This window comes from Lepisosteus oculatus, chromosome 6 (genome assembly GCF_040954835.1).
Source record: "Lepisosteus oculatus isolate fLepOcu1 chromosome 6, fLepOcu1.hap2, whole genome shotgun sequence".
In the NCBI taxonomy this organism is placed as follows: Eukaryota; Metazoa; Chordata; class Actinopteri; order Semionotiformes; family Lepisosteidae; genus Lepisosteus; species Lepisosteus oculatus.
This window is the reverse complement of record NC_090701.1, coordinates 54,385,805-54,510,952: the sequence shown is the minus strand read 5'-3', so window position 1 is coordinate 54,510,952 and position 125,148 is coordinate 54,385,805. Positions and strand designations below refer to the sequence as shown.

At 42.7% G+C, this 125,148-nt stretch overlaps 4 protein-coding genes across 8 annotated transcripts; 3 read left to right on the top strand and 1 right to left on the bottom strand.

The window, feature by feature from the left end:
- The first annotated feature begins 3,972 nt into the window (after window positions 1–3,972).
- LOC102685609 (zinc finger protein 135-like) lies at window positions 3,973–24,055 on the top strand. Of its 2 annotated transcripts, XM_069191578.1 has the most exons (6): window positions 3,996–4,174; window positions 5,309–5,744; window positions 7,316–7,482; window positions 7,764–7,875; window positions 8,854–10,163; window positions 23,049–24,055. In XM_069191578.1, the coding sequence occupies exons 2-6, from the start codon at window positions 5,465–5,467 to the stop codon at window positions 23,724–23,726; spliced, it is 2,547 nt and encodes an 848-aa protein (XP_069047679.1). In that variant the 5' UTR covers window positions 3,996–4,174; window positions 5,309–5,464; the 3' UTR covers window positions 23,727–24,055. The 2 variants fall into 2 exon arrangements, with proteins under 2 accessions (XP_069047678.1, XP_069047679.1); XM_069191577.1 differs by lacking the exon at window positions 23,049–24,055 and having other exon boundaries at window positions 3,973–4,036; window positions 8,854–10,935.
- A 3,222-nt stretch (window positions 24,056–27,277) lies between these two features.
- On the top strand, window positions 27,278–45,856 carry LOC107078128 (uncharacterized). Of its 2 annotated transcripts, none has more exons than XM_069191579.1 (5): window positions 27,278–27,790; window positions 29,004–29,442; window positions 32,647–32,822; window positions 33,690–33,795; window positions 45,188–45,856. In XM_069191579.1, exons 2-5 carry the CDS (start codon window positions 29,175–29,177, stop codon window positions 45,736–45,738), a joined length of 1,101 nt encoding a protein of 366 aa, XP_069047680.1. In that variant the 5' UTR covers window positions 27,278–27,790; window positions 29,004–29,174; the 3' UTR covers window positions 45,739–45,856. The 2 variants fall into 2 exon arrangements, with proteins under 2 accessions (XP_069047680.1, XP_015208958.1); XM_015353472.2 differs by lacking the exon at window positions 27,278–27,790 and adding an exon at window positions 28,218–28,540.
- Window positions 45,857–51,207: 5,351 nt separating this feature from the next.
- On the bottom strand, window positions 51,208–63,230 carry fbxo15 (F-box protein 15). Of its 2 annotated transcripts, XR_001479115.2 has the most exons (12): window positions 63,185–63,230; window positions 62,666–62,843; window positions 61,981–62,079; window positions 61,006–61,110; window positions 59,877–60,107; window positions 59,157–59,348; window positions 57,872–57,983; window positions 56,593–56,675; window positions 55,303–55,448; window positions 54,311–54,435; window positions 53,548–53,944; window positions 51,208–53,066 (listed from the first exon to the last, which is right to left on the bottom strand). XR_001479115.2 is itself a non-coding variant. In XM_015353464.2 (11 exons), the coding sequence occupies exons 1-11, from the start codon at window positions 63,189–63,191 to the stop codon at window positions 53,675–53,677; spliced, it is 1,548 nt and encodes a 515-aa protein (XP_015208950.2). In that variant the 5' UTR covers window positions 63,192–63,230; the 3' UTR covers window positions 51,208–53,674. The 2 variants fall into 2 exon arrangements, 1 of the variants encoding a protein (XP_015208950.2); XM_015353464.2 differs by having other exon boundaries at window positions 51,208–53,944.
- A 19,102-nt stretch (window positions 63,231–82,332) lies between these two features.
- cbln2b (cerebellin 2b precursor) lies at window positions 82,333–87,426 on the top strand. Of its 2 annotated transcripts, none has more exons than XM_006633882.3 (4): window positions 82,333–82,641; window positions 83,582–84,073; window positions 85,872–85,991; window positions 86,351–87,426. In XM_006633882.3, exons 2-4 carry the CDS (start codon window positions 83,786–83,788, stop codon window positions 86,546–86,548), a joined length of 606 nt encoding a protein of 201 aa, XP_006633945.1. In that variant the 5' UTR covers window positions 82,333–82,641; window positions 83,582–83,785; the 3' UTR covers window positions 86,549–87,426. The 2 variants fall into 2 exon arrangements, with proteins under 2 accessions (XP_006633945.1, XP_015208865.1); XM_015353379.2 differs by having other exon boundaries at window positions 83,579–84,073.
- Window positions 87,427–125,148: the final 37,722 nt, after the last annotated feature.

Below are 125,148 nucleotides of genomic sequence, written 5' to 3'. Positions count from 1 at the left end.
CCCCCATTTGAAACGTGAACAAGGCTGTATCCCTGCAATCGCAAGCTAAAATAGCTAAAAAAGTCCAAAACCTGCTCCGTAAACTATCCCCAGGATACCGTGAACAGAAGGCTAATTAGATTTTGTAACTTACAAGTACTTTTATCAGTGGTATTGGATTCATACAAGATTAGCAGTCGAAGACAGCTAGGTTTTATTTTTTTTTAATGGTCATGGGCCCAAAAATGCCTGTCGCACTGCTGGGCCACATTGCCCCCTGCGTCAGTGTTTTCTTTGAGGAAGTCCATCTTGACCATCTTTCGCGTTCCCCTGCACGTTGTTTTCAAGTTATTGAGCTCTAATCATGTCCAACCGAACCTGGTACTAAGTAGAAAGGCATGACTACTGTGTCATGTTGAAGTCATTAGATATGCTTCCAAGGATGTAAGAGCTCTTTTAAAATCTCGAGATGCAACATAGCGTTTGAAAATACTTGCGCTGTGTACAGTGTATCTTTAATTGGGGATGTTTCTTATATTTTCCATGCATGAGTGCAAGCTGTTAGGATGGTGTCCCATATTTTATAGTGCTGCGGATACATAGCTAAGTACTGTGATGGAAAGATTTCTCTGCAAATTAAATTACTGCTATGGCAAGTCACATGCTGTGAATGGCTGTTAAAGTTCAAGGTCAAGCAAAGATGTAATTTGTAGTGGCAAAAGCTGTTATGTACAATGTTGACGTTGGAACATAATTTTAGACATCTGACTCTTGGTTTGGCTCCTGATTGCAACCGTGTTTAATTTGTACACCCCTCTAGTATGTCAATTGCTGTCTTGAGACTCTGATATTCTTTCAGTTCAGAGGGTATTAAAATAAGAGGCTGGGAAAACTGCTTTTTCAGCTGCTCCAAGGCTGTGAAGTTGCAAAGCCCCCTTTGAAAGCACTGGGTGGCAGGGTTTAAATGTCATCTTAAAACTCCCTTTTGTACTTGCTTTTAAATCTGTTTAAATGAATTAGTGCACTTGCTTGGTTATTGTATTGTAGACTGCCTTCCGATGTACTACAATACCCTTATAAAATAAAGGCTACTGTCATTACTCTGTGCAACACTGAGTACTGCACCACCAAAAGGTAAAATGATTCTTAGATTTGGTTTGCTTTTCTTGTTTTGAGTAACTTACATTCAAACTGTCACCTCTGAAAAACAAAAGATGAAATGTATATTTCACATGAAGTACAACTCAATTCAAACTGCAAGTCAGTTTTAAGGCATAATAAAACACTGTATAATATAAAAACCTCAGGTACTGTAAATACACTGTAGTATATGCATCTCAAATAAGATTATGTACTCTTTAAATTCCAAACAATGAAAAAAATTGTTTTGGTGGTTCAACAATCACCTTTTTGTTTTAGCAATATCATTCTTTAAATGATAGACAATATAAACTAAAGCCTGAAACTGTTCTCTTTTTAATTTAATACATAAGCACTTTAAATAGCCATAGTGTTTATCAGTTCCCCTGGGACATGGTTATATTTAAGCCTTCTTTTATTTCAACTCTTTAACAATGAGGAGCACTGTTCACATCCAGGCTGCACAGGCTTATTGAGATGACCTCCTCTGCCCAGCCTGTCTTACACCTTTGTTTGATTGAATATCTCCTTGTTCACAAACTGGATCAGTGCCGATATAGTGTCTGGTTTTGAATTGATGTGAATGCAGACAAAATTACTGTCTGAAAAGTATACTAAAGTATATTAATTATACTGATTAAAATTGAGAATCCTGTGCTGGTCAGGCTACAGTTTGATACTGGTAACAACTTTAGAAATCCAGTATTAACGACCAATATTTTTTCCACAACATAAAACATATCCCTTACTAGTTGTGGTTATTGACTTTATGCTTTAACTTAATTTTTTTTAAAAACTTAATCTTGTGTAGAATGGTAGGATTTTGAAAAGGTTTGAGAAGGTGGGTGAAATAATATTGGTATATAATTTATATTCTGAAACATTAATGTAGTGAGTATACTGTAAATACCAGATGCATGGTGCCTCTATACAGAAGTTAGGGTGCTGGCCTTGTAACTGGAAGGATGTGTGTTCTGGTCTCAGGTGGAGTGTTGCTCTTGTACCTTCGAGTAAAGTTGTGGTAAAGAACCCAGTTGAGTAAGTGGGTTCACATGTATGTCCCTTTCGATAAGTGTCAGACACATCCATCCATTTTCTAACTGCTTCTTCCAATTGAGGGTCACAGGGGAGCTGGAGTCTATCAATAGACAAAAGGCAGGACAGGATGCCAGTCCGTCACAGGATGTGCACAGACATACACTCACACCTGGACCGATTTTACCAGAAGCCAATTAACCTACCAGCATGTCATTGGACTGAGAGGGAACTGGGGCTCAAAGGGGAAACCCATGCAAACACGAGGTGCACATGCAAACTCCACACAGACAGTACCACAGGTCTGCTTTGAACCCAGGGCCCAAGTGTTTTTTCCCCAGAGGGAGAAGGAAGAGACTGAACATGGAGCTGTTTTGAGGCTGGTAAGCAGCTGAGCTGCCTTCCGGTGTTGATAAGGGAGGGATTTGGGGAAGAAGTCTTGTTAGGAATTCAAGTTGCTTAGGCTTTTTTTGTCTTGTTTGTGCCCTGTGCGTGTGATTTTTGATGAACTTCCCTGCACTAGAAATAAGTATCTGTTTCACCAAGACTCGCCTGTTAAAGGACCTCCTACTAGGGCACCTCAACCTCCCAGTGTCTCTCAGCCTGTCGTGAGCTCTAACAATGTACTCAAGAAGTTCAAGCAGGTGACACCTGAAGGGGCTCCACAGCTGAAACGTTGTTTCTTTTTTTTTTTCAGCAATGGAATAAACCTTTACTTTATCCTAATGTATTTAAGGTTTGCGGTCACCGGCGTCACTGCAGCTTCACACGGTGGGACTGTATGATGGGATGAGCAGCTCCCATCTTCGAGGGCCGGAGGGTCCTCTTGCTTCCATTCCAGCTCTTTTCATTCGGGGTTGTGCGGGAGCGGACTCCTAACCGGGCGAGCAATGTGCACGAGGCAGGCAGAGACGAACACAGGCATGCCCACACTCTCCGGACCAGGCACGTTGACTCATTGTAATTCACAACAAGCACTCTGAAATCTATTTGCAAATTGGCAAAAAAAATTGGTTGAACAAGTTTACACACCCTTGATTGAATCAGTTTTATTTCAGGCTGTTAGACTACACAATGAGTTCCTACAAACCATAGAATAATATAGTATATGAAGTTAGACAGCAAGAAAACCAGTACAATATACAGTACATCCATGATCACAAACACACAGACGGATCATTGTAAATAGTTTCAGAGCACTACAAAGACACTTTACATTTAAAAGAACAAGACGGTATACAGTACATAATGTATGTGTGTAAGTGTCTTAGATAAAATATGGAAACATATATATATAAATATAAGAAATATAAAACAGCACCACCTGCTGGAAAAACAAATCCTGTAAGGGGAGAGGACACATGGGACTCTAATGATGGAACTTCATTAATAATTCCTTACACTTCTATAAGGCTTTTCTGGACACTCCACTCAAAGCGTTTTACAGGTAATGGGGATCCTCTCCACCATCACCAATGTGTAGTCCCACCTCGATGATGCAACAGCAGCCATAGCGCACCAGTATGCTCCCAGTGCACCAGCTAATGAGTGGGGAGGATAACAGAGTGATGAATACAATAGACACACTGACTGCACACTACAGTACATTACATTGAGGGAGGGGGTTAGAAAAACTTGCATGTAAAGCGCTGTAGAGGTACCATGTTTTCTGTGAATATATGCTGAAACGTGTTCCGTCTTTATATTTAATTGTTGTGCTTATTTATTATCACTTTTTATATTTTAAAACAGTGAAGTCATTCTTAGAATTAGTCATTATTTTGTTCTGAAAATGTAGCCTCGGAACTCAGCGGTGGTGGCTCAGGTAGCAGAGGGGAAGTTATACGAGGTGGCACCGTGCGCTGTTTTGTTTTTGGTCGAGGTCCGAGGCAACTTGTTTTTGCTGAGCTTTTAGACTTATAAACCGCCGCGTTGTTTGGGGATGTTTTAATATTTTTTGTCCGTATCCTTAAACTGCGTTGACGACAGGGTTAAATAAACGGTTGCATAACGCTGTTAGGTACGGTCGTATTTATGTTTTCAGTCCATTATTATTGCTGCCTGCCATCTCTTACTCTTTTAACTATATTTATACAGGCCTGATGGTTTTGCCTAAGAATCCCTGATATTGGGATTAGTTTTGCTTTAATTCTGAATGTCCAGCATTTTACCCACGGTCGGTTGTGCGGTAAATAAGGTATTTAACGGCGACGGTAGAGGACGCGGGTTGCAGTTTCCTCTCGGCGTGTAGCTGTAACGGTTTGGCCTGATGTGTTAAATCTCTGCATGTTAGGCCATCGCAGATCTGGCCCTCGGTAAATGGACACTTTCGTGTTTTCGCACAAATTACAAAAGTAAGGTTATCAAGGCAAAACATAAAATGGCTATTTTGACGTGGGAATTAATAAACAAGACGTATAGAGAAAATAACATACAGTAAATCGCGATTTATAACCTTCGTTTTTTATTTGAAAATAACAGCAGTAAAAGTCCTCCGAGAATTCTAATATGCTTAACTTTTCTCTGTAGTAAACGCGTCTGTGCAGGCAAAGGTACAGTAATATGACGTTTTCCGAGGTGTAACTTGATGTATTTTGTAACGTCACAATTTTGGGGAAAAAAAAACAGCTTCTGCGAAAATATTTTAATCTCGTGTTTGGTGCAAAGGCCACAACATGGTTGGGCTGCTTGTTGCACTCTCCCACCACCTTTAGTGTAAAGAAGAGCTTCCTGTTCTTGGTTTTAAATGTACTTTCAACTTGTGTCCTCTGGCTTGTTTCATCGTTTCTTTGTGTCAAGTATAAAATTCAAATTATAGAAAAATAAAATATGCCACCTTACCAATTTTAAAATCATATTGTTTTAATTGTTTACATTAAGTAACTACTTTGCCCACTCAATGCAATACCTCCCACATGTATAATAAGTCCAGTGATTAAAAGCACAGTAGTCTCACAATCACATACAGCTGCAGAAATAAATACTGGCTGGTGCGGACACCCTATATCTACAGCACCGTGGTTGTGATTTTGTATCATTTAAGTTTAGTGACCATCCATTCATCTTTGTGAGTGGTTATCGCTAGCTGATTGAAAATAAACAAAGCTGGGTTAGTGTTTGTCTGCTGAAAAGGTCCTTTGTTTCCTTCTTTTAGTCTGGGAGTTGAACGTGCCGAATTCCCTGCCTGCTGACAAGCTCGGTGGAATGGAAGTGTGTCCTGGAGGACCCTGACCGCAGTCAAGTTCACCCCTGAGCTGGGATCACCGAACGGGTGGGAAGGAAATCCCGAAGGGACCCTCGGGGAGGCAGGATGCTGGAGTCCGTGGTGACGTTCCAGTCCCAGCTCACCTCCGTGATGGAGCTGCTCGTCAAAGCGGCGGTGTGCGAGATCACCAAGCTGTTCGAGGGCAGCTTTGCCGACTTCCAGCTGGAGATCGCCCAGAGCAAGAAGGAGAACGACACCCTGAAGCTGAGGCTCAGGCTGATTGAGAACCAGCTGCGGGCGGGGCAGGACGCGGGTGGCCTGCGCTGCGGCGGGCTCCGGGCGGCCGAGGGCGGCGCGCGGCGCAGGCGCAGGAGAGCAGGCGCAGGTGAGCTGGGCCAGGCGCTGCCAGGCCACACTGAAATCAGGCCCCCGATGAGCGCAGGCCATCTAGCCTGGGTGGTAGTTAGCAGCTAACTGATCAGAGGATCTTATCCAGCCGTTTCAGAAGTGCCTCTTGTCCTTACTGGAGGATCTCAGTAGGATCTTGAAAGAAACCAGGATATTGCATTCAACAACATGACTCTGCAGCTTTTTTTTTGCAGACCACCACAAACCCTCAACTTTTAGCAAGCAGTATAATGACAGAAATGTGCCAGCTGGGAATTGAACTTGTGAATCTTGCATGATACTCCTACACCACTGGCGCATGTTCAAATGGCACTTCTAATGTCTTCTAATTTTTAATCTAATCATCCAGTAGCCATATCACCCTGCAACTCACAAGTGGCAGATCACTGGAGCTCAGCAGGTGTGAGCCTGGTCAGTACCTGGATGGGAGGCTCCTGGGAAAGCTGAGGCTGCTGTTGGAAGAGGTGTTAGTGGTGCCAGTAGAGGGCGCTCACCCTGCAGTCTGTGTGGGTCCTTATGCCCCACACAGTGATATAGTGACGGGGACACTGTACTGTTAAATGACAGCCCTCCTTCGGATGATTTATGGTCATTAAAAATCTCAGGGCATTTCTCAAAAAGAGTAGGGACATCAAATTTTCCATTGGGCTTTACCTATTCACAGTCTCCTAGTAATCCCCTTTTATGAATTGGCATCATTACGCCGTTCTGCTAACATATAGCTGGGGTGTGGGGAGTGTTCTGGCGCACTATGGCTGCCGTCACTTATCCAGGTGGGGCTGCACACTAGTGGTGGTGGAGGGGAGTCCCCATTACCTGTAAAGAGCTTTGAGTGGAGTGTCCAGAAAAGCACTATATAAATGTAAGGAATTATTATTATTAATGAAGTTCCACCATAGAGTCCCATGTGTTTCAAGTGTAATTCTCTGCTATCAGCATACACCTGACAGCTCTATCAAAGGCATCTTATTTTTGCTCCCATTTACAGCAAAATACAGCTGTGTATTTTACTAGAAATAAATCTGAGTGAAGTACCTTGCTCAGGTGGACATGTTGAGACCCACCTGGGTTCTGAAGCTGCAACCTTCCAGACCAGAACTCTAAGCATTGCTCCCCACTCATGCACCTCAGAGATTATCCTTGCGGAACGATCTCTGTGAATCTGGAAATCCAGGTAAGGAAAGCACCTAGACGTCTTAGCGACAGTGGGTGTCCTTGCCTGTTCAGGACAGCACCCACAGACAGGAGGGTCTACAGGAGGCACTGTCACATGCTTGCGGTGTTGAAAGACTGAACCAGCCGGGGGTGCACAACATCTGTGTAAGCAGGTTTTGTATTGCACATTTTATATTGTTTTCTTGGGGAGAGGAGAGGAGCTGAAGGCAGATTCTAGAGTCTTAGTCTTAGATGTATGCTCAGACCAAACTCCCTACATGCAGAAGATGTTTTTGATGAGGCTTTAAAACCCTAATCTCAGTGTGACCCACACCCAGCTACTGTAACTGTGTTATGGGAGTTCTTGTGTCGCGTCCATCGTTTTCCCTGCAGGAGCCGAGGGCAAAGGCTCTGTGCGCGCAGAGAGCAGCTCCGAGGCGGAGCTGGACAGCTGCCTGTGGAGAGACGTGGAGCCGGCCTCCGTGGGCGCAGCCGGTGAACCTGCCGGGCTGTACCCTGGCGAAGGCGCGGAGCTGGAATCCATCATCATCAAAGAGGAGGTAAGAGACCGGACACCTGCCTGGATCCCACTGAAAGCCCCCTCCGTGTCCCATCGGTCTGCCCGCTGGGGCAAGGTGAAGAGCAGCCTATGTCTGCAAGGCCCCCCCCTCTGTACAAAATAGACCACCTGTCTGCACTCCCGGTGGCATGATGGCATACAGAATTGGCAAATATATGCAGATCGGCCTGCACCTCACTTCAGATGGTATGTGATGGCATTGGCAAGAATGTTAAGCAGTTGATTCATTTTGAATGCCCACCTTTACTCTCTCTCATCCAGCCCACAGACCTGGACGAGGAGACCTCTGAATCCATCCTTGACCTGGAGGACGGACCAGAAGCGGACCCAGGCGATAGGGACCTGCGTGGAGGATTAATGATCGGTGTGGACGGTAGGATTGCTAGCAGCACAGCCTCTCTCCGTTAATAATTCCCTTATCGTAATGGTTATAAAATCTGCTGGTATGCTGGAAACAGGTTTTTTTCACCCCTAGTTACACCTGTATGGTAAGGTAGTCTGATTTTTGTTTGAGTTAACACAATAGTTATGTGATTTGCCATCAGTCATTTTTTCTGCAGGGTTGTAAACATTACAGTAAATGCAGTGTCCTCCCAATGTCACTCTCACTTTTCTTTTGTCTGTTGTTGTGCCTCTCCAGCACGAGAAACTTCACCATCTGTGACTTCACAAAGCACTGAAGGAATGTTTTTGTATATCTTTTGTATAGCACCACTATAACCTCAAAATCATTGTAATCATAACATCTGTAGTCTTCCGCCTGCACTTCCCATGTAAGCCAGTAGTTAACTGGGAGCACTGATGACCTTGCATCTGTAAAGAGTTGTTTAAAATGCTTCTTTTGTTAACAATATGTTCTTGTAATTCTGACATCATGCGTAGACTGCAGGCAGTTACAAATTATGAAAGAAAATAACTCCAGCTAAGTTTTTATCGAGGCGAGAATGGAAAGTCATCCAGTTGCAGGGTGAGGGAGGCTGAAAGAAAAATACATTTTCTTCCTCTTACGCAATTGTTCCTTAACTTGATCTGAAATAAAGTCCTGATTGTTTCACCTCTGTAGCCTGGACTCCGATTCTTTTCCTGGTCTACTGGAGAGGGATACCGTCACCCATTCGCCTTCAGCAGCCACTCGATCTGCACCCATAAAAACAAGAATACGAAATTGATAGGAGGGGAAAAAGTCAGTGTTGGCAGTTTTGTACATGGGTTCCTCGAAAACAGCCGAGCCAGATTAAGACGTTTGCCTCAACATGTCATCAGTGGCTGCCTCTACCGTCTCTGTGGTGATGCCGTGCTGGAGACCTGTTCTCTGTGATGCCACTAATCGTCTGACTTTTCTCTCGACTAGGAACCATCGAGGCCTGCGCCCTCCCGGACGCGGAGGAGAGGAGTGGGGTGGACGAACAGCTCGGCGAGAGATGCTGGAGCCCCGACCTGACTCTAGGCGTAGAGCCCGCATCTACAGACGACCACAGAAGCAGGCAGAGTGGAGAGAAGATGAGCGGGCTGGAGGCTGTCCACCTGGCAGAACCCGGTCTTCAGCAGGTTACACAGCGGTTCAGCCCGCTGGGATCGGACCATATTACAGAAGGGCTTAGTATGGGCCTTGATTATGCGGTAGAAAGTCTTATGGATCTGGGGGCTGTTACACAATCGTATAGTAAAAGAGACCTGAATGGACTGGAGGGCATTGCAATGCCAGAGCAGGACACCGAGCTGAAGTCCAGCGAGCAGAATGCCCCTGACGACTTTCACCTGCACGGCTTAGAGTCGTCATACATGAGTCCAGAGGCAGATGACTTAAATCCTGCCCGGGTGAAGGAGGAGATGAAGCTGCAGGCTGCTTACAAGGAAGAGAGCAGGGCGGAGCAAGAGCACACCCAGCAGGGGGAGCTCGGAGAGGGCTTGGAAAGTGGTGGACGACCCCAAGGACCCAAGAGCAGGAACCCTGCCTCACAGCTGCACAGGCAGAAGCAACAGGGCCCCCCTGGCACCGTCACCCCTCCGCCTCCTGCCGGCGAGAGCAAAGCAGAGTCCAGCGGGGACGCCCAGAGCTCCAGCCACTGTGAACAGTGTGGGGCCAGTTTCAGCACTGACTGGCCTCTCCAGACACACCAGTGCCCGCAGGCCGGGCAGGGCGTGCACAGCTGCTCCCAGTGCGGGAAGGCCTTCAGCCAGCCCGGGTACCTGAAGGCCCACCAGCGACTGCACACGGGGGAGACGCCATACTGCTGCGCCCACTGCGGCATGGGCTTCAGCCTCTCCAGCAACCTCAAGGCGCACCAGCGCATCCACACGGGCGAGCGGCCGTACAGCTGCACCCTGTGCGGGAAGAGCTTCAGCCACCTGGGCACCCTGGAGCGGCATCAGCTGATCCACACCGGGGAGAGGCCCTACCGCTGCCACCAGTGCGGGAAGAACTTCAGCCGGCAGGGGAACCTGGAGAGGCACCAGCGCATCCACACGGGAGAGAGGCCGTACTGCTGCCCCTACTGCGGGAAGCGTTTCAGCCGGGTCGAGTACCTGAAGATACACCAGCGCATCCACACGGGCGAGCGGCCTCACCGCTGCACGCAGTGCGGGAAGACCTTCAGTCAGTCGGGCCACCTTAAGAAACACCAGTGCTACCATAGTGCAGAGACTGGAGAGCCGCCCTCTGTCTGATCGGCCCTCCTTTTTTATAGTTCCCTTTCACCTCTTCGCGTGACTTTGGTTTGGTGTGGTTATTGACTCCACAGCCTTTTAATCCGAATAATTTCTCTTAATGTTCTCTTTGTGCTGTCAAGAGCCAGGCAGAAAATGAAAGGCAAGAGACTGAGGGCAAACTGTTCTGAAAGTAGAGCCTACTTTCAAAAAGACTGCTTTATGTTTTCCTCTTTTCGAATGATTCTCTGTTGGTATCGGTCTCGTGTTTTGCTTTCTGTAATGAAACTTCTGGTTCCTTTTCATTTCTTTCGTCAGCCCGCTGGAAGAAAAAAAACCCAGCTGTCATAAATGTCTCTTCTACAGAGAGGAGATCAGAGAGAAAAGGGAGACACAGCTGTATTTTTTTTTATATGCGTCATGGATCAACTGATTAAACTTTGGAGTGATCAGGCGTTAATTAGCCCAGCTCCACGTTACAGCCAACACAGGTGTTAGGCTAAGACAACACAAGAACTCCATCGAGCTCGTTCGCTAGCTTTATCCGAGGATATCCTCCAGCTGTTTCTTGAAAGAACCCAGGTAGTCGGCTTTGTCAACATGGCTCAGTGGCTTTCCCAAGCTCCCACAGCCCTTTGTGTAAAGAAGTGCCTCCTGTCCTGAATGGAGGATCTCATCCAGCTGTTTCTTGAAAGAAACCAAGGTATTGGCTTCAACAGCACGGCTGGGCAGCTACCCAGCAGTTTGAAAAGCAACACGGGCAAACAAATAAAAGGGTCAACATTAAGTATGTTGCAAGTAATTTGTTATTTTTGAAATGAATTTGTAGATGAACAAATTTGAAGTGGAAACAAAAGGACTCATTTTAATATCTTATACAAGGTAGACGGTTCGTGCTCATTACAAACTAGTCTTTTCTTAGTGTCCCTTTTAACACTTCTTGAAAGAAGGTCAACATGGTGCAATAAAAAAAACTTTTAAACCGAAAAAGAGCTGTGTACATCTTTGCGGTCTTGTCTTCTGCCCTTTGCAAAACACTAAACCCCGAATGCAGCCGATGTGTCTGGAAATGACAGGAGATCATACGTCAGTGATGAATTGTTGCTTTCTACAACTCCCGTCTCCTTTAAACATTGCTTTGACCTCCTAAGTCGCACCTGTGTGATAATTACAAGAGATGCAGGTACATTCACTACAAACATGAATTTGATTCCCTGTTGTTTTTTCCCCATGTGTCAGATTTTCTTTTAATTTAGAAACTAGTAGGAAGTAGTTCCGTGTCTTGTGTTGAATTATTTTAGTGTACTTAAATCGTATCTGCTGTACAGCAGAAGGAAGACTTGCCACGTAACATTAGTTTCCGATGTTGGAGAAGTTGTTTGGAATTTCCATGTATTTCAGATGAGAAAGCAAGAAAGAAACACGGCAGACACGGCACAGCACTGATTAGATCGAGGAGTGTCGCGCTTGCTCATCTTGCACGCTGGCATGCGGGGCTGTATTCATTTGACTTATTCGTTTGTACAGTCGTTTCTGATGGAGTTTTGATTTAAAGAAAAAAAGCTTTCAGCGGTGTTCATTTGTTTGTTTTTCACTCGTTTGTTTTAATACTCCTGCCTCCGGACGTAAAAAATAAGGAGGACGCGTTTTGGGGGGCTGAATAGTTACTCGTAGGATCTGAAGTCATTTGTTACGAGAAAACTAAAGACTAAGTCAGCCTTTCTCCAATTTATTTGCATGAGCTGTACTCGCAACATACAGCTGGGGTTAATGCCATGCACACATAACACACTTACTCGGGAATTTACATTCACTTCGAGAGGCCAATTGTTGCTGTAGTTGGAAAATACTGGTCAAATTTGTAGCAGTCCTTACGTTAAAACCATACGAAATTTTATCAATATAATATACAACCAAATTATCATTTTGCCCACCCCTGTAGTTCACATGAGATCAGCTCACGCATTTCCTAGTACAGACAGTCGTAGTACACCTAGTCCCAGTTTGACTCTTGAGGGACAGAAAGCGGATTATTTAAAACCAGAGTTTGACGAGTCATGTGAACTGCGATCTATTTCTGTTCCAGCAATAGATCAGGACATCGTGAACTATTAAACACCGAAGCATCACGCGGTACAAAAAGTGACGCCACTCCCCTTCAAAATCCCATCTGTCTCTGAAATTGATTTTTTCCCCAAGTTTTATTAGACATCGAATATTACAAAGGAGGAATGGTATAAAAAAAGTGAGCGAAATAAAAACAAAAAACAGAGCACTGCCAGAGGAAAACAGTAAGTTATAATTTGTACATTTTTTGTCTCGTTATTTATGAAGTTCTTGATGAAGTTTTAGTAACATTGTATTTCCACTTATAAGCATTAAAGGAAAAGTAGGTAGCGTTCGTCTTTTTTGTTTTGTGAATGTATTATCTACCCGGTATTACAGATTAATTAGAAATAAATGTTCTTTATATTACATCTTCTAACATCAGATTTCTTAGATCTAACATTCATTTAATCATTTTAAATGATTAAAAATAACGTTTTGAAAGTCTATCTAAAACAATTTTGTATTATATAAAGTTAACAAAGGAGTCAGTTTCTTTTATAGCCTTACAGAGCACACGTACATCATCTAGTTCGTGTCTCAGTCTAAAAAGAGTGGGTTTAACAGGATGAAACCCAAGAACAACTTTAAATGTTATTTTTTTAACCTTGCTTTGTCTGTATTGCATTTTTGTCTTTTATTTGCACACCATCCAAGAATTGTAACTGTAGATTCAGCAAGGTCAGTACTGACGGATTTAAGATTACTTTGAACAAACTCACTACTTTCTCAGGCATGTCATCATAACTATAGCGTATTCCCGAGTGGAAACGGCAATCTGCCCAAACATTCAGCGTACGTCAACAATCTACCATCTTTATCCTGCCATCTTAATCTAACAATTATACCATGTCTGCAAGAATATGCTTTTATTTTTGTACTTAATAATTTTGTAATTTTAGTACTGTACTGTACAGTAGGTGTGTGATGAGAAATTATATTTATGTATATATATATTCAATTCCAGGATCGTAATATCTTCCTGTGAAGTCTGGATAACTTAAAGAGGAACTGCAGTCCCAAGTTCTCCGACCAGTTATTACATCTCAGTAACAAACTAAATTAATTGATGGTATCACAACATTTTACAAAGTCCTAATTAGGCACAAAATCGTGAACTTTGTGAAAGTGCTGAGCAGCCCCATTTTGTCACAAACCCCTGGTTCTCGCCAGGGAGGCAAGAGTGAGAGTTAGCGTGACCTGCGACTAGTGCGTCCCTTCCTGCTCACTAGTCACGGTAATGACTAATGTAAAGGATGTGATGCAGAGTTAACAAGTAAGTCGTATTTGTCGGCCACCCATCTCGAAGTTGAGAGCGATATTTCTCTTAGATTAAAAGAGATGCATCCACAAGCCTGCATGTTTCCAGTGTCGTATGGCCGCAACACTGTCACTGAAGTTTTGTTGCCTCATTCTGAATCGCAGAACATGGCGCCGCGCATACCTGGAAATTTAGTCAATTTGATGATGTATATCGGAGGTTTTACATGTTACTGGGTACATTTTACTTTCACTGTGGTTTGAAATGCACTCAGTGATGTAGATTCTTTCTACAAAAAAAACCAGCATTGCAGTTCCCTGTTAATGGGTATTTTCCTTATATCAAAATTACACATTTCACAGAATGTCAAGATCACCTATAATTTGAAAGACCTAACTGGCAGATTCCATAGATAACCTTTGTTTTTAACATGAAGATTTTGAAGTGCCCTTAAAAAATGCTGCCCTGGCAGAATGATTAGGCTGTTGAGCCTCGTCACTTGTCCCTTTACAGCCAGCATACGCTGACTCAGCTCCTTACTCCATGTTCCTCTGTATAAAGCCTCATCCACAGGACAGCTCCTCCTACAGCTCAGCGTCCCCAGTTCACCATACTGGACTGCTGGGTTTATGGACCTCCTGGCTCAGGGGGAAGAGCCCCACCTACTGGTCCACCAACACCGTGTGCAGCAACATGGTTTTCCCAAGAAGGTAAAAGGTGGGTGTTTCACCTCTCCTTCTACTCGTGGACTGCTTTACATAAATTAAGAAATGATTATCAGCTGCAGTCGTAGCAATTCCTGCTCTTTCATACTTGCTGCTGTCCTGTGTGTATTCTCATTCGTGTTCTTGGTTATTGTGACCACAGGGAGCTGGAGCAGTAGTAAGTACAGGTTAATTGGCGTTGTGCTGGGTGATTTGTCAAACCTTCAGTCCAGACAATCGCCTGTGCTGTTGCTCCGTGAAGGAGGCGGCACGGTTTGGGACTCGGGAGTTTCCGTACACAGGCCTGCCGTCACTGTTTTCTTTTGTTTTGGTTCCGTGGGTGAGGGCTACGGCTGCTTTCTTTGTCGCTAGTCCCTGCGAGGTAAGTTTTCTTTTTCGTTACCGAATTATAACTGTTTGTTTTACAGCGCAGCGTTGTAAGCGGTTTCGTCGAGAGGATCTGCGATGTTCAGGTGATGTCAGGCTAGGCTTCAGTGACTGTGTCCCTGCATAATAACATCAATACTGCTTCTGTTTTAACCCGTATACTGTACTGTATATTACTTTATATAACACACGAGTAATTAATTACAATAAAATAATAATAATAATAACACTACACACATTTGCGTGGTGCAGTGACATGAGCACGCTAATTAAAGAAATAGTGGGCTGAATTTGTAGCTGATGCTGTTATAACGTAAATTGTACGTGTTTCACCTACTTATTCTTTCCTTTGCCTTCGTAAAAACGGTTTAGATACGTGCAACGTTTATTGATCTTTTAGGTAAAATTACCGTGCCACGAAATCTGTAGCTGCCATTATAGTCAGATTCATTACTGCGTTTGTGTCATCTCGCAATTAACTGTAACAACAGAAACACACAGTATGCTTAGTACAGTGCCATGAGTATTGGATAGTAAGGCTTGTAAAATGAAAAGCTTGGGTCAGTTCCATCTTCGCAGTTTCTGAAAACAACCGCTATTCATAACGCTAATGAAACTGTAGATAACGTGGCCTTCAGTCCCCGGAATCGCCCGAGGTGTTGGAGCGAATATGACTGATATTTTAATAACGAGCGGTATTAAGATGTAACCAGCGCTCCCGGTTCTGTGTCAGTGACTGGCTGGAGACGACTTCACACAGGCTCACTGACACTTTCATTGCCCCTTTTTATTACTGTGGGGCGTGATAATCGCAGAGCCAGAGCAGGGAGTTAGCCGGGAAGGCAGAGAGGAAAGAGGTGGGATTCCTCTCTGCGTTTAAAAGGGGGCAAAGGCAGGAATGGGGAGAGGTCATGGGGGCATTCAAACACAGCGGGATGTGCTGTGCTTCCCCCCTTGGCGCCCTGACCTCCGAGGGAGACCTCGAAATCCCAGGGCTGGATTGGCTCTTCCGAGTTCCCAGGAGCAGAAGGGATCTAGCCTTTGGAGAGACGGAGCACACAGTGGGCTGCTGGGCGTAGAAGATGAGGGAGGCCCTGTCTACACCAGCTGGAGCTCAGACCATCGAGCTCTGGGTGCTCCTCTTCCATAGAGTATGTCGGAGTGTGTGTAGACACAGGGGGGCTCAGTGACTCACAATGCCTCACGCTGCTCTGTCACATTTTTGGGGTCCATTTCTGGTTTTAATGAACATCCGGCTGTTGTACAGATTCCAGTCTGTGACACCAGACTGTTATAGCTTTGATTTGCATAACAAGCTACTCAAGCTGCAGTTAAAGAACTGGAAATATCCTCTGCTCTGCTTTGTTTCTCCCAAAAGAACCTGCGTCTGGTAAATCCTGTAGTGGATTTAACTGCTGTACACCTAAAGTTTCCTAAAGTTGTCACCTAAAGTGAAGCCTAAAGTTTCCTGCCTGCTTGATGTCCACTACTCTTATTAAACAAAATGTATAGTATTACAATAAAGGCAATAGTATAGTATAATATAACTGCACACAACCATCCCTGCCTTTCATTCTCTTTTTCAGATTCCAGACTAAGATCATCATGGTGCCACAGACCTTTGAAGCTCAGAAACACTGAAGCCAGTGTTGTGTGGAAGCCTATACCCCAGTACAGAAAGGCTCTATTGTAATTAAACCTAACGCTCCGTCTCGCTTCAAAATGGTGGATTCTGCTGCCGTCTTCCGGACCCAGCTGGCCTCTGTCATGGAGGTCCTCACGAAAGCTGCGGTGTGCGAGATCAGCCGGCTGGTCCAGGGCAGCTTTGCCGATCTCCGGGCGGAGGTATCCCGGAGGGACCGGGAAATCGGCACCCTGAGGTCGAGGCTGCAGTGGTGGGAGAGCAGGTCGAGAGCAGAGACTGGAGAGGCAGGGAGGGACGCGGGGAAGACAGCACAGAGTGTCGGAGTCCAGGTGGATAAGGAGGACATGGACAAGGAACGGCCTGCACAGGTCCCTGGTAAGTTAGAGGATCCACCCAGCTGGAGGGCAGACATCTCTTATCTACCTGTTGGTTGCCGCTCAGGCAGGCAGCAGGCCTCCTGCTTCTGTTTTCTTTAAAGGTTGGAGGCAAACAGGACTAAGAGGGAGAGGTATTCTCACTGTGGTGCAGGATGTCCAGCTCGTTCCCTGGAAGGCTCCAGCATGTTCTGTTTTATTTCAGCTGCAAACAAGCTCTACTTGTGGGCACAACTGCAGGTGTTTTTGTTTTTGTCTTCTTCAAAATGAACGAACCAGAAGGCACGAGTGGGGGCTGTGTGGAAGTCTGCTTAAAACGGAGAGAAAGTCTTTACACAGGGGAGTGTAGAATACGTGCCGCTCCACCCTGTTGTTAAAGCAGCTGCGTTGGCTTCTGCCAAAAACTGGCTGGATGAGAGCCTTGGATCAGTCGTTAAATACCAGATCTCCACACCAGATGCCCGCTGTCATTCGTTACCTTTCCTCTGTTCTGATGACCCCAGCTTCCACTTTGTGATGGGGTGGCATGTTTGTTTGGAAATGTGCGTCAAGCGTTAGGTCATGTAATTGTGTCTTGACACCTCTCGCCTTGCAAACCATAAGATTATCTCATGAGTCAGTATCACGTTTTCCGATTGTATAGGCAACGCCAAGTGGAGTTGAGCCCTCCTGGCTTTCTGTTGCCTAAACTGGAATGTTCCTATGTTGAACAAACACATTTATCCTTATACTTTACTCATACACTGTATTTAAAATAAAAATGAACAAGAAATGACATTTGGCTTGGAGACATGAATATGCCCCATCTTCTTGTTTGTCATAGGTGTTGGGGAAACTAAAAGTCACATTTCACCTCCTGCCTCCCAGTTCATGGTAGAATCCCACTTTCTAATATTACATTAAGGGATCTTGTGGAAGATAAAAGAAATGTTGTGATCTTAAAATCAGCTCATATAGGCTGGTAAACTCTAGATCCCTACTGCAGGAGGGTTAGATTAATGGAACTTATCATGACTATAAGACCAATAACAGCGGTGGGCCTCATTAGCAACAACGATGAGTCACCATACAGAGAGGAGGTGGAGCAACTAGTGGACTGGTGCACTAACAACAACCTCTCTCTTCATGTAAATAAAACAAGAGAGATAATCATTGACTTCAGGAGGGCCCACACTGATCACTCCCCACTGTACATCAACGGCTCCCCAGTGAAAACAGTTAGGAGCACCAAGTTTCTTGGTGTAGACATTACAGATGCCCTCACTCGGTCCCTCAATACCATCTCCTTAGCCAAGCAAGCACAGCAGGGTCTCCATTTCCTGCGGCGACTGAGGAGGGCAAACCTCCACCCCCCATCCCATTCTTACCACTCTCTACAGAAGCACCATTGAGAGACCCTTGACCAGCTGTGTCACTGTCTGGTTTGGGAATCGCAGCTCTTCAGACCACAAGACCCTGCAACGAATTGTGGAAACAGCTGAAAGCCTCCCTCCCTTCCATTTCTGTCACCCCTCACAAACCCTGCTTACACAGTGCCTCCAGTATAGTACATGAGCCCTCCCATAAACTCTTTGCCCTCCTACCATCTGGAAAGATATCGCAGTGTACAAGCCAGCTCCACTGGACTCTGGAACAGCTTCTTCCACAGGCTGCCAGGCTCCTCAACAGCCTGGAATCTACTTGCACCCACTCCAATTCCAGAAACAGGGTTTAAATCCCCCCCAGTGTGTTGTTTATATTGTACTATGTAATGCCTTGTAATTTGCACAGTCTGCACTTTGCACTATGTGTATCCTGTCTACTATGTCTATGTCAGCGTCCTGTTTGTCCTGTCTCTATTTGCACTGTGGACCAGGAGGAATGATATTTCGTTCCACTGTATACTTGTATATGGCTGGAATGACAAATAAACGTGAACTTGAACTTGAAGAGTAACAATCGGGATCCTAGTTTTAGGCTCTTCCTCCCATAGGGAAATAGTGAGATTAGAGGCGACTTGTGCATCATTGACTACGGTGACTATTGACTACTTCTCACCTGAAGGACAGAGGACAAGGAGGTTTTGTAATTTATTCTGGATGACACTCAACAAGTCCATGGCATCTGGAGTCTGGAACATCCTAATAAAAATGGATCTGTTCCTACGTATTAATTCTCCTTAACTCTTTTCCTGAAGAGCCACAGCCTCTTTTGTTAGTTGGTTCACCTGAGCTCTATAGTAACAGGCAGACCAAAATTATTTACATTATTGTGTGAACCTGACTGTTTTCAGGTCTAAAGTAAGTGAACCATTAAAAAGCCTTGGGAAACCTGCAGAACTCTGGCCGTTGAATACTGGAACTGAGGAAGATAAAATAGCACAGAGATCATTCTGTTGATCATTGATATAATTTTATCAAATTAAATGTAATCATTCTTTTTGATGGAGCAGCCAGTACTGCAAAAAATGTTGTGTGTATGAGCTAGTGAAAGGTAGACCTTAGTATCAAGAGTCATTCCCAGTGTCCACATCCATGAGTGTCGAAATCCACATGGATCCACATCCATTGGTGGAGAAATCCCGAACTGCACTCATTTCGGCTCCACTGTGTTTCCAGTTGCTGTTGCTGAGAAGGTCCTTAATGGAGAATGGAAACATAATACAGCTGAGAGGCCGATATCTAAGAAAGTCGAAGAGGAAGATACAGAAACATATCCTGTCCACACTACACCCAGGGATGCTGGACTGCAGTGTGTCATTAAAGAGGTTGGTGATGTTAATGGACACGGGGCTCTCTGGACCGCAGTGTGTCGTTAGAGAGGTTGGAAATGTGATATGAGTGGACACCAGGAGACTCTGGACTGCAGTGTGTCGTTAAAGTGGCTGGAGATGTGATGTGAGTGGACACCAGGAGACTCTGGACTGCAGTGTGTCGTTAAAGAGGCTGGAGATGTGAGTGGACACCAGCAGACTGTGGACTGCAGTGTGTCGTTAAGGAGGCTGGAGATGTGAGTGGACACCAGCAGACTGTGGACTGCAATGTGTTGTTAAAGAGGCTGGAGATGTGAGTGGACACCAGGAGACTCTGGACTGCAGTGTGTTGTTAAAGAGGCTGGAGATGTGAGTGGACACCAGGAGACTCTGGACTGCAGTGTGTTGTTAAAGAGGCTGGAGATGTGAGTGGACACCAGGAGACTCTGGACTGCAGTGTGTTGTTAAAGAGGCTGGAGATGTGAGTGGACACCAGGAGACTCTGGACTGCAGTGTGTTGTTAAAGAGGCTGGAGATGTGAGTGGACACCAGGAGACTCTGGACTGCAGTGTGTTGTTAAAGAGGCTGGAGATGTGAGTGGACACCAGGAGACTCTGGACTGCAGTGTGTCATGAAAGTGGCTGGAGATGTGATGTGAGTGAACACCAGGAGACTCTAGAGCTTGATGGCAACTGTCCAAATGAAAGTGAGTACTGATCCTGACTTGATTCTGCCTTGCATTATGATGTTTTTTAGACAGGTTGGATATATGGTTGCATAGTTATTGTACCATACAGTATATCAAGTGTCCACTCAGACTCTCTTAGCTCACAATCCTGTGTTACAGACAACTAACCTGGAAGAGAACAGGCCTGAAACACTTCTCATCAAAGAGGAGAGATCTGGAGAGGACAAGGCTGTCGGTACTCTGCAGAAAGGACTGGTGATTGATCTGAAGAGTAAGTGTTGAGCACCAGAGAAATCTCCTGTGTCTCTACTTGTTCATCATTAATTGCTTGGCTAACTCCAAAGAATAATTCCATAATAAAAACGTAACATTGCAATTAAAAAGGTTTGGAGGGTGCATTGTAATATTGTTATTAAGACTATATTAATTGGCACTTAAGAATATTGGCACAATATTACCATATGGGCATATGATGTATTGGTAACTAAGAAAAAGTACCAATTTAACCAAGGTTTCACATTAAAATCTTAATTTGTTTTTGGGTGAGGGTAGGCTCCAGCTAGCATTAAAGGGGAACTGCAGTTTAAATTTCTCAGACCGGTTATTAAATCTCTGTGGGAAAATAAATTAATTGACAGTATCAATTTTTTTTTTACTAATTCCAACTTGAGCACAAAATGATGAACTTTGTGAACTTTGTATGGTCGCCATGTTGTCGCAAACTGCTGGTCTTGCCATAGGCGAGAGGGAGAGGGAGAATTGTGGCATAAATTGGCCTTTTCTGTACTGTTATGACTAAAGTAGTGTGCTGGACAAGTGAAGTAAGTACAGGTTGGGAAGCAGACATTTCACCTCAGAAATGTTCCACTGTGATCGGCATGCAGTTAACTGCAGTTAACTTGAGTTAACAAGTAGTATTTGTCGGCAAAACTGTCTTGAAGTAGATAAAAAGAGATGTGTTCGCAATGTCACAGGACCGCTTCACATCACTTGGAAGTTTTGTTTCCTCGGTCTGAATCTTGGACAATGACGGCAATATGGCGCTGTGCTTACCTGGAAATGTAGTCGTTTTGTGAGGTAAATTAGAGGTTTTACATGTAACTGCATACTTTGTACTTTCATTGTGGTTTGGACTTCGTCTTGGACAGCAGATTTCTTGTGGGTATTAATAAGTGTTGATATGGAACGTTTCGTTGCGTTACAGAACGTTAGGGTCATAAAAGAGAAGAGAAACATTTACTTTTCCTCCTTTACATTTAGCTATATTGCTGTCAGAGTAATTAATACGAACATCATCCAGTCATTTCTTGAAGGATCTCAGCTAGTTGGTGTGAGTCACATGATTAAGTAGCAGGTTCCTGGAGATTCCTACTGCTTGTTGCGGAAAAGGCACAGCTCCAGACTGTATTTTGGGAGTTGGCTGGCTGATTCCCATGCCTGCCAAGTACTGGTGGCTCCTGGGAAAATGCTGGGGCGAACTCACAGTGAATCCATCGAGAGATGCCCAGTCTTTCTACAGGAAGTCTGTGAAACAGTGGTGGAGCCCCGGGTGGAAGGAGTCATTGGCAATCTTTCCGGCCCTCTAAAAAGAGCAGAAAGAAAACACAATGTTTTGGCTGTAGAGCCTGTGGAGCCTGTGGTGACACCCGAAGAAGGCTCCACAGCCGAAACGTTGTGTTTTCTTTCTTCTCTTTTCAGCGTGGAATAAACCTTTACTTGTTCCTGATGCAGCTACCCACATGAACTTCTTTTTCTTGACCTCTTCTTTGCCCTGTAATTTCACAAATCACCAGTGGAGGGCAGGTGACACCACTGACCCTTTCTGCAGAGCGAATAACACAATCTGCCTTTGGAGTAGGCAGACTTATTGCAAACCAGACAATTTAACAGTTTAAAATGTTCCTCTTATTTTGAGTCGTTTTTAGTTGTATTGTGGTAAGTGTTTTGTGCTGTTTTCTGTATTTTGACAGATGTAAAATAAGAAACTTAAAATAATTTTTGGCTGTAGTGTACAGATCAGTGTACTGAGGGTTTTGGGCACTATCATTACACATTTAAAATTTATAAGGGCTGTGATTTAACCCTCATTTTTATTTTCACTGCTTCTTTTCCAAGTTCTGATAAGCTCATCCGATCCAGGAAGGAGAATTCTCAGAAAGACGTTGACTCGCGTGTCTGGTCTTTTTCCCCAGAAGCGTCTGGCTCTCTCCTCCACACTAAAGAAAGGGGTCCCGTTGTGCAGCTGGACTATGAAGAGGAGTGGGGCTGCAGCTGGTGGCAGGACAGCGATTTAAAACATGCGGAAGGAAACGAAGATCCCGCCGAGCAGCACGGGTCTGGGCAGCGTGTGAGGGTGCCGGGATCCGGGCATATCACACACGGGGACAGTCCAGCGGTGTCTGGCTACAGCACAGAGAGGCTCGATAGAGTAAGCCCTGAGAATATCGCCGAAAGTGCCAATGGAACCAGTACTGGCTTAGCGGTATACGTTAAAGAAGAACAGAATATAATTGACAATGTGGAACGAGACGCTGAGCCCCCGTCATTTCATACGAAAGGCAACGATAAGTTACTCGAACCCCTGTTGGGGGCCCCCTACATAAACCTGGAGGTGGAAGGCTGGCGGTCTGCCTGCGTTAAACAGGAGGCTGAGCAGGGGCTTGCACGCAGCGAAGGCAAGAAGGTAGAGCTAGATCCCACCCAACCGGGGCAATACAGTCGGGGCCCGCCAAACGGATCACGGGAGCACAGATGGAACGTGGACGAACCTCTGGATCCCGTTGGGGTCAAGGAGGAAAATGAGCTCCGGTCAGTTCACACTGAGGAGCAGACCACTGCTGCATTGGGACCTCTCTACATAAGTGCCGGGGGCAAGGGGCAGGGTTCTGTCCACCTTGGAGATGAGACGGGGCGACGTCCCGCAGGCGGCGAAGAGAGCAGAACGGAGTTGAACCATGCCCTCGGCGGGGTGAGCGAGAGGGCAGAAAATCAGGACTACTTCCAGTGCGAGCAGTGCGGCAAGAGTTTCTGTACCACCTGGAACTTCAAGGTCCACCAGCTCACCCACAGCGGGCAGAGGCCTCACTGCTGCACCTACTGTGGGAAGCGATTCAGTCGCTCCGATAACCTGAAGACACACATGCGAATCCACACGGGCGAGAGGCCTCACTGCTGCTCCCTGTGTGGGCAGAGCTTCACCTACCTGGGCAGCCTCAAAACCCACCAGCGGCTCCACACCGGGGAGACGCCACACTGCTGCACCCAGTGCGGGAAGAGTTTCAGCAACTCGGGGAACCTGGAGAGACACCAGCGGGTTCACAGGGGAGAGAGGCCCTACAACTGCTCCCAGTGCGGGAAGAACTTCTGCCACGCGGCCGATCTGAAATCCCACCAGCGCATTCACACAGGAGAGCGATCCCACCGCTGCCTCCAATGCGGGAAAAGTTTCAATCGCTCCGATAATCTCAAGACGCACCTGCGGATCCACACAGGAGAGAGGCCCTACGACTGCGCTCTGTGTGGAAGGAATTTCAGTCATTCTGGGGACCTGAAAAGACACGAGCGGATCCACACGGGAGAGAGGCCGTATGTCTGTGCCCAGTGTGGGAAGAGTTTCCGGGTCTCTGGCAGCCTGAGGACACACCAGCGGATTCACAGGCTGCGCTCACATGTGAACAGCTGATCAATGCGACTGTCGTAGCTGGAGAACGCTTCTGCAAATTACAGCAGTGTACTGTATATATCAATAGAAAATGATGAGTAAAAAATACAGTAGGATGTCAACACTTAAGAGGATTAGATGCAGAGAAATGTTGCCAATAACCAAGTCCACTCCTCTACCATAGCCAAATGCACTACAGTATATAGTATGTATGGTTAAAAGGCATAAGTAACTAAGGCTATATTAATATTAATAAGATTATTAAATTAATATAAATATTAATTTATATAACATTGATTAACTAAAAGAAACACAACTTTATAATAGTTCAAATAAACATCATGAATTCCTCCTCTGTGACCAGCCTACACTTTCTGTCTCTATATCTGTGATTAGCACACCCCGCTGTAATGAAACAGGACAAGAAAGCTGTCAGTTAAGTTTGTAAAGTAGTCTCTAGCTTCTCATTCCCTACACTGTTGATATAGGACCTGGAGTGCTTGTTGCAGTATAAAAACAAGACTACGTGAGCTCTTGCTGCTGGGCGGTGGGTACTTGGGCAGGAGGCCGGGAGAGGCTGACTCACTCACTAGATTCGTTTTGCGATCCTCCTCTTCTGTGCTGCTAATTTTAAAGCTGTGGTTAACAACCTTCAGCTTGGTTTCATCCCACTCTGCCCTTCTCTCATCCAGATTGAATCATGAATAAGTACATTGGACGTCCAGATCTGCTGTATAATAATAATAATTGTTTGCACTTACATAGCGCTTTTCTGGACACTCCACTCAAAGCGCTTTACAGGTAATGAGGATCCCCTCCAAAACTCAGACTACTGGTAAATGTGCTACTTCTACTATAAAGGAGTGAAGAACTGCTGGCAGTGTCTTAATCTTTTTACAGATCTAAGTCCCAAGTGTTCAGAGATTTTACATAAAAGGTATCCAAATAGTTAAAGTTTAAAAGAAAAGTATATAAAAATTAATCTAAAAAATAAATAATTATTAAACATTTAATAAATAGAACCTGCAGCCCTACACAATCAAAAAATCCAAACTTTGTTTACCAAAACATTTACAAGCATTCCTGTAAAATTATTTTTGTCAGCACCCCAGTAATAACAATACTAAATTTTAAGGATATTGTAGCTGGGATTGTTTAATTGATAGTAGTGGCTTGTAATTATACATTCGCATAGCATTTTTGTCCAAAGAAGTGCTTCTCCAAGCAACAAATAATTTTTAAAAGAACTTATTCCCCACTTTCTTTGTTCTAGAGCTTTTTGAGTCTTCCCTCTCTCCCCATCACTGTGAAATAACAGTTTCCAATATACATTTGATTCTTACACCTTTGAGAATAATTCTGTTTTATTTATGTTCAGGAAAGTGTGCAGAAATGAGATGTTTTGCTGACACCAAACTGTTATTTTCATTCAGAATGTCTCTCTGTTGGTGGCTCTATTTCCTCACAAGTTCTTTACCTAAAGAGCAAAGTAGCAAACCTGTTAATAACACTTTTTTCTCCCTGTTCACGGTTGTACAAAGGTATTTATTTCAATGACATTTGGGCAAGAGGAAAAAGTTGAGTCCAGGAAGAACAGAGCATGGGGAATGAATCATTCTGACTGTACTGTGTCTTATACTCTCCATCATAAATGATTCTGTCTAAAACATATTTGTGAATTTGGTATCAGAAAACAAATTGTTTTTTAATTCTTTCTTTGATTCTAATAATCAAATAGAAGGGAAGAGTCACTTTTCCACTTTTCTTATTTAAAAAACGTTTGAATATTTTTTTTATTCTTCCTAATTCACTGAACCATGTTAATTGCTTTTCCTTTCATCCTCTGTAGCATATATTCTCCACCCTGCAATTCTGAATTAATGAGAATTCCCTTATTAGTGATGTAGAATCTGTCAACAGACGTTCAGTCTTAGAATTAATATCTGATACAGTACCTTGGAAAGTGTAAAACGTACTGTTTAGTTTAACAATGATCCGGCACATCTAGAAAATGTCGTTATTTAAAAGCTTGGCACTACAAAATGTATCTTGTGTTAAAGGAGTTATATATCCCTATAAATAATTCTATATGGTCATTGTATCAATACAGTATGTTCTCCAACTCCTGAATTAATAAAATCATTACTCCCATAACGGTTTGTGCAAAGAAATGCCTCCTGTTCCTGGTTTTGGAACCTTATAGTCAGTCCTAAACTGAACAGGTAACTAGCACAGGTACAGTTAGCTGGGGCAGACTCAATATGGTTTCATCTGCTTTTAGTTAAAACTCCATTAGACATATTTTATATGTTGCAACTTTATTAGGGTTGCGAGCAAGATGTTACAATAAGCAGTTCTGGATGTGATAAAGGTTGTCAGACTTTCTCTGCAGCAGAAAAGGGGTCTTTGCTGGGCAGTATTTCAGAGGTGGTGCATCTTTGTGTAAACGTTGTCCTTAAGGCCTGGACACAAGGTACATAGATGAATAACCTTAGTTAAGGGATCACAATGACCGAGTTCCATCCCTGTGAATTGGGATTTAGAGATGTTTCTGCATGCTGCTGCAATTGATTTTGCAAGTACAACCAGATGTGGCTTTCTTTAAATCACCAATTAATATGCTGAGGTGACATTGTTAATTCCTTTGAGATAATGCTTTGAACAGGTGCCGTTCGTGTTTGTGCCATAACCAATGTTAAAATAAATATTTTGCCCAGTTTTGATGATGTGATGTATCACAAAAAATATTTTTATGATATGTGATTTAGGACATGAATGGTGTCACCCTTCATGTAGTCCTTCTGAGTCAACTGGAATAGCAAACGGACAACAAGTGACTGTAAGTGGTAGGACTACTGCAATCGGAAAAGGCAAAAAATTCTCCTATGGGTGAAAAGGAAGCATTATAGGGACCTCTGCTGGCCACAAAAGGAATGGCATATGCTTATGTGAAGCAACAGACGCTCGCTACAGGAGTTGTCCTCGGTGTTGTTTACAAGCAGGAGGTAAAAAGCTGTCCTCCTAACTAAAAGGAAATGCAAAAGAAAGTTGCTCTGAAGTCTGTAAATGGAAGAAGGTAAGAAAGATTAATCATAACGCTTTTGTCATTTGAAAAGCAATAATCCTTATGTTTATATAGCACTTTTCTGGACACTCCACTCCAAGCGCTTTACAGGTAATGGGGATCCCCTCCACCACCCCCAGTGTGCAGCCCCACCTGGATGATGTGACAGCAGCCATAGTGCGCCAGAACACTCCCCACACACCAGCTATCAGTGGGGAGGAGAACAGAGTGATGAGGCCTGTTCAGAGATGAGGATTATTAGGGGGCCTATTAAACTGGCCAGAAATTTGGCCAGGACAGTTAAGACCCCTATACTTTGAGAAATGTCCTGGAATTTTTAATGACCACAGAGAGTCAGGACCTTGGTTTAACATCTCATCTGAAGGACGGCACCTGTTTACAGTATAGTGTCCCCGTCACTATACTGGGGCATTAGGACCCACATGGACCGCAGGGTGAGCACCCCCTGCTGGCCTCACTAAAAACCTCTTCCAGCAGCAGCCTTAGTTTTTCCCAGGAGTCTCCCATCCAGGTACTGACCAGGCTCACACCTGCTGAGCTGCAGGGTGAGAGAGCTGCTGGTTAAAGGGTAGGGATGATTTTAACAGTCGGTTAAGAAGATAGGAAATCCAATTTAACGTGTCTTGAGTTCGAGAGCTGCGAGGAAACAAAAACATCCAGTGAAACTCTACTGAAACACAGGAAATGGATGATCACAGACACTAATGCAAAATGCTAAAATATAAAAATACCCTCCTTTTCATGTCTTAAAGTATTTAGAATTAAATTGGGTATTGGAGTCGATTACACGATCAGAACAGTGAATGACATGTCTGCTCGCTGTTGCAGAATCATGACAGGACCTTGTTGAAGCCCAGTGAAAGATAGGAAAGCGTGAACACTCCGTATTAAACGTTAGCAACTAAAACTGGTTAAAATGGATGTGAAATAAGGGTATAAGAAAATCAAATACAGTCTAAGCGGAGATCGGCGTATTTCCAAGTCTGGTTGGACTCGACAGGTAAGCACATGCCAGCAGTTTTTAATTTTCTTTTTACAGACGAACTAAACATTCCGGACACGTTTAAATTGTAAACGGAGTTTTAGTAGAATTTTGCATCGATCCAGACCTCCTACGCTCCCCGGCCGAGCAGAGACTCTTCCCAGGCAGACAGTATTGAAATAATTTGCAATTTTCTCGTATTTAGAATTTCGAAATGAAATGTTTTCCATCCCCTCCGTTATATCACCATACCTTGCGCCTGCTGACGTCTAGGTTATAAGCTGTCTCACCACGGCTTTGTATTGCGCTAAGCGGTTATTGAAACTGAAACTGTATGTTAGACTCAACGACGTAACCTGGCGAATACCTTATGCCCGTGTTACTGGCCAGCCAGAGCACCTGACATTTAAGAGGGCCGAGCATAGAAAAGAAGAGGAAACTGCCAAGTGCAGTGTCAGTCTGCACATTCAAATTGGCCTACGACGGGACAGGGATAACTTGTCCCTAGATGTTTCCGACCGAGATAAAAATGTGAATGATAGCGGGTGGTTGTAGCTGTTAGATGGCTGTGGAACTCGGTGTGCAGCACGGGTTTCCGGCGGGACGCTGAGTTAGTTTCACCAGCGGAACCAGCTGGTCGGGGTGTGCGCTGCGAAATATGTCCGTCTCTTTGTTTTGATTGTAATCAATGCTTGATACACCTTGGTAAAGGATCCTGCTGCTGAATAACAGAACCTGATTCGGTTTCAACCGCACGGCCTAAATAAGGTATTCTCATAGCGATTTTTTAAACTTATTGAATTCGTATTTCGTACAAGGCAGTTAACCTTATTGGTTAGTGTTTACGTGTCGGGTAGGTTTGAAATAGCGTTATTCTTATTACTGATGAACTCGTGTGTCATTTTAAAACGAAGTGTACCCCTGGGGTATCACATAAGTGAGTGTGGCTTCCGTGGGAGACAGACATATGTAAGGGGATACTATTTTGGGCAGATAACGTCTGTGGTGAATTTTTCTGCCCGCAAAGAAAAAAACAAAGCAGACTGTCTTTTCTTGTTTATTTTGGTTCCTCTCCATGCGTTAGTGTAAGTCATAGGAATTCGTAAAAAAAAAAATTCATAGGAAGAAGTAATTGCTGATTAACACCTAATTCCTCAAAATTGTTATTCTAAAAGTAAACCTTATTTTCAGGGCAACTGAATAGAACTACATGCTTTTTCGTTTTGTCCAGATGGTCAATTAAAGATGATTAGAACAGCGAAGAAGATTGGATCTACGTGATACATATGCACCGCTGAGTTCTAATAAGGCTCATTCCTGCTCTGGGGAGAACCGGACAGATTCTAAAAGAAAAAGCCAGTTCCCTGCGACACGCTGAAAATCCGTGAAGCCAGGCAGCAGTATGTCAGAGTCCACGGTGGGCTTTCAGTCCCAGCTCGCCTCCGTCATGGACATCCTGTTCAAGGCAGCGGTGTATGAAATAACCAAGCTCGTGGAGGGCAGCTTCGCCAACCTGCAGGTGGCGATCGCCCAAACCATGAAGGAAAACGACGCCCTCAAGCTAAGGCTGCAGTTATCGGAGTCCAGGTTGTCAGGAGCGAACAGCCGCTGTGTGGGAGTTCAGGCCTGTGTGGAGACCGCAGGGAGAGAACTGAGAGGAGGTGTAGGCGGTAAGTTGGTTCTGCCTATCTAACAGGTTGCAGATCAAAGTGTTGGCACCCCGTCTCTGAAACAGTTATTCACAAATGAATTCTGTTTAATCGCGTCTCAACCAGTTGAGGCACTGCTTAAGAACAGGTTGTGCTCTATGACCCTGAAATCCTATAGTCAGGATTGGAGTCTCTTCTTTACACAGAGGGTTGTGGGAGTATGGAACAAGCTGCCCAAGAAATGGCCTCTGGTGGGAAGAGCATTGTATCAGACATGCCCATGTGTGGCAGTGCAGCACATACAGCCTGTTTGGTAGTTTATGAGCAATGGATCTGAGAATTTCATGTCTTTGTCTCTTGAAATAGCCAAATTATTTCTGGGTAACCTGTTCTATGATCCCACAACCCACAGGTAATCTCTTACAAAATTGAATGGGTTTTGTAAGTGATATCAGTCCTTCGCTGAGTAGTGTTAGGGCTGCCCTCACACAGTTGTTTGCTGAAATGTAACCAACTGGACTTGAGCAGAAAGAAAAGCACTGACCCCCTGATATTTTGTTGTACCCTCCCGTGGGAATTTCTGAGATTGTCCTCGAGGGCCGGTGTGTCTGCAGCAGGGCTGTCCAGTCCTGGTCTGGAAGGGACGGTCTGTCTGTAGCACTGCTGTCCAGTCCTGGTCTGATAGGGACGGTGTGTCTGTAGCCAGTCTGTCCAGTCCTGGTCTGATAGGGACGGTGTGTCTGTAGCCAGTCTGTCCAGTTCTGGTCTGATAGGGACGGTGTGTCTGTAGCCCTGCTGTCTGGTCCTGGTCTGATAGGGATGGTGTGTCTGTAGCCCTGCTGTCCAGTCCTGGTCTGATAGGGATGGTGTGTCTGTAGCCCTGCTGTCCAGTCCTGGTCTGATAGGGACGGTGTGTCTGTAGCACTGCTGTCTAGTCCTGGTCTGATAGGGACGGTGTGTCTGTAGCCAGTCTGTCCAGTCCTGGTCTGATAGGGACGGTGTGTCTGTAGCCAGTCTGTCCAGTTCTGGTCTGATAGGGACGGTGTGTCTGTAGCCCTGCTGTCTGGTCCTGGTCTGATAGGGATGGTGTGTCTGTAGCCCTGCTGTCCAGTCCTGGTCTGATAGGGACGGTGTGTCTGTAGCACTGCTGTCTAGTCCTGGTCTGATAGGGACGGTGTGTCTGTAGCCAGTCTGTCCAGTCCTGGTCTGATAGGGACGGTGTGTCTGTAGCCAGTCTGTCCAGTCCTGGTCTGATAGGGACGGTGTGTCTGTAGCCAGTCTGTCCAGTTCTGGTCTGATAGGGACGGTGTGTCTGTAGCCCTGCTGTCTGGTCCTGGTCTGATAGGGATGGTGTGTCTGTAGCCCTGCTGTCCAGTCCTGGTCTGATAGGGACGGTGTGTCTGTAGCACTGCTGTCTAGTCCTGGTCTGATAGGGACGGTGTGTCTGTAGCCAGTCTGTCCAGTCCTGGTCTGACAGGGATGGTCTGTCTGTAGCCAGTCTGTCCAGTCCCGGTCTGATAAGGACTGTGTGTCTGTAGCACTGCTGTCCAGTCCCGGTCTGATAAGGACTGTGTGTCTGTAGCACTGCTGTCCAGTCCTGGTCTGATAGGGACGGTGTGTCTGTAGCACTGCTGTCCAGTCCTGGTCTGATAGGGACGGTGTGTCTGTAGCCCTGCTGTCTGGTCCTGGTCTGATAGGGACGGTGTGTCTGTAGCACTGCTGTCTAGTCCTGGTCTGATAGGGACGGTGTGTCTGTAGCCAGTCTGTCCAGTCCTGGTCTGATAGGGACGGTGTGTCTGTAGCCAGTCTGTCCAGTTCTGGTCTGATAGGGACGGTGTGTCTGTAGCCCTGCTGTCTGGTCCTGGTCTGATAGGGATGGTGTGTCTGTAGCCCTGCTGTCCAGTCCTGGTCTGATAGGGACGGTGTGTCTGTAGCACTGCTGTCTAGTCCTGGTCTGATAGGGACGGTGTGTCTGTAGCACTGCTGTCTAGTCCTGGTCTGATAGGGACGGTGTGTCTGTAGCCAGTCTGTCCGGTCCTGGTCTGATAGGGACGGTGTGTCTGTAGCCAGTCTGTCCAGTTCTGGTCTGATAGGGACGGTGTGTCTGTAGCCCTGCTGTCCAGTCCTGGTCTGATAGGGACGGTGTGTCTGTAGCCAGTCTGTCCAGTTCTGGTCTGATAGGGACGGTGTGTCTGTAGCCCTGCTGTCTGGTCCTGGTCTGATAGGGATGGTGTGTCTGTAGCCCTGCTGTCCAGTCCTGGTCTGATAGGGACGGTGTGTCTGTAGCACTGCTGTCTAGTCCTGGTCTGATAGGGACGGTGTGTCTGTAGCACTGCTGTCTAGTCCTGGTCTGATAGGGACGGTGTGTCTGTAGCCAGTCTGTCCAGTCCTGGTCTGATAGGGACGGTGTGTCTGTAGCCAGTCTGTCCAGTTCTGGTCTGATAGGGACGGTGTGTCTGTAGCCCTGCTGTCTGGTCCTGGTCTGATAGGGATGGTGTGTCTGTAGCCCTGCTGTCCAGTCCTGGTCTGATAGGGACGGTGTGTCTGTAGCACTGCTGTCTAGTCCTGGTCTGATAGGGACGGTGTGTCTGTAGCCAGTCTGTCCAGTCCTGGTCTGATAGGGATGGTCTGTCTGTAGCCAGTCTGTCCAGTCCCGGTCTGATAAGGACTGTGTGTCTGTAGCACTGCTGTCCAGTCCCGGTCTGATAAGGACTGTGTGTCTGTAGCACTGCTGTCCAGTCCTGGTCTGATAGGGACGGTGTGTCTGTAGCCAGTCTGTCCAGTTCTGCTCAGATAGGGAAGGTCTGTCTGTAGCAAGGTTGTCCAGTCCTGCTCTGATAGGGACGCTGTGTCTGTAGCAAGGTTGTCCAGTCCTGCTCTGATAGGGACGCTGTGTCTTTAGCAGGAACATGAAGTCCAAGTCCAGGAGTGCCAGTGTGTATGCATCAAGGCTGTCCAATTCTAGTCCTAGAAAGCTGGTGTGTCCACAAGTTTTCAGCCCTGTTTGGCATGCAAAAACCAGAATCCATAATCAGTTCATTAGTGGCTTAATTGTACCAATTTAACAGTTTTTCCCTGTTCTTCTCCCTGCTTCTGTTTTAAAGACACATTGTCCCTCCAGGACAAGGCCAGGGGACATGTAACAGAATGACATAGTCACCCTGTACCATGAGGGTACTGTGCATTAATACTTCATTCTATTCTGTGTCATTGTTTTCCTCACAGGAGTGAAGAAAAAAAGGGCCTCCTCTGTGAGGGAAGGCTTTGGCAGAGAATGGTGTGACAGCCTGTGGGAAGTCAAGGAGCCCAGCGCCGTGGAGAGTGAGGAAGTCGCTGGTGTGCGTCCAGTCTGCCCTACAGAGGAGGCAGCTGAGCTGCAGGCTGTCATCGTTAAAGAGGAAGTTAGTGGCCCACGTCAACCCCATTGTTGTTGTTCTCTTAAATTATTTGAAATATTTTTTATTTTGCCAAGACCCTTGAAGAGCAGAGAGAGAAATCTGCTTACATTCTCTCAGTCTGCTCTGAGACGGCAGTATTTCTGAGGGCATTTTAGACACTGGCTTTAGCAACTAGTGCTATCATAAATGTTGTGTTAAGGAGGAGGATGCACAGAATATATATTTAAAAACAGAATATGCATGGACATGGTTTGAGCACAGAATGCAAATTCCATTATTCAGCCTGCTCAGACATGTCACACCTTTCTTTCTCATCCTCGAAAGACAGATTCCACACGAGAGGTGTCTGTACCCTCTCTTTAACATGACATGTGCTCACTAAGTGTAGGTCAAGGCCCTCCACAGACCACAAGCACGCAGTCTGCCAAAGCAGACTGTAGGTTTGTGCAGCAGCTGGGAGATGCCCTGGATGCCGGCCCTGTCATGCTGGGTGGACGCTGGCGTCTTGAGTAAGAAACCTTTCCTGGACTGGCGTCCCATCCAGACTCTGGGTCCACCTGCACCCTGTGCTCCAGGATGGGCTCCATGTTGCCACGGCTCGGACAGGGAATACACAGCTTCCTCAGCAGTGATGGATGACAATCCAGTTAAAGACAATCCCAGTCTTTTGCTTCTCCAAGTACAAGTCCTCAGTGAGCTCCGAGTGAGTAAGTGACACATCACCATGTGGAGGTGCAGATGGGATCACGCTACACTATATGTAACAGTCCTTGAGCCTCTAAAGAAATTCTGATGTGTGATTGTGAACTGCATTAATGTTGAAAAGACAGAGCTGCGTTTAAAGTAAAATCTGTGCTCTTATCTTCCCAGGATGTAGACCTTGGGGATCACAGTCCTGAACCGCTTGTTATCAAAGAGGAGACATCCGAAGAGGTCTCGGTTGGCAGGCACTGGCAGGATCGACTACTTTTCACAAGTACGTGCATTAAGTCTGCAGTTGTTTTGCAGTTAGGAAACATTTTATGTTTTGAAAAATGTCTACAGAAGTACCTGCCTGAAAAGGTTAGGTTATTTTCAGATTCTGGATTCCAGTTTGACGCAGATTAACTACTAACATACAAAGGGTGAAGGTCTGTTTCTTACTGAGAAAGTACCACACTGTGTCCACTGTGAATGCCAATGTGGTACACTGCACAGACAGTAACACACTGTGTCCAGAATGTGAATGAAATTGTGGTACACCGAACAGACAGTAACACAGTTGTTTTTGTTGTTCAAAGTTCAGCTCGCATCTAGGAGAGATTTATTTCTATATCGTTACTGCGACTATCTATACATCTATATATATCTATATATCTATAAGATGTTACTGCGATTATTTTCCAAGTTTTTGGGGTTATGGAACTTCAGCACAACAGACTACAGGAAAATTTACCCAGGATCAAGCAGTATTTTGTTTGGACTTTATTTATTGGAGCAATAAGCTTAAATAAAGTTATACATTATATTTTTTCTCATTTGTGCATTTGATTCTGGTTTATATATTGTTAATTGTTAATGTTTCCTGATTCAGCTGTCCAGTGAGGAGCAAGATACAGTGACAAAGTAGCAGGCTTTGACACGCATAGCAATAACACAGCAACAGATAACTGTAGGCAATTTGTTATCCATGACTTTAGCATATACTTACTGTTTAATAAGCTTTTTGGACTTTTACTGTTCAGGTTCAGAGCTCAGAATGGCAAAGCAAAGACTGATTTTCATGTTCACATAACAACCTTGCTTGCTTGCTTCTTGAAAGAAACCAGTGTATTGACTTCAATAAATAGTCGATTGTACCATACTCTAAAACCCTTTGTGTAAAAAAGTGACTCCTGTCCTGACAGGATATCGGCTTCAGCAGCACATCTGAGTAACTTCTTAAGTATGTAACTTGTAACATACTCCCACACCTCTTTATGTAAAAGTCTTGTGGAATGTTTTCAGTTAGAAACCTGCAAATTATCCTGTTTAGGTTTAATGACGCATGTACAAAGAGGCACATGTATGTAATTTTTATTGCATGAGACAGAGGAACTGTTGATTTAAAAAAAACAACTCTGCATTGTTGAGAAGTTGCTTTCGGAAATGTACGTGCTCTCAAACCATAGAGCACAATTTCACTGATAGCCCCTGGGATGTTGTACTGGGACAAAACCCAACACATCTTGTAAGCTCTTTCATTCATGTGAGCCAGGTTCTTGTTGTAGTCTCAGGACCATTCTCAGAGCTTTCCCATACTTGTAGCCTTTGAATCAACTCCGATCCTTGATGTCTGCATAAGAAGTTACAGTAGTATGTTTCTATCATTTGCCAGATTGTTGTTATTTAAGGTTTGTTTGTTTTCTTGTAAAGAGATGTAGATCCCTTTATTGTGTGAAGAACTGACCATTGTAAAGCCTTGCTTGATGTTTTTCTTATTAATGTTTTTAACAGCTAATCTGAAGGACTTGGTCTTTTGCTAGTTTTCACAAAACACAACAGTGTTTTGCCAGATTAGTAAGTGTTTATGTATTATTATTTTCAAACATTTCTGCATCTAAGAGATCACAAAATAGTAAGAATTTTAATCCAGTTTTTAAGAGCCTTAAGATAGCTGATTAAAGTTAAGGAAACCAGGACCAGAGAGATAATTGGGCAGCGCCGTGGCACAGCTGTCAAGGTTCTGGACGTTAAGTGGAAGGTTGTGGGTTCAAATCCCAGGTGTGACACTGCTGTTTCACACTTGAGCAAGCTACCTCACTGCAGCTACTCCAGTAAAAGATCCTGCTGTGTACAGTATATGGGTGCAAATGTAAGGTGATTTGGATAACTGCATCAACCAAATAAAAAAAAAATAGAAGCTGGGACAAGTTTGTTTCATACAGAAAACGAGAGGTACAATACACACAGAATACGCACAAACAAGTTATGGGAGCTGAATGACAACTCACTGGGCAGATTAACTGCTTGCTTGAACTGAAAAGCATTTGAAGGGCAGTGTTTTTAGTAAGCACACATGGAAAGAAATAAGTACTGATTTGGTGAGAACAGGATTTTTTTGTATGAATGCACCTCCAAGCTTTCAAGCTCTTTTCTTGAAGTGTCAAGTTGTCATTTTATTTGAAAATGATTTCTCCAAATTGCATAATGCAATCAATGACACAGCATGTACAATGGCAAATAAGTGCATGTGCTTCCTGGCAGTGGTCACTTTTCAGTTCTTCTAGCTGATTGTTAGTCAACACAGCCCCTGGTACCACATGGGATGGGTGAGAGCATCACCCAGCCTGCCTGCTTGTCAGAGCTGCTCTGCCTTTGACAAATCGCAAGATCCACAATGCACAGGAGACTTCCCCCTGTAGGAGTGATGCCTCTTTCGCCGACAGCACAGTAAGCTTTCAGGACTCCAGGGGATCACTGATGCTTGACAGGCCGAGGACACACTTGGTGACCCTGAATTGCCCAAACCTGGCACTACTAGGAGAACTAATTAATTAAATTTAATTTCTTACACTTACAGTGCCTTGCGAAAGTATTCGGCCCCCTTGAACTTTTCAACCTTTTGCCACATTTCAGGCTTCAAACATAAAGATATAAATTTTTTATTTTATGTGAAGAATCACACACAAGTGGGACACAATTGTGAAGTGGAACGAAATCTATTGGATTTTTGAAACTTTTTTAACTAATAAAAAAATGAAAAGTGGGGCGTGCAAAATTATTCGGCCCCTTTACTTTCAGTGCAGCAAACTCACTCCAGAAGTTCAGCGAGGATCTCTGAATGATCCAATGTTGTCCTAAATGACTGATGGTGATAAATAGAATCCACCTGTGTGTAATCAAGTCTCTGTATAAATGCACCTGCTCTGTGATAGTCTCAAGGTTCTGTTGAAAGCGCAGAGAGCATCATGAAGACCAAGGAACACACCAGGCAGGTCCGTAATACTGTTGTGGAGAAGTTTAAAGCCGGATTTGGATACAAAAAGATTTCCCAAGCTTCAAACATCCCAAGAAGCACTGTGCAAGCGATCATCTTGAAATGGAAGGAGTATCAGACCACTGCAAATCTACCAAGACCTGGCCGTCCCTCTAAACTTTCAGCTCAGACAAGGAGAAGACTGATCAGAGATGCAGCCAAGAGGCCCATGATCACTCTGGATGAACTGCAGAGAACTACAGCTGAGGTGGGAGAGTCTGTCCATAGGACAACAATCAGTCTTACACTGCACAAATCTGGCCTTTATGGAAGAGTGGCAAGAAGAAAGCCATTTCTCAAAGATATCCATAAAAAGTCTCGTCTAAAGTTTGCCACAAGCCACCTGGGAGACACCCCAAACATGTGGAAGAAGGTGCTCTGGTCAGATGAAACCAAAATCGAACTTTTTGGCCACAATGCAAAACGATATGTTTGGCGTAAAAGCAACACAGCTCATCACCCTCAACACACCATCCCCACTGTCAAACATGGTGGTGGCAGCATCATGGTTTGGGCCTGCTTTTCTTCAGCAGGGACAGGGAAGATGGTTAAAATTGAGGGGAAGATGGATGCAGCCAAATACAGGACCATTCTGGATGAAAACCTGTTGGAGTCTGCAAAAGACCTGAAACTGGGACGGAGATTTATCTTCCAACAAGACAATGATCCCAAACATACAACAAAATCTACAAAGGAATGGTTCACAAATAAACGTATCCAGGTGTTTGAATGGCCAAGTCAAAGTCCAGACCTGAATCCAATCGAGAATCTGTGGAAAGAGCTGAAAACTGCTGTTCACAAACGCTCTCCATCCAACCTCACTGAGCTCGAGCTGTTTTGCAAGGAAGAATGGGCAAGAATTTCAGTCTCTCGATGTGCAAAACTGATAGAGACATACCCCAAGCGACTTGCAGCTGTAATCGTAGCAAAAGGTGGCTCTACAAAGTATTAACGCAAGGGGGCCGAATAATTTTGCACGCCCCACTTTTCATTTTTTTATTAGTTAAAAAAGTTTCAAAAATCCAATAGATTTCGTTCCACTTCACAATTGTGTCCCACTTGTTGGTGATTCTTCACATAAAATAAAAAATGTATATCTTTATGTTTGAAGCCTGAAATGTGGCAAAAGGTTGAAAAGTTCAAGGGGGCCGAATACTTTCGCAAGGCACTGTATATAGTGCTTTTCTGGCCACTCCACTCAAAGTGCTTTACAGGTAATGGGGATCCCTTCCACCACCCCCAGTGTGCAGCCCCACCTGGATGATGCGACGGCAGCCATAGTGCGCCAGAACACTCACCCCACTTCAGCTTCAGAGAGCAGAGTGATGAAGCCAATTCATAGATGGGGGTTAGTAGGAGGCCATGATTGGTAAGGGCCAATGGGAAATTTGGCCAGGACACTGGGGTTACACGCCTACTCTTTTCGAGAGACACCCTGGGATTTTTAATGACCACAGAGAGTCAGGATCTTGGTTTTACTTATCCGAAGGACAGCGCCTGTTTACAGTATAGTGTCCCTGTCACTATACTGGGGCATTAGGACCCACACAGACTGCAGGTGAGCTACTGGCCCCTCTAACACCAGCAACCTTAGTTTTTCCCGAGAGGTCTCCCTTCCAGGCACTGACCAGGCTCACACCTGCTGAGCTCCAGTGGGTTGCCAGTTGTGAGTTACAGAGTGATATGGCTGCTCAGCCCTTTCACAGAGAACTGGCTTGTTCTAGTGATGCCTCTACAGGGCTGTGATGGTTGAAACCTGGGTTTTGGCCAAGGGCTCCTCTGGAGTGAAAACTGGACACACCTGTCTTGATTGCCTGATGCGTTTCCTGTGTCACTGGATTACCACTGGAAGGAAAAATAACCAATTTGATTGGTCCAGTTAATAATCCAACCTTCCACAGAATTTACTGTCAGGTTATATTAGTAGTCAGGTGGGCGTAGGCGGGGGGCTGCATCTAATCACCTGCAGGTCAGGGAGAGGGTTGAGTTAGGAGGAGAATGAACTGTAAGGAGCTGAGATAGCACAGGACGTTGATAAGAGATATAGAAGAAACTTGCAAGCATCATTGTTTTGGAGTGGAGTCACTTTAACAAGCAACTGATAGGTCCAGAGTGAATTTAGTATTTTGTATCCAAATTTTCCTGGATTTAATTTGAATCCTCCATAGTCTCTGTCAGGTTGGAGAGTGGTGCTGATTATAGCTGGAAACTGGGCACCAGTGTGGTGTGGGACATATATTTTCCTATTAAAGGAGAAGCCTGACCTTTTATTGAGCGGCTGATCCTGGTTTAGTGTGTCAGGGTATGTTAGGAATAGTTTATTTTTAAGGAAGAGAAAGGAGTTTTGTCAGGAATTCAGCTGTTCCGGATCGTCCAGTCGATTAAGAAGACTGGAAGAGTCGGTCCCCAGGCGATGAAGAAGAAGGGGAATTATTTGTAATTATTCCTATGTGAAGGACAGGTTTTGGGGACTGAGCAGGCTTGTCCACCAGGAGCTCCTGTACATCACAGGAGCCCAGAGGGGCCAATAACGGTGATGGACCACCAAAATGCACACACCTGATAGGGTGATGTTTGGCTTGGGGGACAGCATTCACTCTAAGGGTTCATCTGCTTTCTTCGCAACCGTTTTAAGAACAAGAGGAGACCACTCGGCCCGCCTAGACCGTATGATGGTAGATAATTAATTCAAGGATCTCATCTTGTAAGTAGAATCTGTTCTTGTAAGAAGTTGGAGTTTGAGCTTCGACAACATGGCTGGGTAACTTTTCCCACAGCTCTTTTTGTGAAAAACTGCCTCCTGTTCTGGGTTTTAATGTATTTCCATGTAGGAAGAAGTGCCTTTACCTGTTGATTTTTCCCAGGAGGGAAATCGTGCAGCATTTGCGTGGGTCTCCTGCATCACCAGCTTGTGACAGATGCTCAGCCTGGCCTCTGAGTGCGAGGTACTTCGTTCATTACAGGAGCCCGAGGCAGTGCCTGTCTAGCTTGTGATCCTGCCTGGCTTGTTCTCTGATTTCACCGGTCAGATTACCTGGTCATCAATTTTAGAAGGCCTCTGAAAATGACTTACAGTATATCTGAGCTTCTCTGGGCATAGGATTTTGACATGTTCCCCAAACCAAACAGAATGAGTGGGAAACAATCAGGACCACGGATAGAAGGACTTGCATTTGAAAGAGATTCAATAACGCTTGGTTACAACTTTTAATCTCACCGACTCGGTTTTGGGATACAATTACCACGTGGTGCGCCACACCATCCATGCCCCAGGGAGTTTCCGAAAAAAAAAATTCAGATAGGAGGTGAAAACCACTCGTCCTAAACCTGACTTGGGCCTCTAAATCCAGCCCTGAGCTTAATGATTAATGTCTACGTAGTGTGTGAATGCTGATCCTTACCCTACCTTGGGTGTCAACTGAGTATTTCCGCTATCTACAGTAAATATTAACATCCTGAATGTAGTACTGCAAAGCTTTTTTTACAAATAAAAATAACGTTATAGCAAAGCTTTAGGCCAAGAATCAGATGGTAAATCTGTCATTTAGCAATGTACAGTATAATTGAAATAATACATATTGTATAAAGCCACTGCATATATTGCATTTTATTACAACATTTACCCTAAGCTGATTCAGTTTCAGATGTCTCTCACCTTTGAAAAATTTATCTTATGTATCGGATTTATAATTGGCAACCTTTGCAACAAAAGGTGAGCAAATATTTTCCCTGTGGCATTGGTGAGTATTTGGAAGCCCCTAGGACATACGTGGTCCACTTTACAACTCACACTTTATAACTCAAAAACACCTTTATTTCCAATAAAAGACATTTTGATGAAAAAGTCATGCAATTTGTCATCTGTCGTTCCTACATGAAATTTCTGTAAGGAAAGTACTTTATTTGCTGGGTTATGTAACTTCTGAATGCAGTACAGAAAACCCTGGGTTTAGCAGACTAATAGGAAAGGGAGTCTGTTACTAAATGTCTGCTGAATCACTAATGACAGTTGTTCAGCCTAAAAACTCTTTTATAAAGGAAATATATATCCGTTCTGGAACTTTTTTCTTATTTAGCAACTGCAGTCAACACAGTCAATGAAAACTGTCCCTATGCCTTTTCACTGACTAAAGCAAACGAAAAACAACATCCACCTCAAACAACTGACCTATCCCTAGTGGGCACCATTGATGTTATTGAATTTATTGGAACAAGCCTGAGAATTTATTGTTATTGGAACAAGCCTGAGAGTGGAGCTGTCACCTCTCGTCAGCTGTATATTGCAGAATGAAAGGCTTCCTTGGCATCTGGAAGGCAGGTGGTGCATTATGAGTGGGTAGTCTTTATGAGATGAAACACTACTTTTATGCTTTTGATGAAAATGCTGTCAGAACATTAAAAAATCACAAATTAGAGGAAGCCATTTTGAAGCCAGTAGTTAATCCGTGGAGTTCATTAGCCCTTTCTCGAACGACGCCTGGGTATCGACTTCAATAACATGGCTGGGTAGCTTGTTCCAGTCTCCCACCACCCGTTGTGTAAAGGTTTTAAAGAAACTTCCATGCAGTTTCCACTAGTGCCCTCTGGTTTGTGTTTCCAGAGTTGAACTGTCTAGTAGCTGAATTAGATTGCATATTTTTTGTTTGTTTTTTGACTTGCAGGTGATTTTTTGAGCTGCTGACCACTTCAGTTTTGTGAGTTTCGTTCAAATAATTTTTCAGAATGAAGTGAAACTGTTTTTGGCTCATAGCGATCCAGATGATTTGTTGATTATGGCAGCAGCTATAATATTGAGTAACTGCAATTCTGCAAACGCGGTAGTAATCTGTGATGCTTTAAGACAGTGCTCTATTCATAAAACTTTAACTATTATGCTAAACTGACATCTGCTTTTTTTCTAATAAGGGAGTCAAAAACTTTGTAAAGTGAGATCTAAAAGGACAGTGATTTGAGTTGCTGAAAAATGTTTTTGGCTAAAATTGTGAGTTTGTGTTTTTTATTTGACAATACCAGTGGTCAAACATACCTGACATAAACATTTGATTAATACAGCCCTTAATAAACACAATGTCTCATGTGGCTTCACCAGTTGTTTAAATTTGTCACCGATAGGAAACCTGATACTGACCCCAACTTTTCAATTAGTAAGATTATAGGAATGTTAATACTGTAGTATAAGCAGCATAATTATTTTAGGAATGCACATAGCTGACTGAATGAAAATTGTGTTGGGAGTCAGTGGATTTAATGTTCTTGGAGCTTTGGATAGAAACAGGTAAATGCCAGAGGCAAGTGTGCAACTTAATTATTAATACTAATTAATAAAAAATACTGTTAATAAAACACTATCTAAATGATATAGGTTACATATGTCGTGCAGTCTGACTAGTGACAATAAGCATTCATAAGCTTGCTGCATTTTTTACCAGCCACTTGTTGAACAGCGTGAGTGTTCAGGGAGCTCAGAAGAGATATCATTGTCCAATATGTGTAATTTATTTATTGCACTTCAAAGAATGTTGGAAAAAAGGTGTTAGTTTTATGTGGGACTGTAGCAGACTACAGTTTTGTCTAATCATAGAGGAGGGTTTTTTAAGGACTGCTGTGAGTTCAGCAAGGAAAGTGATAGGAGGAAGTTCTCATTTTAAGATCTGCAGTCGGCTGAAACAAGACGGTGAACTGTTTTGTTGCTGCAGTTTCTTTGTTGCGTTGTAAAGAAATCAGTCGGCACCATTAACATGACTGTATGGTATGTATGTTTACGCCCTGCTCTTCCAAAACCAGGGTCTTTCAGGCTAACGTGCAGGAAAACGTTTTAAATTCTTAACGCTTAAATTTTAAACCCTTTACTTCTTGCAAAAATCCCGACTTCCTAAGGGGCCGTATCCACCGAAGGTAATGAAAGTTCCGGGTGGCCCGCAGCTCCTTAAAGGCTCCCGGGGTGAGCCCATCAATAAAAAGGAGAGGCTGACGCCAAAAATGAACCCGGAACGGCCCGGCGGACGTGTCCCCCTGAAGAGCCTGGAGCACAGGGTGCGTGAGGCCGGGCGGCGGCGGACACCCGCAGCGGGCCGGCGCTGCTCGCTCGCGGGGAAGAGGTCCGTCAGCTCCGGGGAGGGCCCCCACCTTGGACCCGCAACGCCAGGATCGACTGGGGACCCTTTTGTAAAACGTTTATTAAATGTATAAAGAATTTACAAATACAACTAGAGGAGCAGAAACTGCCAGAGATAATGAAATTCATTTTTACATATATCGAATGTTATCTTGCTTTTTGCACTTTTCAATTTTTTTTTAAATAGAATTAAAATAAACGGTTCAACTCCATCTTAAAAGTACTACAAAAGGAAGTATTACTGGACCATTTTAATTTATGAATGTGAAATTTACCCAGAATTACTAATTTACTATAAATGCTTCTTTTCCAAATTTTCTCTTGGTACAACAAAATATCAAAAACCGTTAAATGCCTACAAACAAAACTCTGCAAGCCCATCCAATACAACTTCACAGATATACACCTTACAAATAAATGTACCAAAAAAAAAAAACCCTTTCACCCCGACAAAAAACACATCGACTGGGGACCCGGGTCAGGGAAGATTGTGCCGTCGTGCCGCAGAAAATATTCGTCGAGACGCTCCTTCGAACATTCAGAAAGTGCTGAGGCGCGCAAAAAGAACATCGTTCAAGCGCACTGATGATGTCCTACTGCACGCAAGCATGTGTCCAGGTTAGGCGTTTGAACCATACTGAGGAATTTAAATGAAGTCACATATGGATGTTTTATGAAAAACTGTTCAATAAAGGTTCTGGGCGTCAGCAGTTTTATCATTCAGTTTTAAAACAATTTTTTTAAATTTATTTGGAAGATTGTCATCTGAGTTCGTGTAAAGGTTCGTGAACATTTGGTAAACGTTTCCTTCGAATCCGTAACTGAATTTCATGATCATGTGAGCTACATGACCTGGTTGCTCTCTTTTTTTTAAACTTGGTGGACAAGTAAAGAAGTTATCATGAATTGTCATGCTTCGTGAACTACTTAAGAAATTTGTTCTTGATTAATGATTGTGTTACTTTTGCAACAGCGTGAATTGGTCTATGACGACTTTGACTACTACTGTACATTATATCCTCATGTGCACTGAATGTACCTCTTATTTGCTTTGGTACAGTAGCTCACTTATTTGTCTGATGGTTTTATCCAAAGCGACTTAAGTTTGTTCCTGTGTATTTTACTTGAATCTTTCAGGTGAAGTACTATGGTCAAGCGTACGTAGTAAAATCCTAGATTTTCATACAGTTTCGTTGTGTGTGCACATGCTGTGTTGGACCTGTGACCCGTGCAGAGTGTAGTCCCACATCATGATATGAACATAAGAAAGTTAACAAATCAGAGGAGGCTATTCGGCACATCTGGACTGTTCAGTAGTTCCTGTAGTAGCATATTGATCAGATGATCTCGTCCAGCTGTTTTTTTGAAAGAATCCAGGGGTATTGGCTTCGTCAGCATGGCAGTTAAATTTAAGAAACTGAAAATAAAATAAACCTCCAGGCTAAATTGTGAGTAATGTCCAATATTGAATTGTGTTAGAAAATGAGTGAATGATGAGGTAGAATTTCCCAGGATTTAGTGGGTGAAGGGAATCTGAGATCAGGGCTCTAGGATCCGATCTGGAAGGTTGTGGGTTCGACTTTCAGGTCAGACGCCACTGATGTATCCTTGAACAAGGACCTTCACCTGAATTGGTCTACTTCAGGGGTTCCCGACCTTTTTTGTCAGCTGAACCCCTTCAACCTAAATTATTTGCCTCAAGTATCCCCTTGAGATTGTAACTAAATCAAACTTTTCAATAAATCTAGATAAATGCTACAGCAGCCCTCTGAACATGCTTCTTTTCACTTGGTAAAATATTAATATCAATACTGTTGTTTTTCTTATTCTTATTATGACATTGTTATTTATTAATAGGACTATTTAATTTGACATTGATGTTTCCATCACAATCCTGCGAACCCTCTGCTCACCATCACGAACCCCTAGGGGTTCCCGAACCCTGGTTGGGAGCCCCTGATCTAGTTAAATACCCAGCTGTATGGAAATGTAAGTTTCTTTGTATAACAGCATCAATTACACAATTAAACTGAATACCAACGTGAATGTGTTTTTCATTCGCCAAACACAACCTATAAAGTTACAAGCAACCCATAATTTATTGTCGATATATGTTGTGTTCATCCATTGATATTCAGTAGAGAGGTTGTAGCAGCGACAGGTAAGGTCAAAAAGTATTTTCGTTCAGAACCGGTCATTAATAACCCCTTTCTTCTTGGTGTGTCTTTGCTCACTTTCCTTGGTTTCACCCTCTAGTTGTAGAAGCCGGCACTCTCCTGGATACCAATTCCACAGAGGGGCAGCAGGGCCCCGGTCTGAGGTTGGACACCGTGCCCACACTTATGGAAATCAAGGATCCACCTCCCATGCAGTGCAGGACCAGACAGGATGGAGCGGCGCACCTTAGATTGCATCGGCATATTCACACGGGGAAGAGACCGCACTGCTGCACCCAGTGTGGGAAGAGCTTCAACTACTCGGGTGACCTCAAAGCACACTACCGCATTCACACGGGAGAGAGACCATATATCTGTGGCCAGTGTGGGAAGAGCTTCGGTCGTCTGGGAGTCCTGAAGGACCACCAGAAAATTCACACAGGGGAGAGACCCCACTCCTGCACTCAGTGTGGGAAGAGCTTCAGCCGCCTGGGAGTCCTGAAGGACCACCAGAAAATTCACACAGGGGAGAGGCCCCACTCCTGCACTCAGTGTGGGAAGAGCTTCAGTCATTTAAGCAACCTGCGAAGACACCAGCGCATTCATGTAGGAAGGCAAAATGCAGCTTCAGGTCATCACAGTGACTCCTAGTTCTTGGACAGGCTCAGTCTTTTCCTGCTCCCTGGCATGAGCACAAGAAATTCTGTCTGTGCCTTTCACTGATTGCAAAATCAAAAACCTAGAATTCAAATTAAACTACTCAACTGAGCTATTTGTTATTTATTTTGTGATCCCTGGAGGCTGTATAGATGAGATAAGATCACTTTATTGGTTATATACAATTGGAATCCATCTTTTTGCATACCCCAGCTTGCTCTTCATGTGGGACACAGACAGGGAGAGAAGCTTGGGGTCAGAGCATAGGGTTAGCCATTGTACAGCACCCCTGGAGTAGTTGGGGTTAAGGGCCTTGCTCAGGGGCCCAAGAGAGTTGGATTCCTTTGCCAGCTGCAGGATTTGAACCGGCAACCTTCCAGCCACAGGTGGAGATTCTTAGCCACAGAGCCACCACTCTGCCTGTATTGAAAGTCTATCATTCGTTGTGTGTCTCATATGATCAGTGCTATGATATTCTTAGTCAAGAGTCTGCCTGGGAGCACTAATTGGCACAGCTGTAACAGTCAATCCTTTTAAATCCCTTTGAAAGTTGGTGTCCTTTCCCATGCCAGCTTGAACTTGTTTGCAAAGAGCTTTAAAACATTTTGTCACTAGTGTTTTGGTTGTGGTGACATCACACCGGATTTTCTGAATACTTTGTAGAAGACATCTTAAAATCCAGCACTTGAATTATTTTGGTTTGCCGTGACAAAGATTGTATTAGTGGGTAAGAGTTTGTTTGGTGCATTGTTTAAAAGTTTCCATGCATGTTCTGTTGTGCTTGTCCCTTCTGCTCTGTGGGGTGCGCTAGCCTCTGCTCCACCCACCTGTCATTCAGTGCCTGTTGCCATGGACATCAATGTGACAGGAGACCTGGATCACCTGGAGACAATGTACTAACTTGCCTACTTCAGGTGGTTCAGGGATATTTAAGGGCTGCTCTGGCTCTGCTTAGGGCTCTGTCTGGACTGTGAGCCTCTCAAGTCTCTAGCCTTGTTCCCCTCCTGTTCTGAAAAGTTCTCTGGCTTGACTTGCTGCTTATTTCCCTCAACCTTGTTCCTGGATTTCCCTCTTGCTTAGTTTACATCTTCCTTGTAAGACCTGGATCGCCCGGACTTGTTGCAGAGCTATGACCTCTTCTCCAGTTTGACTACCTTTTGGATCGTCTCTGCTTCCAGGGGACTTCCAGGGCCACAGCACTGTGAGACAGCAATGCTAACCAGAGTGTCACTGTATTGCCCCATTACTGTTATAATGATGATGATATTTTGGGGTTGTTTTGCATTTAGAGGTCCCGTTGCCCTTGTTAAGACAGGAAGAGACATGATGTCCAACACATACCAGGACATTCTGGCCAGTCACCAGGTTCCTTCTGCCTAAAAATTCAAGTTTGATCATGTGCACTCCAGCATGACAATGTTCTAAATTGACACACGAATTGACGAAGGAACAGCACAAAGAAGACATGATCTCAGCTGTCCATCTCAGTCTCCAGACCTTAATCCAGTTGAATTCAGAAACACTGTCCACTATGGAAATCAAGGGGTATGAAGGACCAAGAGCTGTTCTGGATGGAGGGATTGGTTTATTGTCCTCAGAAAAGCCAGAGGCCAGAGCCTCACAGCACTACAGGAGTGTGTCAGCATATGACCTGCCAGAGGAGGATTTACAAAACATTGCACAGTGTTGTGGCCTTGGGTTCCTGGGGTGCTATCTGTGTGGATTTTGTATGTTCTCTCTGTGTTCATGAGGGTTTCATTTAAGTTCTCTGGTTTCCTCCCATAGTCAAAACAGTTATGTTTTCTGGAATTGAATTCTAATCACATATGAATATATTCGTTTGCTATGTGCAATGATATTAAAATTGCAATATAACATTTTCAGATTCTATAAGCAAGATACCTTATCCGATCTGAAAGTTCTCTGTGATGTGGCATTGTTTGTCCCTTTTTCATATTTCACTCAATTTGCAGGGCACAGTTTCTATTAAAATGAATCATTAGTGACAATAAATTTATATTAAAGAACATGAGTTTAAGTTGACGTGCTTCCAATGTTTGTAATGCAATTGTCCAATAAGCTTATTCTCTTCATTTTAGCTTAGCAAAAACACCAACCGCATGATTGAAGACAGTCAATTTAAATATGTGTTCATACCAAAGGTCTTCAGCTTTGTGAAAAGCAACATATAGTCTATAGGGTTTGGAGGACGTGTGCATTGTGTCTTAGCTGTGCTGATATGAGGATGAATAGCAGTGCTTCTAATGGATTTTAACTGATGACCTTGACTTGTGTCTTTTCAGAAGGAATATCCTTGTTCAAAGAATCTGAGACAGTTTCTTTAAAGTTACTTAAAGTTAGTCATATAGTAACTTCGTCTACAAACTGTTCACATAAACCGCGTCAAGATAATTATCGCATTCTGTCTTAATTGCCAATGTCTTTAATGGTTGAGGCTCCATATCCCTGAGGCAGTTCATCGAGGAATGTGAAAGATTTTCCCTTTTTACTTACCATTTTTTTAACATTTTATAATGTGAGTTTTAAGCCCAGAGAGTATTCTGTAAGCTAACTCTGAATCAGAATTGTTAGCAAGAGGTGCTTCTTGTGGGGTTGTGGGAGTGTGGAACATGCTGCCCAGCCATATTGTTGAAGCCAGTTCCCTGGGTTCTTTCAGGAAAAGGCTGAATGGAATCCTTAGATCTTGGCTATTAGTAATAACATACACTAAATAGACCGAAAGGCCTTTTATGGTTTATAATTTCCTTGTGTAACATACCTGTGGTCAATGGGTCTATAGTGATCACAGAGCTTGTGATCGCGACAGGTCTGTCTTATACAGCCTGAATGAACATGGAAGAGCTGTGTGTGTCTGCAACAGCTTCCTCAGTGTCCTTTACCTTGAAAAAGCCAGTCCTCTGAGATTAACAATCGTTTTCATTTATCATACAGTCCTGTGGGTTTGTATCTGAAGAGTTCCCTTGTTTATTTTTACGAGATACACCTAAGTTTAAACACGCTTTCTTCATTTGATGCATTCCATGGCTGAAGTTTGGTAGCTTTATGTTTTTATGTCTCGACAGTTATCCGATGTTAAATACTGACTGAATACTGTAGTATACCCCCCTGCTATCTTTTTTTGTTGTTGCTGGCAATGCTCGCCATGTGCTTCACTTTCAGATTCATGATGCAGTCAATACACGAGTGCGAGGAGTACGTTCATCTGTCTTTTATTCTGCATGCAGTCAGCAGAGAAGCGACCTTGAGACCATGTGTGTGCGAGTGTGGAGCCATCTGCCTTTCCTCTGTTAGTCAGCTCAGTCAGGCCCCAGGATGTCCAGGGAGTGGGTCACCAATTTCAGAACGGCAGTTAATGAACATCTGCTCTAGGACAGGGTGGCAATTTGGAGGTTAGTGCTGTTTCACGCTCACAGCTCTTGAGTCCTGGGTTTGATTTTAGAACGGCACTCCTTCGGTGATGAGTTTGCGCGTCCTCTGCGTTTTGGCATTGTTTGTTTTTCTTCTGGGGTGCACAGAGGTGTGTCTGACCAGGACAGTTCAATTCAATACTTTATTGCCTTGTTGGCAAAGGTGACGGGAATTTGCCCTAGTGCAGCCTAGATAGAAACAACAAAAACAACAGAACACATAATTAGGCTTACACAGTTAGATTCAGGCTCCCCAGCACTAAGGATAAACTGGTGAATGAATACTGATAGATGCTTCTGTGAAGTCTAGCGTTCACTGGGACAGTGTGGAGAACTGGGTAAGCCTCTGGACTCATGACCCCCTGCAGACACTGCTGGTGTATCCTGGGTGAGGTGCTTGACCCCAGTAGCTCCAGTCCACCCAGTGGTATAAGTGAGGACCAGTGTTTACTGAGTGGTCATCCCTGAAATGGAGTGATGTCCTGTCCAGTGGGGGGCATTGTGTGCTCTCTGATCGCTTCACTCCACTGACACCAGGATGAACTCTGGCACAACAGACTCTTGTGCCAGTGTGTTCTGTTTGCCTTTGCCCTGTCCACAGTGCTCTGTCTGAAGTTCTCTCTTGTCCCTTCTGCTCTGTGGGGTGCGCTAGCCTCTGCTCCACCCACCTGTCATTCAGTGCCTGTTGCCATGGACATCAATGTGACAGGAGACCTGGATCACCTGGAGACAATGTACTAACTTGCAATTACTAACTTTGAGCAAAGGATTTTGACATGTTCCCCAAACCAAAAAGTTTTTTTTCCCAAATCTCCGGCGGGCCTGGATGTCGTGGTGCACCGCCCAGTGGTTGTATTCCAGTACTGACTCAGTCGGATCACAAGAGTACCCAACCATGCCTTCCTGGGTGCAGATTGAGTTCTGAGACCTGTTCAGAGGGCTCAGAATTCATCCACTGTCCCGTGAGTAAACTGCAGCCAAAAGTGTCTGCAGATCTGGGCTTCTGAGCTTCTGTTCACCCGTTATCAGAAGGTCTCTTGTCCTCTTGGAGGCTCCAGAAAAACAGAGCACTCCAATTTTGTCTCCAAGGTCTGCTCTCCCTCTGGATGGAACATCTGGCTGTTGCCAGGCCAAGGAGAAAGGGACACCGTGGCACCCTTTCAAAAAGCCATTCAGACCATTTATTTAGGAGGAGGTGGAAGGGAGTTGGAGGATCAGGTGAAAAGTCACGCAAACTCCACACAGACAACTCCACAAAGCCTGAATCAGCATAAGACCCTGGAGCCAAAATGACAGCCACATCACCTCCACATCCGCTTTCATTTAACTGAGCTTGATGTGAAGACATGTTTTCTCCAGGCTGGGCTCTGTTGAATGTGCATGATTGGAAAAGGTTGAGTCAAGCACTCAAAATTCTCCAGCTACTGACTAAATCAGCCTGGGGCTCCACATATGACTAACCACCTAATAATAATAATTCCTTACACTTATATAGCACGTTTCTGGACACTCCACTCAAAGTGCTTTACAGGTAATGGGGATCCCCTCCACCACCACCAGTGTGCAGCCCCACCTGGATGATGTGACAGCAGCCACAGTGCGCCAGAACACTCCCCACACACCAGCTCTCAGTGGGGAGAACCGAGTGACGAAGCCAGTTCATTCAATTCTTTTCAATGTTTTTACATTCTTTCTGTCATATTCATATCTGCCATCAGTCTGGAGGGCCCTGTAATTATGTAGGAAAATCTGTGTTGAAATAAACAGCCACAAATATACACATAATTTTGTATTTTTATGAACTGCATTTAATAGCATACTGAGGAATGCTAATAACGAAACATAACACAGGTGCAATGAAGATGGCTAGATTAAGGTTCCATCCTCCCTGGGGGTATATAAATCTTACTGTGGCCTGACACATTCTTGTGAGGTTATTCTTTTCATAAAAACAAATCAGAAACATGACAAAGTCAGTCAGTGAGCACGCAAAGGTTACATGAGTACATGGACAAAGGTAAAGAAGATCATGCTGTTTTACTTTTATGAAGAAATCTTTTAATATCCTTTTAAAATAGCTTTTTTTTCCCTTTATTTTCATACATAGAATGTAATTTTTTAATATTCACAGTCTGGAGAAGAAAAAAATTATGCAGTAATATTCTTGTACTTTTTGATGATTTCATTGCTGCCTCTGAAATCTGCTTGTTGGGCCGGTGAATGTGGTTTCCTAGCAACCTTTTTGAATTTGTAAATATTCCAAGTTGCATCTTGTGCTCCTGCTGTTGTTATCGATGCATGATGTGAAATGAACTGCTGAACAGACTTCCCTTACCTTATTTAGCAGCCCTTTCCTCAGATTGCGTAGAAAACACAGCCTAGGACACTAAAGGGAAAACCTTTTACAATTTTTACCCTAAAAACACCATGGGTGTTAAAATATTAACTGCTGAAAGAGATACCCGAAGTGACATTTCCAAGGGCTAATAAGCTCTACTTATTTGCCTAATTGGTTAGGGATACCTGTGTAATTGATTATTTGACAAGCAGAAGAAGTTGAAAATGTGTGTTCCTTGTACCCAAACAGTACAATTGTAAGTACATATGGACATTTCTTAACCTTCTAAAGACAGTGAAATTCAGATTGGTTTTGCTGTCTTTTTATAGAAAACATTTGGCCTCAAAATAACTTCTTGCCTTAGACATAAGTAGCTTGGAGTTTTTCCATTGTTAACAACTAGACTAGAAATCTGTTTGTTGTTGTGAACCAGTGAACAAGGTCTCTAAAGCACTGGTTTTATTATGTTATAAATCATCTATATTATTTTTCATACATATCTTTGAATGTTATGCACTAATAATAAGCAAGTATGCACTACAATGATCTTTTAGAATCCTTTTGCCACAAATTCTAGAAATTCTGCTAATAGAAACAACATAAAAAGCTTTAACACATATACTAAGAATAAAAAGTAATGTTTCACTTAAAGTTGTGTAGACCTGGTGGCCAACAATACGAGATACTATAGACTGTGGGTGATCTCTATATCATTTCACCACCAGAAATTCACCTTTTCTGGAAATACGTGTCTGTAGCTGGATAAAGGCATAGAATTGGGGGGTGTTTGTTAAATTAATGTCTGAGCAGCATGAGGCCATCATCACGATGAACATTATGCACTGTTTTTCTGTCAGAACCACTCAGGATTACAATCTTATTAAATTCATAACACAAGAAGGATTTCTGAGCGAAGTATCAATTTGGAGTCTTGCCAATGTGAAAATTACCTTTTGCATTATGGAATCTTAATAACCAAGAAATACACTTTTAGCATCTTATTGCGACAGCAATTACATGAATATTTAGCAGTTTGCAGTGGTGATTACCTAAACCACTACATTGTAAAAATGGCTGTAAAGCTTGATCACATAATTATAATAATTTTGTTCACTGTAGGATATGTTGGGACTGTTTAGTTTCATTAAACAAAACTTACGTATAATCTGCTAAAACTTTTTTAATTAAAATGACCCTTTTCTCTATATTACACAGCGTATTCCCTGGATCTCCCCCAAGCTCTGCTGTGCCAGAATCCAGCTGTGCCTGGCTAAAAAGAAACGCAGATCTAAATTGCCTGTTGCCTTGCATCTCCAGCGCTCCTCCTGCTCTTCAGCTCTCGCACCTGACAAATGTTCTTATTTTCAATCAGCCACTTAGTCCACTGACAATCCTCATAAGCTCTCCCCATCTTCTCCCCCTTCCTGTATCTCATCCAATGGCTCTGCTTCCCTTTTTTTTCTCCAAAATCCTGAGTCCCCTGACCCTCTTTCCTTCTCCTTCCTTTTCCTTCACCTCTTCGGGTACTTTAAGCTTTGGTAGGGCAAAAAAGTGACCTAAACACATTGTGAATACTCAGTGTTTGGTAGCTTTTAAAGATTCTTGACACAGCCTCTAAAGATACACAGACACAATACAAAGTGTACAGTACATATGTAAGGATTTTTCGAAAGCCTTTCCAAAGACAGGATCATATTTGACACCTATGAGTACCTTTTGCAAAACTTAAGGAGTTTTCCAAAACACACTTACTTTGGGAACATTCCTATTTTTATTTCTCCTTACATGTCAAATATAGTTTTTTGTGGGCATTACGGTTCCTATGTGAAGTCTAGCAACTGATGCGACGTCAGTCCTGCCAAAAAACGGTGAAATTCGACACGAGAAGATCGGCTTTATTGCCATTAACATTTTCAGACCGATCTATTTCTCCTCCGCCCCCCGGCTCGGTGCCTTTGTGTCCTGAACTGAAAGCAAAGGAATTGGAGAACTCAAATTTCGAGAAACTGAAACAACAACAAAAAGGTTTACACCCACTCCTGACTGAAACGAAGGTATGCCACGATCCTCGCTCGCCTCGACTCCGATCCGGAAGAGCGCCCTTCGCGGGTTTTGATTCTCTTTTGCCTCGGCGGCGTCATCGGATTCCTGTCTCCGGCGTCAGTCAGTACTCTCTTCCAAAGTGCTTGTTGACCTTCTCGGTGGCCATGGAAACCACCAGGTGCACCAGGAAGAACTGGCCCTGCTCCTCCAGCCACACCAGCTCCATCAGGACCCTGCCGTCCGCGTCCCCATGACTGACAACATAGTTCTCCCCCATGTAGTCATACGACACCGACTCCTGGCTGGACAGCTGCAGGGAGACCGGGGTGCTGACACACCAGAACGGGTTCTGCGCTTCGTCCAGAAGGGTCAGGCTCACCATACAGCAGTTCTGCAGGGAAACAGCATGGAAAGGACACAAACCGTGGGCCTGCTGTGCGTCACTGACACAAGGTCCTTGGATCAATTAAATTCTAGACTGGCCAAAGGGCCTCCTCTTGTTAACTGTTACGATGTTCTTATCGAGGCCATTTCTTGAAAGACACCAGGGCTTTGAAAACGTAGCTCAATGGCTCATTCCATACTTATTTATGGCTGCAGAGATGAATTTTTCATGAAATGGTAGCTTATTCCATATATCCACAACCCTCTGCATGAAGAAGTGACTCTTGTCTTGACTGGAGAATCTCATCCATCTGTTTCTTGAAGATCATAAGACACTTCGTTGTTATGCTATTATGCAGTTTAAAACATTTACCTGGATAATTCCCTCTAAAACCTCAGTCTTCCAGGGCGTGTTGATTTTCCCAGAGATGGAAGTGTGTTGAGACATGTCATTCCTCCTGATCACCCTCAATGGTATAAACCCATTGCGGATCTGATCTGAAAACAAAACACAAATTGTCTTAGCCATAACTGATTTTAACTTAATTTAAAAAAGCTTTTGTTTCACTGTATATAAAACATACATGAATGGCCATGTACATTCCTCTTGCTAAAGGAATGTCCCCCACTGATTAATTTTGTTACACACCCACCCGATTTGGAATCGCCAATTGTGCGAGTCTGGGTTAGGTCACTAGCCAACCCTGACAAGAATTTCCTAAGTGGCATGGTGGGATATGTCAGCCAGTGCCACCACATGGTCTATTGGGTGCTAGCAGGCAGGCGGTGTTGCCAGTGTAGGACATGCCTCTCCTCCAACTGGAGCTGATCTTCCAGTATGGGGTGGGGCTGCTGTGACATGTTAAAAGATGATTGGCTGGAAGGTGGATAAGTGGGAGGAGTCTGTCTGAACTTAATCAATTTCCCCCTTGTGCGGTCGTAGGGTTCACTGAGATTGCAGCTCCAAACAGAGATGTAAAAAACACACAACTGGCTGTCACGACTCAGCTCAGAAAAACAATCTGTAAAAAAGTAGTACAGATTCGAAATTTCATATGAGAAAGCAAATAATGCTAGAGAGGTTCTACAGCTAAATCATGTTTATTCTTGCACTGACAGAAATGAAATAAAAATGAAACCAAGTAAAACAAAGCACTAAGGAACAGGTTCCTTAAGATGAAAATAAAAACACATCCCAGGAATAAGTTTCCTTTCCTTTTAAACTAAATGATCAGAAAGTTAAATTATATCAGTTAGTTCTTGTGAACTAAACCTGATATACACCTGATTATAAATTGTGTACAGAAGATGCTTCCTTAAAAATGTTTAAAGTTTTAACATTTACCTACAAAACAAAAACTTTACCTTTCCTGCAGAACAAATGGGTGAAATGCCCAGACATCATTTGCTTTACACTGCTGTGAAGTGAGATGTGCAGTGTGTAACCATGGAGACCATAGTTGGGGTCAACATCATCAAAAGGACACCTCTCTACTGGTGCTGTGTAGGGGCTGTATCGAGAGACACAAAAGCATTGGGATGGATCTGACAACATTAAATGTTGCCCTAATATTAGGGCACTGGAAAAAAAAATCATGCCAAATGAAACATAAAAAAATTTAAAAAAAATTGTATTTTTGTTATGGTGTGGTGCAGAGTGAATGAACAGCCCAGGATTTACTCCCAAATCAGACACTTTCTCCTGGCTTCAGGAGAACATACTGTATATAGCACTGCCTTGCAGGAAAAAACATACAGGCTCCAGAATTAAATAACATTCTTATAGGCCCAAAATAAAATGTATCAGGCCTGAAGGGAGATGTAGGCACACTAAAAGCCTCCAGACAAGGTCAGACTGAAGAAACACACAGGCAGACACTACTTGCGGTTGTGGAGGCCACAGCAGCGCTCTAAGAAAACTAGACAGTTCCACTGCATTGGAACATAAGAGCAGTCACAGTCAATACAGGAGAACAGCCACCTGGGTTGTTTGGTAATTAACGGCTCATCTGAGGGTCTTATCCTGTCATGTCTTGAAAATAGCCATGGTATCGGCTTCAACGACATGGCTGGGCAGCTTGTTCCACACTCCCACAGAAAAGAGTGTAGAAAAGTGACTCTTGTGCTGACTGGAGGATCTCGCCCAGTTGTTTGGCTTCAGCAACATGGCTGGGCAGCTTACTGAAGTCTCCAATCACCCTTGTATGTTAAGAGAGCAGGTCCCGTCGACGCATCCTCTTCCATTTCTCTGAGCTAGTATCCCAACAGCTCAATTGTTTTTGCAAAAGGAGCATTTTCAACCTTCAGTGCAAATCCTGTTTTTGAATTGTTCCACTTTTCCCTGACTACCTATGATCTACTACAGACGAATCATAAGTGCTTTTACTGTGAATTCTTGAGCTATGAGTACAACGACAGTTACTCGTTTTACCTGATCACATTACTGCATATTATTTAATCATGGTTCGTTGTAACATCAGCTTTAAGAATTTAATACAATAGACAATGGACTCTATTAAGTTTACACCTAAATAAAGTTGTCTTTATTTCCTGATGATAATCTGCTTGGTATTGGTGCCATTTCACAACAGCACTTCAGTTCCACAGAACCCAGCTACGTTTTTAAAAAGGAAACAGAGTAAAGAGAATCTTTACCATACAGAGGTTCCCAGGATGCTTCTTTCCACTAACTTGTGAAAGTGAAGGGTTACCATGAAGAAGGCTATTGACATCTGCCCCTGCACAAGAAAAAAGACAATCAAACCTCATCACTTCCCATCTCTCTACCACTGCTGGTCCTGAACTGATTCTCTGTCTATTTGCTGTCAAGGACATCAAAATGCAGACTTGATGGCAGTCGGATGCAGATTTTTCAAACAGCTTACCTGATTCTTACTTGACCACACTCACCTCCATCAGAAGAACAGCAGGACCAATCCAGGTCCAGACCGGCTCCCATCCAGTCAGTCTTATAGACCCTTTCGGTCGAGCTCTCATGAATCAAATTGACTGGGACTGCCTTGGGCCAGGAGCACGGGATCTTCAAGACTGACTGGACTGGGGCTTGTCAGGATTGGGAACCCCTGTGCAAAGGACCAGGGGGTACTCTTTTTCCCCGAACCTTCATCATCACCTCCCATAAAACCATGAGAACAAAATCAACAAGCAAAGACATCTAAAAGTAAATGTTACAAAATGGCTAGACTAACTACAGGGATAAATCCTGACTAAATATGTAATTTCCTCCATTTCTACCTCATTCTCAATCTCATACCCCATGCTTTTCCAACATCTTCTGTTCGGTGTGTCTGCTGTATTTTGGTGGAGAAAATTCTTTCTGACTTTACTGTTCCAATACGTCTACTTGCCAGCAGCTATATCACCCTGCAGCTCCCAGCTGGCAACCCACTGGAGGTCAGCAGGTGTGAGCCTGGCCAGTACCTGGATGGGAGACCTCCTGGGAAAGCTAAGGCTGCTGCTGGAAGAGGTGTTAGTGGGGCCAGTAGGGGGCGCTCTCACCCTGCAGTCTGTGTGGGTCCTAAAAAATGCACCGTCCTTTGGTTGAGACATAAAACTGAGGTCCTGACTCTCTGTGGTCATTATTACTATTTACTATCATTATCAATACTTCTGAAGGGCCACATACCTGATATAGAGAACTACCAGTCAGCAAAATGGTCCTTCTAAGCATCGAATTACATTGAACAATTCTGAAAATCTGAGTGTCAATATTAAAGGCACGATTCATTGATTACTATTCGAGATGTAGTGGGGTTCAGCAGACATGCCTGGCTATACGGGCCCTGTAGGCTGTACCAAACTACAAGTCCCCACTACACACAGCACAAGGCTTTTTGAAATGGAGACATCAACTAAAGGTAGAAAACAAATCAGAATAAAAATGCAAGATTAAGATAAAACAATGAAAACATACCCGCCAGACTCCAACAATGAGCCCCGGAGGAATATGCAGCATATTGACAAGCTTATCAGAGCCGATGAATTTTCCTCGAACGCCATCCAGGTCATATTTTGCAACCAGAGATCTTCGGACAGACAAAGTGAAGATAAAAGGAATATTATTATAGAACACTCAACTATTGTTCCTACTCAAATCTCATGATCCAGGTCTTGTGAATCCTGTAGTGTATTCTGCAGCTGTGTGAGACAAGACACCATCACCCTGCTGTAGGGGACGTGTTTAAAAAAAGCCAAGAACACAAGAAGGGTTCTAAACAAGAGGGGCCATTCAGTCCATCTGGCCTGTTCGGTAGTTAGTAGTTAATTGATCCAAGAACCTCATCCAGCTATTAGTTGAAAGAAGCCAGAGTAGCAGCTTTAACAACATGTCTAGGCAGCTTGTTCCATACTCCCACAGCCCTTGGTGTACAGAAGTCCCTCCTGGTTCTCAGTAAATCTAGCTCCCACTACTGGTTCGTGTTACATTGTTTAATCTGCCAATGTCTGTGATGATCTTGAATGTCCTTGAAGATCTTGTATGGGGGGGGCACATGTTTACAGAAAGTGTTGTGGGAGAATGAAACAAACTAACAAGCAGTGCTGTTGAAACTGACATCCTGGCTTCTTTCAGGAAGCAACTGGATAAGACCCTCAGGTCAATTACTTACTAATTACCAGATGATGTTGATGAGCCGAATAGCCTCCTTTCTTGTGTTGAATATCAGTTTTATCTTTTTGTAACTGGTAATATAGACAACAAACTGCTTTCTGTGTATGGCAGGTTAGAAGATAATAATGGGCAAATAGATAGGCAAATAATTATAGCCCTGCATAGACAGAAAGTCAAGAGTTGATAACGTTTAATACCCTTCAAATGTCTGTATTATCTGGCCTTACTGGCCACTGCAGGCAGATGAGACTTCATTCTGGCAATCGCCACCTTTCGAATCATTTCCAAATGGAACCTCTAAGGCTCGAACAGCACGCGTAGACATGGGCCTCCATGAATCCTTGTTAGCTCCGAAATGAGAGCTCTACCCCACCAGTTTGACTTAAAGAGCAGGAAGAATTTAGAAGAGTGAGACAGTGCTGCAGTGAATGAAGAAAAATGCCACCAGGCAGCCAGGCGTCCTCTGCCTGTGAAGTCATTAAGAATGAAGGTCAGGGTGACAGAGTGCTATTCAGGATGGGAGCCGACCTCACATCCAGATTAATGAAGGTGGTGTAATGTTGTGCACTGAGGGGGAGACATGCCTCACCTCCTGCTCACAGGCCCATCGCGTGCAACTCCGTGCAGCTGCAGCGTGGAGACATTCTTGAGAAACGGCCAGCACGTGCTTCTCCAACACACAGCAACAGAGGACTCAAAAAAGCAGGCGTAGGACTGCTCAAAAGTGGTCTCTCGTCCTCTCTTGTCCAGTATTGAGATCTCCCATGTAACGTGCAGGCTCCTGAAGGATTTAAAACAGGTAAATAGGCATTCACTTACTTTATAGCAGAGGCCTTCAATCTTGGTCCTGGAGAGCCCCAGTCCAGTTAGTACAGGGGTCTCTAACCCTGGTCCTGAGGCCCCAGTCCAGTAGTACAGGGGTCTCTAACCCTGGTCCTGAGGCCCCAGTCCAGTTAGTACAGGGGGCTCTAACCCTGGTCCTGAGGCCCCAGTCCAGTTAGTACAGGGGTCTCTAACCCTGGTGCTGAGGCCCCAGTCCAGTAGTACAGGGGGCTCTAACCCTGGTGCTGAGGCCCCAGTCCAGTTAGTACAGGGGTCTCTAACCCTGGTGCTGAGGCCCCAGTCCAGTTAGTACAGGGGGCTCTAACCCTGGTCCTGAGGCCCCAGTCCAGTTAGTACAGGGGTCTCTAACCCTGGTGCTGAGGCCCCAGTCCAGTTAGTACAGGGGTCTCTAACCCTGGTGCTGAGGCCCCAGTCCAGTTAGTACAGGGGTCTCTAACCCTGGTGCTGAGGCCCCATGCCCGCTCACCTGAGCACCTGCTCCGTGTGGCTGGGCAGGCCCGTGTAGGGGCTGACGGCCTTCAGCTGGCTCCTCCACCTGTTCTCACTCCTCACCGCCACCTTCCTCAAGTACAGCCTCTTCCAGTACCCGTCCGGCCGCTCGCTGACGGAGGCCGCGCCCAGAGCCTCCGCCACCTCATCGGAGGGCCTCCACTTCTGTGCCCCCCACTCCCTCGAATACAGCCGGTACCACAGAGAGCTAAGAAACCGAGAAACAAACACAGAGCCGGGTACACCTGGCGTCCGTGGGGAAGACAGAGACCACACTGTACAAGACAGAGACAGACAACCCCGAGCCCGTCCCTGTTGCTTTTCAAGGAGCTACACCAGGGCCAGGCCTGGATCGACACTTCAGGTCTCTCTGTGTGGTAGAAACTTCAAAGCTTTCTGCACAAGTAAGCACTGACTTCTTGATCGCTACAGAACAGCCTGCTTTCGCCTCTTTATTTGCTAAACGTACTCGTGCTGTGGAACCATGACATGTCATTTCTTAACTTATGTCATCTCCATCAACGGATAAGTAAAAAAAAAACAGGGAGTTAAAACCCAAGCACTGTAGGATACTGGTCCACTGCAGAGTATCCCTTCACAGTGAAGCAAGATACAACATGGCCTAAATCATTATTCATTTGTATTAAAAATCCAAGAAAATAAAAGAAAGATAGCACAATAAAATGCAAGTGAAAGATATTGCTATTGCTTAGAGGAGAATGTCTCCTCTGTGTTCCAGCACTCACAGTGAAATCTGTATGGGAAAGATACAGTAAATGGCAAGGCTCATTTTGCAATCTATGGTAAACCCAAGCAGCTTGGATCTTAGACACACAAAAGCTCCAATTAAGTGACCTGTTTTTCCATGACCAATTAAAGCTAGAGACAGAATTAGCATTTTCAATCCTACCTGATTTTCACTTATATGGAATCACCCTACAGTGTGCTTTTTAATTAACACATGAGTCTTACTTAAATTACAATGTCCTGTACATAAGAGAATGACGGCATACACACATACACAGGTTTTGGTGTCTTGCACTGTAAGTACTGGGACCAGTGGGGTTTTACCAAGAAGAACTGGGCGACACTCGAGTAATCCTTACTTGTCATTCACCAGAGTGTGAAACCTCTTGTTCAGACTGCCCATACAGAGCAAAGAAGCTGCATCTACATAGGCTAAAATCTTCAACAGCATCTCAGAAGGCAGGCTAATAAAAACAAAGAATAAAAACAAAATGAGCAAAGTTAATCAAATACGTACCTAAGCAACTTCCTTCAAAATCCATTTTGATTAAATATTTCTATGAGAAAAAGAAAATTCCCGGACCCAGATCAGGATGATTAATTCAGTAATGACAGCAAGTTGTTCATTAATATTCAGTTTCATGACAACAGTTTAAGTACATGAGAAGTCTAAAAACAATGGCTATAATAGCTATAAAAACATCAAGCACAGAATTTCAAGTTACTAAACCCTATAGCCAGATAGTGTTCAATCCAGGCCAGACAGAAAATGAAGTTGTATCCTGAAGGTCTGCAAACAAATATCCTGGACTGTGCACAGGGGCAGGGGCAGGAGTGGTGACAGGGGTGGGGGTAGAACAGGGGCAGGGGCAGATGGAGGGGCAGGGACAGAGCAAGGGGTGGTGACAGGGGCAGGGGCAGGGGCAGGGGCTGATTTTGGAAGACGGAAGAAAACTCCAGCGCCTGGCAAAGGCTTGCATGAACACAGGGAGAACATGCAAACTGTGCTGTGCATGTAGCTTGGCTGCGACTCTCATTATTTCCTGTTTTGTGAAGCACAGTGCACACTGTGTGGTGCTGTCTATTGTACTGCGTGTGGCCCGAGAGACAAATAAACTCTCTCTCTCACCAAGCCAGAATCAAACCCAGGAGGACCCAGGAGCTCTGATGCAGCAGTCTGAAATACGTCAAATAACTAGAGTTTTGCAGAAATAAATACTGGAAGAGAGCCTTGATGATTGGAACGGTATAACCCTTCGAAGTTATGTTCTGTGACACAGAAGATGCAGCCGATCACAGCTGGAAACGGTGCACTTCTGCTCTTTTTGACTTGCCTTTCAATGTGGACTTGAGAAGTTGCAGCAGGGGTTTTGCAGATTTTGGATCTTCCACATGCTTTTGGCTTGGAAGGCAACACTTTGGGAGTTACTTGGCTAGAAAGCAACAAAGAAGGGTTTGAGGGAAAAAAAAAGCAAACTTTTCCAACATGGTAACACCCCAAGGACATCCGTGCTGCAGCTCCACCTGGTTTGCCTTGAGGACAGTGTTTTGCCCAGTCAATCTCTGTCATTTTTACTGTTATCTTATTGCCTAAAAATGCACTTTGCCCCAGATTTGCAAAAAATTACAAAAAGCTTAATTCCAAACACAGATAATGAATGAGAATGCTGAACTGGAAAACTACATGTTCCTGACAGGCAGAGTGGACAGCCCTTTGAAAGTGAATGGCCGCTCATGCAGACTGGTGACCCACACAGACAGTGATGGACGACCTGTAGGAATGCACCAGTATGTTATCGACTGCTCACCGCCTGATGGGCGGTTTGGTGCCACTCGCTCACTGGAGTGTGGGATAGCTCCAGAACTCTAGGGGAAAGATGATGTGACTGGATTTCATCTGGATGAAGTGCAGATTATTTTCTGAGCAGAATTTTATTTGTCTGGTCAATCACATAGCTGGTAGAGTTTGAGCGTGGTCTGAAGCCTTAATATGCAGCGGCAAGTATTACAAACCTCTACCTGCTGTTGTGAGGGCTTCTGGGAGGCGCCTGCGGGCGCTCGTGCGGGCCGGCGCGCGGCGCGCCGCCGCTGCTCCGCAGCCTCTCCAAGCCCAGCCTGTAGTTCCGGAAGACCCGGCCGCGTCCCGTCGCCATGGCAACACACTCGCGCACGCCGCTCGCTCGCCGGCAGGCAAAGTCTGCAAGAAACGTCGAGACACTCGCTGCGCACACACGACTTTAAATAACTTCACATAAACTGTCTTAACACCAACAGACCTTTTCTGTTTGACTAATAATAAGGAATTATTCCTTATTCCTCCAATGCGCCAGCGCGCGTAAAAGGAGTGAGTTTAATCTTCCAGCGATAAGCTATGAAATGCTACTGAATGCCAAACTTTAGGTGCTAAACTTTATAGTTTGTATACTTCGTCATAATATAACGTTATGAGGAATTACTTTTAGTATGTTTGTAATATATAACATTACAGATAGACGTGTTACAGCGCGATAATAATATCCCAAACTTCAGAAAACTGACCGCCCATGCAGGTCCCTCAGCAGTATGCAGCCGCAGAAAATCCTGCGTATTTGTTAAAAGTGATTCTGTACAGCGAGTCTGCCGCCTTCTGGTCCGGAGTACTAACAATTTATCCGTGTCGGATTGTGCACCTCTTGTCTCATTTGCACGATCCAGATACTTACAATTGTGCCACCCATCCAATAATACTACATTTATATAGCACTTTACATACACAAGGACCTCAAAACGCCTCGTATACAGTATATTCTGAATGGAGACACCCACAGACGTGCAACTCCAACTGGGTGACGTGACGCGGCTACTGTATTACACATTGAAGTGTTTGCGTGCTGTTTCTGGTTTCTGTGTGTTTTTTTAGAAGCTGTCTTTCCGTTTATGTGGAGCAAGAGACATCTTCTTGTATAAAGTCACCAATTCAACAAATAATAAAAAAAATCAGTGGAGAAGACAGAATTAAGGTTTAATGATAGTTATAACAAATTATTTGCATTTACAATGGAGTATCACTTTTCAATCTCAAAAGATGTAAAGGTTCTGAGCACATAAGAAGGACTTCATCCACTGTGTTAGTGGGCTCTCCCTATTCTTACTAAAATGTCCTGAATCTGTATGTCCAGTAGTCAGGACACTGGGGTTAATATCCCTACTCTTACTGACAATGTCCTGGGATCTGTAATGACCAGTGGAATGGACACCCCTACTCTTACTAACTGTGTCCTGGGTCTGTACTGACCAGTAGTCAGGACACTGGGGTTAAGACCCCTACTCTCACTAACAGTGTCCTATGTCTGTACTGACCAGTAGTCAGGACACTGGGGTTAAGACCCCTACTCTCACTAACAGTGTCCTACTCAGTGAGAAACAGACTGCTGTAGTGTCTGAGAGAGACACTCTCAGCATAATGAATGTGAACACATGCTTATAAAATAAACGTCCCTTCCCAGAATAATACCACAGTCTTAATGAAGTTAAAGCAAAGCAAACCTTCCTTACTTTACAAAATAAATGCATCAAAACACAACAGAATAGAGATTTTTGCTTAGCGGATACCATACAGATGATCCTGGATAGGGGCAAAATAGCTGTGCTTGGCTACTTTGAGTTCATGCATGCAAAAGCATATCTAGAAGTCTCATCAGTTGGTTCCACTCTGCCTCCATCATGATGAAAAAGCAAGAAATTAAGTTCATTCCCATAGTTTATAGTAATGACTTGCTCATAAAACACCATACACCTGCAAACTGTTTTCTTGTTATATACCTATATACTGTACATATTTCTTCACACACAACAGATAATTTTAGGTGCTATACAATTATGGGATCATGCCTATTGATTCTTCTGGCCCGCTGTATGTAATCTGTACGAAGAAGAATTTAAAAATAGACATGATATATTATCATTGAGTACACAAACGAAGGAAAGAAAAAGATTTTGCAGCAGTAGTTGTTCAGTCCTTATTCATCAGAACTACAGGTTGTGAAGCATGATGGCAACTGTGTGTGGATCACAGTCCCAGAAGCTGCTTTATTTTGCTTGCTGTCAGAGTAAATAGCCATGACATGCTCAATATTGCCAGTCTTTTCGCCTGATTGGAGCACAGCCTGCTGTCAGGCTATAGGAAGCCTCTGGTTTCATAATCGTAGGCCTACTGCCCTCTCAACTTGACATTTGATGTGCTCTGTTGTTACACGGCCTTCGAAAAGCCTCGGGTCAGTCACTGCTTTGGGAAAACTCATGTCTTCTTCTGCTTCGCTGGTCAGTCACCAGAATCTGCCCAGTGTCTGTCAAGTCAAGTGGTAAGAGCATTTTGGGTTGTAGGAATCCTGAATTCTGTTAACTGCAGATTTCCTTCTGCTTGCTGTTGTTTCTGTTTGTACTGTAGGCCAGTCAGATGTGATAATTTAACAGACTTGTTAAACACAGGGTGTGATGAGGACATTCAATAATCCTGACCTTTAAGACCTGAAAAAGTAATTAATTATACTTATCTTTTCTTCCTGGTAGTCCTACGTTTTTCTCCCCTGTATTTTTGTAAAAAACAATTATCCTTTTTGTACAGTACCAAGCAACAGAAGAACATAAGAAAAATGCAAACAAGGGAAAGCTATTTATCCCCCACCCCAATTTTCCCAGCTTTATCAGGCACAGCTAAAAAAGAGACATTAGTCTTACCAAGAGGGAGATCGCTTGCACTGGAGACAAGAATAATGCAAGGCATTTTGCCAGTAGTACAAGAGCAAAAGAGCTGTGGAAGTGGGAGAAAAATTAAAGCATGATAGGAGGTTAATGATCCAAGATCTTAAACACCTGCTAACTGAATATTTCACTCAGGCTCACAATTGACCTTCTCTCACACCCGACGAAGGCTCCACAGCCGAAACGTTGTGTTTCTCTTCTTCTCTTTTCAGCATGGAATAAACCTTTACTTGTTCCTTTGCAGCCTGCGCATGCTGACACAGCTCCCCACCTGAACTATTTCAATAGACAATGTCAACACCATGCTTCATGTTATAGAATGAACTCTGTTGGGTTATTTTAACACACAGGGGCTAGGGTACCTAGAGAGGAATATAAACTCAGCGCCTGGTGCCATTTTCGGTATTTTTTCTTAAAGCAACTAGGAATTGTATTCATAGAGCAGACACCTAGCTAGGATAGAATGGAATATTTCTTTTTATCATTGAATCTCGGGACCTTTTACTCAGTCTGTAAAATGCCCTCTTTTTTCAAATTTCTACCCCTCCGTTCATTAATCTCAATGTTTTCCTAGAGTTGGACTTCATTGTTTTCGGGGGGAATTTGTTTAAAGCCTTTCACATTGTGTTCATGAAATACAGCCATGGATCCTCTATTGACTCTCTATCCATGTTTCATCCATTTGGTTGTAAAGCTCTTCCTCATTCCTCCAGTCTGCCTTTCTAAAATAATAAACCTTCATTTCCAAATTTCAGTTTTTTTAGATTGAAAATACCTGTAGATGTCAATAAGTAACATATTATAGTCATCATTTCCCAGTGGCCCATCACATCTGTCCTTTTAATTATAACTTAATTAACTTTCATAATTGGTGTTTGCAAACTGGATTAAGAAGAAATCATTAGCGATTTCAACCACATCAATTTCAGCTTCCGTATTCCCAATTTCCCAATTTGTATGTGGACAGACCTGTGAGGCAGGGCCAGAAGGAACACTCCTTACAATGCTTTGAAAGCTGCAATATTTTGTTACAAACCTGGGGGCTGTTAAATGACAAAATAAGGAGGTTATTAAATCCATACAAAAATCAGGATTTCCACCTGATATCAGAGAGACAAAGCGACTCTCTGGGTACCGGACTGGACACTCCTGCTCAAAATACACACCCCCTCCAGGACCAGGACAGGACAGCCCTGCTCTAAACACAGCACCCCCTCCAGGACCAGGACTGGACAGCCCTTCTCTAAACACAGCGCCCCCTCCAGGACCAGGACAGGACAGCCCTGCTCTAAACACAGCGCCCCCTCCAGGACCAGGACTGGACAGCCCTGCTCTAAATACAGACCTCCTCCAGGACCAGGACTGGACAGCCCTGCTCTAAATACAGACCTCCTCCAGGACCAGGACTGGACAGCCCTGCTCTAAACACAGTAACCCTTCCAGGACCAGAACTGGACAGCCCTTCTGTAAACACTGGACAGCCATGTTATACTGCTATTCTTAAAAAAAATGGTTCAAAGTTGTTATACCTGTTTTCACTGCGTATTCCAACGCCATTAATAGTGGCCAATAGTTAAGTATCCAATCTAAGTGTATTTTGATGGTTTCTTCTCCTCCACAAAGGCATCTGAGTTGCAGATTCAAACAGATGTCTATCTGTTTACTTGACATGCAGAGATTTGATGCCTTATTAACAGCAGCACCAGGTAGGGTGCTAATAAGAAAGATTATCACCCTACCTGGTGATAGTTTAATACTCAGTCCTTGTTCTCTTTTTTCCTCTTTCTGCCTCAGTCTCATTTGCTCATGTACAGTAGGTCCCACATTGTGAGTGATTATTTCAGTTTAATAAGGTGTGTTACTGACCACCAGGTTCAGTTCCTTCACTCAAACGTTATGTACCTAAAAGCCAAGCTCTCCAACTGTTTACTCTCATTTTTCCCTCAATGTTTATCTTAATCTTTGCATCTTTAAAACGCTGCATGCTTTTGATTCCCATGCCAGAAATACAACACGCAAATGTTTGCATATTCAGTTTTAATAGCACTGAAAAGCATAGGCTTTGTACTTTGTACCTGTAAGAACTTGTGTTTAAAGAATTCTTTCAAAATGAAAAATAATGTTTGATTTGGATATCTCGCCTGGTTTCTCTGACACTACATAGCACTGCTCATCTGAAATCAAAGAGGTAACATCTGTAAGGAGGGGAAAACATACAGTGATTTTAGCTTATATAACAAACAGAGTGACCACATTGTCAAACTTAGCTGGACTGAATTGTGGAGGCAAACCAAAGAGGTAATTTAATTTGCTTTACTTTTTACTCTGCAGAGGAAAGACAGATAAAAGATAATTCCCTCAGGTGTCCATCACTGCTGAAACTGTATGGAAAACGTGTCTTTGTCGTAGAAGAGAAGCGTCTCTTAAGTATGTATAAAATAAATACATTTCAACAATGACAACATCTTTATCTCTCACTAGCTCAGCGTCTGTTCCATACCATATTCTATATAGTATGGCTATGGTAAATGTGTGTAGTATTGTGTTGTCCTATTGAGAACAGCAACAACAATGGTTGACACAGAACAAAACGTTGTGGTTACTGACTGGTAGGTCAACACATGCAACAGTCCACAGAAAAAAAATAATGTCTCTACATTATTTGCTTTTCCTAAGTGGTAAATAATATTATCAGTCCACAGGGCTGGGCTGTGCTGTGAAAGATGTGGCTGCTCACTTGGTCTTGTTCACATCTCATGAGAACATATGAGGTTACAAATGAATGGACACCATTCCTGCCATTTGGCTTCTGGTAGCTGATTGATCATCTAACCATTTCTTGAAAGAAATCAGGGTTTTGTCTTGAACAACATTGCAGAGTAGCTTGTCCCAGACTTCCACAACCCTTTGTGTGAAGATGTGCCTTCCTGTCCTGGCTGGAGCATCTCATACAGCCATTTCTTAAAATAAATCAGGGTTATAGCTTTAACAGTATGGCTGGGTAGCTTGTTCCATACTCCCACAACTCTTTTTGTAAGGAAATGCCTGCTTGCAGTTCTCAGTTTTTAAATGCACTTCCGCTTTTGTCCTCTGATTTATGTTTCACTGTTGATTCTGAAAATGTCTGCTTTTGTTGTCAAAATCTTTGAGGTTTTTAAATACTTGTATTATGTTCAAACAACACAGATGGGCAGAGTGGCCCGGTCCTGTTCTTATTTCTTATGACATAAAGCACTTTCTAAAGTACAATGTACTGTTTACCTTATAATGTTTGACTTCAGCTTCTCATAGCTGATATTTGAGGAAGGGCTGCCATTCTGAAAGCACTTGTAACCACGGCCAATTTGCAGCAACACATAACGTGATGCAGTGAGCACCACACCTGGACTTCTGAGCAGCAGAAAAAAGTGATTTGGTCTGATGTTTTGTTTGACTCCTTTTCCTACATGTGGAAAGGTTTATGTTTGCCTTCAACCCAGACTGCCTGTTCTTAGCTGTTAAACATGGTGGTGGAGCTGTTTTGGTATGAGCAGCCATCTCATCAGTGTGTCATCTGAGTAATTGGGTCTGATCATTACTCTGCATGGTAGAATTACAGCCAAGGAACATGAAGCCTCTTTAGGTGACGAGGTGCACCGTATGTACAAACATTGTTTCCTCAAGAAGCTTCCATATTCCAAGACGATAATCCTAAAGGATTCAAGAGTGGTTTCATGAACTCCAGGATGAATCCAAACACCTTCTAGGGCCACTTCAATCACCAGATCTCAACATAATTGAGCCTTGATGGGAAGTTCCGGAAACTAGAGTGCAGAGTAGACTCTCAACTCCTTCACCTCTTGAAGAGCTGGAGGCTTTCCTTCTTGAGTACCGGTCTAATATCCCACTTGAAATAGTTCAGAACTTGTGTAACAATATTCCAAGAAAAATTGGAGCTGTTCTGAAGGCAAAGGGCAGCCTAGCTCCTCATTAGTTGATAACTATTCCATTAATTTTGACCACCCCCTGTATGTAACTTATAACATATTCTGTATATTACAGTATGTTGTTTGCCACAGAGATGTACTGAGTGTACCAGGTCCACAATCTCAGCACTCAGCTTCCCATTCTTGTCCACTTCCAAAACACAAAAATGGTGGTTTTAGTTCTGTAGTGCTTTGTGCTTAGGAACAGCAGAATAAAATATCAACTAAAGATGTCTTGAAGAAACACTAGTGTGCACCTTATGGGCTCAGACAAGACACTGAAATAAGCTGAGCCAGGGGTGGAGGCTGTGGATGGCCTGACATGTCAGGGACAATAACCTGGTAACCTGGACCCACACTTCACACGCAAGGGCCTTTTCTCTGCTTCTTCCCTCCTGGTAGCCTAAGCTTCCTGGTTTTTAAAGTAGAAACTGGTCAGGTGGCTCAGGGCGGTAGGACATTCCCTCAGTGCCTTCTAGGGAACTTGTTGCCCCATTACACCACTTAGTTGCACTTCTTCCAAAAATGTCCCACTTCCCTGAATTACAAGTGACGCAGATGCTCTTTCATTAAGCAAAACTTTGACTTTTTGAAGTAGAAAAATCGCCGTCCTCCAATGATCCCCAAATGACTTGACAGAGCTTGAGCTATTTACAAAGATGAAGGGGTAAAAACTGCACCATGCTGGTGTGTCAAAAAGACTCACAGCTGTAATCCCTGCCTGTGGTGCTTCCACCAATTATTGACTCAAGGGAGTTTGAGTTTTTGCTGACTACTAATGTCTTCTGCCTGTGAAAGTGTTCTGTTTGAGCAGCCAGCTTCTGAGTAAAAATATTCCATTTAAAAAATGTGTCTACAGCATATGTAATTGCAGAAAAAGGGACATCACTGGAATACGGGCTGAGCACGTTTGCAAGGTGCCGTAGACCTACTTGAGGGCATGGGACAGGTTAATACGAGGGGTGCTTCACAGACAGCAACTGGATAGACCAAGCCTTTGTTTCTGCATGCCAGGCTGCCCGTGCCCTTGTAACGGGACTCAGTCTGCTGAGAAAGCACAGAACTCAATCCCAGCCCAATGAGATCTCAACACTGTAAAACTCTACCGCAGCCATGAACTCAGTCTTCAGGCATAGTGGAGTTATCTGCTGTCATGAGAGAGAGACGCGCTGTGTGTTCCGGGAACCTGTGAGCCACCGGAATAGTATCCAGGCAGGGTCAGGGAGAGCTGCACTCGTTAAGCCAGCACCTGACCGGTTTTCTCAGTGACTCATGCCTCCTGGCCTGGGCAGTTGACAACTACCACACCATTTACAGGGGGGCGGGGGTTCTCATTTAAGGGAAGCACGAGTTGACAAATCTCATTTCTACTTGATAGATGCATCTTCGAATGTTCTAATTAGCCCCTAATCACTTTGGTCCCTTGTTTAATCTTTGTTTATTATTTCACAACAAAACACAGCAGACGGGATGTCTGGGAGGTCAGCGTATCCTGTAAATGTACCCCATAATAATTAATGACCTAATCTTTAAATCCAACATGAAATACCAAACCATTCTCTCACGTCCAAATGCCCTTTCAATTGCTCAGATGTTCTGTTGCTTTGCTCATATTGGGTGTAATAAAACACTCAGCCATACAAACAGAAATCACTTGTTGAATAAATGAAGTGTAATTATTTATTTATTATTTGGGGAGACCCCTAAATGCTGGAAGTGCTTTTAAAAGTTGACTTTGTAGCTGATTACACCACCTAGCAATTTTAAGGGTGTTAGGACCCCCTTTTCCTCCATAACAAATACTTTATATCTCCCAGGGGTGACTGCTGCACCCACGGACCAGCACTAGATCTCATTGTTTAATCTTCATTTTCTACCTATTCCTTACAATCTACCAAACCCACCCATCACACAGGACCCCTGACACAATGTGTGTGTCCAAGGGGAACACACTCATATATTATATGAACACCATGGATCCCAACTACCCAAAACCTCTTTGTCCATCAGCCCCGGTGTCCGAACACATGGCTTCTGTCAGTGACCTGGCATGCCTCCATCTGGCACCGTGAAGAAACTAGGAGGTTTGTGCTGTCCTTCAGTGGTCTGAGACACCCTCTGTGGTCCCAGTCATCCCAGGCAATGTGGTCTCTTATGCTCCTCCTCTTGCCTTGTTTCGCAGAGTTCGACACAGGGTCGGAGACAGGAAGACGACGCAGGAGTCCAGGTCCTCTTCTCTCTGTAATACTGCTGTCTCTGTCTCCCCAAATTCTTCTCTCCATGTGTCATTTCCCTGACTGGGGCTCATGAAGCCCTTTTCTTCCCTGAGCTCAGGACCTGTTGTGGGGGAGGGGATCCTCGTAATTTCTTCATCAGTATAGTGTGATGGGGACACTGTACTATAAGAAAAGGCCCCACTCTTCGGATGAGATGCAGGACCAAGGTCCTGACTCTTTATGGTCATTTAAAATCCCAGGGCTCCGTTCTTGTCCTCACTGAGAGCTGGTGTGAGCAGATGGGCACATTTTGGCTGCAGTTGCATCATCCAGGTGGGGCCACACATTTGTGGTGGAGGGGAGTCCCCATTACCTGTAAAGGGCTTTTATTATTATTATTATTCAGTGGGGGAATGTCCTGCCAATTGAACAGTTTCAACCTTAAAAACCAGTAAGCTGAAGCTTCCAGGAGGAAGAAGAAGAACAAGCAAACACATTTCCTGGGTGTGGGGCTTATTGATGAAATGGCTGTAAGTAGATGGCCAGGTGTAACGATTAACTGTCTATTTTTCTCCTCGCTTCCGAATCCTTCTGCTCTGGCTCAGAACAACCAATTACCGTGCCAACACTTGCTGTGTGGTAATTGAGCTAGGTCTGAGCAAAAAGGTGTGTCCTTGTTGATTTGCACCTGCCCCTCTGTCTACGGTTAAAATCTTTGATGAGAGGGACGAAACAAACAACAGAAACACTGGCCTACACTACACGCAAGCCCCAACTTAACACAGCCCCCAACACCTGCTGAGCCACAACCATTTTACACTCTGTCACATACAGTAGTACTCTACCAGCCAACCGAAATACACTTTCCCCAAAAAATATTTATACTCTCATGGTATAATTTAAAAAGGATTTATTTTTATTTAATTGATTCTAAACTGAAAAGCTGTAAGAATGCTTAATTACTTCTTATATTTGAGCAAGACGTAACTGCAGAATACGCGTCTAGAGGGCAGTTCATAGTAGAAAGTACCAACTTGAACAAGCTGTGGAGTGAGTCATTTCAAACTGACAAGGATTCTCTGGATAATCCTTCTGTGTTGTGTTTGCAGGGCACACTGATTATAATAGAAGAATTAACCTTTCTCTGAAGAGATCAATCCTTTTACCAGTTTCTGAACAATTTATATCAATAAATCCTGTTACCTGAAGTGGTAGCACTGTTGCATTGTCACGATCTGCATCCCTCCTCTTAAAGGGCGCTCCGACCCTTTCATATTTTAGTTGATTATGTGCACCTGCCTCTTGTTTTGTCCCACTATTTAAGCCTGGCGCTCCCGCTATTCCTGGCTCAGCATTGGGAGATGGACGCCAGGAAGACTGCCTACCAGCGAGCCCGGGAGAGACCTGATGGCACAGGCCCCTGGCCTCGTCGTCCTGGTTTTATTCCCTGTCCCTGTTTCCGGATCCAGTTCCAGATTTTAACTGTGTTTGTTTCGTCTTGGTTGGATCCCCCGGTTTTGGACTCTGGACTGCGCCCCGGATTCCCCCCCGGACTGCCTGAACTGGTTTCCAATCGCCACGCCCCCCGAGCACCGGATCACTGTAGTCACGCCCCCCTGTCTGTCCACCCGTCCTGATCCTCTTCGTCTCCTCCCCTGATGTCCTTCTCCACTTACTTCCGGATTATACCGTCTGCATCGGCTCCTGAACTACCTGGACCAGCACCCGTTACGTGCACAAGTCAGAATTTTGTATTTTTAGAGAGATGCAGTTCTGTCACTTTTTCAGCCTAAAACGGTCCTACGTTAGATGGCTTGGACACTTCTTGAGGAATGAATCTTTTAAAGATTGATCAGAGCCAGGGATCTCCAATCCTAACCCAAAGCTTTTTCTTCCAGCTCAGCTGTTAACAACCTTAACGAGCTCATTATTAGCTTAACTGGGCCTATTTTACAGTGTCTGTCAGCTCTTCCCAGCAAGCAACAGGCAAGGCAGGATACAGCCTGGATAGGATGCCAGCCCATCACAGGGCAGATAGACACAGACACACTCACATCTAGCGTCAATTTTCCCAGAAGCCAATTCACCTCCCGGTATGTCTTTGGACCCATCCCATGTGAACACAGGGAGAACATCTACATATGCGCGATGTGGTGGCTCTGTGGCTAAGGATCTGCGGCTGTGGCTGGAAGGTTGCTGGTTTGTATCCCGCGGCCGGCAGAGGAATCCTACTCCGTTGGGCCCCTGAGCAAGGCCCTTAACCCCAGCTGCTCCAGGGGTGCTGTACGAATGGCTGACCTTGCACTCTGACCCCAAGCTTCCCTCCCTGTCTGTGTGTTTCATAGACAGCAAGTTGGGGTACAGTATGTGAAAAGCCAAATTCCTAATACAATAAATTGTATATGACCGATAAAGTGATCTTATCTATAAACTCCACACAGATAACACTTCAAGCCTTGGCCCCCTTGCTCCACTGTTGCAAGGCATCAAAGCTAACTACTGTGCCACTGTGACAATTGACATTTTGTTATTACTAAGCTTATATGGATGAACATGGAGGAGAGTTCAGAAGTATTAGAAAGTTTGGTAAAGACTGAGAAATTATATTTTTATGTACCTTTACAAAAGTACTCTCTTTTAACTGTTGACTGATTAGGATTGTAGTTAAAATGGATTTTTCTCCCATATCAGAAAACAGATGGTTTCCACAGGCTCATTTCAGAGCAGGCTTACAATAAGACAGCTGTTTTTTTCTTCAGACGTTGGTTGCTTGGCACATCTGTTTTATTGTAATACTACTCTGTCAGAAATTGCAGAATAATGGTAAAAATACCTGTAGAAAACAAATCACAGACTGCATATAACTAAAACCGCCAACCACTGAAAGCTGTGCAAAACTTTGTAAACACTGGGGTTTTAACCTTTTTTATTTTTTACTCTTGGCAAGTTTTTTTGAGTTTTTTTTGTGAGAGGAATAGAACATATGAGCAGAATACAAATGAGGTGAGGCCCCCTGTACTCTCTGTTTTCTCTTAAGCATTCTCAATCCAAACACTTGTGTTTCCCTGAATGCCGACTGCCTGCATTCTGAGAATTAATCTTTTATGTGGAACATTATAAAAATGCCTTCTGAATATCTAAATACACCATATCAAATGCCCAGTGCGTACCCATTGCTGCTGTAGCTTGTTTGAAGAACTCTGACAGGTTGGTTAGACAACACCTACCTTTTCTAAATCTATTTTGACTGTTACCTAGGATATGGTTTCCAGAAGGTAATCCTTCATTTAATTTTTATTCTTTCCATTTCTTTGCTTGGGATACAATCAGACTGATTGGTCTATCATTAACTGGTTCAGTTTTCTTACCATTCTTGGATAGGCACTATCTGAGTAAGCCTCCCAACAGTCTTGAGCGGCTGTTGGAAGAGTGGCATCAAAGACGTTGACAAAGCCGACCATGACGATGTCTCCAGCACGAGCAATTCAACACAAACTGGAGGACGCAGGTAGAAACTACACGGAAGAGCATTTAAAACTGAGAACAAGAGGCACGTCTTTACACAAAGGGTAGCGGGAGTGTGGAGCGGGCTGCCCCCCGCCATGTTGTTGACGCCAATATTCTGGCTTCTTTCAAGAAACTGCTGGATGAGGCCCTTGGTTTAAAGAGTTATTAAGTACCCAACCAGCTAGATGGCCTGAACAGCCTCCTCTGTTTGGTCATTTTTCCTATGTTCTTATGCTATTATCCTGTTGATCACAGCTGAAGTCACGCATTATACTGTACACAGCATACTGAACTGGAGAAAGAGCGTTATTTTTCATAAGAAATAGGAACGATAGGAGACCCTTCTGCCTACCTGTCTTGGCTGGTTACAAGCAGATAAGTGATCTGAGAATTTCACTCACTCACTTCTGGAAAGGAGACAGTGTGTCAGCGCTGATGAAACAGCTTGTTCCAGGCCCTCGCATTTCTTTGTGTGAAATTGGTCCTCTTGTTCTCTGTTGCAAATGCACTTCCCTGTATTTTCAGATGTCTCCAGTCAATAGTTATTACCCCTGTATTGAGTCACTGATGGAAGTTTGGTTAGCAGTCAACAAATAACATCTTGTTTTCTTAAATACGATCGGTACAATACCCAGGAGATGTGCCTGTCTTTAAGGCACAGATGGCACTGTGATTGTACTCGAATTCTGCCATTATAGCTACATATCTTCAAATCTACACAAGAAAATGAGGTGAAGTGGATACATACAGTGGATTTTCACATCAGCGTGCATGACAAACAGCATCTCAAAACAATATAGAAAAGCTAGACCAATCAATAACGTCAAACCAAATGCCCAAATTACAAAATAACAAACGCAGTGTCTTTATACAGTACGGTTCTCTTGTTATTTATGTCATAACAATGCACATTTCAATTACATTTATCTATCCCAAGTGACCCACCTTTCAAAAGGTACAGTAAGGATATATTCTGCATAAGTTTTCTAATTAATTTATTAAAAACAGGGACGTAAACCAATATTAAAAAAACAGGGAAGGTCTTCTCACAGGCACCTTAAATTCCACGCATCACACTGTAATCACAAATTCATGTATCTCATGATATATATATTTGAATAGTGTGCTGTAGCTATGGCATTTCCGAAAAATCCTTAGAATAACTGGAGCCTATACAAGACAATGAACATTGCTAACCTTTTAAGGTTAAATTACCTTCTTCTGAGACGAGGTGCTATTCTCACTTTTAAAAGGGTACAGTACAATGCAATTGGTTTATTTAGGACAGAATACTTTCATGTAGTTAAAATTTAAAATTTTAGTCCTCATTTGGTGGCATCTATGAACAACAACAATAAAGTTGCATTCATTATTAATGAAAGATCTGTCTGTGTGGAGTTTGTATGCTCCTCCATGGTGGGTGTGGCTTTTGCTGGGTGTGCTAGTTTCCTCCCAGCTCTGATGTCTGTGACTGAGCCAGCAGTGGACTGGTGTGCTGTCCGGGAAGAGAGCTGTCAATTGCCTTCAATTGGGAGTGTGGAACGTGCTGGCCAGTCCACTGGTGTCCTGAGCTTGCAGGAGCTTCCAGGAGAAAGGCCTCTGGCTTGCTGTACCCCTCACCCCTCAGTCACATTCTCAACCATACAACATAATAACAATGGCAAATTAAATAAAAAACGCAGGTTATGTTAAAATAACGCAAGGCACAAGCAAGGCCTCATTTGGAATATTGTGTACAATTTTGGTCACCATGTTAAAAAAAAAAGATATTGCTGCTCTGGAATCTGTCCAGAGAAGAACAAGTAAGCCTGGGGAAATGTCCTACACTGAAGCAGCTGATCCGTTTCAATCTTGAACAGAGAAGATTACAAGAGGACCTGATACAAGTATTGAGTATTGAGTGTCCTGAAGAGCACTGATAAAGTCAATCTATCAGATTTCCTCAAACTGAAGAGTGAAGCACAAACCAGGGGGCACAAGTGGAAACTACAGAGATTTTTATTTAAAACTGAGAACGGGACATGCTTCTTTACACAAAGGGTAGTGGGAGTGTGGAACACTGCAGCCAGCCATGTTGTTCAAGCCAATACTCTATATGTGTTGAATGGCCTCCTTTTGTATGTAACCTTTCTTTACATTCTTAATAGATACTAATACATATAATGTCCAATTAAAGGTTCATTTCACATTGAAAAATAGAAAGAAGAAGCTGGGCATTTCAGCTAGTGAGCCATATTCAGGTGTGATAGAATAAATATACTGTAAGAGCATATATAATAGAACAGGAGAACAGAGAACCAGGGACAGAGTAAGTCAGAATGGGCACACAAGAGAGAAAGAGTGAGCACAGGTAGAGAATCAGGGGACAGGTGTGAAAAGCTAATACTGTATATGCTGAATATAATTTACAGTACAACATATAGCTTTAATATAAGTATTAAAACTATAAATGATTTAATACTTTACAGTACAGCATATAGGTTTAATTTAGGTATTAGAACTATTACTGATTCAATACAAAATCCATATCATAAAGCTAGACAACAGTGCCTAGCTTTTTCAGTGTCATGTGTCTTGCAAAACGTTTTACCCAGGACACTACAATGAACTCAAGTACGTAATGTAACATGGACTTGGGGTCACTAGTGAATGTTAAGAGCAGATGCATTTACAATCGAAAATAGAAGGTGGTTCTTTGAGTGAAAGTGGGTGTCTGGGAAAAACCTTCCCAGATGTATTTTAGAGGCAGACTATCTGGGACTTTCAGACTATGAATACATGAGGTTCTGGACAAAAAGGCTAAAAAGTCCAAACAATGAGATGGGTGAAATAGCATCCTTAGATATAATTGTAATAATTAAAAATATAATGCAATGGTTCACAATTTAGAAGAAGAAAAAAATCTAAATAACTCAGTTTATTAGGATCAAAGCCTGAAATCTAGAGTTTCAGATATGGCAGTAGTTTGACCATATGGATATATTATGGAATGCAAAATGTTAGATTTCCCTATGTGAATACCATTATCATCACAGGGTGTTTCCATGTCAAGTGTTCAATAACCAGAATTAACATTCTGAAGGCAGCCTTGAAAATATAATCAGCGCCTACTGAGTAATCAGATCAGTTTGTGCTCAATTTTATTTAAAATTGTTGAGTTGGTAAGGCAGATAGCAGTGCTTCTTCATAGCTCCTGCGTGATCATGGGTTTGAATGTGGATTGGGGATAGCTTCTGTAAGGAGTTAGCAAGTTTATTTATTTTCTGCAAGTGCTTATTTTGAACTTGAACTTTGAACTTGTTTGCCATATGTAACCGGTACATGCACTGGTACAATGGAATTCTTACTTACAGAAAGTATCTTGATTGTTAAAAAAAGGTGTAAAAAAGTGCAGACAGTGCATCAAGACAATATACAAACAGTAGACAATGTACAAGTAAACAAGTAAACAGTTCGAATCTAAACAATGCAGACATGTAAACAATGACTGCAGATGTGCAATAAATACAATTTCAGTACAATGAGGAAGATGGTGTAGGTTTGGTCTGAGGAGCATGGCTAAATGTGTTTGCCAGTCTCACTGCTTGTTGGTAGAAGCTACTGAGGACTCTGGTGGTAAGTGTCCGTGTGCTCTTGTATCTCTTGCCTGAGGGCAGTGGGGTGAAGAGCTCATGCCCGGGGTGGTGACTGTCCTCTGTGATGGCCAGAATTCTACCAGAGCTGTTTAACCTCAGTGAGACCATAGCTGATGATCTTCTGGGCCATATTGACCATTCCCTGCAGTGCCTTTCTTTCTCGAGAAGAGGTGTTGCCGTACCACACGGTGATCCCGTTGGGGAGGATGCTCTCAATGGCGCAGCGGTAGAAGTTCAACAAGAAGCACCAAGAATTAGACAGGCTAATTCTATTCATGGAATAAGTAATAGGTTTATTCTATGCTGAAAAAAAGAAGAAAGAGAACACAACGTTTCGGCCGTGGAGCCTTCTTCAGGTGTGAGAGAGACAGGGCAGTAGGCAAAGGTAAAGTAGCGGGAGAACAAAGGTTGGGAGGGAGGAGGAGTGAGAGGCGGGAGCAGGGGACAGAAAGAGAGGCCAATCAAGAGGTGTGAAGTCAGAATGGGTGCAGAGAGGTGTGAAATGAAACTTCCAATGAATGGAGAAAATTTAAAAGAACAGTAATCTGTCGTTAAGGGAAGGGAGAATGTGTGATCCTAACTGCAGAATCATTTTAGTTTCGGTGGTCTTTCTGATGTATGAGTTCGGAAAACCGTCTTTGAGAACACAGACGGAGAGATTAGTGTGGTCGTGGCCGTCAGAGGTGAAATGAGAAACAATGGGCTTGGAGAGATCTTTAATCTTCACAGCCCTGACGTGTTCTCTGAAGCGGTCTCCGAGTCTCCTTCCTGTTTCTCCAATGTAGATGGCTGGGCATTTACTGCAAGAGATACAGTAAATAAGGTTGCTGGAGGTACAAGATGCTGTCTGGGTGATCCGGAATTGTCCTGAGGGGCCTTGAATGAGTGTGGTGGTGGCTGTGTACTTGCAGGTGATACAGCGAGCTCTTTTGCAAGGGAAAGTGCCTGGTGTGGATGGTTGCTGAGGGCGGTCAAGGGAGCTGTGGACAAGGAGGTTACGCAGATTAGGTGGTCGGCGATATGAGATGATAGGGCGATCAGAAAAGAGGGCCCCAATGGAGGGATCATCCTGTAGGATGGAAAAGTTCTGGTTAATGGTCCTGGGGATAGGAAGTGTGTTAGGGTGGTAAGGAAGCACCAAAGGAATACGGTTGTTACGGCGGGAGTTCCTGATCGGGTTGATGGTCCGGGGGGTGTTTTTGGCTCGGGCAAGGGCCCTGTCAATCACACTGCTGGGATATCCTCTGTTGATAAAAAATGAGTACATTTCGAGGGCTTGGTTCTCGAAGTCGATGTCGTCGCTGCATAATCGTCGTAACCTAAGGAACTGTGAAAAAGGAAGAGAGTTTTTAGTGTGGTTGGGGTGAAATGAGCTGTACAGGAGGTAGCTGTGTGAATCCGTGGGTTTGTAATAAACTGAAGTGGACAGTCGGGGGTAGTTGATAGACAAGTGGATGTCTAGAAACGGAAGAGTGGTGGAAGATATGTTAACCGTATATTTGAGGGACGGGTGGAAGTTGGTGAAATGGTGCAGGAAGAACTCAAGCTGATCGTTGGAGCATGTGGCGGCACCGACGCAGTCATCAATATATCGTTTGTAGAGGTCAGGGACATAGCCAGTGTAGGAGGCGAAGAAGCGTTCTTCTACCCAGCTGACAAAAATGTTGGCATAGCTGGGTCCCATTCTGGTGCCCATGGCAACTCCACTGACCTGTTGGTAAAAAAGATTATTGAAAGAGAATGCGTTCAGTGTGAGGACCAATTCTGCAAGGCGTACCAGGGTGTGGGTGGGTGGATCAAGCACTGTGCGTTTGTCCAGCGTGTGCTTGAGTGCTGTAAGGCCGTCATTATGGGGAATGATGGTGTACAGAGATGTGATGTCCATGGTAAAAATGTGGCATTCGGTACCCTGAAATTGGAAATCATTGAAAAGTTGGAGCGCGTGGTTAGTGTCTTTGATGTATGAGAGAAGATCTTCAACCAGCGGTCTCATGAGGCTGTCGAGAAAGGCTGAGATGTAAGTAGTTGGACAGTTACATGCTGATATGATGGGGCGTCCAGGGTGTCCGGTTTGTGGATTTTGGGGAGGAGGTAAAATTGAGATACCTGTGGGTGTTCCATGATGAGCCGGTTCGCCTCCTGGGGGAGCTCGTTGCTGCTGATAAGAAGGGAAATGGTGGATACCACTTCCTTTTGGTAGTCAGTGGTAGGGTCCTGTTGGAGAGGGAGGTAGGCAGAAGTGTCAGTTAGTTGTCTAGAGGCTTCAAAGATATATAGATCCTATATATCTATATCCTATATATCAGGATCTATATATCTTTGATCTATATATCTATAAACAGGAAGGAGACTCGGAGACCGCTTCAGAGAACACGTCAGGGCTGTGAAGATTAAAGATCTCTCCAAGCCCATTGTTTCTCATTTCACCTCTGACGGCCACGACCACACTAATCTCTCCGTCTGTGTTCTCAAAGACGGTTTTCCGAACTCATACATCAGAAAGACCACCGAAACTAAAATTATTCTGCAGTTAGGATCACACATTCTCCCTTCCCTTAACGACAGATTACTGTTCTTTTAAATTTTCTCCATTCATTGGAAGTTTCATTTCACACCTCTCTGCAGCCATTCTGACTTCACACCTCTTGATTGGCCTCTCTTTCTGTCCCCTGCTCCCGCCTCTCACTCCTCCTCCCTCCCAACCTTTGTTCTCCCGCTACTTTACCTTTGCCTACTGCCCTGTCTCTCTCACACCTGAAGAAGGCTCCACGGCCGAAACGTTGTGTTCTCTTTCTTCTTTTTTTCAGCATGGAATAAACCTATTACTTGTTCCTTTGCAGCCTACGCATGCTGACACAGCTACCCACCTGAACTAATTCTATTCATTATGATCTCTAAATGGTGCCTGTGTGATTGTGTGTGTGCGCCCTGAGTGTAACTGGGCTACAGAAATCCACATCGGGGAAAAAGTGACTTTCTGATAAAGAATAGTTGGATGAATTAAATCAGTGCTTAATTTACTAATTACTCTTGATAACATACAGTAGGTTAAACAAATTCAGGTTAGTATATCTATGTCCTGAACATGTGTAAGTGATTGCTCTCTTTTCCCTAATTCAAGTGGAACGAATACTGTAACTTATTTTGCTGAAAGTATGACTACCGATAATATTTCTCTACCTGCTAGTGTCACCTGCTCTGTCACAGTAGTTCTATGATCTTAAGGCAGCGCTACTCATAAAGTAGCACCACTGGATGGCGCTAGCGCATCTTATTTTGCTTGTTTCTAATAAACGGCGGTTAATAAACGCAAATTAGAGACGCATGTGTACTCACTTAAATTGGATTATCGGCGAGCAGAACGGTAATAAACTTTATAAATCAGGATTAATCCCCCATGTCTAAGTATCGACACCTTAATATATTGTATAACCGATAAAAAAACAACTTCCAAGGACCAATTAAAATGAACATTATTGTGTTGTTAAGGGGTGCCCTGTTATCTGTGGCTTGTTTTAATACTGTTGCTTTCAGGATTTCTGCTTGCTCTCCTTTCCCTTTTAAAATAACGCTTTCACCTGTCTCGGTGTCGCCTGGGCTCTCGTGTATCAAACGCACAACGTCCTGTCGGGCGAGCAGATGAACAGTTAATTAATTGCTCATGCTTGCCGACACAAAAAACACGGACTCGGCTTCCCCCGCGTCTGGAGACCAGTCCACGTACACAGCGGGAAGGTGTTTTCTTGCTCCGTGCGGGTGATACCTACTGTAGCTCTTACCTAAGTTAGAAATGACAGAGGATGGGCGGGAGAGGCGAGGGGCGCTTCTCTCGATCTTCTCTCCTCTCTCCTCCGCCGGCTCAGTTACTCTCCAGATCGCTGCTCACTCAGAAACAGACCTTAAACCCTCCGTGGATGCTATGGATCGAGCAGGTAAACTTCCAGAGGCTTCCTCTAAGTTTTATTTTTTTTTGCACTTCTTTTTTCTTATAGAAAACGTGTGCGCAAGTAATCGGCAAGGGCGATCTGTGTTTTTTTGTGTAGTATTTATTTGTGTTTTATCAACAGTTTCAAGCAAGGGTTTTGTGCTTTTTTTCTTGACAATGCGCCTTTATTTTACAATTGTCGGCCTCAATTTAATCTATGTAGGGGAAAAATCCTTTTCGGATTAAGGCTGTAAATGGGGAAAATATGTAATCAAGTTACACTGTATGTGGACTTTCCGTAAGTGTATTTACTGAGTTCCGCTTTTCTCATTCCTTTATTTTATCAGGCAAGTCAATAGAGGACAATATTCGTCTTTTGCTAAAGCGCACTTCCTCGCCTAACTCCAGTCATCATACGGAATAAAAGAGCCTTGAGGATTTATCGTTTTTATTATGCTTGCAAACCTTTAAATATGACTTATGGTTGTGAGGTCGCTTTTAATATTTTAGTTTTCTCATACATTGTGACAACTGTAACAACATAGGGGCTGGAGTTTAAAGATGTGTACAATTTTGATAAGATAAGAAGATTTATACAGACATATGTAGTGATGAATGCACCTTGTTTAACAAGCGCGCTAAGCATTTTTATGCAATGTACAACTTCAGCGCTCAAGCCAATCGCAGAAATAGTTTAAATGCCCGTGCCCATCATTGCCGCATTGTGTGCACCAGTAACACGGAGTTAGTTACTGTCAGACACTCTTGACAATAAGGAAGCTATATTATTGAGGGGGCGTTTCCCACGCTAACGTTCTGTCTTCATTCACTTTGATCTAATCTGTGCTGTTACATTACAACCGTGGCTGTCGTTTTCTGCTTAAATGCCATCGTTCCGTGGCGAAAGAGGTGTGGGTAATAACGCCAAGGTTTTGTTTAATTAGCAGGTTGTGTCACGCGAGCAATCTGAGGACCGTCCTTTTCTCCGCTGAGACTTTAACAGAGGGGGAGGACGAAGGGGAGACTGAGAGAGTGTGTGTGTGAGAGAGAGAGAGACAGAAGGGGTTAGGTTGGAGCAGGTGATCGAGACGCAGCAACCCTCCGAGGGGCTGATCGCTAAGATCAGTGTGCACAGGACTCGCCTCTTCATCATGGTGCCAGCAAGCTGTCTTGGACCTTGTACCATGCTGGCGCTGGCTCTCCTCCTGGGATGTGGCGTTACTTTTGTCCTGGGACAGAACGACACGGAGCCCATCGTCCTGGAAGGGAAGTGTTTGGTGGTTTGCGACTCGAACCCTTCTTCGGACGGCGGAGTCACCTCCTCGCTTGGGATTTCCGTCCGGTCTGGAAGCGCCAAGGTGGCATTTTCCGCGGTCAGAGGAACCAACCACGAACCTTCCGAAATGAGCAATACCACCATGACCATCTACTTCGACCAGGTCAGATATCCCATTAGATATAAGGCATCATCTAATGCGAATTGAGCGTGCAAGCGACACCAGTCACTCTGTAAATACCGATTTGACAACTGCAGAGCGACAGTGAAAGGTCGCCAAATAATCCATTTTCCTGTTAGTCCCTGTCAGTTTTGCGAATGATCCCTTTTGAAGTTTTCCACCCGTAAAACTAATTGTGCAGTAACTTTTATTCAGATAAATACAATATGCTTTTAATCTCTGCGATTTGAAAGCAAAGTAGGCTCTCACAACTTGCATTTATTTTTATTTGTGCACGGACAAGTTCTGTCGATGAATAATAAATAATGTATTGTTGGTGACACACGTACTGTACATTATTAAGTGCCCCACACAAACACAAGGGATAATATAATGCGGAAACACTATTCAATTAATGAATCCATTTTAATAAATAAGCATCAACATGTAATACTTTCGTTATTCGTTATAATTCCCGGTGTGTACTCAAGTTTTAAGTCGAGAATGCGATCGTTTTGTTTCGTCTCTGTTATAGCTTAACTGTTGTCCGATGAACAACGGAAGTTAGGCTGCTCTTTTGGAAATCAAATTGAAACTACAGTACAAGGTGATAGAATAGTATGAGCGTGTACAATAGTTTTCAGATCGTGAATCGATTGCTACCGTATGTTCTTACATTAAACATACCTTAAGGTTCTTGCGCTATTGTGATTCTTGTCTTTACCATATCAGCTTGAAACAGACAACAAAGTAGATATATGGGTTTAAATGAACAGAGGAGTTATGGAGGAATTCATAGTTTTAAAGCCTCTGAGCCAATTTGACCGCTGTAAGATAGCGGGCAAGGCCAAATTGTGTTCGTCCTGAAATTGCTATGGGAATTGTTTAGCCTTTCTTATTAAATGATAGATTCAGAAAAGGCCGTACTTTGTTTTTAGCTTCTAAACCACACGGCCCGAAGTCTGCTTTCTGTTGAGTTATCGATATTGTGTCTGCACCGTTTTTATTTTTTAGGAGTTCATGCTCTGTGAACCTCGCGGAGCACAGGTTACAGTGGTGCTCTGCAGCCGATCAAGCCAGCTGCCATTCAAATGGAGTTTTTCTGCGTCTGGCCGCCTTGATTAATGCAACTGACTTGCTTGCGCCAAATTCGCTTGCCCTTCGTTAACACAGCACGTAACCGTATTGACAGACATCACTTGACTTAACAAGGCTCAGTAACTGGCCTTCAGCGCTAACATTTTACATTGACGTCCAACGAAGGCCACGTGACAGAAGATTAAGTACAGTATATTTACAAAATATTTGACGGAAGAATGCTTATAGGCAATCGAATTGACATGTTATCGATTATGATAACCAAGTTGACTGTTGCCCCACTACCTTACTGTTTCAGAGTTTTGCACTGCCATTTAAAAACGAAAAGAAAAAAGGTCCAAACATCATGATATTTGTCAGAATAGGACTATACAGTATGTGCATTTATGGCTTATAGATAAGGAGCAAACACATTTTGCTGCAGGTAAATTGTTCAGCGGATGCCGTTTCCAGTATTCGTCTCTAAAAGGTTTTATTAGATTTTCTGGCGTCTCTAAAATGTAATTAACAAACCCTACTCGAAAATACCCCCTAGGAGACGGCAATTTCAAAACCCATTTTTAAAACTCGTGCTTAATGTATTCTACCGTCTCCGCTCACCGACCTCATTGGACGAGATGTCTTTGCACACGCCTGGAAGCCTGTAAAAGTATAAATGAAAGTCCGTTTTACACCGTGCGTTGTCTTGCTGCTGTTGTTGCAGGTGTTGGTTAATATTGGCAACCACTTCGACCTTAAATCGAGTGTGTTCCAAGCCCCAAGGAGAGGCATCTACAGCTTCAGCTTCCACGTGGTGAAGGTGTACAACAGACAGACTATACAGGTGAGCACGGCTGGGATGTTGGGACCTTCTGAATTTGTGTGTACACAATTCAATCTGGGCAAGCATGCTTTGTAATTTTGTTTTTTTTGGGGGTGGGGGGGGGGGGGGGTGGACCGCTTTACATTTTGACACGGGTGGATTTTGAAACACACGTTTTTAAAATCGGAGGGGACTCGGTGCACGGTGGATTAAGAACAAGCAGTGAAACCCGTCAGGCAGGCAGGCCCTCAAAGACGCGTCAGGGCGCGGTCCTAGCAACAAGTGTGGGATTCAAGGCGCGACGCAAAACAGGCTCGACTTTTTGTTTTTTTTTATTTCCCTCGTAGTTCAATCTGTTGTCCTCTCACGTCTCGATGTAGGTAAACCTGATGCAGAACGAATACCCCGTCATATCGGCGTTCGCCGGAGACCAGGACGTGACGAGAGAAGCCGCCAGCAACGGGGTCCTCCTGCACGTGGAGCGCGAAGACCGGCTCTATCTGAAACTGGAGAGGGGTAACCTCATGGGGGGATGGAAATACTCGACTTTCTCCGGCTTCCTAGTGTTTCCTCTATAAAAAAAGATAACCAATCGGCAAGGATATCCGTTTCCAGTGACTCTTCTGGGATGGAAGAACTCGAAAGTCCGCCGTTCGCGCTGAGAAAACGGCCAAGGGAAGCGGACAGACCTCCATCTAATTCAAATGTTTGCGTTGACGTATTGACGTTTCCTTGGAGCCCTCACTTCTTAATTAGTTTCTGATTACCGTAATCGCTAGGATAAACGAATTTATCGACCTGTGCAGTTTATACAAGTGAAGTTCAATTCATTCTTGGATTTTATTGTTGGGGAATCCATTGACTTTTCTTTTTGTCCACAGACAATTCAGTAAACTTGGGACTACTGAATTAATGTGAAGCTGTTCAAGCCGAAGAATTGAATCCCTGAACTGCGTGTCTATCAATGCATTCTTTTGTGTTTGTATAGCCTTAAAAAGAAAAAAAAATATGGCTTCAGTCAAGTACAGTATGTGGAATTTTTGACGTCCCTGTGTCAAGAAGTGCTTTATCAACAAAAGCAAGTTTTGCACGAATGGAAGATTATTTTTTTTTGTTTTGTGTTGTTTCTGGTGTTTTCTTTTGGATGCTGAAAATATTGAAAAGATGTCAACTATAAGAAGCATACTGTTTTAAATGATTGTTAAAAATAAAACGGCGACGTATTTCTGTAACTGGAGACATCTTAACATTGGACTATTATTTTGCGCCACATTTGACGTAATTGATAAAATCCTTGTTCACAATATGGTCTATCCTACATTCCGGACATGCATAGATTAGATAGACGGATTTGTGCAGTGAAGTTGCTCACAGATGTTTAAGTATATTGTGAAAATGATAGCGAACCATCTCCATATAATGGCCCTTCCAAAATAAAGAGACTCATCGATGCGTTCATATTTTTATTATTCACCGCTTCGTAACCACCGTGCTAGGGTGACATTTTATTTAGCAGCGAAAGAAATGCGGCTCGTTTTCTCTTTATAACAACTTTATCGACAATTATCGGTCAGTGCTGAAAAGTCGCCGGTGTCCAAAGCGCTACTGTAAAATAAAGAAACAACCGTAGGGGCGGTGCAGGACAGGTGGGCTGTTCGCGTTGAGCCTGGGTCACGGCGGCGTTTACTCTGGGCTCTGTCCAAGGTGCTGAAGCGGAACGTCTTCATTCGAAAGCGATTGCCGGTGAATTGGCCCAAACGTTACTGAAACAGGCTACGTATTGGAAAGTATATTCAAGGGGACAAAAGTACTCGCCATTATGTGTCAAAGTTCCTGTAATAATTTAAGAAAAAGGCTACACATATTCGATGAAATGTGTAAACGGCCCCATTCCACGACTGGCAGTGTGTATGTCCTATTAGTATCTTTACGTGATTAGGGAATAGATTTAAAAAAAAAAATCTAAGTGGACTGGACGTCTTCAATAGAATTTACTTAAAGCCAGCAATAACTTTAGTTGCATCGCTTCTGTCTTCGAGACAGAAAGCACTTCGCAGGAAGGCCGGATTTAATACTATTTAAAAAAATGCAAAGCGGTCTATCTCCTGCAATCTGTCTCCAGGAAAGTCTGCCCCTCTAATCAGCCATGAAAACTTGTAGCACCGGCTACCTTTGTAAAAGAAACGAAGACGGCGACGTGTCGTTTTCTTATTTGAATTATTTTATTTTTATAAGAAGTGTATATATAGAAGTTAAACTTAATCACTACCAAACCTAATGAAAATGATATGAAATCATTAACAACACACAGCGCTATTTGAATTTTCAGAAAGTCTTAATTGCGGGCACTGCGTGTGTTCACAAATGGCCTTTCCTGCGTATGCTCTGGTTAATAAGTACTACCCGCTGTGTGTGGATGTTACATTCAGTCAGTTTTGTCAGCTACTCTGACCGATTTATTTTAATATTCCTGGGTGTTGTAAATGGAGACGCAACATATATTTTTTGTATTATGGACTTTGCATTTTTACAAATGAATCCTCCTTTAGGAAATTGTAGAGGAAGGCAGAAAAGTCTTTTATCCTCTTAAGCTTTTTCAAATTCATTATTGCGTTCACTCATTACAGGTGTTTGAGTTGGATAGTACTCGAAAGCAGGTGACAAAACGATATTAATGCAAAATCTGAGAACACAGGCAAAAGAAAATGTATTTAAAACAAGCCTGATTTATTTATTTAGTAACATTCACATTTCTCAACTGATGTCTTTTTTCTGGTGTAAAAAACCTGTTTTGTCCATCAAACAGTTGTATTTAGCAGTACTACTATGAAAAGAAAGTGACATTAGATTGAAATATATAAAGTGAAAAAATCAAAATGAGACTATAAATTGGAACTGTAATCACAATAATGTGGATTGTAGTAGAAAAAATTCCCAATTAAAAAACAGAAAACAAAAGCTTTGCATATGCTCTGCATAAAATTCAAATGAACCTTATATGAAAATATTTGTGTTTTAATTTGTGCTTTCATTCGCTTTAAATAGGTAATAGTTTTATATAGCAAACAAATATTGTTTGCTGATATATTATTTTCCACAGTGTAATAAATGTGACCCAGTTGCCCGATTCAGAGACTGTAAGTGAGAACAGAGAACTGGTTATTCAGTTGGCCATACTAAGAAAGCCAATTTCCAATTTCCAGCTGTCTTCTTAATTACAACCTACGTTAAATTGCAAAAGTGATCTAAGAAGTAGACACACACACACGGCACTTCTTGGGCTTCATATACATTTAGATTTAATTGATTGGGTGTGTGTATTTGTCCATTATTAGTTCACTTTTTTGTGTGTTGGCCCTCGGTACATTTAACTAGCTCTCTCTCAGTAAATGATGCCGATTTCTCAAACCGCTAAGGCTCAGTTTGTCTGCCTGGATCTTGAACGATGTTTCTGTGGGGATTTTGTGTGCGGGGCCTTGATTTTTGGTAAGGGCCCAGGTCATGCCCAGAATGCCATTCCAAGACTCGTTCCCGCTTTGTCTTGCATGGACCATGTTGAGGCGTGGGAGTGCTTTCTGTAAGGAAATACTGATGTGCTTGGACCTATGGCCGGTGGCGCGGCCTCGCAGACGCTCTTCCTGGAGAATACCGAACAGAATATCGGAGACGGAATTACGGGCTCTTCGAAGACGCCCACGGGCCCAGATCCAGGGCTCTGAACCACACAGGAGAGAGAAGTCAAGTACCTGCGCTCTTCCACGGCCCTGTGGGGTATCCAGGCCTGAGCCTGGCTGCTCTTGTGCGGGTGTCTTTCCACTGACCCCTGTGGCGGAAACTCTCTCCCTCTCCTCCCCCAGCAAATGAACTCTTCAGGACCCTGTTGGCTGCTATACAAGTATGATGCTGCGCTGGGCAACTCCCTAATATATTCTCCCTCATTTCTTGCCAGTGTTATATGTGGATTCAGAATAAACGTGTTCTCTCTGACTATGTCTGCCCTCTGTTTACATGTGCATGCACACTACATAACCATGACTTTCATCTCTTTTCCTTACCAATAATGCCATTTTGGAACCAAATCTCCATCACCTGTGGTGTAAATATCTACGTCCTGTTATTTTAACAACCGTGAAGAATGTTTTTTTGAAGGTTTTTTTTTTATCTCATAAGGGTATATTGTTCAGCCCAAAACATGCCCCAAAACAGGGATGTCAATTGGAAGTCAGACTGCCTGGACACAGCATTTTTCCTCTCAGGAGGCGCACAGGTTACAGCTACACACCAGATGAGATGCTAAATACATACTGTGCACAAAACCTTCTAAAAAGGTTTAAAGGAACCAAATTCAATAGAAGAAGTTCTAGCAGCAGACAAAACAGAGACAGTTCTCCATGAAAGTGGCCTTACAGACTGTCTCTCCAGGAGGGACTAAATAAAGCTGTCTGTGGTGAACGGTAGTGAATCCTGAGATGGATTTATAAGGTTTAAAGCAAGCAGAGATCCTGGGGATCACACAGAGAAATTACTCCTGGCAAAAGAAAACAAAATCAGTAAATTTGCTGTTGGTTGTACAGAAGCAATTATGAGAGCTACTGAAGACTACAGATTAGTCACAATGAAATCGTATTTCTCATAAATGCTTTTAGAGGCTGTAAGATCATAATTGCTTGTATTGATCAATCCTCTATTTTTGTTAAGCGTTTTTGGAAATGAGACAAAAGCAAGCCAACAAGGACTGAGAGTCACTTCAGTCCGGTGTATTTCTTGTCCTTCAAAAGAATCCAAATATTTCAATTTATCGAGATGTTGTCATATCACATCGTTTAAGATCACTGTCAGAAATTGTATAGAATGTAACTGACATTGGATGAGACAATCTTTAACTCTCTACAAAGATGAATTTGATAAATTCCTTTTGATAATGACCATTAGAAAAACTATTTTGTTATTGTTTTCAAATGAGCTAGATGGCCAGGCATGACTTTCAGCAACATAGTCTTATGTAAAAAAGAATGAATGTTTTGCTTTCTTTAATGAAAAGAAAAACAGATCAAACTCTTTTAAAATACCTTTGCATAGACTGAAGACACGCTGTGCTGGGAAAAGCAAGGTGTTCCACTTGGAACAAGGTGTGGAGAGCAGGCTGTTCTCCTGAGGATTTCCAGAGCAATGCTGAGGATTGAAGGAGCTTGCTAGAATTCTGCAATAAATTAAAAAAAATCATTTTATTTCGGTTCTATAAACTGTGGATAAAGTACGGCTTACCAAATTTTGTGACGTAATTTTATGAAGCACTGAAAAGCTATTTCACTCTAGTAAAGGAAAAATCCCACAAAAATATTATGATTTTTGCTTCAGTGTTTTGTAAGCCAACCTCTTTTATTAATAAACCAAAAGCATTATGGTAGACAGTGCCAATAGTTCCCAATCCTGTGTCTCCAGGACCAGGATTAGAAACCTCTGCTCTGTGCTGCTTGTTTGAGATCATTACAAATATAAGGCAACCATCAAGTCAGGGTAAGCACATCGATCTAGATAACCTTTTGTATTTAATTTGGGTGAACTGTATCCTTATTTCAGCACCCAACAGCACTACAGCAACCGAAAAGAAATCCATACATCACAACATTTGTATTTGTGAAGCACAGGGTAATGTGATCACCGTGTTGTAATTAAACACAACAGCTGGTGGACACATACCATAGGATGAACAGAATTATACATTTTCTGTGCTGGTAAGGTGATATAATCAGCATCTCAACATAATCATAATGATCAGCAATCATTATACTAATGATTATTTGAAAAGCTGATGAATGTGTGTTGCTATTGTAATTGATACCTATCATTTTTATTATTACAGTGTTATTACTGCAACCACCTTTTAAAAATAGTTTGATGATAAGTGTTTCTGACATCTCATTTGGCCACCCCTATGAGTAATGGCTTCCCTGCCAGTAGCAGATGAAAAGGCTTTGGGGCTGAAACAAAGTGAAAGAAACTCAGAAAGAAATTAATCAGCAGCTCTACATACTGCTGTAAACACAATTGGCACTTAAAGGTTGCAATCCAACCGAGCTGGTTTTCAAGCTAGAGAATTAACCATTTCACATATGTCTCATTTACTTAATATTTTAATAATTCTATCCATCAATTTTCTGTGTTTTCCTCACCCACTTCAAGGTCACAGGGGTGCCTGCATTTTCCTGGCAAGCAACAGGCTCAATGTGAAATCCAACCTGAATGGAATGGAATCCATCGCAGACACAAACGCAGACACACACACACTCACACCTGGGCCGATTTGCCCGGAAGCCAATTAACCTACCAGCATGCCTCTGGATTGTGGGAGATATTTTGATTTTAATACTTATGTCTTAAAAATATCTTAGTTATAAAATACAGTGATCAGATTCTTGCACCGACTGGTCCAAAAACCGGGCTATGTTTGGTGCAGGTTGATTCTTAATAAAAAGAAAAGGCTGCGAGGCACAGTTTGGATTCCAGATGAGACCTACTGTAGATGTGTTCTTTCAGCCTGCTTTTGAAACACATGATGTTCAAATAAATTTGGATTAAGATTATTTAAGAACAACGTTTTATGGGATTTAAAATTATACCATGCACTGAGATGGTACAGATATATGGTTTTGACAATACTGTAAAGCTACAGCTGGAATTATGGTGCAGACAGTGGGGATGGCTGTATAATGGGATACTCAGGGCAGATGCCAAAACCTCAGCTATCAAACAGCATTGAGCCCATTTGGGTGGCTCTGAGGCTCTGCACTTCAAATACCCTGGTAATCTTGAGCGACCAAAATCTTTAAAAAACAGTACATCAAGGCTCTAGATTTCAAATTGCTGACATCAGCAAAGTCACTTTATGTACAATGATGCCTAACAAATTTAAAACGCTTTGCAGAGGAATAACACTTAAACACACGAGCTTTGCATGACATCCTTTTGAACTCAAATGTGCTCATTCAGTTTCCTCTAACAGAGGGTGCTGATTTCTGTGTATTACAAGATATGAGGGTTACATCAATAGGAAATTCCATTTAAGAGTGTTCCATTTCCTTAAACAACCTAGTTTCTATTCAACCTAATTTAATTTCATATTTAAAAATCAGGCTTCCACCAAGAGATATAATGAGTTATTATTATTATTATTGTTGTTTCAATCAGAGCTTATAAAGTAATTCAGGACTTACCCGGCACTCTCAGACGTGACTTAAGCTGGGTGGGTCTCTTAGATTGTGTTTGGTTCCCATGAGTGTGATCTTTTTTTTTGTCTTCTTTATGACCACAGGCAATTCCTCTTGCCTTAGCACTTCACCATCCTGATCTCAATTTCCTTCCTTCTTTCTGTTTCCATCAACTTTAGAGTGGGATCAAATGGAACAGTTGCAGTGATCAGTAGGGATTATTTTCTTCTCTTAATGTGGAGCACCATGCCTGGAAGATAGACAGAGGTGGAGTGAAGAGTTTGAATGGCGCTACGGACACTAATGTCTGGGATAGCCTCATTCCATCTCTAGGTACCTGACAACCCAGCTTGACCTCTGTAGATAGCTGGCAGGATCTTTTAACCAGCAAGCAGACAAGTAATCGGACGATAGTTCTTGGGAATTTCCAAGAGGAAAGGGACACCAGCAGTAAGTCACTCAGGAAGATCTCTTAGATATTTAGTGTTAGTAGTAAGATCTTTTTGAAAGTCAGTGCATTTTTTAAAACCAAAAGTTCTTTGATTTATCCAACCCAGGAGATTTCCTGTTATGAGTGATTTTTGATTACTTCAATTCTTTCACTGAATAATTACAAGTTACTCAGTAGCAACTTTCTGAAAAAGAGTTTTTCTTTGATGATACTAATAACAGACTTCATTCAGTAGGGCTTCTCAGTGTGGTGATGTGAACTAAAAATTCTAACAGTAAATTGCAAAAGTGCTGTTTGGTTATTGGGAACCGTTCAGACAGAGTAACAAGCAGTCCCTGTACACTGATTGAAATCCTACAGTTTATTTATATTTGTATTATTTATGAATACATATAGGTATTATTTGTTAAAACCTCATAAGCTCATATATACTGTATATTTATTATCTTTTAAGATTCATATCCTCAAAGACAAATATCGTTTACTATCATGAACTAAACTTTATCAAATGTGTGGAGTTTAAATGTATAAACACATAATAATATGTAGGACTAATATTGACTAATTGTCAGATATTTCTTTTTTCCTCTTTACACATCCAGAAAAGCTAAAAGAATGATTTGTACAAAACAATGCTGATATATCAGATTTAACTGTTATCTTAAACATAAATGGCTGCAATTCCAGTAGAAGATCACTATACAATTGTTTCTGCTTAAAGAAGGAAAGATGGTGAGTGAAAGAGTTGAAATGTTTAAGAAAAGTCTGAGTCTATAACGTATATTAATTTTGCAATTAGAACATGGGTTGTATATTACTGCTGTAATAGTAAGGCAAAACAGGGAAAAGAGACACCGAATACATATTCTTAGCACTTTTCAAAATAGCACCCTTTTCTGTTTCTGAGAGGATGCAAGGCTTAATGGAGGACACATAATTTTTAAGTACGTCATAGAGAGATATTCCTTTTTGTCAGAATGAATTCAAATCCCAATTTGTCAAAAGTAAAACAGTTGCATAGGTTTTACAATCCAATTTTAACCTGAATGTAATGACAAATATGAGCCAACTTATTTTGCCTTTAAGGCAATCAGACTCATATGATTCATAATCTAACAGAAGGCTGTTCTTCCACTAATGAAGCAGTTTTAAATACTGTATTGGTTACACTCTGGTGCTACTAAACTAAAATTTGCATTGTGACATTGTTCTGTTTAATTGAACAAAATGTGAATGCTCACCATGACAAAAGTGAACGATATTCAAACAAAGGATTTTCAGTAAACAAAAAGGTTGGTCTTTGTTTCTTCGCATCCCCTATTATCATATCATCTATACAGTATACAGCGACATCCTGAAAATATATGGGAAAATACACTGTTTTCCAAAATGCTCATAAAGCTAATCGGTTTCATAAGTATTTTAGATTTTCTCTCATCACAGAACTTAATTGCAGTAATCGTCTAATTGAATTCTATTCACCTGTCTGTGGGTATACAGTCTCTGTCTCTGTGTTTGCTTTGTTTGACACGAAGACATCTGCACAAGGCAACCATAGTTCTGTTCAGCTGCCCTGATGCTGGAATCTTTGAGCAGAACCTTGTCAACTACATCTGTGAGACAGTGACTGTCACGGATGTCGGAAGGGACAAACCGTGGAATGGCAGGAGAGCAGAAAAAGACCCTATGCGTAGCGGTTGGACGGGGGTTAGCCAGGGCACAGCTGTTCCGGAGTCGTATAGAAACCTATGCCCTCAGGTAGCGGACGTGGGGCGACCTGGTGCTAGACGGGTCTCAGGACATCCTGAACGTCGATGCTGAGCGAAGGCAGACTGAAAGACCAGGAAATATATAGCCCCTGAGAGAGAGACACCGGAAGGATAGCAAAGCAGAGGAAACTAGGGACAGGAGAGAATAGGAGCACCCTCTGGCTGCAGAGGGCGTGACACTGACACACATGGAAGCTAAAGAACAGTCCACTTAAAACTGACAGCAGAAGACGTTTCTTTATTTCACAAAAAGCTGTGGGAGTATGGAACAAGCCGTTTAGCCATTTTGTTGAAGTCAGTACCTTGGCTTCTTCCTAGAAATGGCTTCTTCCTCAAATCAAGTCACTACTACTGGTCCTCACACTGAACGCATTCTCTTTCAATAATCTTTTTTACCAACAGGTCAGTGGAGTTGCCATGGGCACCAGAATGGGACCCAGCTATGCCAACATTTTTGTCGGCTGGGTAGAAGAACGCTTCTTCGCTTCCTACACTGGCTATGTCCCTGACCTCTACAAACGATATATCGATGACTGCGTCGGTGCCGCCACATGCTCCAACGATCAGCTTGAATTCTTCCTGCACCATTTCACCAACTTCCACCCGTCCCTCAAATATACGGTTAACATTTCTTCCACCACTCTTCCGTTTCTAGACATCCACTTGTCTATCAACTACCCCCGACTGTCCACTTCAGTTTATAACAAACCCACGGATTCACACAGCTACCTCCTGTACAGCTCATTTCACCCCAGCCACACTAAAAACTCTCTTCCTTTTTCACAGTTCCTTAGGTTACAACGATTATGCAGCGACGACATCGACTTCAAAAACCAAGCCCTCGAAATGTACTCATTTTTTATCAACAGAGGATACCCCAGCAGTGTGATTGACAGGGCCCTTGCCCGAGCCAAAAACACCCCCCGGACCATCAACCCGATCAGGAACTCCCGCCGTAACAACCGCATTCCTTTGGTGCTTCCTTACCACCCTAACACACTTCCTATCCCCAGGACCATTAACCAGAACTTTTCCATCCTACAGGATGATCCCTCCATTGGGGCCCTCTTTTCTGATCGCCCTATCATCTCATATCGCCGACCACCTAATCTGCGTAACCTCCTTGTCCACAGCTCCCTTGACCGCCCTCAGCAACCATCCACACCAGGCACTTTCCCTTGCAAAAGAGCTCGCTGTATCACCTGCAAGTACACAGCCACCACAAGGCCCCTCAATTCCGGATCACCCAGACAGCATCTTGTACCTCCAGCAACCTTATTTACTGTATCTCTTGCAGTAAATGCCCAGCCATCTACATTGGAGAAACAGGAAGGAGACTCGGAGACCGCTTCAGAGAACACGTCAGGGCTGTGAAGATTAAAGATCTCTCCAAGCCCATTGTTTCTCATTTCACCTCTGACGGCCACGACCACTCTAATCTCTCCATCTGTGTTCTCAAAGACGGTTTTCCGAACTCATACATCAGAAAGACCACCGAAACTAAAATTATTCTGCAGCTAGGATCACACATTCTCCCTTCCCTTAACGACAGATTACTGTTCTTTTAAATTTTCTCCATTCATTGGAAGTTTCATTTCACACCTCTCTGCAACCATTCTGACTTCACACCTCTTGATTGGCCTCTCTTTCTGTCCCCTGCTCCCGCCTCTCACTCCTCCTCCCTCCCAACCTTTGTTCTCCCGCTACTTTACCTTTGCCTACTGCCCTGTCTCTCTCACACCTGAAGAAGGCTCCACGGCCGAAACGTTGTGTTCTCTTTCTTCTTTTTTTCAGCATGGAATAAACCTATTACTTGTTCCTTTGCAGCCTACGCATGCTGACGCAGCTACCCACCTGAACTACTACCGACTACTACCAAACAGGCTGCTTCCTCTTGTTTTTGTGTTCTTAAGACTGAATATCTGTGAAGTGTGAAGAAGTGAATAATGTATTGAAACAATTAAGCATGAAAAAAACGAGATATGATCATAGAGATTCTTAGTCATGCAGTCGCAGATGAATTTGGTGCTGGACCTAGGACTAATCAGTCAGAAAATACGGCTGCTTAGACAAACCCACTAAAAGTGGATTTACACTTTTAGACACTGTGCCTGTCTGAAGTACTGTCTGCAGCGTGCAGGGCAGTTGGTATAGTGGCGACAGGCTGTTCTCACATCTGTCTGTGACCTGGGAACACAGTGGAAACCAAAGCATGATCCGGAGACTATAGTATTATTTCCATAATACTGGGCATTTAATGTTTGCAGACATTCAAGGTTGTCAACCAACCTCATCAGAGGATTATTGTCTTGTCTTTCTTGCGGCAAGGCAAAATTGTTGTTAGATTGCAACAGGACTTCATCACCAGAGCACTGAAATATTTAAGCGGTGAATTAGTATGACTCAGTATACCTGCAATTAAGTCAGACGCCTCATATTGGCCTGGCTACCTCACCAAATTAGAATGCAACATTAATAAATAAAGAGAAGCTGTTATATCTGTTCTGCAGCTGAAAGGTTAAACAACAATGGTGGATTGCAAAGCAGCAGCATTGAGTATAAGAAAAGCAGACCACAAAGCTGTGATAGTGTACTATCTCCTCATTCTGTTTTCACTATCAGACAAAAGAAAGTCAGACACTTCGAGACAGGTTTGTACAGAGAACTGAAATAAATACATAAATTGACCAGTAAATGTTTATTTCTTTGATATTTTTGCATAACTATTGCAGTGTTCTGACATATTTGATCAATTTATATGAAAGACGATTCGATTGTGTTACCATTAGGTAAACCCCCTTTCCTTTTAACATAAGAAAGGTTACAAATGAGAGAAGGTCATTTTGCCCTTCTGGTCTAGGTGGCAGTTAGTAGTTAGACTTGAGGATCACATTCAGCCACGTCTTGAAAAACGCTAGGGCATTAGCTTCAACAACTCAGCTTCGTGCAGACTCCCATAGCCCGCTGGGTAAAAGAAGCACAGCCTCCTGTATTTAGATTTAAATCCACTTCCATATAGTTTCCACTTGTGTCCTCTGGTTCATATTTCACTGACTATTCTGAAGACATCCTCTAGTTGACTTTTTCTTAAGACTAAAGATATTCAGTTCCTTCGATGTAGGACATTCATTTGTGTCCTGGGATGGATTAGTTTGCTCTTCTCTGTAGTGATTACAGAGGAGCAGTATCTATAAATGTGTCTTTAAATTGTGACCAATATTACACACAGTATTCTCAACACATCATGCCTTGATTTGTGATCACACTGACAAATATGAAGACATGATCTTAGAACTAATGATACATGGTCACATTCTTTTCCATCTAACAGATGCAATGTAATTAAAGACAACAGTGAATAAAAATGTTTAAATTGTGAATTTCTTCTTATACACTCAGCAGTGACTAACATTTCTAAACAACAGTAGAGAGATTCAGACTGAGCTATTTTGACTCACATGATGAAAATCATCAAAATATGAATAGCAAAACTCAAATAATTTTAATTTTACTTCTATTAGTTGAATATGCCAATTCTTTACACCGCTCAGTTTATTTCTGGTAATTTTTATGTTTTGTGTGGTCCAGATGAGTTTTCTTTTCATTGCCTTCATTAGTTTTAAAGTGATCGATTGGATTAATATAATATTGATTGGATTTGCATTTTATAACAAGGTCCTTCCCTCACATACTGTGCAAATGTTTTATTCAAGCAGGGCAACATGTTTTAGTCCCAGTGCTGTTGATATTCAAGGTCAGATGCAATTAAATGTCTTCCATTGAGTAATGTATGACAGTCTGGGATTTGTCTATAGTTAGATAGCTTGTTCACGGTTTTGTCACCTCTCCCTGAGAATATTTGCATTTGATCTCCTGCATTTTAAGCCCATCTGAAAAGTTTCTAAGCACAACCTTGTTCTAATGTGAACACTTTCAGCTTGGAGAAACAACTTTTCCTCACAGCAAATGCATTCCAGCAAACGCCTCTGCAGACTTCTATTCCTGATGCCGACAATCACGTTTAAAGATGCCAATTTGTTGGAGAAGAGTGATAATGAAGCCTTTAAAGAACTGCAACATTTAATTGAAATAATTAGGAAAAACTTGCAGTTTTTAGCACAAGGAGGCATTGGATTTTTGGGCAACGGTAAAATAAAACAAAACAGAAAAAAGGGATTTATAATTGTTTATATTCTGTTCTAAATCACATACTTTGTCTGATCAAATAATAGGAAAATATCTGAATGAGGCCTCACTGATTTACATTAGATGTATTCACTGAAGGAAAACTGCACCCAGTTATTAAGTGAAAGATGTATACAGGTGTCACCTAAACCATAGAGACATCTGGACGGTTCAATCAAAAAAGGAAGATCATAGAGCACTGTCTCACGTGGAAATCCCATGAACATTAACCTTTAAAAAATGCAATTGAGGACACGTTTTATTAGATCAATTTTTTTTCTCATCGTCACTCTGCTAAACAATCACAGCTGCACATACTTCATGCAATCTGTCACACGACTGATCCACCAGCTTAGGGTTTGTCTTTCACTGTTGATTTCAGTTGGAATCTTTATACTTTGCAGAACCTTCAATTTAAATAATTGCAGCTCCTAGAATTAAGGAATTAGATTTCTTAAACTTTAGAGGCAAGATCACATGGAAAAAGAACATGAATGTCTTTCTGTCTAATTTTATATAATTAGTGCTTTTGTGTTTGCTTAATAGGGCATATGCATAGATGAAACAGTATACTTATTCATTTATACTTATACTTATAAGTCAACTGCAGTCTTATGCAGAGCCTTATTCTCTATTAGGGATAATTATTATTGTAATGGTAATATTTAATACCATTTTATTTTATTTTTAGTTCCTTACATTTATTAAGAAAAAAATTTAACATTTTTCACCAAGGTAAATCTAGGAGGTTGCCTTTGTTTTCAAAGAAAGATGAAGTAAGTGGTTTTATAATGAAAGATTGATGTGCTCTGCATTTGCAAGATCTGTTTTAAAAGACAAAGAGAGGAACTCAGCTACAGATTCACTTGTCTTGCAGCCTACTGTTAATTATATTCAGACCGTACAAAGTGGGGCCCCTACTACTTACTATGTTAGGTAAGAGAAACAAAGGGAATTTCTGGATTTCTTATTTTAAAAATTCATAACGAGTATTGTTTGAGCAGATTTTTTATAGTGTTCTTGATTTTTAACTAGCTTGTGTCTTTGACATGTCTGAAAGTCTGAAGTGCCTTTGTCTTTTGTCAATACAACCACCCGAATAATTCTTCCGAGCATGTGTACACACATGGGGAAGGAGTGCTGTAATGGGAACTTTAAATAGTAAAACTGATTCCTCTGGGTCATACAGTAGATGCCACTGTAAGATAAAAACAGTGCTTTTATAAAGAGTGCAGAAAAAAAAGATAATCAAACATACTGAAGAACAAAACACTAGCTCATCCTTGAGGTCCTAACTAGACTCCTTCAGTATCCTTTCCATAAGAAAGCTCTGTAACAAGCTAAGCTGCTTATCGGCTTCTCAACGCACAAGTGTCTCTTTGAGACTAAAGGTTCTCAAAACATTTTCTTTCTCCAAAATCCAGTCTCTTTCAGAAACTGTTAAAAATCTAACCTTCCACAACAATTCAGTCTCCTTCACTGAGATGTCTAAAAAGATCAGTTACGCTACAGTACATGTCCTTGGGCTCATTGTCCCTCAGTCCATTTTCCTCTGGTGAAGCACATAGAGGAGGTTGACAGGGCCCTAGAAACCTCAGCTACAGCATCACCCAACCCATTGTCTTCCTGTCAGGTGACTGAAGATGGCAAGTCCCCTCGGCCCTCTGGGGAATGTAGTTCCAGACAGCAACCTTCATCTTGTCTGAACCGACCACCATCCTACTTTTGGCTTTTCATTAAGAAGGAAATTCATCAATGCATATTAAAACATACGGAATTATGTATTATGGCACAGTGCTCTTCTGAACATGATTTTTTGTAATATACAGTAACTGTGCTGAGAGAAAAGACATGAATATCAAGAGGATGACTTGGCTCACAGAAATCCAAATTAAATCGATTTTGTCAATTGCTGTGATGTTAAACAATAGTTAAAACCGAAGGATAACCTCCCTCTTCCTTCTCGGTGGGTGAAAGGAGAGGATGATTGCATCTAGGACACCCCTTGACTACAAGTAGCTTAGCTGGAGATTACCTGAGATGTGTGCTGGTGTCCAGGCTGCCTGAAGACACGGGTTCTGGAAGATGATCTGAGATTGTACTGCTGAACTTGTTAGATTGGAAACGTCGGATGGATTGAATGTGCTGGATTAGATGATGGAAGACTGAGTTTGCTATCAACAGGAGACTCCAGTGGTTTCTTTTCTTCCTGCTTACAAGCCCATTGGTCCAGTCAAGCCCGTTTGGACACAAGTGAAAAGCAAAGGAGTGTGAGAGTGTGGAACCCCGCTATGTGGTTGAAGGTGATACCCAGGTTACTTTCGAGAAATGGCTGGATGAGATGCTTGAATCAATTATCTGTCCATGACCAACAGGCTACAAATGGCCTCTTCTCATTTGTAACCTTTCTTATGCTCTTATATTCTTTGGACTGATTCCAAAGCAGCAATGTCTATCCTATAATGTGGTGAACAGAATGTACACAATATTCTAAATGAGGCTTTACTAGTGTGTTACAGAATTTTATCACAACATCCTTTAAATTCAGTTCTTTAGCTCACTGTTTGCCTTTAATTACTTGTACATATTGCCTAGAAGATGTGAATGATGTGCTCGTGTTTGATGTGTGAGGACAAAGTGGACTTTGGAAAGCACAGCCATACAGACATCTATCACAACACCAGCACAGGACCAGTCCAGTCATTAACATGTTCCACCTTCAAGCAGCAGGTGGAGGGATAATAGCCAGAGAAACAGCCACTGCAGAAGAGAGACAGATGATTGTAGAGGAAGACAGACTGACAGATGATAAACAGTCATCCGGCTTCTTGCTTTGTGTGTGGAGTTTCAGTGCCTGCCTTAGGCAGATACTTCTAGAGCCAGGAAGTTAAAGTCATGCTCAGGAGTGCTATTGCAAGAAGCAGCAACTGCCACTAGTGATCTTTGAAGTGGAGGAGATATGAGATATTAAAGACTTTGGAACCTGTCTTTTAGCATACATTCCAAAACCTTGATTTCATACTGGCCTCAGTTCAGCAAGCACCATTTAAAATATGATTAGAATACCAAACATTGGACTATACGCACATTTATTAGTTTTTCTTTAGTATCAAGTCATTCTCTCTCCCACAAAAACAAATCTAACCCAATTTTTGTTTTCTTAAATGGCAGCAAGCCGATACGAGCAGTTCAACACCACCATAAGAATGTAAAACAGTGCATCTTCATTATTTAAAAAAAAACCCACAAATCTTAACATTTTGGCCAGAAATATGGTTTTCATCAGAAATCTCTGGCTGTATACTTTATCTCTAAGAGAGCCATAATGAGATGTTATATTTATATTTAATGTAATGTTTATGTGTAATCTTTGTATGTCTTTATAAGATTCTGTGTGTAAAACACAGCTGTTTCTGTCTAAAACACACTGTAGCTGCTTGGATTAAAATAAAATTGAATACAAATCAAAATTTGAGAAGTCTGAGAAGCATTATTGTATCGTATATGAAGTATGAGGCTGTAATGCCTAGTATGGTGTACTTGACTTTAGATACATTCAGTACATCTTCCCTGAATCTTCCCTGAATACAGACACCTGACCTGATTGATAAGATATTGTTGGGTTAAAGATGGAAGATAGGTTTACACTTCCCAGCTTGATTGCTCTGTTCAGGAGGTTCAATACAATGGGTATGGTTTTGCTCTGTTTAGCTGTCCTTTGCTCTCTTAGCTGTCCTAGGGGCATGAGACAAGAAGACACAGAAGATCAAGGAATGTTACCAATAATCAACTCAGGGGAATCCAATTCACTATTGAACTATTAAGACATCCATATTAAAATATAAGTGTTCAACACTGACCAGATTCTAGCGCGGCCATTATGCCAGCTTCCACAGGGAGACATTATGGGACACAATAAATACAGACAGACAGGGGGCTGGCATCATCATCATCATTCCTCATAATCACAGCAAGATCGTGTCTTCAGAGAAATCCTCTTTATTCAGACTTGACACCAGATTCTGTTCAGGTAATCCCAACACTGGCAGAGTGCTGAACTCCAAGCCTTCGGTCTTATTTATTCTGGAAAAAATCAGATTTCCATTATTGTGGAACTCACAGGCAAAAACAATTTTCTTGAGTCTGTGATGTTTTGTTAGAATGGGGGACATTGGCTCCCATTTTTTATTCTTTAGCTTATAAATCTTGTACTATGCATTCATAGCATAACTCTTGCATGTTTTTCAGTTGTGTTTATTTATTGTTAAAAATATTGGTCCTATTTAAGTTTGTGCCTGATGATTACTTTATTTTACATAGTGTAACACTCAGTTAACCCTAATAAGACATTAGGGGGTGAATTTATTTTTCTTTATAGTTTGCTTGCATAACATCTAATTGGTGTCAGGACCTGACTCTTGATTGACTTTGTGATCTGAATGGATATCCTCTTTATTTTATAATTGAATATAAACACACTCCCTTTTTACAATTTGTTGCAGTGGTTATTTCCTGCCCCTATTTTTATAACAAGGTAAAAGTTTCTTGGCTTTATTTCTAAATAGGCATGACCACAAAATTGGGGTACCACTGGTTTATGCCCATGCAAAATGTTAAACATTAAGCCTTTAGTGAGTAACTCTATGAGGGATACCAGCATCATGCAAAAATATCCTTTAATTTTCTTATAAATAACTTAGACATCTACAGTACTTCTTCCTTTGAGCCAGACACCTGAACTGGTTGTGCATATTTTAAAGCTTGTTCATAATATGTTTCTGACACACAAATTATGAGTATAAAGAAAACATCCTACCAGCTCCATTGTCTTATGGAAGTAATGGCAACACTGATGTTAATTTTAGGACAAGTGAAATCTGATGTGCCCCTCCCTTTTGAAGCTGTCCTGACAAACAAATTGTCTTTCTTGTCTCTGTTTGGCTTTTAATTTTGTACATTTCTTCATTGTGCAGGGTGGTATATAAGAATGTTTCAGCTTTGGATAGAGATATGCATTACATAAGGCAAAGGCACATAATGAACTGCTATTCTATTCTAGAATGTTTTAGTGCAATTACGAAGAGAATTTTGAATATGCATGTTATAAAAGTCATTTTCTGAATTTATGAGCCATGTGTACATTTTTTTCCACTTTGAGTGGAAATACAGTCAGGCACCTTAAGCCTTAGAGGTTGCGGTCTTTTGCCAGGCTGTATTCAGATTAGCAGTACAGACTGTTTTTAGTCACTGAAGAAATCGTAAAATAATCTTATGTGCCTCTAGCATTATAACAACCTCATGGGCACGCTGCAGGCATGTTTAAGGGCATAACAGACTTCAATAGGAGGCAGACGTCCTATTTAAACCAGTTTGTTTGGAAAACGTGCACATTTTTTCTGACCTTTTATTTCTCTGAGTCACTTTTACCCTCAAAGTTCAGGTCAAGAACAATTTGCATAAAGGCAATAATAAGACCTTCAATTAATAATTTAGTCTAAAATAGTTTTGCAGAAGCTTACTGTCATGTGACATCAGAGGCCGCGCTTCAAGTATGAAAGCACAAGCTGTGATTTAAAAAGAAAAATGCTTCCTGAATTAAATAACGATGGGCAGAATTCTGCAAGCTTCTGTAAAATCAACGATCAAGGTTTAATTCACAGAAAACAGACGGATCAGCTGAGACAGACTAAGAATAGTGCTGACATTTGGAGATCTCCCCGAAGTCATGTGATGTGCCCATTTAAAGAGCAGGCGAACAAGATTCATGGCCTGGACACCATTTAAAGAATGGCACGACTGGAGCAAACAACCTTTAACTGCTACCTGTGGCAAAATGGAAAGAGGAATCCTACAGTACATGCAATCTCCATTACATTAAGATGAGCCTTGAAAAGATTAAGACATTTTAAAGCTCTCTTTCAGTGGCACCTTAGAGTTCCATGACAAAATCTGAAAAGTTGGGTTGAATATCTAAAACAAAACATTTGAATAAATAAAACCATTAAATGAGATTGCAACTTCAGCATTCTATCATAATAGTAATATTCCCATATTAGCCCTATAGCTTGATCTTATTCTTGTGCCTTGTCTGCATAAATTGAGAAGTTCTTCAAATAATGTTGTGCATGGGGGAAAGTGCTTTTAATTTTCGCTGTGTGAAAATGAAAACTCTCCTGAAAACTGTTTAGCACTACAGCATGAAGTGACATAGCAGCTGCAATGAGGAAAGGCACTTTCAGCCAGGTTTCCAAAGAGATTTCTGCTTCTGTGAAAGCACAGGTACACATGGAAACTGGAAAGATTTAAAGCCACACAACTCGGTCTTTTATTTCTAATGTGAGAAAAAGCTGTTTAAAAATCATGGCAAGAATTTTGCAACATGGTGCTTCCTTTCTATGTAAATAGTGATTATTTCTTAGAAAATGAGAATGAGAGCTTTGAGCTAGTCCGGGTGTATGTTTTGAGCATTTGATGATAATGTATGTAATTCAAGCTTTCAAAATCCACAAGGATACTGACAAAAGAGAACCCCCAAATTCGTCTTTGCTTACAACAAAAACCCAGAGAAGAGCAGTTGAAACTATGGGAACATGCATTTAAAACTAAGAACAAGAGGCACGCCCTATCTCAAAGGATGGTGGGAGTGTGGAACAATCTGCCCAGCCATATTATTGAAGCCAATACTCTGGATTATTTCAAGAAAAAGCTGGATGAGATCTTCAGGTTAACAAACTACTAACTGTGAAACAGGCTAAGTGAGCTGAATATCCTTCTCTTTTTGGAATTTGTAATTATTTTATGTTATTGTTTAATGGCGGAATGGGTAAATATAAAATTATATATATACCAATGCATAGGGATAGCTATATCACAGTGAATTATGTTTACTTAGAAGATTTTGTTTTTCCATCTGCAGTTACCAATCCCTCCTTGTTTAAATGAGACATTACCTAAACTCAGTGCTTTGTTTTCCGCTGTGACACTCCTTGACGTTTTGGATGTTGCTCTTCCCTTAAAAGAATGCTGTGTTAAGGTATGAATTTTTCTTTTATTGTGGAGTTTTAGTTCTCATTTTTGATTTGTGATAGTTTTTTTTCATAACCTTTCCTGGTGTAACCTGCTTATCCAAAGAAGTCAAATGTGCCATCCACATGTAGAGGATTTTTTTTCTGGTCTGGTGGAAGAAGGAGCTGTGTGCATTATATATTCTTAGCATCAAGGACTGCAGAATGAAGGCTGCAGCATTAGTCTCATAAATTTTAGAGAGATTGAATGGTGTTTTCATAAGGAATGGCGGATGAGAAAACGCACAAGTTCCCTTAGGTTCAGTCCTATTGATTGAAAAGTCAATGGAAAATCTGGGACAGAAAACAGAAGGTGTATCTGTCAGGCGTGATGGTTTGCGAAGTGATTGTCCTCATTTTGAAGAAATATTGTCTATTACTTAAAGAAGAATCTGGCTTTAATTGATAGGATTCCACGGTCTTTTTATGGAAACTGCTTCCTTAAGCAACAGTGTCTGTTTTGTAGAGAAAAAAAAGAAGGCTAGCAAAGTCACCTCAGCTTTTCCAAGAACTGTTCAATTATATACTGCTTAATCCTAAACCTACTGTAGCATCAGAATTCTGCATAGTTGACCCTGAGCTCAGAGTGGTCTCTGGAATATCACTTCCATGGTTACTGTACTCATTAACCTCACGGATAAGCATGTTCTGACCCTAAACAGTCTGAGAGATTAAGAGAGACCATACACCCTACCTTATTGCTCTCATAAGCGCAATCCTAAATGCACATTTTCAGTATAGCTTTAGGCACATTTCCATCAATCAGGTGCTTTCTTTCAGCCTAGTGTGTGGAGATGCAATTTTAAACAGTTATGCAGTGGTTGTGCAATTCTCTACCAGAGAAGGATTTACATTCGGTCTCCACAACTCTACAGTGCATAAGGGATCTATGTTAGAGCTTATAGCTCTCACAGACCAGGTCCTCACTGTTCATCCTTGACATTTCTTTAATCTTTTATTAGATTTGATAATTCTGTTGAGAACACATTGGTGTTTCCTGGAGCATTCTGATTGAGCTACCTTTCAGTAGGGTACAACAGCAGTATTCCACCTGGGATCTGATCCTATAATTTGGTCCTCTTTCCAGAATCATAACCCCTTGGATATCTATTTGAAATATCAAGAGATGCTGTCAAGAACATGTTTTGAATTAGAAGGGTTGAAGGGCCTCCTCTCATTGGTAACTGTTCTTAAGGTATCCTGCACCAAATATATTCCAACAGATCTTTTAGGCTAAGGGTGGTCAACGAGAGCTGCATCCAAACAGGTTAGAGATCAATTCTTAGCATGTTAACTATGGATTTAAGAGATGTACCAGCAGAAGTAAAAGAGCATTTAGAACTGATAATAATAATAATAATAATAATAATAATTGCTTTCACTTATATAGCGCTTTTCTGGACACTCCACTCAAAGCGCTTTACAGGTAATGGGGACTCCCCTCCACCACCACCAGTGTGCAGCCCCACCTGGATGATGTGATGGCAGCCATAGTGCGCCAGAAAGCTCCAAACACACCCACTCTCCGCGGGGAGGAGAGCAGAGTGATGAAGCCAATTCATAGAAGGGGATTATTAGGAGGCCATGATTGATAAGGGCCAATGTGAAATTTGGCCGGGACGCCAGAGTTACATCCCTACTCTTTTTGAGAAATGCCTGGGATTTTTAATGACCACAGAGAGTCAGGACCTCAGATTTACATCTCATCCAAAGGACGGTGCCTGTTTTACAGTATAGTGTCCCCATCACTTCACTGGGGCATTAGGACCCACATGAGCCGCAGGGTGAGCACCCCCTGCTGGCCCCACTAACACCTCTTCCAGCAGCAACCTTAGTTTTTCCCAGGAGGTCTCCCATCAAGGTACTGACCAGGCTCACACCTGCTGAGCTTCAGTGGGTTGCCAGTTGTGAGTTGCAGGGTGATATGGCTGCTGGTTAACAGGAGGAGTTTCGGTTGCGGGAGAGTGTAACAAGTTGCCCAGTCATGTTGTTGAAGCCAATACCCTGACTTCTATTGAGAAAGTCTAAAAGAGAGTCTTGGATCAATTAGCTACTACCAAACAAATTAGACTCACCAAATGTCCTCTCATTTGTAATCTTTCTTATTTTCTGACATTTAACTTGACTGAATTTTCCAACAAAAAACAATCACAGTAATGATATTTTACAAACAGAAGGCGAAGCAAGGCTTTAGCAATGCAGCGAACTAAAAAATACACTGTAATTTGATTGAAGGGAGAAACAGCAATATGGACAGCACATTCTCCCCTGAACATGAATGGTGGAAATCACAAGCCCATACGTTTCCTGCACTTTCAAGAAAGCTGGTGGGCAGAAGCAGCTCGTGAGGAATTTGCATTATTGCATCAATACTTATGGCTCAGTTGGTCAAAGGTTGCAGTTCTTGAACTTTGGCAGGATAGACCATAAGACAAAGACTGAATTACATTTATGGCTTTACAATACAGCATACAGCTATATGACAGACTCATATATCACATAAACATTAGTGGCTTTCCTACAATATAAATTCTGAGCACAAATATTTTGTACTTTTTTCCCTAATTTTATTAGACTGATCAGGAGACATGTGGGAATGTATACATACTGAATTTATACTCTGACCAACCTCTTGCAGTGCTGAACATTATTTTTGTTTAAAAACAACACAGGATTGTGCATGTTTGGATTTTTAAATAAAACAAAGATTTAATACTTGATTGGACTTCCTGGATGCTGGGAGGCATAATGTCCAGACGTCATCGTGGGAGCCTGTTGGCGTTGGCTACAAAGGAACCCACAGAGGTTAATCTGATGCTGGAAAGCAGAAAGAAGAAACATGACGTTTCTGCCATTGAGCGGCCTCAGGTGTGTCACATAAACCAGTAGCCTGCACTTGTTCCATCACAGAAGTGGCTGTTGTCTAACCCTGCATTCGGCAGTGTGATAGTCACGGTTCACGCCTGTTCCATCCCCCACACCTGGGGCACGAACCCGGGTCTCCGGCGTAACGCAACAGGGCACCAACCGCGTGAGCTAAAGGAGACCTCCCTCAGCCCAGGCAGCTGAGGACCCCGATACACGCAGTGAGGGCGCCGACGTCACCACAATAGCTCCGCTACAGCAGCACTAGAGCCGGTGACGAGTTACACGTGTGCTTGTCGACAGTGGGTTTCCAGGCAGCGCTCTTGAAATGAATTCTTCAGTGAAGCCTGGGTATGCATTTTAAGGACAAACAAACTCTTCTGCACTTTCAGGTTTGCTGGCGTGTCAGGTTCTGAATTTATGTACGAAAAAAAAACTGGTACTGTATAGACACGGACAATTTTAAAACTGGTGCCTTTGAACAAAACAGTATAAGAAAGACTACAAGCAAGTGGAGGTCATTTGATCTATCTTTCTTTTCTAGTAGTTAATTGATATGAGGCTCTCATCCAGATTGCATTTCTCCATTCGTTTCTGCAATATATCTGGGTAGTTTGTTCTCTATTCCCACAACCCTTTTCATGACTCCTGTCCTGACTGGAAGATTTCATCAAGCTGTTCCTCGAAAGAAGATAGAGTTTAAGAATTGAGAACATGGTGTAACGGAACAGTTCTTTCGGGACCCTATGCGGACGACACAATCCGAAATAGTGAGGAAACACAGGGGAAAAAGCCATGCAGGAATATGGGGGATGAAAACAGGGGGGCGTTTCCAAAGTGCGCTGGTGCACGGGGGAGGTGTGGCCGAGGCAAACAATCCAGAAGAAATCCAAAAGAAAGAATCAAAAACGAAAGCAAAGGGCCATTATATGGCCGTATAATCCATCCAAAAAAAAACAGGGGTCGGGTCGGGTCGGGTCGGGTCGGGTCGGGTCGGGTGGAACAGGTGCAGGAAGATCAAATGCAGAGCCACAAGTGAAGTGAGCGCCCGGCTTTTAAAGGCGAGCTGAAACAGGGTAGAAACAAGGAACAGGTGAGGGGAATGAGGGTAACGAGGAAGGGCTGGAGCCCCCTTAAGAGGAGGGGTTTGAGATCTTGACACATGGCATGTAAGCAGGCACCTAGTTTGCTTTATGGTTGTTATTTTTAAATGCGTGTTTTGCAGTAGTTTTATTTTAAAGCATTTTAAAAGAAAAGGTAGCCATACCCTGTGCCTCCACAACAACTTCATGTCTATCTTGGTATTTAGCAGCAGGTTTGGGCAGCAGACATAATATTAAAGAGTTAAGGTTGCTGCTGGAAGAGGTGTTAGTGGGGCCAGAAAGGGGCGCTCATCCTGTGGTATGAGTGGATCCTAATGCCCCAGTATAGTGATGGGGACACTATACTGTAAAAGGATGCCGTCCTTTGGATGAGACATAAAACTGAGGTCCTGACTCTCTGTGGTCATTAAAAATCCCTGGGTGTTTCTCGAATAGTGTAGGGGTGTTCACATTGGCCAAATTTTCCCCTGGCCTTTACCAATCATGGCCTCCTAATAATCCCCATCTCTGAATTGGCTCCATTACTCTGCTCTCCTCCCCACTGAGAGTGGGTGTGTGGGGAGCTTTCTCGCGCACTATGGCTGCCGTTGCATCATCCAGGTGGGGCTGCACACTGCTGGTGGTGGAGGGGATCCCCATTACCTGTAAAGCGCTTTATATAAAAGTGTAAGGAATTCTTCTTCTTATTATAAGGTGAAATTGCACCAGGTCAGGCACAGGGGGTGGCACATTTCCCTTTCAGTGTTTTCCATCAGAGCCTGTTGTCTAATCAAAAGGGGGGTAAACAGAGCAGGATGGATGAGGCATCGTGTGGATATTTTTAATCATGCATGCATAAAGCCACACAGTTCATTTCATTTCATTCCTTTATAACCCTTACAACCAGTTATCCCCTGATCATTTTCCAAGATGTGCATATTCTACAAGCACGGATCCCAGGTGTTCAATCAGTTTAATGAAGTAAGAGACACAGAAAAAAGGACCGTCCTCAGTTATGCCTCCATCAGCCTCGGGCATATTGTATTTTAAAGCCATTACCATTCTTTTTAATATGGAATCTAATACTCCACCCCTCCGCAGAAGACTCCTCTCAGCTAACAACCTTCCCTTGCGGATCAAATCAGGAGAATATAAGAACATACAAGCAGTCCAAATTGGCTTCCAGGAGCACCGAAATCAATCTAAACAGAAAATTGGAAAACAGGAAGCCTCGGGATATGTGATAAAATGAACCAAGGTTGTTTCGAGTAATACGAGTATGAAATGTCATAGCATCAATTAGTACAGGATTGAATACAGCTGAACAACGTGTGGTGAACTGCTGGAGAGTGCCTGTGTGCTGCATCAAAAAACACTAAGGGATCTTGACCCCCAGACCTCGGCATTAACGCGCAGCCCAATATCTCCGCGCACTCCAGCTACGTCAAGGGCAGAGACAGCATTTGTTGGTGAGTAAAAACACTCTGGCACTCTTGCAACCTATCCCTGGCCCACCAAAGATGATGGTTTCATCTCTCACCGTTACCCCTGAAAGTCCTCTGAGCATGCAGATCAGTTTTACAAAAGTGGCACGCACGTTGTCATTCTGGGAGCGCGCACGTTATTTCTTCCTAAGCCTCCTGCTCTGTAAGCGATGTGTATAAGACAGGCCACGAACGAGGAGAAGCGGGGATCTGGCCCGTCAGGCGTTTTTGGGAGTTAGTGGTGAGCTGATCTGAAGATCTCACCCAGGTGTTTCCTGATGAAACATCAACACGGCTGGGTAGCCATACTCCCAGAACTGTTTGCGTTAAGAAGAGCCTCTTGTTCTCAGATTTAAATGCGAGTCGTCAACGCCTTTGAGGATTTTGAATGCTTGTAACTGCTCCCTTTCAATTTTCTCTTTTCAAGAAAAATGGTTAAGTTCCCTCAGTCTGTCAATGTAAGACATTTAATTCAGCCCTAGAACGCGTGTAGTTGCTCTTCTCTGGACTGATTCCAGAGCAATATATTTTTTTAGAATATGGTGAATGTGTTTTCTACTGGCAGAAAACCGAAAACCAAATACACCGTATTCAACATGAGGCCTTACTAGTGCATTATGCAATTTTAACCTAACATTCCTTGTGTTATATTCTGCTGTACTGTATGTGCTGGACTTTACATATTCCAACAGTTCCACTGATCAGACAGATGTGATGGTCCTGGGACAGTGTGGTGACCCCCTGCTTTCCTGGACAGACGGTCCCTCACAGAGGGAGTGTGCTGGTTTCTCTGATTGATAAAGCAGAACATGGAATTCTCTTTCCAGGGTCTCTCACAGACAGGTCCTATTCAATCATGTTGACAGCAAGCAGGAAGGGAATGGCTATACAGTATCTGGTACAGGTACAGGTATTAAAATAATGTCTTTCCTAATGGCTCTTAATACACATTCACATTCATTTGGTGTTTGCACCTCAACTCAAACACTAAAAACTGACCACCTTTCAGTTTTCACTTCCGCAATAAACAAATATATTCCTTTTTAAAACGGACATGCCACTCTGCCTATCCTCAGTGAGCTATTCCAGTAAAATGTGCTTTTTGTCTGCATATCAGTATGGATGTTGTGCTTTGGGTCAATGAGTGTGATTTTTAATAAGTATCGGAGCGTATTTTACACTTTTAGATGGAGTTTAGAAATCGTAATTAAGAATTCTGCACAAGTTCAATTGAATATAAACAAACAGAGATGCACTGGCGAAATTGATTTAACCCATTTTAATTCAAAACCCATGTGGATCAGTTTGCATTTTTCAAAAGGCAGACTGTTAAATCCATGAAAGTCATACACATTCTGCATAACTGCATTTCATTTTAATGGCAAAATAGTCAATAGCCAGCAAAAAGAAAAAAAAACGCTACCACTTGGGGACAATAATTGATCCATTTCTCTTCTAAGGTTTTCTCTATCTTGCAAATGGTCTCTACAGGTGGCAATATTTTATATCCAAGCAGCACTAATTATTTGAGCCTACCAGTTAATTATAACCCCTGAAATACATACTGTTCTCTTGAGCCAACATGCGTAAGGGCAGCATTTAATAGGCCTTCAACTTTCAAAGTGAACAACGCACCTTAAAAAAAGCTCCTGTCATGTGATGGGGGCAAAGGGCATTTTGCTTCATTCAGACTAATGATGCCCTTTGGCAAAAATGACTCAAGTGGAAGGCTGAGCAGACAACAGCAGAGTGAAGGTCTTGGCACAGGGACCGTTTTTCTCCTGTGATCTCAACCCTGCAGAGTTTCCAGGTAATAATCTGTGGGTTACCCAGATATATAAGGGCTCTGTTCTATTGTCATCATCACCACCCTTTTAGGATAAAGTGGAACCTGAAAGTGGATGGGTGGATATATCATAGACTAAATTATATACTGATGAAACCTTTTCAGTGCATCAGCAGTATACAGAGTGCCTCTGTACAGAGACAACAAGGAAGGGCAGCTCTACACGAGGATAAAACTGCATATTTCTCTCCAGGACTTTCTTAAAACACGGTCCCCAGAGGCTAAGGGAATTTCTAGTTTCATGCTAAATGAGATCAGATTTGCATATTTGGACCCTTACTCTAACGAAAAATTTGCATAATTGGACCTTTTTAAATTGTCATTCGCCTTTTAACAGCTGGGAAGTTTAAGCAATATTTTAAATCTGCAAGTGTTACAATCTAAAACAATTTAAACCTCTAATGTAGCAATGTATGAGTTCAATTAAGGGTCGCTGTAATCTAAAGAGATCTCTGCTGGAGTGCAGACACGGAGAAAGACACGCAGTTGGCTTGGCCTGAAAACAGAGGAATCCAAGATTTAAACAGCAATGTAGTTTTCCAGCAAGATGGTTCTTCTAAAAATGCAATAAATAAACAGCTAAAAATAAGGCATTGTGCTTTTTCTTCAGGCAGCTTGCACAGTCTTAAAGTCAAACAAATCTAATTGATGTAGACAGCTTAAAACATGACCCATCTAGCTTGTTAGTAGCTAATTGATCTCATCCAGCTGTTTCTTGAAAGAAACCAGGATATCAGCTTCAACAACATGGCTGGGTAGATTGTTCCATACTTCCACAACCCTTTGTGTAAAGAAGCACCTCTTGTTCTGACTGGAGGACCTCATTCAGCTGTTTCTTGAAAGAAGCCAGGGTATCGGCTTCAAATATATGGCTGGGTAGCTTGTTCCATGCTCCCACAACCCTTTGAAGTGTCTTCTGTTCTGAATGTGGTTTAGAATAGAGTAACACACAGTAGATATGTTAACTGACATTTACCGTATAGTAATCTAACTCCAGGTTTTTACAATATCATTAATAACAAATTAATGGACAATGCAGTTACAGTGTAACACTCGTGAGCAAAGTCCATCCACACATCCATTATTTAATCCAATTCAGGGATGGGGTAGAGCACACGAATACAAAGACAGAAATGCACACCAGGGCCGATTTTCCTGGAAGCGAATTAACCTACCAGTATGTGTAATGTACCAGGATGGTGGAGGGAAATCCCAGCACACAACAGAAATCCATGCAAACACATGGGGGACATATTGTGCCTCTCCCCTTAAAACTGACCAAATTCAGATTGAAGGAAAATAAACGAAACAAAGTATCGGGGACAAAACAAGTTGAGTCATGGATTTGTTTTCATAGATTTATTATTTTAAAGATTTGTCTATGCTTATCTGTGTTTATATGCTATCATAGATAATATTTACTGTATAAGGAGATTATAGAGATTCCTGAATTGAATCAGGAATTTAAAAATTCCCTTTAAATGTGAAAAAGACATTGGATTTCCTGGGAAATATACAATAAGTCAGTGCTATGCTCTTATTTACCTTTTCTATAGAAACATCTTTTCAGAAACGATACATCTGTCAGCCTTCAGCTAAAATCACACCTAAAGGATGGAGAGAGTTGCTTTTTCCTTCACACTTGACATCTGCTCCTTAATTTCCTTTGTTTTGCTTGCAGATTGCAAATTAAATATTTACATTGAGAGGTGTCTGGGTGGGAAAACTTGAAAATCCTTTGGGCAAAACAAGAAACCGTGAAACAGAAGAAGCTCTGATGTTTCAAAACATTCAGACGTGTTTGTGCCTCGCAAGCAAACTTACCCCCTGCCATTGATGTCCCATTTTGTGGAATCACCAATGATGTCTACAAATTACTTTAAAGTGGATATTTCTAATCAAAATTCAGAGGCTCAAAGTGAACACTTGTATGGGTGAAAGCTAAATGTCAAAGAAAATGGCAAAGAAAACGCCAAAACTAAAATGTGTTGATTATATAAGTATTCACCCACTGAGTCAGCACTCACTGGAAGAACCTGTGGCTGCAATTTCAGCTGGCAGTGTTTTAGGATAAGTCTCTACCAGCTGTGCACACCAGGATGGTGCAATTTTCACTCATTCTTTGCAAACTTGCTCTAGCTCTGTCAAGTTGCATGGGGATCGCTTATGGACAGCAGTTTTGCCGCAGCTTCTCAACAGGATTCAAGTCAGGACTTTGATTGGGCCACTGAAGTACATTCACTTTCTATTCCTAAGTGACTCCAGCTTGGCAGAAACCTAAAGTCTTACAGTAGGTTTCCTTCCAAGATTTGCCCACAGTTATTTTCTGTACATAATTTCCCTTCAAAATCACTATAAGGGGGTGAATATTTTAATATTTTTTAGGTAGTGTAGCTGACAACTCCATTGAAAATATACAAGAAAAAATCATAGCTTTTATGAATCCTACACAAAAAAGCAATTTTCATTTCTTTTCTTGTGCAATGTGCTCCATGTCATTGGCAATATTTGCATAGGTGAATTTTGCATTAAGTGCGGGAGCTAAGGAGGTATGAGCCTGGGAAAACTAAGGCTGCTGCTGGAAGAGGTGTTACAGGGGGCAGTAGGGGGCACCCTGTGGTCTGTGTGGGTCCTAATGCCCCAGTATAGTGATGGGGACACCATAGTGTAAAAAGACAGTAGCCTTCCGATGAGACGTTGAAGTGTGGTCCTGACTCTCTGTGGTCAGTAAAAATTCCAGTGTGTTACCCAGATGTTTTGCCCAAATTTCGCATTGGCCTTTACCAATCATGGCCTCCTAATAATCCCCATCTCTGAACTGGCCTCATCACTCTGCTCTCCTCCCCACTGAGAGCTGGTGTGTGGGGAGCGTATTGGCGCACTCTGGCTTCTGTCGCATCATCCAGGTGGGGCTGCACACTGGTGTTGGAGGGGAGTCCCCATTACTGTAAAGCACTTTCAGTGGAGTGTCCAGGAAAGAGCTATAGGAGTGTAAAGATGATGATGATGATGATTATTATTATCCATGAGGCCAGTAGAAGCCTGATGCCAGGCCACCCAAGTGAAACTTGTGGACCAGGTGATATACGGAAAACAACACGGATCCATACTGGATGTGAGAGTCTGTTATCGTTGACCAAGCTGCCAAAAAATATTTACCAAACCTGAACGTTTCATTTAGGTTAAGCAGGGCAAAGCTACAATGTAGAAAGTGAAGAAACAGAAATTTGATTAGGTTTAGTTTGATGACTTTACGAAAAAGGCTTGATTAGATGAATGGAGTTCTCTTGTTTCTTGTTCCTTTCTTAATGTCTTGTTATCGTTAGGGTTACAATCCTGTAACCCTATCTGTAGATGGCTCTGTACTTGAGCTTCAGTCTAAATTGAAAAACCTTGGAGTGATATTCGATTCTGGATTAACATTCGACCCACACGTGCAGCATATTGTCAAAACATCTTTTTTTCACCTCAGAAATATCGCAAGACTACGCCCTATGCTATCACTAACTGTGGCTGAAAAGCTGATCAACACATTTGTGTTCTCTCAAATTGACTACTGTAATGCTCTACTTGCTGGGGTATCTAAATGTACTTTGAACAAACTGCAGTATGTCCAAAATTCAGCAGCCAGAATCCTGACCAGGTCTAGTGCAAGTGTCCCCCAAGCCCGTCTACACTCTAAGGGTGACAGGGCCTTCTCCTGTTATTCCCCCAAGCTCTTCAACTCTCTGCCCAATGATATCAGAGAGTCACCTTCTCTAAACTCATTCATATCCAGACTCAAAACCTTCTTCTTTAGAAGAGCCTTTACTGAACTGGTTCCCCTCTGCTTTTCTTGGTACCACCATCCTCAGTCTCCTCTGTATATTGTAATTGTTTTATCTTATGTATTATTTTTATTTATTGTTGTTGACATTCTATAAAGCGCTTTTAAGAAGCCACCTTTAAAGAAGCTATATAAAATAAAGTTTATTATTATTATCACTGTTGCCTTTATTAAAATCTGCAGAAGCGCAGATCTAATTGCAAACTCTGGCTCTTATCTGTATAGATGGACAAACCTCTTGTGACACGCTGTTTCACACTTTACTGCTCAATCCTACTTCTTGGGACTAAGTAATAGGCTGTGACAGGTTTTATCTTTTCAAAAGAAAACCGCATCAGTAGGAGAGTTCAGCATACCTTAGACACCTCTAGGGGAGAAAAGGAACTTCTGCATAACCTCTAGGGTTGCCTTCCTGCTAACATATGCAAATCAAGAGATACTGTAGGACAGCAGGAATTAAAATAGTAAATATCTAGTAAAAATAGTTCCCCTTTCTGATGGAATGCAAATTTAATTTGTTAAACAGAGTTTTTTGTCCAGTAAAGAGTTTTAAAATACTAATGGCCATATACTGTAAATCTATCATCAGTTTGACTACAATGATTTTGGTTTTAGACTGTTTCACACTTTGTCCTGTGACTTTGTAACAGAGGCTCGATCCCATCTCAGCATGGTTAACCCCTCTCATAACGAATGTCCCTTCTGTAATGTCTTTTCAAAGCCAACCCTAGTGTGTCAGCAAATCTTCCAGCTTCCAAGAAAAGGGTTGGTGTTGTATTTTCGGTTAGCCCACATCGCATGTGTAACAGACTTCTTATCTGTGTGCCTTGTATATATGGTCTTGTATTTGCCGTCAGAATATTTAAGCACAACTAAGCACGCTACACACAACACTGATTGCATTAGAACATCAGAAAGGTTACAAATTAAAGAAAAGCTTATTTGGCCCATCTACAACCTGTTTGACAGTTATTAGCTGGACTTAATTGTGATACCATCATTGTGCTACTTCACGATGGTGGATAAAGTCGTGTAAGATACACCCTGTTTTATAATCAGTGTTTGTTATGTGGCCACAGAGATTTTGTCGACTGCTGTTGGAGCACATTTCTATGTCTATTCTATGTCTAGAGAACAGAGGTGTCGAAGAATCATTTACTTTCAAATAATAAATGTATTTTTAAATGTTAACTATGACAGGAATGCAGTCATTGGTGTGACTGATCCAGTGGTCTCATTCAATATATTTTTTTAAGGAAACCAGGGTATTGATTTCAATTTCGTGGCTGGGTAGCTTGTTCTACACTCCCACCACCCTTTGTGTAAAGGAGGGTGTCCTGTTCTCACCTACAAATGAACGCCCCCATAGCTTTTAAATGTGTCCTTTGGACCTGCTCAGAGCAAATCACATATTTAGACAGCAGCGAATGGAGTGGCAACCCACACCACTACTGCCACTAAATACAAGTAACATAAAACAGCCACTGGCTGGGAGAAAAAGAACCACAGCTTTCAGATTAGGAGGAATTACTGCTGCCACATGAGAGGAGCAATTTTTCTCAAAGGATAAAGTCAAAAACGTGTGTGTTATAATTTTCTTCTGTCACAACAATACTGATGTAAATTCTAACTTTTCCAAAAGCAAGCTATTAAAGCATATAAGCAAAATAATAATTGAATTTTAAAATACTGACATTTTGCACTGAAATGAGGTTGATGGTTGTGCCATAGTTTTTACTTGGTTGCTTTCTATTCTTGACAACATTTTTTAAACTAAATTTGAAATGAATGTGCACTGCTTCATTACATTTTCCATATGGTTAACCCCTTCACATGTTATATATTGGGGATTTGTGTTTCTTGAACAACTGAAATTACAGACACAGCTGCTGAAGACAGAATCACAAAATGAAAATTGCTTTTTGGTTGGGGCTGTGAGGGTGGTATGTTCAGACAAGAGGGCAGCTGTTGTCTGAACTACATTTCCCAGAAAGCTGTGGAGGAATGACCGGCCACCTTCAGTTCCAACAAGCAGAAGAGGTCTAATAAAAAACTCGAAGAGGGGTCTATGCTTTTTTTGGGGGTTTCTGGTTATTTCCCCTCACACTGCAAAGGAGAGCACCATGCACCGGACTTTAAGGAAAATGCACTCTGGCATTTCTGAAGAAACTGCTTCAGTTTCTTCTTCAGGAGAAGAAACTCAACCTTTTGAAGGCTGCGATGGGACCTCTTAAATGCACTGACCCGGGGGTTTACTTCAGAATGATCAGTGAAATGCAAACCAGAGGGCAGAAGGTACTTAATTCAGATGGATGTGGGAGTATGAAAGGAGCAGCTGAGCTGATACCCTGCCTTCTTTCAAGAAATGTCTGGCTGAGATCCTCATTAGCTACCGGCTACAAAATGGGCTAAATGGGCCACCTCTCATTTGTAACGTTTCTTATGTTTACTGTTTTCCCTTACAGCTGTTGTGTCTGTTCTAACTCAGCCTGATTCTGTTTATAGTGCCCTACTCCAGAGTGTTGCAGCTGTGAATTCTTGCTTTTGTGCTTTGTCATGAGTGTTTTTCACTTACTGTCTTATTTTTTACTTCAAGCTCAGAAGCTGCATTTTCACATACAGTATTACTCTTATATTCCAATGGATGAGTCTGCATCAGTAGATACTGATCATTTATTGTGGTGACAAAACCAGCATTTTAAAAATACCCCAGTGGTCCCCTTTTCCCCCTTGATTTTTGGAGGACTTTGAAAAGAGGATTTGAGGAAGCAAAACAGTCGGAAAATATCACCTTTTAGGAAATTCTGACAGAAATCATAAGAGGGTCCCAAAGAGGATGTGGTTCATGCACTGACCATGTGGAACAGATGAACCACTTCCGGGCTGAGCAGTATGTGTGTTTGTAAGGTCTAGAGACCATGAAGGATGTTGCACATGTGAATGAGGAAGGACTTTAGTAGGAGATTAGTGGGAACATAGGTTCTGAATGAGGAGGAAACTGTGTTGGATCTAGGTTTGCTTTGAAGTCCTGAATTTCTGTATGTAATGATAAGAAGGCGAGACACTGATCTGATGTAATGAGGGTTGAAGCCGCATGGATTTGGAACTGACTTCATTCAGACAGCCAGGTGAGGCATCTTCATAGGATCAGAATGTGGGACAATTCTTTGCTGGTCAAAACTGACATTATCTGAGTTAAGAAGGTAGTATTTTTGACACAGGGTGGCACAGTGGTCAGCATTGCTGTCTAGCAGTGCAGGTGCCGGGGGTTTAATTCCTTGGCTGCTATCGGCATAGAGTTGGTTTCCTCCCACAGGCCAAAGACATGCTTGCATGTTGATTGGCTTCTGTTTTGACTTCAAGCAGACCTCCCAAAGGTTTTCAGCAATAACAAGCAGGCACACCTTAAATAATGCATGAGAGCTATCTGGGATAGTGTGATTAGCCACCACGCAGCAAAACATTTCCTCTGCTGACTGACGAAGGAGTGGACCCGGCCAGCTGTTACACTGTTAGAGAAAAAATGTGCTGCCATTCAAGCAGATGGCGAGTGAGGTGGTTCAGGGAAGGCATGGCAGTGAGTGGTTAAGGAGTTGAGAAATGTCCAGAACATAAAAGCCTGGGAAGGATCATGAGTTAATGTTTTCTATGATGAAAAGATTGAAAGTGTAGTAAGATGAGAACATAAAGGTGAGAAATGAGAGAAGGCCATCTAGCCCATTTGGTAGTTAATAGACGTGAGGATCTCACCCAGCAGTTTCTTGAAAGCAGCCAGGATATACTGTAGGTCTTAACAACATGGCTGGGGTACTTGTTCCACACTCTCACAGCTCTTGCTTGTAAATGCACTTCCATGAAGTTGACACTCTGGAGTGCGTTTCCCTCTTGATTAAGAGGAAGTCCGCTGTGTTGACTTTGAGGATTTTGACTACTTCTATCAGAAGTATTCTATCAGATCTTGAATCCGTCTTTCTAACACATATTAGAGTGATTGAGAAGAATGATTGTATACTGACAGATATGACGGGGCCTATGGTTTTCTCTATATTTAGTGGTATTCTGAGTAGTGTGAAAATAAAGAATAAAAAACATTGGATGGGAGGGTAGGAGGTGAAGTCATGAGGAGACAGATTAAAAACACGGAGGACAGTCTGCAGTTAAGAGTGATTCACCAGAGTGCTTCAGACAGAGGTTCAAAAATATGACGGCTGCCTTGGCAGTCAAAAGCGAGACAGGCTGAGAAGTATTACTATTTGTGCCAGCGGGCCCATTAGAGGTGCCAGAGATTAGGGTCAAGTGGCATGACATTAAAGGCAGTAGGAATGTCTGCCTTTGTGAGACAGGCATCTTTCCCAGTTTCTTTAATCCATGAAATAGCAGGGTTGATTGTTGTGTAAAGCAGAGAATAATCTAACCTGTTAACTAGGCTAATGACACAAGTAGTAGGAGTATTCTGAGGGGCTGAAAGATTACCAGTGAGATGCTTTTTGCTGCTTATGGGTAGATCAGAGCATTTATGTCAGAGCTCCGGATGATGTGGACGATATTTCGCACACGGGCAAATGAATGACAAACATGTTGGTTCCAGGTTCTTCAGATCAAACATCAATTACTCACAATCACAATTTCATTATGATAGGTCAGTTAGGGATAAATCCACACTTGTCTGTGACAGAAATAATTACAGTATATAGCAGTGAGTCTGAGCAATCCTATGGTAATCTAACAAAAGCGAACAAAGTAAAAATGCATTCACCTCTGATTTAACTATATGAGCAAGAATATTGGGAGTGCTTGAGCACACGGAGCACCCACAGAGCTGGCACCCATTGTTGCCAGTACTGTAAACTGTAGAACGGTTTTCAGACCCAGCTTGGTTGATAATTCAAGGGGATCTTCTTCTATTATGTTCTGAACAACTCTTGACAGTTTAGGTCAGTGCTTCTCAGTCCTGTTCCTGGGTAGCACCTGTGTCTTCGGATTTTAAATATGCTTTCAGCTCTTAAAAAGCTGAGTAACCCTTTTAAAGAGGCACTAACCTTGTGCTAATTAGCTAGTTTCAAGAGTGCCCTCACTCAGGTGTTAATGCCCCCTGCTTTAACAAGGACACCATAGCTACCACAATGTGCAGGTTTATTTCCTTGATGAGTAGACAGAATAAGAAAAGTTATTAAGACTTCCTTCAATAAGAAAATTACACACTCTTTCCAGTTTTGGAGTCCAGACAACAGACTCCAGTACTTCATTCAGAACATTAGAAAGGTTACAAACAAGGGGAGGCCATTCAGGTCATCTAGCCTGTTTGGTAATTAGTAACTAATTGTACTCATCCAGCTGTTTTTTTTAAGAATCCAGGGTATCGGCTTCAATCAGATGGGGCTGTCACAGAAAACTAATATTTCTGATTAGGTATGTGGATGTCTGTGAGATCTGAGGGGGTTTTACTCCTGAATGTTTGATTCTTACTTAAGCACAGCAGTTTGTCAGTACTGAACTTCTTCAGGGTTATGTAGCGTTCTCACTGGATGGACCTGTAGCTCATGGCTGGCTTATCCTCAGCATTGCTGGTGATGCCAATATAATAAATCATTTTTTTCTATAGGACCTTAAACAATCAGGGGGACATAGGGGAACTGTTTAGTGCGACAGGAAGCCTGAGCTTAGGAAACAAACAGCGAACCACCTGAGCGATAGTCAGGTATCTGACAGGGAGACGTCTGCCAGTGTCTGCCCAGGTGAACGAGACATGTTGAAAGCTTCAGGGGAAGCTCCATCCCTTACTGAGACCACCGAGACCAGTGGTTAGTAGTGGAAGGTTGAAAGGTTCTGCAGTTAGGAGTAAGAGTTCTGGGAGTAGGGAGACTCCTTGACGTCTACAGTTATCGATAGGAGGGGACCTCACGAGACCAGCAGTCTCGGTCGTTTCCGTGTTGGCTTGCTGGTAAAGACAAGATGGGAAAGCAGTGAGACCGGCCAAATGGAATTGACCAGGTCAAGGTTATTTTTACTGCTGCCCAATCTTAAGATACTACTGCTACTGTATGTACTGTTGGTGTGTAGTTGTGGACTGAAGTAATGTTACAACCCGGTTAAACAACTTAAGTATGGACGCTGTCTTACAACCATGTTAAATGGGGCAGATTTCGCCCATCCTCAGCTACCATTCAGGAGGATCTGGGACTGGAGAGCAGGAGCCTATCCCAGAAAGCAATGGGAGCAAGGCAGGATAAACCCTGGATGGGTTGCCAGACCATTGCAGGGCACACACGGATACAAAGACACACACACTCGCACCAGGGCCAGTTTTCTCAAAAGCCAATGAAACCACCAGTATGTCTTTGGACTGTGGGTGAACCCAAAGGAACCCCACATGATCATGAGGAAAACGGATCCAAGAGGGACATCGGGGTTTAGCTATGGTTTAGGAGGATTTTGCTGGTCTACAGAAATCTGCACGGAGTACTTACACACAGAAGACATGATGGATGGATTAATACCCTCATTCATTTATTTCCTTTTTTTTAATTGTATAATGTTAGCATGACCAAAGGGGTTGGGCAACCAGTTGACCTTGGACCCCTAGAGGTTTTTCTCTCCTTACTAAGGAGTTTTTGGTTCCTCTCCTCCATTGTCTTCTGGTCTTCTGTTCTGTATTGACAAAATGTATTGTCAATTGTATTGTTAAGCGCCTTGGGACAACCTTGTTGTGAAAGGCGCTATATAAAAATAAATTGAATTAAAAATACATCTCAGGGATTAAAACCAAGGGCCCCAGCACTGCGAGGCTGCATTGCTGACCACTGCACCACCCCTTTAAAAACATGACTATGGGAGGGATTTGGAGGACCTGGGGGAGACCTGCATTAATTACCAATTCATGGTAATTACTGGTAATTAACACTGTTTGTGAAAATGGCTGAAATAATTTGTTTTCAGGTTGAGCTGGGCTCTATTTTCCCCTTTCAAGCTCTGAAGGTCACTTGGTTGTAGGTTATTTGGCTAAATAATCCACCAATCAGCATGTTAGAAGGTGCATATCTGCCTCTTAAAAAAAAGCAAACAACACTATTGGTGCTTTAAAAATGAAAAAAATGAAAACGGATTATTTACATTATTTTAAATGCCAGTCAGAACTCTTATTTAATAAAGTATCCAGCATTGTAACATAGAAAAGAGTGAGTAATAAATGGAAGTTTTGAGAACATCTGTGATCTGTTTGTAAAGGTTGGGTTTGATCAAAAAGTTTTGTTTTAAACACACACTGCACACTGTAGGGTTTAACTGCAGCCCCAAGAGCTATCTTCCGACAATGAAATCCCAGTTTATCTACTAGTGCTTCCAAAAATTCTTCTTGCGGAAAGTTGCTAGATCACACCTTACTTGTGAAAATCGTGACAG

Bases quoted from the DNA above. Each gene is read 5' to 3' on its own strand.
- fbxo15 (XM_015353464.2), bottom strand. The intron at 62,080-62,665 runs GTAGAGGTTTGT...GTTGCTTTCTAG, and splicing joins AGAAGCCCTCACAACAGCAG to CCAAGTAACTCCCAAAGTGT. The intron at 56,676-57,871 runs GTATGTTTTCAT...TTTCTTGTGCAG, and splicing joins TCATTGTTGGAGTCTGGCGG to GGGCAGATGTCAATAGCCTT.
- cbln2b (XM_006633882.3), top strand. From the start codon at position 83,786: ATGGTGCCAGCAAGCTGTCTTGGACCTTGTACCATGCTGGCGCTGGCT. The intron at 84,074-85,871 runs GTCAGATATCCC...CTGTTGTTGCAG, and splicing joins TGACCATCTACTTCGACCAG to GTGTTGGTTAATATTGGCAA. The intron at 85,992-86,350 runs GTGAGCACGGCT...GTCTCGATGTAG, and splicing joins ACAACAGACAGACTATACAG to GTAAACCTGATGCAGAACGA.
- LOC107078128 (XM_069191579.1), top strand. From the start codon at position 29,175: ATGTCAGAGTCCACGGTGGGCTTTCAGTCCCAGCTCGCCTCCGTCATG. The intron at 29,443-32,646 runs GTAAGTTGGTTC...TTTTCCTCACAG, and splicing joins ACTGAGAGGAGGTGTAGGCG to GAGTGAAGAAAAAAAGGGCC. The intron at 33,796-45,187 runs GTACGTGCATTA...TTCACCCTCTAG, and splicing joins GGATCGACTACTTTTCACAA to TTGTAGAAGCCGGCACTCTC.
- LOC102685609 (XM_069191578.1), top strand. From the start codon at position 5,465: ATGCTGGAGTCCGTGGTGACGTTCCAGTCCCAGCTCACCTCCGTGATG. The intron at 7,483-7,763 runs GTAAGAGACCGG...TCTCTCATCCAG, and splicing joins CCATCATCATCAAAGAGGAG to CCCACAGACCTGGACGAGGA. The intron at 10,164-23,048 runs GTCTGATCGGCC...GACTACTTCCAG, and splicing joins AGACTGGAGAGCCGCCCTCT to TGCGAGCAGTGCGGCAAGAG.